Raw genomic sequence first — 144,179 nt, forward strand, 5'->3', positions numbered from 1 at the left:
TCATGGATCTTGGATTCAAGGGCATCTTTCCACTCCACCCCATGCCAAGAAATCATGGAGAACTATGTTAGTAGTGATTTTGGGAAGGTTCATCTTGCTGATGATGAAACCTTGAAGATCGTCGGAAAAGGAGATATCCGACTAAAGCTGCCAAACCAGACCACCTGGAAGCTGACAGGAGTGAGACATATTCCTGGCCTCAAAAGAAATCTGATTTCTGTTGGACAGCTTGATGGAGAAGGATATAGTACAACCTTTTCAGGCTGTGAATGGAAGATTACCAAAGGAGCACTCGTCATTGCTCGTGGTAAGAAGACTGATACTCTCTATGTAACCTCAAATTTAGAGAATATCATTGCAGTAGCAGATGCTGATGAAAAATCAAACCTATGGCACCAAAGGCTTGGCCATATGAGCGAGAAAGGGATGAAGACACTTTTGTCAAAAGGTAAGCTGCCGGATCTAAAGAATGTAGATGTCGGACTATGCGAGGATTGCATCTTTGGCAAATAAAAGAAAGTCAGTTTTGCAAAGATTGGCCAGACACCCAAGGCAGAAAGGTTAGAATTGATTCATACTGATGTATGGGGACCATCCCCAGTTCCATCTCTTGCAGGCTCACTATATTATGTCACCTTCATCGATGATTCAACAAGGAAGGTGTGGGTTTATTTTCTGAAGAAGAAATCAGAAGTCTTTGATACCTTCAGAAAATGGAAGGCCATGGTGGAAAATGAGACTGGTTTGAAAGTCAAGCGGTTGAGGTCTGACAATGGATGAGAGTACAGAGACAGTAGATTCAGAGATTTCTGCGCAAACAATGGGATCAAGATGGAGACAACAGTTCCCAAGACACCGTAACATAATGGTGTAGCAGAGCGCATGAACAGAACTCTGAATGAACGTGCCAGAAGTATGAGGATACATGCCGGCTTGCCCAAATTTCTATGGGCTGAAGCAATCAATACTGCAGCTTACTTTATCAACCATGGGCCCTCAGTTCCTTTGGATGGCAGAATACCAGAGGAAGTTTGGAGCAAGAAAGAAATAAACCTTTCACACTTAAGAGTGTTTGGTTGTATTTCTTATGTACACATAAACTCTGCTGAAAGAAGTAAACTTGATGCCAAGTCCAACAAATGCGTCTTTGTTGGTTACGGTGGTGATGAGTTCGGTTACCGGTTTTGGGACTACGAAAATTGAAAGATCATCAGAAGCAGAGACGTCATTTTCAATGAAAATGTGATGTACAAAGACAGGTCAACCGCAGAATCAAGTAATACCAAAGCTGAAACAAAGGAATTTGCTGAGTTCGAGGAGATTTCTGGAAATGATGTTCAGATCAGTCCTGAAGCAGTTCAAGAGGAAGAACCAGGCACACCAGAACTGAGATGCTCCTCCAGAATTCCTAAACCAACCCAACGTTATTCGCCTTCTTTGCACTACTTGTTGCTGACTGACAATGGTGAACCAGAGTGCTATGATGAAGCAATGCAAGTGGAGGATTCAGTCAAGTGGGAGTCTTCCATGAAAGATGAGATGAACTCGCTTATGTCAAATCAGACATGAGAATTAGCTGAATTACCACCAGGCAAGAAAGCGCTCCACAACAAGTGGATTTACAGGATCAAAGAAGAGCACGATGGGAGCAAACGCTACAAAGCAAGATTGGTAGTCAAAGGTTTTCAGCAAAAAGAAGGTATTGACTACAATGAAATTTTCTCTCCAGTCGTGAAACTGTCTACAATCAGACTGGTGTTGAAAATTGTAGCTGCAGAGAATTTACATCTTGAGCAGTTAGATGTAAAGACAGCTTTCCTTCATGGTGATTTGGAGGAAGAAATCTATATGAGGTAGCCAGAAGGCTTCATAGAGGCAGGAAAGAAAAACCTAGTATGCAGGTTGAAGAAGAGCTTATATGGTTTAAAACAAGCTCCTAGACAGTGGTACAAGAAGTTCGATAGTTTCATGGGTAGCAGTGGTTTTACCAGATGCCAAGCAGATCATTGTTGCTACATCAAGAGGTTCGACAACAACTTTATTATTTTATTGTTGTACGTTGATGACATGCTCGTTGCAGGTTCAGACATGCAAGAGATTATAAACTTGAAGCAAAAATTGTCGAAGCAGTTTGCTATGAAGGATCTGGGTGCTGCAAAGCAGATTCTTGGGATGAGGATCAAGAGAGACACAAAGTCGGGGACTTTGATGTTATCACAGGCTGAGTATATCAACAAAGTACTCTCCAGGTTCAACATGGAAGATGCTAAACCAGTAAGTACACCTTTAGGTGTTCATTTCAGACTCTCCAAAGACCAATCACCAAAGACGGAGGAAGAACGTGCACATATGGTGAAGGTGCCGTATGCCTCAGCAATTGGAAGTCTGATGTATGCCATGGTTTGTACTAGACGAGATATTGCTCATGCAGTGGGAGTTGTTAGCAGGTACATGAATAATCCGGGCAAGGTACACTGGGAAGCAGTCAAATGGATCCTCAGATATCTGCGGGGTACCACAGACAAAGCACTTTGTTTCAAAGGTGGAGATACAATACTGACAGGCTATGTAGATGCTGACTTAGCCGGAAATGTTGACATCAGAAGGAGCACTACATGGTATGTCTATACTCTAGGAGGAACTGCAGTGAGTTGGGTTTCTCAACTACAGAAGATAGTTGCTCTCTCCACAACTGAAGCAGAATATGTCGCTGTTACGGAAGCCAGCAAGGAGATGGTGTGGCTCCAAAGTTTCTTGGAAGAGTTAGGCAAGAAACAAGAAAACAATATTTTGTACTGCGACAGTCAAAGTGCTATTCATCTAGCAAAGAATCCGTCTTTTCATTCCAGGACGAAGCACATACAATTGAGATATCATTTTATCCGGTCTCTTCTGGAAGATGGGCTTTTGAAACTTGAAAAGATCAGTGGAGCTCAAAATCCAGCAGACATGTTAACAAAGACGGTAACTACGGACAAACTGAAGTTGTGTTCAGCTTCAGTTGGCATGCTAGAATAAAAGACCAGAAATACTGCTGCATCGATCGAGGTGTGAAGACAGATTGAAATCAGTCTTCAAGTGGGAGATTGTTGAAAATTAAAGAACAAGTTGGGCTGCTAAGTAGCAGCCGGCTGCTAAAACAAATTGGGGAGGGGGGTTGCCCAAAATATTTTTATTTTTAATTACAATATTAGTCCATAAGTTTTAACTATAAATACCCTAGCTCATTTAGCTTCAAAATCATCCCAAAATCTTCCAGTTCTCTCTCAAGTGTGTTTTGTAAACACTTGTAATTTTTCTCTTCAGTAAAAGATCTGCAGCAGTCCGGAGACGTAAGCACAATTGGCTGAACTCCGTTATCAATTTTTCGGGTATTATTTTTCCGCTTTTATTTCGTATTCTCACTAATCTGGTTATAGGGAAATTACTTGTTTTCGTTATATTTCCTAACAGAGATCTACACGGATTAAACTTTTTCGTTTGTCACCGTAGATCCCCATTTTAACATCTATCGTAAGTGATTTCCTTCTTAATTATCTTGGACTTGACACAAAAGAATTTGAATCACACAACTCTAATAGTCAACGTGCGACCAAGTTGATTTCCAAGGTTTTCAGGCGTGAGTTGATCGTGAGAGACCAAAATCGATTCCATTATTTTAAAGAAGAGTCCTATTCTTAAATAAATGACTGGAGAACGTACAATTACATATGGTAAAATAATTCGTGTCTGACTTAATTCAACCTTACTTATTTTGAAAATCAAATTTGAGGACAAGACTCGTTAGATTTTTGTAATCAAAATCCCAAAAGAGAACAGTCCAAATAGAGCAACCTCATTAATCCCAAAAGGGAACAGTCCAAACTTATCTGGATTAATTTATAATCCCGAGAAATTATAAAACAATTTTAAAATCACTCAAACCCTCACAACCGAATCCACAATCCCCTTAATGGAAACCTATGTTGCATGGATGCGGATACTGGGACGGGGAGGGGGACGATAAACATCAATTTTTAAAATTACAGGATACGAGAATGGTAAGGGTATGTCATATAAATTAATTATAAAATTATAAATATATATAAAAAATCATAAATAAAATCAAATATCAATACTCAAACCACAATATTAAATTTAGAACAATAAAATCTCTAAATTATTTCTCTGACCAAATTGTAATTATTGTAAATTATGTAACCTTTTCAGTAAACATATAATATTTGAGGACTATCTATGAGATTATTCCATTTTTTTTTTGAGATGGTGATTTTCAAAATGGTAGATCTTGATTATTTTTCAGTTTTTTTTTATAGAGATTTTCGAAATAACAAGTAAGGGAGAGGAGTGTTTTCGTTACCTTAGACCTAGGGTTTGGTCTCGTCGGAGTTGGGAAAGTCGAGTTACTCACCGTGGAAATGAACCGATAGTCATAACGTTGAGAAACGTCACCAGGGATTGGAGGAGACCAAAGGCCGAGGGGTTTTCTATTTTAGTTTTCTAGGTTTAAGGATTTAGACAAAGGCAAACGGGGTTTGAGTTCGGTTCAAATTCGATGTTGGGTTCATCGGTTGCTTCTGGTGGCGGTCGACGTGAAGGCAAATCGGACGCCGATGGATGAGCAAAATTACCTTTGGAGACGTCCCGAAATATCACCGGATAAGCTTTGATCGTTCCTCAATTCGATCAGCCGTACCCTACTACCATGTCACGTCTTCGGTACGTACCCCAACCATTCCCGTACCGAAAACGTATCAGATATTTGAAACAGGCCTCCTTTGTCGTCCCCGTGCTTCTTAGTTGGAAACCAAGAGATCATCAACAATATAAAAATTGATGAGACAAATCTTGTGACACTTTAGGATGAAAACAAAACACATCATACTCGACATTTCTGTCCAAAAGCCCAAAAATAACATTCATGATAATAGCAAACAGATAAGAAGACAAGAAATCCCTGACGAACCCCTCTAGCCTCGTTAAATAACCCAACCAAACCACCATTCAAATAATAAACATATATATTCTCAAGACAACCTTGTTCGAATTTTTCCGAAGAAACTGAACATCGGCAACAAAGGTAGTGGAGATCAAAAGATTTGCTTGAATATGAGGTACTTAGTCAGATTCCGTCACTTTCATTCACAATCTGGGATTCGCCTCCATTTCTCGAGACACAAGCCTCTCGCTCTTCATTTTTCATCACTCTCTAAATCATCAAAACAAACGAAGAAAGCCCAGCAAGCTGAAACTTGTAGCATCCCATCACTCTTCCATGAAATAACTGATATTTTAGGATCTGTTGAAGTAGCTCCAGATGAAACCAAATCCTGGTTTTCAATAACACCACAAAATACTGGCAGGGAGTTTGAGTTTATAGAACAATCGTTGTCTAGAAGGCCGGGTGTTTGTCAAAATGCACAGCGGAGGAATGAATTGGTGGAAAAGGAGGGGAATGAAATAACTGACATTTTTGGAGCTGTTAAAGTAACCTCAGGTGAAAACCCATCTGGGTTTTCAATAACCCCACGAACCAATGCCAGTTAGCCTGAGCTTATTGTGCAATCGTTGTCTAGCAGGCCAGCTGTTTGTGAAAATGTCCAGGAGGAGAGTGAATTGGTGGGTACAGAGGAGAATGTAACGGTTTTGGATGATGCCCAGATGGGGAATTCAGTTGAATTCGATGTTAGTCCAGTGGTTCATGAGATAACTAAGATAGTTAGAGCTGAAAACACCTTGATTTCCATGGAGGAACAATTAGATAAATCAGGGTTTTCTTTTGAACCGGATATTGTTGAGAAAGTGTTAAAAAGGTGCTTTAAGGTGCCTCATTTAGCTTTTAGATTCTTCAACTGGGTGAAGGTGAGAGAAGGTTTTAGTTATACAACTGAAGTTTTCAATACCATGCTGTATGTAAGTGGTGAGGCTAAAGAATATAGGCTGGTCGAGAAGATATCAGAGGAAATGGAAGTGAAATCTTGTAAGAAAGATGTAAAGACTTGGACAATTCTGATTTCACAATATGGCAAGTCGAAGGTGATCGGCAAAGCGCTGGAAGCCTTCGAAAACATGAAGAAATGCAGTTTTGAACCCGACGAAACGACTTATAGGATGATGGTGCATGCTCTTTGCAATGCTGAAAAAGGTGACTTAGTATTAGAGTTTTACAGGGAGATGTTGAGAAGGAAATGATCCTTGATTCAAAGTCATACAAGATGCTGCTGAATTGCGTAGCAAAATCAGGGGATACTGATTCGGTTCACTTTGTTGCAGATAACATGACGAGGGTCTCTGAGATTCCAGAACAAGAAGTTTATGGTTATGTATTGAAGAGTTTCTTTATCTCTGGAAGAATCAAGAAAGCTTTAGAATTTATTCGGTACCTTAGGAAGAAAGATTTGTCTTTAGACCCCCTTTATTTCGAGATTCTGATCAAAGGATTGTGCATAGCTGATAGGATTGCCGATGCCATGGAGATTGTTGATATTATGAAGAGAAGATAACTGATTACCGAGAAGGTTTATGAGATTATCATCAATGGGTATTTGAGAAGAAATGATTTCTCTAAGGCATTTGATCTTTCCAAAGCTTGAAGGAATCCGGGTTCTTGCCAACAGCTTCTACTTACACCGATCTAATGCAATGCCTCTTTAGATCGAAGGAGTATAAGAAAGGCTGTGATTTATACAATGAGATGCTGGAGAAAGGTGTCGAGCCTGATATTGTTGCTATTATGGCCATGGTTGCAGGTCATGTTGGCCAAAACTGTATATCCGAAGCATGGAAAGTGTTCAATTCAATGGAGGGTAGGGGGATTAGACCCACTTGGAAAGCATATTCAGTATTCATTAAGGAGCTTGGTAAAGTTGCAAAGACAGATGAAATTTTTCGGGTTTTATGCAAAATGCAGGAGGAAAAGGTAGTCATACGAGATGATGAGATATTCCGTTGGATTATATCTAGCATGGAGAGAAATGGAGAGACCGACATTGTTGAAAAATTAAAGCAGATGCAGAGAATTAGTAAAATTCATTCTCAGACCGATGAATTAAGTGATACTGGTTTCAAAAGACAGGACCTCCTCCCGGATTCGGGTGATAAACATTTAGAGCCCAAGAGTACAGATTGTAACCAAGTACAATCCCTTTCGAAGGCCTTCAATGAGCAGGACCTGGAAGAAGTGTATAGAATAATGTCATCCTCAAAGGATTGGTTCATTGTTGAAGAAGGTTTGTAGAGATGCAACATTAAGTTTACACCGGAACTTGTGGTGGAAATACTGCGAAAGAGCAGTTTGCATGGTAAAAATGCTTTAAATTTCTTTTCATGAGCAGGAAAGCAAGCTGGTTATCAGCACACTTCAGAAACTTAGAACATGGCTATCAAAATCTCCGGATGCGGGAAAGATTTCAAGAACATGAGAAGGCTCTTCTATGAAATGAAAAGGAGGGGTTGTTTGGTATCGGATGCGTGAGAGATCATGATAATGCAATATGGTAGAACTGGTCTAACCGAAGTTGCATTGAGGACTTTTACTGAGATGAAATCCGACGGTTTCAATCCAACCACTAGTACCTACAAGTGCTTGATCATATCACTCTGCGGGAGAAAAGGTAGGAAGGTAGATGAAGCCTTTCAAATCTTCCAAGAAATTATCCGTTCTGGATTTATCCCCGACAAAGAGTTACTTGAAACATATATTGGTTGTTTATGTGAAGTTAACAAGCTAACGGAAGCCAATAAACCGTGTGGAATCTCTCAGCAAGATCGGATTCTCGGCTCCACTAAGTTATTCCTTGTATATTAGGGCACTTTGTCAAGCAGAGAGACTCGAAGAAGCATTAGAAATATTAGATAATGCCTGGACAGAACAATCCCCATTGGATCAGTATGTTTATGGAAGCCTTGTCCATGCACTACTACGAAAGGGTCGATTCGAACAAGCACTGGCTAAGGTGAATTCCCTGAAGCAGGCCAACATTCATCCGACAATCCATGTTTATACATCCTTGATAGTTCATTTCTTCAAGGAGAAGCAAATCGGGAGTGCATTGGCAATTTTGGCAAAAATGGAAAAGGAAGGTTGTCTGCCGACTGTAGTTACTTATTTCGCAATGTTCCGTGGCTACATGGACACGGGAAAGGCTGCTGATGCTTGGAACATCTTCCGTCATATGAAGATGAACGGACTGAAGCCTGATTTAAAGACTTACTCAACTTTCACTAGCTGTCTTTGTAAAGTCGGTAGGTCTGAGGAAGCCATGCAGCTTTTATCCGAAATAGGAAACTCAGGGATCGTTCCTAGTACCGTCAATTTCCGGACTGTTTTTTACGGCTCAATAGAGAAGGTAAGCATTCTTTAGCTCAAACTGTATTGCAACAAAAATCTACTCTAAAAAGTGAACGCAAGCTTTCACCATGATTTAAATCATTTCATTGTTTCAATTCATATTTTTCTGAATACCATTCACTTGAAAGATGATTAGAGCATGAAATCCAATGGTTTGCAGATAGATGTTAGAGCTTCCAGGAGGATTGAACAACTTAGATTTAAACACGATTATATAGCGAGAAAATATTCGAACATAGTCCGAATACACGAAAATAAAGTGTCCTCTTTAATGGGGGACACCATTTCCTGGGATTCCGCTGCACAAAGTAACCTCACTAATGGCTGCCTCTTGGTATGTGGCCCTCATTAGACTTTCCCAAGCTCCCCATTAATGGCTGCCTATGCATCATAATTGCAGAGATCCGATCGATACCCGACTCGAGAGGTATCGTTCATTTCGATTAAGTAGATTTTCGGGTTTCATAGGTTATATCAATATGTATATGCTTGAAGGGGTTGAAGTAGTCATGGTCTCCAATATTTAATATCATGCAATCTTGTTGCATGGATTTTCATTTTCAACTGATCTGCACATGCATGCAGCAACATACTTCATCTTATCTTTTAGGTCAGCTAAATCTCGGTTCTTTGCTCGACTCGAATTTTATTTAAAAACTCAATTTTTTTTTTGAGATAAAAAGAAAACTATTCGATCATAAAATGAGTTTTATTTTCATTTTCGACCTCAAATCGATTCAATTTTAAAAATAAATTATTATAGATATTAAAAAATATTTAAAACTTTTGTTTTAATGAGGATGATAATTAGCCAATTGGTTTGTTTCTGACTGAATTTGTGGCTTTTCGTAAATGGGCGGCAATATAATATCCCACCACTTTACTTTTTCATAGTATACAAAGAAAATTAATTTAATTTATTTATCATTATTATTCTCTTTTAAAAATATTTCAGGAATTTGATAGAGATAGTTATTTTATTTTATATACTATCAGTGAAATTTAAAAAAATATATATATAAACGGATTTTAAATATTATCATATGTTTTTCTTTAAAATATGACATTAGTATAATTTTAAAATTATTTATTTTACAATTAATATATTAAAAATGATAGTTTTTAAGAATTGAATTGGATTTGATTGATATTTAAAAAATAGAAAGAAAATAATAATTTTTTTAAGGTGATATCCTTTTCATTAAAATAATTCTACAGATTAATGATTTTGATTAGTCAAAAAGTTGATGAATAGCTAATCAACCCAAGCGTTAGTGTAACACGTGGCAGTAACCACACCACCAATGGAAAGCACTTCTCGCCAAAACATTAATGCATATGCTTCTAAGGAAGAGTTTGAGCGAACGATTCTTATGATTTTTTTTAGAAAATATAAATCTTCATTAAAATTATAAAAATTTTAAGCAAAGAGTTATGAGAGGTCTCTGTATTTTTGTAAAAATTAATTTAATCATCGTATTATTTTTTCTCTCAAATGTGACTCTCTTACTCAGAAAATAAATTCAATGTGATCTTTTAACTAATATTTTTCCGTTATTGACCGTTATAGTGTTGACATGACAGTTCATGATGATAACATGATAGTTCATCTGTCATGTTTGAGTTATCAATTTAGCCCATTTGACATGTCATTCTCTACGTAATCAACCATCGTGGACTACCACGTCAGCACCGTGTATCGTCACGTTAGTGCAATAAACTACCACTTCATCATCATAAGTCATCAAAAAAAGTCGGTCAAATGATCACATTAGGTATATTTTTCGAGTTGGAGGGGCGACATTAAAAGAAAAATAATACAATAGATATATTAGTTTTTTTTAAAGTCCAGGGAACTCTCTAATGTATTTTTACCAAAATTTTGAGATTTTAAAATTATTATGACGGCATAATTGTCTTGTTTAAACATAGTCCCATCCCTCTCTCTCTCTCTATATATATATATATATATATTATTAAATGTCTTAATCACACTTTTGGGAAAAAAAAGTGAAAAATATTCTTGGATGATGGGTACTTCCTCTCCTATATCTTTTTATGTATATATATATATATATATATATATATGAGCATGACAAAATAAAACAAAATTTTAAATATAAATATATTTTAGGGATGATAATTTTATAAATTATTCAAAATTTTGAATAGATAGATCCACCTTATACACATGATTATAATATTTTCTATTGTTACTAAAAAATATGAAAATCAGTCATTTAAGATAATAATTGAGAGACCGTATGAAAGTTTTCTCGATCCATATAGTTCGTATTAATGTATAAGATAAGATTACTCATAATAATGCATGAATTATCTTATTGTTTTTCCTTAACTTTAATAAATTAAAATAAATTTAATCTTCGAATCAAATTAGTCACTCTTATTTATGTATTCTTTAATTTTCTTTTCACCAAAGGGTGGCATGTGACACCCTCTGATTGATAGAAAATAAACCTATTAAATTAAAATAAATTAAATCCTCTAATTGGGTGACAACACGTGTCATGATCTAATTCAAAGATTAAATTTATTTTAATTTATTAAAATCATGACTAAATTGATAAAATATATAAGTAACAGTGACCAAATGTGTAATTATATCAATTTTATTAACTATCACGTCAACATTTTAATTAAAACTTAATAACAATTGGTCTGATTGAATGTATTTAAATAGTTTGGCGATTGTATTGATAAAAAATTAAAAAATGATGATCAAAATAAAAAGTGGCTATAGTTCGATGGTCACTAATATAGTTTACCATTTTTATTGATTATAATGAATGATACACTTGAAATAAAAATGTAATTTTAATTTTGTGGTACGCATTCTTTTGTCTTTTGACATATTTTTCGGTTGTTTGATTAATTTTATTTATTTATCTTTTTTAAGGGTTGATTTGACATCATCATAATTAATTTAGATGTCGCTTATTTGATATATAATTGATCTTTCTTGCTTTGGACTCTAATTGTGGATTTTGGATAGCTTTGCTTTTTTAGATAGTTTTTCATATGGCTTAAGTTTGCGATTTTATTTGTGATCTTCCAATAATTTATCCCTTTTGTGATTTGTTTGTCGTTGATATCAAATTCATTTGTATTTATCTTTGTTTAATTTTGGTTGTTTGTATGATTATAGAAAATTGTCTTAATTATGTATTTAGTTTACGATTATAATCGAAAATTTTTATTATATTTTAAGATATTTCACTTTTTGAATAAAATTAATTGTTTTTGTTAAAAAAAATGTTTCAAGCTGACACGTGTAACGGGTAACGGCTATTTTTTGCTCACACTGCTGTCACAGGCAAGCAAGCACCATCCGTCCAATGAAATATTGTGTTCAACACGTGGCATTTTTTTCATTCGTTGCAAAGCTTGTATTTCAAAAAGTTTGTGTCAATCTTTCGTTGTCCTTTAATAAATATAACTTTGGTACCTAATTTTAGCTTTTATATGCAATATGGTACTTAAATATTTTGGCATAATTATATCATTAAAAAAATAGATACCTAACTACATAATTAAAATATCAAATACTTAATTGTATAAAAAAAGTTGAACCTAATTATTGGGTTATAAAAGATTTTTATATAAATTTATGGGTAGTGTCTTCAATCTTTACCTAATAGATTTTAGTTTTTTTATTTAACATCATATAAAAATAAAAATATTGATTTTATATAATATTAACTATCAAATATACCAACGAGATTGATTTAAATGGTAAACGGTTTGATTACGCTTAAGCATATCTCGAGTTCGAGTCATTGTGAATGCAGAAATCCCCATTGAGAGACTCACCCACCATAGTCAGACATGCGAATTTGTCAAGGCAAAATCTTCGGATCCAAAAGAAAAAAAACTATCAAATATAAAAAAATGTTCTTTCAAAACCGATTAATGAATTACATTTTTTTAATAATAATTAGTCTTAAAATACCAATATTTATAAATATTTTAAGATGTCGGATCAGATCGATCGATAAAATTAATTTTATTAAAAATTTAAAGTTTGATCGATTTGATATACTAAAATATCTAGAATAATCTTTACAAAATTCATTTTAAATATTATTTATGCAATAATTTATATATACAATATTGTTTTTATACAATAATTCAAAATTTTAATATGATATATCAATACTATTAAGGATAAATTATGTGTTTAGTACTTAAACTATCAGTTTTAGTATTTAAATTTTTAATTTTTTAACTATACATAAAGTTTAATTTTTTGTTTCATTTTAGTACCGGTTCAAAATTTAATGTTAACTTTAAAAAAAATGAAAAGTTTAGGTACTAAAACGAACTAAAACTGATAGTTTAAGTATTAAATGCACTAAATTTTTAACGGTGGGTAGTAAAATGAAACAAAAACTAAACATTATATATGATTTTAAAAAATTGAAAGTTTAAATACTAAAACATATCAAAATTGATAGTTTAGATATTAAATGCGTAGTTTACCCCAATTATCTATTTACTCGTTTTTACAGGTGTTATCTAAGGGGCAAAAGGGTCTAAACCTATGGTGTTGAGGAATAGTAACTAGATTGAATCCCACGTATGGGGCATATGGCCCTAAACTTTATCACCAATTTGGCCAACTAAATCATCATTTAAAACGTTTTTGAGGTTAAGAAATGTTGAAGCAAATGCAAGTTGATGATGACTTGCCCAACTTCTAAGGCTCTAAAATGGAATTGTCCCACACCCCATGATGGATGGCTGAAAGATAAAGGTACCTAAATTTCGATGTTCGAAAATTATATGAATCTCGGAACGAAAAAAAAATCACAAATCACATACAAAGAAGAAAAATTCACTGTATCAAAAATAAGTTATAATACTAAGACAAGGACAGAAGTATTAAGGGTCTGTGGCCCCCAACCTAGTAATTTTTTTTTATATTTAATTCATATAAGTTTAAGGATCACGTTTATTTCTGTAATAGATTCAATTTATTACCTTCATTTTTATCATATTTTTATATCAATTTAACACTCAAAATTATTTAATTATACAATTCTATACTCTATCCTAATTTAGATACTTAAATTACAATGTTTATAATTTAAGATTTTAAATTAAAGATAAAATATAGAATGATACATCAAAAATAAGTTATAAGACTAAGATAGAGACGGAACTAGTGATGGACTGAGAGGGTATGTGGCCCCTCAACCCAACAATTGTTTTTAATATATAATTTTTAACTGAAAAATGGAGAGGAAATAAGAATTTATGGCAACCCACCCTATACATATGAAGAAAGTCCAAAGGAACAAACAATAGCATTAATAATAAACAAATGTTTGGTGTGAAAGAAGCAAAATCTGGGTGTAGAGCTTCAACGTTGACTTACAATTCAATAATACAAATATAATAAATGCTATAATATAAAATTTCAAAAGTAGTTAAAATATCTGACCAATGGCTAACCACTCTCACAATTTTTTAATATAATAATATTTAGACAATTTGATATATATTAGTCAAATTTCAAATAAGCTTGACAAAAAATAAAAAAACTTGAACCCCCCTTAAAATTAACAATTGTTAAAGAAATAAATATTAATGAAGTTATTTTAATCTAAATAAATATTAATATAAATTACCTCAGGCTCTTTATCTTTTGAGTGTTTTTTATTAGACTGAGGTGATTATAATATAGTATTTGTTCTAAATATTCTAAATTATTTGACAATTAAAGCACTCAAACACTTCTGTTTGCATACGTTGGTGCTCAAACTTAAGACATCAAGAGATAACAACTACTTTAATAACTGAGATAACTTGATTAATGCATCTTTTGAGTATTTTATTAAGTGAATAAACAATTTGTTAAAACGTTAAATTATTTTAGTAGTAAGTTAATATAATAGAATGAGGCATTAAATCTCTTAAATAATGTCAGATATTTAAATATTGATATTATAAATAAAACAAATTACTTTAAAAATATTTCCTAAAACAAACCTCTATAATACTTAATATGGATATTTGAATTAATTAACCAATTATTTATATACATAAAAAATAAAAATATTTCTAAACATAGTAAGTCATAATATTAAATATTTTTATTTATTTTAAAGATTCTCAATCATGCTCAAATACTATGTAATATTTAATACCCCATCTCGAAAACTTTAAAATTAATAACTATTCTTATATCCACTCAGATAATTTAGTTTGTGAACATTACATTAATAACATAAAATAAACATATGTTTATCCATAATTATCCATAAATTAATTGATTAGACTACATGCCTATAACTTAATAATAGTTATTATCTACTACTATTTTTTAATATATATATATATATATTTATTTATTTCTCAAATTTTAAATAAAAACCATATATCAAACTGTCTAGCTTGATTTGGAAACAATATCAATAAAAAAGTCGTTTTTTAAAAAAATACAATGATAACTAAATATTATATAATATAAAATTATTAAATTAATTAAATCAAATTAAAAATAATAAATCAATATATTAGAGGGTAAATCAACATTAAATTGAATTAATAGTTTTTATATTTATCTTATAAATTATATTTGAGATTTATAATTATCTTCTTCAACAATATATTTTAGGAGTTCCATCATTTGTTAATCTCTTGCTCCGCTGGATTTCCCCTTATCCTCCTTTAGTCATTGCGGTAGTTGTTAACATTTTTAACCCCTCCCTCCCTCCCTCCCTCCCTCTCTCTCTCTCTCTCTCTGTTCTATAATTTTCATTCTCTTCCAACGTTAACTCTGTTTCTTCTTTCTCTGTCTTTCCCTTTTTATTATAAAACCATCCTTTCCCTTCTCTCTCTCTTTCCCAACGACTGGTCTTTCTTTGTCTGTTCTTCCAAATCAAATCAATTCTTCTTCTAACTTTTAAAAATCTCCATTTTTGATCATTTCTTTAACTACCCTCTCTTTGATTCAAGAACCCCTTTCGTTTCTGTGTTTATATTTCAGAAGATCTGGGGGAGAAGACATATTAGATTTCTGGGTTCGTTTGTTTTTCTGCAAACAATTCTAGGAAATTACGTTTCTTTTTGTTTTTCCGTCTCTGGGTTCTCTTTTAAATGGTGGTGAAGATGATGAAGTGGCGACCGTGGCCACCGCTGGTTTCGAAGAAGTACGAGGTGAAGTTGATCGTGAGGAGGCTGGAAGGGTGGGATCCGGTGAGGCAAGATGAGGAGAAGCCGGAGAAATTAACGGTGGAGATTCGATGGAAAGGTCAGAAGGCATCCCTGAGTTCTTTGAGGCGAACGGTGAAGAGGAATTTCACGAGAGAAGTCGAAGGCGTTGACGCAAACGACGCCGTTTCGTGGGACGAGGAGTTTCAAACCCATTGTAGCTTATCGACTTATAAAGACAACGCGTTTCATCCATGGGAGATCGCTTTCTCTGTCCTCAATGTAAGTTATTTTTTAGAAAATTATGTACGTATGTACGTATGTACGTATGTACGTATGTACGTATGTACGTATGTACGTATGTACGTATGTACGTATGTACGTATGTACGTATGTACGTATGTACGTATGTACGTATGTACGTATGTACGTATGTACGTATGTACGTATGTACGTATGTACGTATGTACGTATGTACGTATGTACGTATGTACGTATGTACGTATGTACGTATGTACGTATGTACGTATGTACGTATGTACGTATGTACGTATGTACGTATGTACGTATGTACGTATGTACGTATGTACGTATGTACGTATGTACGTATGTACGTATGTACGTATGTACGTATGTACGTATGTACGTATGTACGTATGTACGTATGTACGTATGTACGTATGTACGTATGTACGTATGTACGTATGTACGTATGTACGTATGTACGTATGTACGTATGTACGTATGTACGTATGTACGTATGTACGTATGTACGTATGTACGTATGTACGTATGTAGCTTTACTTGAGCATAATAATATGATTGATTAACTGATCATTGGAGGCTGAGGGATTCAGGATTCTTACCTCAAGGGCTTGTTTATCTATAAGTTAGCTCTTTATCTCTTTGAACTAATTTGAAGTGATTTTTCTTGATGCAGGGCTTGAACCAGGGACCTAAGAACAAGTTTCCTGTCATCGTCGGGACGGCATCGTTGAATCTCGCTGAATACGCTTCTTATGCCGAACAGAAAGAGTTTGAGTTAAACATCCCGGTCATGGTCTCCGCCGGTGCTGCTGAGCCTGGTCCGCTACTTTACGTATGTGCCTCGACTTGATTCATTGGTTTTGTTCAGGTTTTTTATGTTTTCTGATTTTAGGTTGTCATTAATCGTGTAGATATCGCTTAACCTGTTGGAACTACAAACTGCTCAAGAAGCCACTGAGCCGGTACAAAGAGCATTAGTGCCTGTTGCATCGCCTGTCCGATCTGGAGAAACGGTCTCGATGGAAAAGGATGAGGTTTCCGCGATTAAAGCTGGTCTTAGGAAAGTGAAAATTTTCAAAGAGTATGTTTCTACCAGGACAGCTAAAAAGGCCTGTCGAGAGGATGATGGCAGTGAAGGAAGGTGTTCCGCCAGGAGTGATGGTGAGTATCCATTGGACACAGATTCACTTGATGATTTTGAGGGAGAATCGGATGAGGGCAAGGGTGACTCTATTGTCCGGAAGTCATTTAGTTACGGTACTCTGGCGCATGCAAACTATGCTGGAGGATCGTTTTATTCCAGCATGAAGATCAACGAGGAAGGTGAGGATTGGGTGTACTACAGCAATCATAAATCTGATGTTGGCTCCTCAAACGTCAAGGATTCCGCTGCATCAGTGTCGGAGCCATCCTTGCTGTCAAGTTCGAAGCGCAGCATTTTGCCTTGGAAAAAAAGGAAGCCGAGCTTCAGATCTCCAGAAGTTAAAGGGGAGCCATTGTTGAAGAAATCTTATGGAGAAGAAGGTGGGGATGACATTGATTTCGACCGCCGCCGTCAACTTAGCTATGATGAATCCCATGCACTTGGGGTAATAATCATTTCTCACATTACATCTTTTGATCATCGATGCTCTTGCATCGGATTTTTAATCCCGAGTTTTGCCACGTTATATCTTAATGTTCTTATGAATTCATGCAACTCTCAAGACGCATGTGTTTATGTATTTGATTCGATATTTTTAGATCCTACATTCTAATGCAACTCATTCTTTTATAAATTCCGGTAGTTTGAGTTAAAGCATATGAAGTTCTGAATCTAACTACCATTTCATTTGGCAGTGGCACAAGACGTATGAAGATTCATCTGCAAATAGTTCATCGGTTTCTGATTTTGGGGACGATAATTTTGCAATCGGCAGTTGGGAACAAAAGGAAGTGGTAAGCCGTGATGGGAACATGAAGCTTCAAGGTCAAGTCTTCTTTGCTTCTATTGATCAACGGAGTGAGAGAGCAGCAGGTGAAAGTGCATGTACTGCCCTTGTTGCTGTCATTGCCGATTGGTTTCAGAATAACCGTGATCTGATGCCAATTAAGTCTCAATTCGATAGTTTGATCAGAGATGGCTCGTTGGAATGGAGGAACCTCTGTGAGAATGAAACCTATAGGGAGCGGTTTCCTGACAAACACTTTGATCTCGAGACGGTTCTCCAAGCGAAAATACGTTCTCTAACTGTAGTTCCAGGAAAGTCCTTTATCGGGTTTTTCCATCCAGAGGGGATGGATGAGGGAAGATTCGACTTTTTGCATGGGGCAATGTCTTTTCATAACATCTGGGATGAGATTAGTCGTGCCAGTGAAGAATGTCTTAATAATGGTGAACCACAGTTATACATCGTTAGTTGGAACGACCATTTTTTCATCCTGAAGGTCGAAACTGAAGCTTACTACATAATCGACACATTGGGAGAGAGGCTTTATGAGGGATGCGATCAAGCTTACATCTTGAAATTCGACAGCAGTACCGTAATTCACAAGCTAGCTAATACGGCTCAATCAGCGGAAGATAAACCAACTGGTGATGAGAAGATCGCAACAGCTGCAACCAAACTGAAAAGTTCACAGGTTCAACAGGTCAATGGAAAGGAAGACGGTTCTGTTGTAGGGTCCATAGCAACCAAGCCCGAGGAATCGGTTAAGAATGAGGATGGTGAGGAGGTTGTTTGCCGGGGAAAGGAGTCTTGCAAGGAATACATTAAGAGCTTTTTGGCTGCTATACCTATCAGGGAATTGCAGACAGATATCAAGAAGGGTTTAATGGCTTCAACACCGTTACATCACCGACTACAGATCGAATTCCACTATACCGAGTTCTTCCAACCACGACCCAAGACTTCCACAACTCCGATGACAACCGTTACTCAAATGACAACAGCCGAATGGCAGTTGGCCGAAGCTCCGTTAACCGAAGTTGCTGCATAGAGACTTACTGTAAAATGAGTAAATCCTAGGAAAAGTGATGATTTACCCTAACCTGTTTTCTCTCTCTTTAGCTATGAGTATCTTATGATGTGAATGCAGTTTAATTTAACCAAGAGGAACTCTTTGGACTCGAGTATGAGTGTCGAATACGAGTATATTTTTAGCAAGAACATGATCAATAAAATTTGTGTTCAACAATTATCGAAATATTCTCCTGTTTTTGCTCCAGATGTACTATTGCAGCTTTGTTTGACTGATGGCAAAAATAATATGATCCCACATGATTGCAGATGACAAGTATGATTCTCTAACTGAAAACCCAAATTTTCTTTTCTTTTCTTTTCTTTTCTTTTTCCCTGTATTCTACAGAAGGCAAAGCTGAGCTTTCTCAAGGGTGGTGTTTGGGGGCCGAGAAAAAGAAAAGATTCTTTAGACCATATGGTCCAATTACAGAAAAAAGAAGGGAACTTTCTCATAAAGATGCTTCTTTTGGTTCTTTAACAGCATTTTTCTCTGTCAAAACCTCGTGAACAAGTTGAATATGTTTTGAGCTTCTGAATTATTCTTTTGCTGTGCTTCAAGGTCGTGTTTGGGGATTAAGATCACGAGAACATAAGAAGAATACGTGTGGGATCGGATACGCTAAGTGTACATATACGGAAAAGAATAGTTTTTCGCCTTGTTGTTATCAGTTGTATTGGTCAAATTATGATTTTGGTCTCTTTACTATGTTCAAAATTAGGATTTAGTCCATGTATTTTATTTTGACATGATTTAATCACTTTACAATTCTTATTAATTAGTTCAAAACTTAAAATAGTTTAATACGTTAATTATTTCAGGTAAAATTGTAATCCAAATTTTCAAAAAAAAAAGCTATTAAAGGATCAAATTTGAATGAAGATGTGCTTTATTTGTTTATAATTATAAAGTGATACTCTTACCTAGGATGGCAACGGGTCGGGTTGGGTAGGGAATTGATCAACCCGACTCGACCTCAAAAAATTTATACATTTCACCTAAATCCGATCCAACCTGAAAAATATGTATCCTCCACCCGAATCCGACCTAACCTACAAATTTTATATCCTCCATCTAATTCCGACCTGGTTCGAATTTTTAGAGTATAAATTCAATTCAACCCAATATAAAATAATACTTAATTAAAATAATAATAACACTTGTAACAAAAAATACATCATTATCCCCGAATTGGGTGAGGTCAAAGTTTTTTCAACCTTCAGTCGAACCTGACTTGACCTAAACTCAAATATTTTAAGAAAATCTGATCCTATCAAATCGAATCATATCAAAACCCTTCAATTTTAGATTAAATTACATCCTATTCTTACTTCTTGTCATGATCACATTTGTTTTGGATTCCTCTCAATGACTTTATCTACATCTCAAGGAAGAGCCCATGTGCATGCCTTCTTTATTGCCCTACTTCATAATCATTTCAATCTCATCTATTGTCAACCTCCCACCTTTAACATATCCTTTTCCATGCTTCTCCAAATTGGTGAATTTCACACTACCAAACTTTCATCAATCTCGTTGTTTTCATCTTGTATCTATTTAGGTTTTAAATCATTTCGGTTTAAACTAATAATAATATAAATATTTTAAGATTCTATAATTTAAAATAAAAATATATATTAAAAATTCGAATTTGAAATCAATAATCACACTACCAAACTTTGCTTCTTTTTATTTTTTATTTACACTTGGGAGTGAAAAGTGAAAAGAAATTGGTTGGTAATGCTGGCCTTTTGACTCTTCTGGAAAGTGATAGCAAAAAGGATAAATAAAGTTTGTTTTTAACCCTATTGATTGATATTAACTTTGTTATCACTTTTATCCTAAAATTGAGGAGAGCTTTAATTTTTTTTCTCTAACCACTTAATTCTTAGAACTTATTGAATGGAATTATTGATTAAATGAAGTCGTTTTCTTAAGTTATTGGGTTCAAGTAGTTGTGTTTGTAGGGTATGTGTGTCGTCAATAATTAAGAAATCTTATGAATAGATGCAATAGCGGAACTTGATAATAGAGTTTGGGGGGTCAACTCAAAACTTTAAAAATTTTAGAGGTTTAAATTAAAATATTTAAAGAATTCAATTTATATTTTTTTCAAAAAATTTATTGGGGTCTAAATAAATTTTTTGAAAATTTAAGAGACTTAATGAGTATTTTTAAAATTTATGGGAGTTATTTAATTAAGAACATTCAGAAAAATTAAAATTTAATATGAATTTCTAAAATTTTGTGGGGACCAAATTAATTTTTTGAAAATTTTAAGAGTCTAAAATTAAATTTTTCAAATTTTTGGGGGGTCATAGCCCCACTTATCCTAACTGTGTTCCACCACTGAATATATACTACATTATAATCGTATTAAAAAAATGCATAATTCAAATTCTTAATTTTACTTGAAAAAAACATATATACCGATAAATAAATAATTAAATGTTTAATTCAGTTAATAAATATTAAAATCCCTAAAATCTCAAAAAAAATAATTCAATGCAACATAATTTTGAATGCTCGCACCCTTATATTTTTAGTACTCGAACTTTAGACCTTAAAAAATAACAATAATTCTTTTATCATTGATATCGTTTGGTTCGTGCAATATAATATATATATATATATATATAGATTTCAATCTTAATAATATCTTCAAACACATGAAACAAATTGAATACATAATTTAGACCATTGTTAATATATTAGTTGACGAAGGGAAATTAGATACAAAGAGCTTCACCATTTTGTTCATCTACACAACACTGAATTGATGAAACATCAGCATGTAATTTTCAGCAGCAAGTCGGGCATTTAATCAATCCATTTTCATTACAATCATTGCATTTCTTGATGCAGAACTCATGATGATGGCCATGATCACCGTCTTTTTCTTCATAAACCTTGCGGCTGCCATTGCAGCTGGAGCAAATCAAGAACCTCAGATTGCCACATGAAGTGCACACATTGTTGGCGATAATATTGCCACTCGATGGTATCTCTTCCAACAGCTTCTTCAGCTTCCCTTGCTCGTGAAGTCCGACGACCTCGTCGGCTCCGCCGATGTATCGGCCTTTGACGAAGAGCTTCGGAGGGATGACACGACCGCCCAACATGTTTCACAACTCTTCCCTGAAGCCCTTGTCCATTGAAACATCTCTCTCTTGGACTGATACCTTGAAACTGTCCAAATGAAACCTTATTCTGCTGCAGTCTTCGAATGTTTTACGGATCCCTCGTAAGCTCGTCGTATAGAAAACGACCGCGTTCTTGCCGTCTGGCGGACTTTTCTCTTCGAAATCCGTCAAACACGGATGTTCGACGTTGAATTCGTCGTCTTTTCGATCTTTGACATCGACGATGTTTGTTTTGCAGTTTTGGTTGGAGACAATGTGCTGATGAAAGACTAAGCCTTGTTTCAAAGTGTTGATCATTGTAGGGTTGAATTTGAGTTTCTTTAGAAACCCTCTTCTTCCCTGCATGCCCGACATCTCTTTAGCATAGAAATGAGAGCTGTTTGGGAAGAGAGAAAGTGAGGGTAATTGAGAGAGAAAGATGTAGGAGGATGGAATTTCAAATGGAAGGAAAGTAATTAGAAAATGAAAGAAAAGGGGTAATGTGTTGGGATTGCTTTTAAAAGCTTTGATTGATCACTGAATTCACCATTGGAGTACACTGACCCATAACCAACATTTTGGTGCCCTAATCATGGAAAATTTTTGTACATTCCTATTATATTAGGTTAAAGTTTTATGAAATAACATCATTGGACTGAAATAACTTAATTAAAACGAACCAATGAGTGATCCCAATGATATAAGGTGTTATATTTTTCTCGGTAAGTAAATCTGTCATGTTATTTTTAACGTTTTTCATCGTTGACCGTTACAGTACTGGCGTGCCAGTTCAGGTACTGAAGTGATGGTTAACGGTGCTGATGTAGCAATTCATCTGTCATGTTTGAGTTACCAATTTAGCAATTTATCATGTCATTTCCAACATTTATCTGTCATCCTGGACTACCATGTCAACACCGTCGTGGACTGTCACGCCAGCACATAACGCTCAATGACGAAAAAACGTTAGTCAAATGACCACATTGAATTTATTTTCTGAGTTGGAGGATCACATTGGGAGAAAACATAATAAGGGCCACATGGATTTTTTTTCTTCAAAAGTATGTCTTTTTGCCAATTTTATTTAAAGATACTTTTTACGAATCGACTTTACATACGTTTCGGTACTAATATTGATTCAAGAGACAATCGAGTCATAAAAGTTGAACTTTGTTCCTCCCATATCTGCAAATTAGTGGAAGTTGATGGACCAATTAATATTGATTGACATATGACATGGTGCTTTGGAAAGCAATGAATCAAGATGATGATTTGAAAATTTGAGCCATGCACCTGCCATTAAAAGAGGTTGGCCTATTAATGGTCATATGGTATAGCAAGCGTGCAATGCTTGCATGCTTTACTCTTTAATTTCTACCCGTCAATTGCAAACAGGTGCCTCAACTTTGTCACATTTACACTTTGGTTCTAAATTAGAGATGGAAAAAATCCCACATTTCTTATGGACTTCATATCTACGTTTAAATGAATACATATAATAAATATTTTCTGTTCATCTATTGTTATCTTTATCCTAAATGATACTATCAGTTAAGATCCTCAATAATAAAAATAATTGTTGTTATTTTTTGAGGCCTCGATTCGAGCACCGAGAGACCTAAGTGTATTTTGACATCGACATGCTAATTGAAAATGCATTATTCGAATTCTAGACTTCACAACAAAAAGTTATTCAAAGAAAGAAAAAGCAAATGCATAATGAAGATGATGGAGAACCTTTGAGCAATAGACACCAAGACTAATCCAACTTGAAAACAATGACATTGAAAAGGACTTGTCTCCAAAAGCTAACTTTGAAGGAAATGAAGATGTAACCTAACTAAATAATACTTGTTAAAAATATCATTACTAAGGATGGACCGATGGGTGGGTGAGGCTAATAGTCCGCTTAAAATTTTAAAACTATCATAGATTTTAGATTTTTTTAATATATTTTCTATTAAAAATTTGTTTTTACCATTGGAATTTTATAAATTTATCTCCTCCTAAAGTTTTAAAATTTCGTCTTCTAACATGAAATCATCCCATTAGTATAACGAAATAGTTTGGATTTATTGAGTTTTGATCATATTTAATTTTGTGGTAAAAGTCTTTATTTTTTTGGGTAAAGTATATAAATGATCCCTCAATTATAGGGTGTTGCTTTGTTAAGTCTACGACTGTTAAAAATTATAAAATGGTCCCTCGACTATATGATGTTACTCTGTTGAATGATGTTACTCTGTTGAGTCCCCTGACTATTAAAAGTTACAAAATGATCACTCAATTATTCATTATGTTTCAAATTCACCTTTTTTAGTTAAAAATTTGATGATAATCTAAGATGGATATTAATCTGCTATCTAAGATATGACAAAATCTGATCCTAAAATCTCAAACAACTATCATATCTCAAACAACAGACAAACATCCAGCTCAAGTTTCAAAATTAACGGACAATGGTGAATTTGGAACATAATAAATAGTAGGGTGACTATTTTGTAACTTTTAATAGTTGAGAAACTCAACAAAACCACATCCTATAGTCGAGAGAACATTTTGTAACTTTTAATAGTCATGAGACTCAATAAAACAGTGTCCCATAATAAAACATTGTCCCATAAACGCGTGCGTGCGAAACTCTTTTAGTTTTATACAAATTTAGGATCGTTGAATGAGTGTAAGCAGATGATTGAGATTAAAATAAGAAATGTGAAGATATTTCCTGGAAAAAAATCTCAACCATCTATTTTCACTTATTCAACGATCCTAAATTTGTGTAAAACTAAAAGAGTTTTACATTATATAAGTAGATTCTCACCCTCTCTCTATATATAATATATGGATGAGACTATATAATACATTTGATCAAGTAAAATGCTTTGAAACTTTGGTTATGGTGTTTGTAATCTGAACTTTGGAGAATTTATGATGCTTATGAATTGTGTCTCATATGAGTGTGATGTTTGTGAACATAATGTATGGAAGGATATTATGTTTGGTGCTTCATGTTTTATTTTAGGGCATAGTACATAAATGGTGTTCGTAAAAGTTATAAAATGGTTCTTTAACTATAGAATGTTGTTTTATTAAGTCTCTCGACTATTCAGAGTTACATAATGGTCACCCGACTATTCATTATGTTCTAAAGTCGTCTTTTTTCGTTAAAAAATTGATGGTTGTATAAGTTGGATGTTAACATGATGATTGAGATATGATAGTCGTTTGAGATTTCTGGATCAAATTTTATCATGTTTACATTTAGCTTAGATATCATCATTTTTTAACGAAAAATGATGAGTTTGGAACTTAATGAATAATCGGATAACCATTTTATAACTTTTAATAGTGAAGTGTCTAAAAAAAGAAACACTCTTAGTCGGAGACAGTTTCATAACTTTTAATAACTTATGGACTTAATAAAACAATAAGAGACTATTTATGTACTTTACTCTTTATTCTGTATCTTTTTAGTTGTTGTATTTTGTTAACAGGATAGTAAATGATTAAATTGATTAACCGATCGTCTTATACAATAATCAAATCGACTAAACTTTATAATCATAATCAACACAACATCACGTCGGTTTAATCAGTTAAGTTGATCGATTTGATTATAAATAATTTAAAGTAATTTATTAAATCAATTGAGTTGATCGATTCAATAAAAAGCAAATGATCTGGACTATAGGGTACTACTGCTTTATTAAATTATCTTGGCTATTAAAAGTTACAAAATAATATTTCGATTATATAGTATTGTTTTGTTGAGTCCCTCGACTGTTAAAAGGTGCAAAATGATCACTTGATTATTTATTATTTTCCCAACTCGTCTTTGCTAAATATTAATTTGTTGATTATGATATAATAAAATTTTACTCCAAAATCTCAAACAACTATCATATCGCAATCATCATATTAACATCCAACTTAAACCAGTGTCATTTTCCGAACATAAGAATCATAATAATAAGGGTAAAGTATGGTAATGGTCACTGAACTTTTCTAAAGCTTTCATTTAGGTCCCTCAACTTTTAAAACTTGTAATACAGTCCTTCAACATTTAGTCTGTTTGCAATATAGTCCCCATCGTTACACTGTCGTTAGTACGTTTGCAATATGGTCACTGAATTTTTCAGGTGCTTGCATTTAGGTCCCCCAACTTTTAAAACTTGCAACACAGTCCTCAATTTCATTCCAAACCCCAAATTCCTTTTTAATCTCGAATTTCCTTTTTCGCTTCTCTTCTCCTTTCCAGCGTAACTTTTTAGTCGGTGATGCATGAGAAATTCTAATCTAACTTTGAATTATGTGGAGGTATTGACTTGAATAAGGGTTCATTGAGAGAAGACCCGACCAATGGACTATCGGGACCATCAACGATTCAAGGTGTAATGTTAGGTACAGATTATCTCAGGTGAAGCATAGATGTTCGATGAAATGCTTGTGAGAAAAAAATGGGGTCAGAAATGCAGAGTTGATAAATATTACTAAGATGAACTAAGTTGTAGATGCTCGTTTTGTCCGAGCTTATAGCAGATTAGACAATTCGAATCGAGCCCAACATGATATTTAACCCAACCCGTGCTCAGTTGGATTAGGCCACTAAGACAGGCAGTTTTGAGCAGGAAAACAGAGGGAACGGTTTGTAGAGAGTGGGGGGTATTTTGAGTTATCAAAAAACTGTAAATGGAGGGGATGGTCAGTTTTTTTAAGGGAATAACCACTCATCAACTTGGGGAATCATCACAAATTACAGGGAAAAAAAGGGAGAACACACAAGAAAGAAAAGAGAAGAAAGCAACTGTAAACGAGAGAAAACGGAAAGCAGTGTGTAAAGAGAGGGGTTCTTCCTTTCATTTATCCGATTCAATAAAACAATCTTAAGCACGAAAACGAAGGACAGCGCAAATTTTCAAATATTCTCAAAGGTATTTCCTATGTCTAGTTTCTAACAAAAACCAGTAACCATTTTGTTTTTGCTTTTGTTTGTTTTTTTTCTTTTCCTGTTGAAAACCAATCTGAGATTAAAACAGAAAATAGTAAAATAAATTAGAGGAAGGAGAAGGTTTTGGGTCTTTACCGGAACTATTGAGTACGGTGGCTGGCGTAGAGAGAGTTTCGTAACTCTCTGTTTAAGAACGAATGGCGCGAGAGAGTCTCGACTAGCAAAGGGGTTGGGCCGTTGGGTTATTGGCCATCATTAGAGGATTGGAGCAGTGGTGTTGAGAGGCAACCATCAAGGCTAGCATGGCGGCGATGATGGTTGAAGGATGAGGCACGACAACCAGTCTCCTTTTCTGGTCTGCCGTGCGTGTAAGAATGAGAGGGGGGTTGGAGAAGAAGAGTGAAGCGTGAGGTGTACACGTGAATTGGGTAGTTTAGGTTGTATAAAATATGTTTGATATCATAGTTTTTGGATTAATTAATTTTTAGCCACCTAAATCTTAGGATAATTTGCTCTCCTTGTACTTTAGCCTCATATTTACACTTTAGTCTTTTTCAGGATTGCTTTCGAATTTAACCTTTTGTGTTTGTTCTGATTTCGCTATTTTTCCAGTTTTAATTTTAGTTGTAATTTTGTTAGATTATTTATGTTAAAATCCCTTATATTTATGTGTGTTTTTATTTAAGTCCCGTGTTTAATTTTACATATATTTAAATTTAGTCATTATTTTAACATGTATATATATACACTTTTTAAAATTTATAGTTTAGCATGTTATGATTTTGTTTTTGTATTTAGGTCACATATGTACATTGTATGTTAATATGCATGGTTTATAATTCTTAATTAAAATATATGTATGTAATTTTTTGTATGTCACATTGTATGTTTTTTTTTGTTTAATTGATTTTAGCATGATATTTTTTTCCACAATTTGCATGATAGCCTTATTTGCATAACTCGACGTATTCATAATTGGATTAAGGGTAATATATTTTTAATTTAAAATTATTTTAAGTGGGCAGTCATAACTGATTTGAGGTCTGCTTTTAATGATTTTAAAATAAAAATGTATTCCGAAAGTGAAACCAAAAAATTGATTCGTCACCTAAAATTTGGGAACGAGAGAAAAAGAAATGTTCGTTTATTTAAATATATCGAGAAAAGGTTGTTATATCTTTAAGACCTGGTCTCGATATTTGTAAATAATCGAACATTATTTATCTTTCTAAAACGACTCGGTAATTTTAATTTAATTTATTTGAGTGCTTTTGAATGTTTTTAAATTTACATCATTGTTTTATGAGATCAAAAATTAAATTAAATTTGAATTTGTAAAGTTCATTGCAAAGACGTTAATTAATCGGCTAGGTACCGATTTAGGGCGTTGTGGGGGTGCTAATCCTTCCCCGCACGTAACCGACTCCCGAACTTGGATTTTGGTAACACAGACCTCAATTTGTTGTTTTAATTAAAGTTAATTTTTATTTAAAATGACAAAGCATTTTTGGGTGCCCAATCACACCCTAATCAAAGATTGGTGGCGACTCTTCGAACCGTATTTTTCGATTGTAAAGGAAATTCAAATTTTTTCGAAACGAGAGGTCTTTTAAATCGCATATGTTTTTAAAATGAAAAGAGACAATTAAGAATTAATGCGGTTTTCAAAATCTCACCTTTTTTCACCTTTTAAGAAAAAAATCGTTTCGACAGCTTGGCGACTCTGCTGGGGACCTTTTTTTAGAGAGTCAAGCCGATAGTCGATTAATTAATTGTCTTTGCAATTGAAAATTACAAATTCGTTTTAATTTGGTTTTTGATCCCTTGTTTGGTTTTTAAATAAGTTTCGTTTGTATTTTGATTTCTTTAATTTAATTTGATTGACAATTAAATAGTTGTACTAATCTGTTTGTTAATGATTTCAGAATAATTGTTTGTTTTAGGAATTGATTTTGAGTGTTTTTATTGTTTGTTTTTTCGCTTTTCCTCACACACTGCACAGCTGCATTATCATAACATGAGCTAAAACCCCGCTCCGTCCTATTTAAGTAGGAGTGAGAGACTATGCCCTTGGTGGTTTTCACCTCCGCATGGGATAGTGGATCGCTCCTGGAGCTCACGCCTTATGGTCATCGTGATGGTAATCACCTCCGCATGGACATAAGGAGGTGTGTTCCCTCGAAATTGAACTCGATCCCCTAAAGCCTGTGATGGGCCAGGATTGAGGGTTCGGCAGCCCAAGGGGGAACCGACAAGGAAAATTCGAGAACCTATTGCTTTAGAACCTAACCCGGCATATAGTGAACGTAGAGCCCGAACTTAGGTTGAACTAAACCCGAACCTTAAGAATCCCGTGAGGAGGGTACACAAGGAAAAGCTTTTTTGAGTCATTTATTTTCGTTTTTTTCGAATAAATGCATGCGAACTAGATATCATGCGGTTAGGTTTATTTTTTGAATAAGCATGCGAATTAGATATCATGAGGTTAGGATTTCTTTTTGTGGATAACAAAGCATGGGGGTAGATATCATGTTAGGTAGGATCTGATAAAGCATGACGGGGTAGTCAGCATATGTGGGTAGGATTTTTGAACAAACTATTATCCTGAATTAATTGCTTCATGTTTACTAACCGATCTTTTGTTGTTTTTGCCTTGTTTCTTTTCTGTTTTGCATTGCATTGTCCATTACATGGTGTTGATTTGGGGTCGATGTCCATATAGAAGGCCAGTAATATGGAACGAACGGTTCAAAAAGAGGTCGAGGACAATGCAGATGTTCTGAGGTGGTCGGAACAATCCCAATTGACCAATGGAGACAGCGTGATGCCTGGATATGTGTCAGAGTTATTTGGTTACACTCACATCAACGTACGTCAGAATGATCTGAGTGAGCTAAGAGAGATATGGGGAAGATGAGAAGCAACCGATAAGGAGATGTTTTATCAGTTGTACGACGATATTCCTTATCTTCTGGATGTTCCTATTGACCGAAATCTGTTTAGAGCATTGGCGCAGTTCTGGAATCCGGCTTATGGCTGTTTCACATTTGGTAGAGTGGATCTAACACCAACAATAGAGGAGTATCAAGCATTGGTCCGTTGTCCGAGGTCCCAAATAGATAGAATATATACCAAGCTGCCAGTCTCTCCTTCATTTAAGAAGAAATTACTATTGATGACCAGAATGAGTGAAGATTGGGTAGTCAGAAACATTAAGAAGAAAGGTGACAGTGAGTGTATCTCTTGGGCTGCTTTGAAAGAAGTAATCGATCATCATCCTGATAAGAGAAAGAAGCTTGACTTGTTTGCTTTAGGGATTTATGGGCTCGTTATTTTTCCAAAGGTGCTAGGATATGTAGACGTATCAGTCGTTGACCTGTTTGAAAGATTAGACAAGCACGTGGATCCTGTTCCAGCCATTTTAGCTGAGACATTCCGGTCTTTGAGTTCTTGTAGGCGCGAGAGAGAATGACGCTTTATAGGATGTGCACCTTTGCTGCTAGTGTGGATTCTGAGTCATTTTAAACATGTTGAAAGAGCACCAGGACGAGTGTTTCTAGAGGGGTTTTCGCCTTTGAAAGATTTTCTTTCTAAAGAGTGGCCTGGGGGTTTTACTGAAGAAAAATGGATGGTCATCTTCAAGGATATCAGAGATGGAGATATTTTGTGGCGAGCTTCGTGGAATACCTCTTCGGATATACTTTACCGATGTGGAGAGCGAGATTGGGTTCCTTTGTTGGGTATGCACCGCTACTAGTTTCCAGACAGTATGGATCGAGGCAGTTCATTCCAGCCACGTGGGACTTGGTAGGATCGGATTTTGCATTCAAAGGAGATCAATATAAGGGTAAAGTTAAAGGGGTTACTGAGGCCTGGAAGCAAACTCGTCGCGTGAATTTATTCACTTATAATCTCGAGTTATCTCAAGAGTACGAGCAGTGGAGAAGAGGTCGAGTAAATGACAACATCCCGATGGTGAATCCTGAAAATATTCAACCGGTGGAGGAACAGTTGAGAGTGGTTCCATCTCCATTAGAGTTAGCCAAGTGCAATTTCGAAGCAGAACGGAGACAATGGAGAATGACTTTACAGAAACTAGAAGATGAAGTGTATCAAAAGGGATTGGAGATTGACATTCAGAAGAGTAGAGCATATCGAATTGAAAAAGTAGAGAAACAACTTCGGCTAGACTTTGACGATCTTCGGTCAACTTATCAGCGAATGATAAAAGCTCAGACAGGTTCTAGCTCGAGTAAGTCATCTGTCGAATAGAGGCAAGAGATGGCGAGCCTCAAAAGAGTAGCCGGAGAGAGTCAAGAAGAGCTCAAGCAAAGCAGGCACCAAGTGAAGATTTTATCAAAAGAAAAGGATTCTTTAGAGCAGCGGTTACAAAAGAGTCAAGTCCAGAATGAGAAGTTGAAGGAGAAAATTTCAAGTTTAGAGACTACATTACGATGATACCGAAACAGGGAAGGTAGCTCAAGCCAGGGGGAGGTTGAAAGTTTGAAGAGACAAGTGAGTGAGCTTGAAGCCATGGTTCAAGAGTTTCAGAGGCAAGCAAGTGAGCTATCGATAGTTCCCTATGAGGGGGATATACAGTGGCGTTTTCGATGGGAGCGAGCTCAGGCGAGAGTTAAGCAAAGAGAGGACTTTATTGCTTGTTACCTAAAACACGCGCGGGGAATAGCTCAATATTTGGTCATTCTATCTAAGGAAGCTGCTGATGTGACTGAAGAACTAGATCCTGAGGCTGAAGAAAACCAGAAGATTGTAGAGTTACTAGCACACGTACAAGAAATAGGAGAGATGGTGCATATTTATTTGTGATATGTTTCAACTTTGTAATTGAACTTCGTTTTAATATAAAGAGTTGTTCTAAGGAGTCGTTCCAGGATCAACACCCTGCATTTTGCATATGCATTTTTAATGCATTTAATTTTTGCATCGCATTTTATTCATTCATAATCATATATTTCATATTCATTAATAAATATCAGCGATAACAAAATGACTCTGTGACAGAGTAATACTGGAAAATCCCAAGCATATCTACAGAACCAGGAAGAAAGTTATGGAAGACAAACTTGCCCAAATTGAGAAGGCTCAGTTGGAGTTACAAGATAATATCAAGAAAATGCAAGAAGATATGATGAATGCCCAAAAGGAGATGTTTGCCAAGTTTGCGAGTATGTTGGAAGGAAGAAATCCAGAACATGGGAAAAGCCCTATGCCAGAAGGTGTAACTGAGGACCCACTTCATCATCCAGGGTTAACCCCAGAACAATCTCAGAATGTTCAAGTGACCCCTATTCATGTCGGGAAAGTGCACATTAATCCAGTCGGTGCTTCTGTTAATGTACAGCCTGGATCTAGTTCGTATCAGGAAGAACATCAATATCATCAAGTTCCGGACCTTGATGAAGAAGCCAAGAAGGACCAAAACAATCCGTGGGAAGAGAAATGGAAGCAGTTAGAAAGAGAGGTCAGAGCCATGAAGGAAGATACCAGTGTCTATGGATTTGACGCAAAGGAGTTAAGTCTAGTTCCTGATCTGGTCTTGCCTCCAAAGTTTAAAGTTCCTGACTTTGAGAAGTTTGATGGTACTAGGTGTCCCTCTGCGCATATCACGATGTTTTATAGGAAGATGACCGGATACATAGGGGACGATCAATTGTTGATACACTGCTTTCAGGAAAGCTTAACTGGCTCGGCAATCCGATGGTATAACCAGCTGAGTAGAGCTAATATTAAATCGTGGAAAGACTTGGCTAAGTCCTTTCTTGAGCAATACAAACATGTGAAAGATGTTAGGCCCAACAGGATGATGTTGCAAGGAATGGAAAAGAAGTCTAACGAGAGTTTTAGACAATATGCTCAAAGATGGAGAGATGTAGCAGTGCAAGTCCACCCGCCATTGGAAGATGAGGAAACAAATATGCTTTTTGTCAACACCTTAAAGGCTCCTTTTTTCTCGCATCTTATCGGTAATCCTTATCGAAGTTTTGCTGATGTAGTTACGGCGGGAGAAATGATTGAAATGACTGTTAAGAGTGGAAAGCTCGAGGGAGGAGAGTCTAGTAAGAGGCCACCAACGAGGAAAAAGGAAAACGAAGTCAGTAATGTGAGGCAGTACGATTCTAATAATATCACTGTTTCCCGTCCTCAAGGAGTAGGGTCATCAACACAAAATGACAATAGACAAGGAGCAAGGGACCAGAGGAGAGAGAGGCCTCAATTTGATCCAATTCCGATGACTTATAAGGAATTGTTTTAGATTTTGTATGATCGGCATGTGGTTCACCGTATCACGTGACACCAATACAACCTCATTTTCCCAAATGGTATAATGCTAGTGCTCAGTGTGAGTATCATGCAGGGAACCCCGGACATTCCATTGAGAATTATACTGCTTTTAAGAAGGTTGTCCAAGCTTTGAGAACGAGGAATGTCATCAACTTTGGTGACAGTGAGCAGCCGAATATAGCTCAGAATCCGTTGCCAAGCCATGCAGGGGCAGGAGTTAACGCGATTACTGAAGAGAAGGGAAAGAGAATTGTAAGGAATGTTAGTGAGGTGGTATCACCTATGAGTTGGGTGTGGTGCCAGATGGTCAAGGTAGGATTGTTGAAGCCTAGTTTGATGGGTGAACAGTTTAACAGTGGAGAGGTGTGTCAGTATCATAACAGTGAATGACACAATATTCAGCAATGTCCCGACTTCCTATCTTTGGTACAAGATATGATGGACAGTAAAGAAATTGAGTTCTTTAGAGAGATTGCTGAAGAAGAGGAAGCGGAAGTTTGCACTTCAGAAGGATCGTCTAAAGGGGGTATACAATGCTAGTTGTCCCCTAATTATTACTCCCAAAAATCGAGTTGCTGAGAAGGTAGCCCCGAAAGTGGTTATTACACCTCCATCTCCATTCCCATATCGGGATAATAAACAAGTGCCTTGGAGATATGATTGCCAGATGGGAGATGTAACAAAAGAGAATGAGGAAGTAGATGAGGTGGGACTCTTTACTAGAAGCGGTAGGTGTTATTCTCTTAATCCACCTAAAGAGTCTGAGAAGAAGGTTGCAGTTGATAAGGGGGAAAAGGTTGATGTGCAGATAGAAGAAGATAAGCCTGTTATCAATGAACCAGTAACCGAGAGTGAAGCGGTAGAATTTTTGAAATTTCTGAAACACAGTGAGTACAGTGTTGTGGAACAGTTACACAAGTTGCCTGCCCGTATTTCTGTTTTATCATTACTTTTTGAGTTCAGAGGCCCATAGGAATGCTCTGTTAAAGGTTTTGAACCAGACTTTTGTTCCGAAAGAATTACCCATTGAAAAGTTGGATCAGTTAGTTTCCAATATACAAGCTGATAATTTTTTATCTTTTTCTGAGGATGAGATCCCTTCTGGGATGATTGGTAGTCATAAGGCTTTGCACATTACAGTTAAATGTAAAGGGTATGTGTTGTCCCGGGTCTTGGTTGATAATGGTTCAGCTTTGAATGTGATGCCCTTAGTGACTCTGAAGAAGCTTCCATTAGATAGTACACTTATGAGAACCTGTCAAAGTGTGGTTCGAGCTTTCGATGGGACTAAAAGAGAAGTGTTGGGCAAGATTGATGTTCCTCTGAATATTGGTCCAGCAACTTATGAAGTGGAATTTCTCGTAATGGACATTATGCCTACGTACAATTGTTTGTTGGGAAGGCCTTGGATTCATCAGGCCAGTGCAGTTCCGTCCACATTGCACCAGAGACTGAAATTTGTGATTGATGGAAGGTTGGTATGTATTCATGCTGAAGAGGACATTATTGCTTCTGTTTCTACTACTGCTCCGTATATTGAAGTTGATGAGCAAGCCGTCGAGTGTTCTTTCAGATCGTTGGAGTTTGTCAATGCTACGTTTGTGGTCGAAGGCAAGAAGATACTAAAGTCTCGATTGTCAAACTGTACCAAGTTGGGGCTCAAATTGACTCTTGGAAGAGGAGCGAAAGTTGGAAAGGGGTTAGGTCGACAGTTGCAAGGACCGGTGAATCCAATATGCCCTATTATTAAAAGAGACCGATTTGGTTTGGGGTATCAGCCAACTCCGAGGGATAAGCTGAGGGAAATTAAGAAGGGTCAGGAAATGAGAAAGGCCAGATTGACTGGTGAAGACCTTAGTTGGGAACCCATGATCTTCCCGCCGTTGAGCAGCATTTTCATATCTGGGGGACATATGTTTCAAGGGAATTCAAGGAACACCGAGGTGATGGTTGAGAATGCCTTGGGAGATTTAGGCATTAATGTTATAACTGATGGTGAGTTTGAGGAAATGAGAGCTATGGGCATTTATCCTGCACCGCCGGGCTTCGTGTTGAACAATTGGACCGCGGAAGAACTGCCTGTAGTTTACAAATCTTTTATAGAGTAATGCACTGGAACTTTCTCCCTGTTGTTCATACCCTGGGGCAATAGGTGATTTTATGTAAAGGGTTAAGCTGTTTTTTTTTTCTTGTTTTCAATAAAAGATGCATTCTGTTAGTTCCAAATGGCAAACATTCTCCCATACATTTCATTCATTCATTCTTTGTTGTGTATATGTATGTATTTATTTATTTCTATTTATTTATATGGGAAAAGATCCTCCCATATGTATATATGTATATATATCTTCTTTTTCATTATTTTTTCAGGAGCTCAAATATCAATAATATGAATGCCAATGAATCTGACCCGGAGATTGATTTCGAGAAGCCTATATGTCAAGGAGAAATCGAGGATTGTGATGATGATGAGGGATGTGAACTACCTTCTGAATTGCTGAAAATGGTGGAGAATGAAGATAAGCAGATTCTGCCTCATAAAGAGTCTACTGAGATTTTGAATTTGGGGACAGATGAGGATAAGAGGGAAGTAAAGATTGGTACCACTCTGTCAGTTGGAGGTCGACAAGATTTGATAGAATTGCTTCAAGAATACAAGGATGTGTTTGCTTGGTCATACGAAGATATGCCGGGTTTGGATACAGAATTGGTTGTTCACAAACTACCAATAAAACCTGAATGTAAACCGGTACAACAAAAACTGAGAAGAATGAGACCTGAGATGCTGCTCAAGATTAAAGAGGAAGTGAAGAAACAATTTGATGCCGGGTTTCTTAAAGTGGCCAAATATCCTGAATGGGTGGCGAATATTGTCCCAGTACCGAATAAGGATGAGAAAGTTCGAATATGTGTCGACTACAGAGATCTCAACCGAGCTAGTCTAAAAGATAATTTTCCTTTGCCACATATAGACACGCTAGTGGATAATACCGCTGGAAATTCTTTATTCTCTTTTATGGATGGTTTCTCTGGCTACAATCAAATTAAGATGAATCCTGAAGATATTGAAAAAACGACGTTCGTTACCATGTGGGGAACGTTTTGTTATAAAGTAATACCGTTTGGATTGAAGAACGCCGGGGCAACATATCAAAGGGCCATGGTGACATTATTTCATGATATGATGCATAAAGAGATAGAAGTTTATGTCGATGATATGATTGTCAAAGCTAAGACAGAGGAAGAACATATTGTGAATTTGAGAAAACTCTTTAAAAGACTAAGAAGATGCCAACTAAAACTCAACCCAAATAAATGTACTTTTGGGGTGACATCTGGGAAGTTGTTGGGATTCATAGTAAGCCAAAAAGGAATTGAAATAGACCTAGATAAAGTAAAGGCTATTCAAGACTTGCCAGCCCCACGAACACAAAAAGAAGTCAGAGGATTTTTGGGGAGATTGAATTATATAGCTCGGTTTATTTCACAGCTGACGGAAAAGTGTGACCCCATATTCCGCCTTCTTCGCAAGAATAACTCAGGGGAATGGAGTGAGGATTGTCAAAGAGCTTTTGAAGCAGTGAAAAGTTATTTTTCGAGCACTCCAATCTTAGCGCCACCCATCTCAGGCAAACCCTTGATTCTTTATTTGTCAGTTTATGAAAATTCAATGGGGTGTGTGCTGGGGCAACGTGACCAAACTGAGAAGAAAGAAAGGGCTATCTATTATCTCAGTAAGAAGTTCACTGAATGTGAGACAAGATACTCACCCATTGAAAAGTTGTGTTGCGCTTTAGTATGGGCTACCCGAAGGCTTAGGCAATATATGTTGTATCATACTACTTGGCTTATATCCAAGCTTGATCCCTTGAAATATCTAATGGGGTGTGCCTGCATTATCTGGAAGATTAGCTCGTTGGCAGATCCTATTGTCCGAATTTGACATCCAGTATATAAACCAGACGGCAATTAAAGGAAGTGCTATAGCGGAATTCATTGCAAGCAGGGCTTCAGAAGAATATGAGTCAGTGAGCTTTGATTTCCCAGATGAGGATTTAATGGCTATTTCAGTAGAAGAAGCAGTTATATCCACTAGCAAATATTGGAAGTTGAACTTCGATGTTGCTTCAAATGCCTTGGGACATGGAATCGGGGCGATTTTGGTATCACCAGAGGGAGAGTATTATCCTTTCACCAGTCGGCTTAATTTTGATTGTACAAACAATATGGCCGAGTATGAAGCTTGTGTTCTGGGTCTTAGAGCTGCCGTTGATTGCAAAGTAAAAATGCTTAAAGTATATGGAGATTCAGCTTTGGTAATATACCAACTCAGGGGAGAATAGGAGACAAAAGATCCTAAGCTTGTAGAATACCGTAAGTTAGTTATGGAACTTGTTGAAGAATTTGAAGAAGTAACTTTCAATTACCTCCCCAGAGAAGAGAATCAAATGGAAGATGCCTTAGCCACACTGGCAGCAGCATTTAAGATGAGCGAGCATTCAAATATGATGCCCATTGAAATGAAAGCTTATGAGTATCCAGCCCATTGTTTTAATATTGAAGAGGAAGAAGATGGAAACCCTTGGTATTATGATATCTTGCAATATATAAGGTATCAGAGTTATCCAGAACAGGCTACTAAGAATGATAAGAGAACCATTAGAAGAATGGCATCAGGGTATGTGCTTGATGGTGAGACCATATACAAGAAAAGTCTGGATCAGGTCTTGTTAAGATGTGTGGACGCGAAAGAAGCCAAATTGATTCTTGAAGAAGTGCATGAGGGAATATATGGTACCCATGCTAATGGGCATGCTATGGCTAGGCAGATTATGAGATTTGGGTATTATTGGTCAACTATGGAAACAGACTGTATCAATTATGCCCGAAAATGTCACAAGTGTCAGATTTATGGAGATAGAATACATACTCCTCCTCATCCGTTGCATGTAATGACAGCTCCGTGGCCATTCTCAATGTGGGCATGGATGTTATTGGACAAATTTCGCCCAAAGCTTCAAATGGTCATCGCTTCATTCTGGTAGCCATAGATTATTTCACCAAGTGGGTAGAAGCAGCTTCTTACGCAAATGTTACCCAGTCTACAATATGCAAATTCTTAAAGAAGGATATCATTTGTAGATATGGTTTACCAGAGAGGATTATCTCCGATAATGCGTTGAATTTAAATAATAAGATGATGGACTAGGTCTGTAAACAGTTCAAAATAAAGCATCATAATTCCACCACTTATCGCCGGAAGATGAATGAGGCAGTAGAGGCGGCCAATAAGAACATCAAAAGGCTCATAGAGAAAATGACTGAGACCTATAAGGATTGGCATGAGAAGTTACCCTTTGCTCTGTTTGCTTATCAAACTTCAGTACGGACTTCAACTGGGGCAACTCCGTTTTCTTTGGTTTATGGGATGAAAGCTGTCTTACATATTGAGGTGGAAATTCCCTCACTTCGGATTTTGTCAGAGGTAAAGCTTGATGAGGCAGAATGGGTCCAAGCTAGGTATGACCAGTTGAATTTGATTGAAGAAAAGAGATTGAAAGCTATTTGTCATGGTCAGATGTACCAAAAACGTATGATACGGGCACATGGTAAGAAAGTTCACCTTCGAGAATTCCATGAGGGAGATTTGGTGTCTTAAAAGGATTTTGCTATTCAGAAGGATTTCAGAGGGAAAATGGATGCCCAATTGGGAAGGACCTTATGTTGTCAAGAAGGCATTTTCTGGGGGAGCTCTAGTCCTAACTGAAATGGACGGATCAAAATTACCATATCCAGTGAATTCCGACGCTGTTAAGAGATATTTTGCTTGAAGAAGAAATAAAAGAGAAAAAATGAGAAAAAAGAAAAATAATGGAAAAAACGAAAAGAAAAAAAAAAAAAAGAAGAAAAATGGAAAAGAAAAAATGAAAAATGAAAAAGAGAAAAATTAAAAAAAATAAAAGGAGGGTTCAAGATGAAAATCCGAAAAGGGTGTCTTGGAACCAAAGGAGGTCTCAAGTTGAAAACCCGCAAAGGGCGACTTGAGTTGAATTTGAAATTCAGAATTCGTGCATGGTGGAAGGTTCTGAATTAATTTTGGAAGTGGAAAGAGCTCCTGATATGGATAGTAACAATGACAGTTGGTGATCAGGGATGAGACTAAAGATTAATGAGTCTCGATTGAAATAACCAAGAGAAATTGAATGCACATAAGATTCAATACTGGTTTAGGGCATCTAATGATAGAGATTTGGGAGTTTAGAAGTAGCTTCATACTCTTAAGCATCATAATTTTGAAGATCTTTTTGACAGAAGCTACGCTCGAGACATTCTAACGGCGTGCCAGTTCAAAAGCATTTGCATTATTGATATTTGAAGATGCCTACTCTTTTGTTCTCTTACTGTTTCCAGTTAAAAGTTTGCCATTTAGTTGCCTAAAATTCTCTGTATTTATATAAATAAAGAGATGTCTTTTCTTGATAATTTCCCTTTTGCAAACATCTTATTTTGAAAGGTTAAAACATATAGCTTAACTTGAAGTACATGAGATCATTTGTATTATTGTGCAAAAGATTTTGGAAAATGCAGGTATTCTGAAGTTGACAATGGTTTAAACATGTAAGCTTGTGTGGCCATGGGAAACTAAAATCCTCAAATTCAAAGAAAATCTCAGCCATTAAAAGATGACCCAAGGAGGTTATCATTGATCAAGAAGTTGGTCATGGGTACTGACGGGTTTCAAGAAAGAAATAAGTCAAGGTATTGTTAAGCCGAGAGATATGGAATTGAGATTGTTAACTGTGGTGAACTGGTTAAATGTTCTGTGCCCAATATGAAACCGAGTTCCATCGAGATCAAAAGGAGATAGAGTTCCTTCAAAGAAGAAAACGCATTGAATTGCATAATTGCATACATTTTAGGCATGAGTAGGATCATGGCATTCATAATCGCATGATGACTTAAATATCTACAGGTTTCCCAGGGATAGTTGAAGATATGAAAGCATCGAGATGAAGATAACTGGTCTTGAGATTTTGAAAAGAATGATGTTTATACGAAAATTGAGTCAAAGCAGATTCAAATATCCAATGGCTCCAGACAAGTTTTCACGATGGAGATGGATTTTCAAAAATTTTCTCAACTTCTAAATTTTTTAGTATAATATTTTTCAAATATACATTCATGATGAATAATGTTTGATTTTCAGGTTTGACCTTTGAAGCAAATCATCTATAAGCCTTCACGAAAGAGTAGTGAAGCAAATTCGTTTATTGAAGATTGAGTCCTATACTCTCTGAAGGAATAGGGAGCGGACAAGTTCGTTGAAGATTGAGTCATATACTCTCTGAAGGAATAGGGAGCGGACAAGTTCGTTGAAGATTGAGTCCTATACTCTCTGAAGGAATAGGGAGCGGACAAGTTCGTTGAAGATTGAGTCCTATACTCTCTGAAGGAATAGGGAGCAGACAAGTTTGTTGAAGATTGTTCGAGTTCTATACTCTCTGAAGGAATAGAGAGCGGACCCATTTCATGAAGATTGTTTGAGTTCTATACTCTCTGAAGGAATAGAGAGCGGACACGTTTGTTAAAGATTGTTCGAGTTCTATACTCTCTGAAGGAATAGAGAGCGGACCCGTTTTATGAAGATTGTTCGAGTTCTATACTCCCTGAATGAATAGGGAGCAGACACGTTTGCTGAAGATTGTTCGAGTCTTATACTCCCTGAACGAATAGGGAGCAGACTCGTCATTCGAAGATTTTTCAAGTCTTGCTTATCCTGAAGTAGCAGAGAAGCGGATTAATCTTTTGAAGTTCTAATGGTCGGACAAACTTGATCATCTATTGATCTTTGATCTATTCTCGTTGCACGACAATGAGCAAAGAGGGGCAGCTGTAGATGCTCGTTTTGTCCGAGCTTATAGCAGATTAGACAATTCGAATCGAGCCCAACATGATATTTAACCCAACCCGTGCTCAGTTGGATTAGGCCACTAAGACAGGAAGTTTTGAGCAGGAAAAGAGAGGGAACGGTTTGTAGAGAGTGGGGGGTATTTTGAGTTATCAAAAAACTGTAAATGGAGGAGATGGTCAGTTTTTTAAGGGAATAACCACTCATCAACTTGGGGTCTAACGGCGTGCCAGTTCAAAAGCATTTGCATTATTGATATTTGAAGATGCCTACTCTTTTGTTCTTTTACTGTTTCCAGTTAAAGGTTTGCCATTTAGTTGCCTAAAATTCTCTGTATTTATATAAATAAAGAGATGTCTTTTCTTGATAATTTCCCTTTTGCAAACATCTTATTTTGAAAGGTTAAAACATATAGCTTAACTTGAAGTACATGAGATCATTTTGTATTATTGTGCAAAAGATTTTGGAAAATGCAGGTATTCTGAAGTTGACAATGGTTTAAACATGTAAGCTTGTGTGTCCATGGGAAACTAAAATCCTCAAATTCAAAGAAAATCTCAGCCATTAAAAGATGACCCAAGGAGGTTATCATTGATCAAGAAGTTGGTCATGGGTACTGACGGGTTTCAAGAAAGAAATAAGTCAAGGTACTGTTAAGCCGAGAGATATGGAATTGAGATTGTTAACTGGGGTGAACTGGTTAAATGTTCTGTGCCCAATATGAAACCGAGTTCCATCGAGATCAAAAGGAGATAGAGTTCCTTCAAAGAAGAAAACGCATTGAATTGCATAATTGCATACATTTTAGGCATGAGTAGGATCATGGCATTCATAATCGCATGATGACTTAAATATCTACAGGTTTCCCAGGGATAGTTGAAGATATGAAAGCATCGAGATGAAGATAACTGGTCTTGAGATTTTGACAAGAATGATGTTTATACGAAAATTGAGTCAAAGCAGATTCAAATATCCAATGGCTCCAGACAAGTTTTCACGATAGAGATGGATTTTCAAAAAATTTCTCAACTTCTAAATTTTTTAGTATAATATTTTTCAAATATACATTCATGATGAATAATGTTTGATTTTCAGGTTTGACCTTTGAAGCAAATCATCTATAAGCCTTCACGAAAGAGTAGTGAAGCAAATTCGTTTATTAAAGATTGAGTCCTATACTCTCTGAAGGAATAGGGAGCGGACAAGTTCGTTGAAGATTGAGTCCTATACTCTCTGAAGGAATAGGGAGCGGACAAGTTCGTTGAAGATTGAGTCCTATACTCTCTGAAGGAATAGGGAGCGGACAAGTTCGTTGAAGATTGAGTCCTATACTCTCTGAAGGAATAGGGAGCGGACAAGTTTGTTGAAGATTGTTCGAGTTCTATACTCTCTGAAGGAATAGAGAGCGGACCCATTTCATGAAGATTGTTCGAGTTCTATACTCTCTGAAGGAATAGAGAGCAGACACGTTTGATAAAGATTGTTCGAGTTCTATACTCTCTGAAGGAATAGAGAGCGGACCCGTTTTATGAAGATTGTTCGAGTTCTATACTCCCTGAATGAATAAGGAGCAGACACGTTTGCTGAAGATTGTTCGAGTCTTATACTCCCTGAACGAATAGGGAGCAGACTCGTCATTCGAAGATTTTTCAAGTCTTGCTTATCCTGAAGTAGCAGAGAAGCGGATTAATCTTTTGAAGTTCTAATGGTCGGACAAACTTGATCATCTATTGATCTTTGATCTATTCTCGTTGCACGACAATGAGCAAAGAGGGGCAGCTGTAGATGCTCGTTTTGTCCGAGCTTATAGCAGATTAGACAATTCGAATCGAGCCCAACATGATATTTAACCCAACCCGTGCTCAGTTGGATTAGGCCACTAAGACAGGCAGTTTTGAGCAGGAAAAGAGGGAACGGTTTGTAGAGAGTGGGGGGTATTTTGAGTTATCAAAAAACTGTAAATGGAGGAGATGGACAGTTTTTTAAGGGAATAACAACTCATCAACTTGGGGAATCATCACAAATTACAGGGAAAAAAGGGAGAACACACAAGAAAGAAAAGAGAAGAAAGCAACTGTAAACGAGAGAAAACGGAAAGCAGTGTGTAAAGAGAGGGGTTCTTCCTTTCATTTATCCGATTCAATAAAACAATCTTAAGCACGAAAACGAAGGGCAGCGCAAATTTTCAAATATTCACAAAGGTATTTCCTATGTCTAGTTTCTAACAAAAACCAGTAACCATTTTGTTTTGCTTTTGTTTGTTTTTTTTTCTTTTCCTGTTGAAAACCAATCTGAGATTAAAACAGAAAATAGGAAAATAAATTAGAGGAAGGAGAAGGTTTTGGGTCTTTACCGGAACTATTGAGTACGGTGGCTGGCGTAGAGAGAGTTTCGTAACTCTCTGTTTAAGAACGAATGGGCGTGAGAGAGTCTCGACTAGCAAAGGGGTTGGGCCGTTGGGGTATTGGCCATCATTAGAGGATTGGAGCAGTGGTGTTGAGAGGCAACCATCAAGGCTAGCATGGCGGCGATGATGGTTGAAGGATGAGGCACGACAACCAGTCTCCTTTTCTGGTCTGCCGTGCGTGTAAGAATGAGAGGGGGGTTGGAGAAGAAGAGTGAAGCGTGAGGTGTACACATGAATTGGGTAGTTTAGGTTGTATAAAATATGTTTGATATCATAGTTTTTGGATTAATTAATTTTTAGCCACCTAAATCTTAGGATAATTTGCTCTCCTTGTACTTTAGCCTCATATTTACACTTTAGTCTTTTTCAGGATTGCTTTCGAATTTAACCTTTTGTGTTTGTTCTGATTTCGCTATTTTTCCAGTTTTAATTTTAGTTGTAATTTTGTTAGATTATTTATGTTAAAATCCCTTATATTTATGTGTGTTTTTATTTAAGTCCCGTGTTTAATTTTCAATTTGTATGTTTAATTTTATATATATTTAAATTTAGTCATTATTTTAACATGTATATATATACACTTTTTAAAATTTATAGTTTAGCATGTTATGATTTTGTTTTTGTATTTAGGTCACATATGTACATTGTATGTTAATATGCATGGTTTATAATTCTTAATTAAAATATATGTATATAATTTTTTGTATGTCACATTGTATGTTTTTTTTTTAATTGATTTTAGCATGATATTTTTTCCAAAATTTGCATGATAGCCTTATTTGCATAACTCGGCGTATTCATAATTGGATTAAGGGTAATATATTTTTAATTTAAAATTATTTTAAGTGGGCAGTCATAACTGATTTGAGGTCCGCTTTTAATGATTTTAAAATAAAAATGTATCCCGAAAGTGAAACCAAAAAATTGATTCGTCACCTAAAATTTGGGAACGAGAGAAAAAGAAATGTTCGTTTATTTAAATATATCGAGAAAAGGTTGTTATATCTTTAAGATCTGGTCTCGATATTTGTAAATAATCGAACATTCTTTATCTTTCTAAAACGACTCGGTAATTTTAATTTAATTTATTTGAGTGCTTTTGAATGTTTTTAAATTTACATCATTATTTTATGAGATCAAAAATTAAATTAAATTTGAATTTGTAAAGTTCATTGCAAAGACGTTAATTAATCGGCTAGGTACCGATTTAGGGCGTTGTGGGGGTGCTAATCCTTCCCCGCACGTAACCGACTCCCGAACTTGGATTTTGGTAACGCAGACCTAAATTTGTTGTTTTAATTAAAGTTAATTTTTATTTAAAATGACAAAGCATTTTTGGGTGCCCAATCACACCCTAATCAAATATTGGTGGCGACTCTTCGAACCGTATTTTTCGATCGTAAAGGAAATTCAAATTTTTTCGAAACGAGAGGTCTTTTAAATCGCATATGTTTTTAAAATGAAAAGAGACAATTAAAAATTAATGTGGTTTTCAAAATCTCACCTTTTTTCACCTTTTAAGAAAAAAATCGTTTCGACATAAGCTATAATTATTTTGTATAAGTGGCATATAATAATTTCTTAGCTTGATCCTTGTGGTTAAAGATTTTCCAACAGATGATCAAATATAATGAAATCCCAAACAGCGCATTCACCTCTCTCTCTCTTTCGCTCACATGCACTCTCGTTTGGTTTTTGTTCTTCAATTTTCCGCCATATAAAATTGTAAACCCAAGCAGTGCTCTGTCTTTCAACTTTTTATTTACAAAGAAAAAATTGAGGAAGAATTGTTGGAACGCAACATTGATCGTGTTTATTTCTTAGTCTCTCCCCTCACTTGCAAGAATGTATTTATTTTCTCTTTTGGGCTATCCAAAATTAAGTTTTTCCTCTTTCACACTTTCCCATTTTCAGCTCGCATTGTGTGTTTTTTGTTGAAATTTTTATGTTTCTGGAATTGCATGTCAATGATCTGGATATTCAGTGTTAGTTTTAAACCAAAACCATCTATTTTTCTTTCTTTCTTCTTAATCAAAACTTTTAGTACTCATTATGAAAGATATCCAGTCCTTTAGAATAGAAGTGAAAGAGGGTCATAGGCTAAATATTTTTGATCTTCTTGTTTGGTTTTTCTTTAAATCAGGGAATTGGTTAAGTGTCGATATAGTGAAATCGTCAGGCTCAATCCGAGATACTGCTGGTACTAGTTTACTGGGAATTGTATTAATCCGACTTATGGTTTTCAGCGTCCTGTGATCTCGTATTCTTTTTAATAAGTGCATGTTGATTATAGGAATGATATATCGTGGACGAATTGGATTTTTTTACATGTTTTGGAAATTTTATAGTTGAATTGTATTGAATTATAGCTTTAGAAGACAATTATGCATGGACGTAACTCGAAAGGCATCATGACAGGATACTATATTTGGAGCAGCTACTTGACCCTGTCATGATGCCTTTCGAGTTGCGAAAGAGACTGAGAGGTGAATGTACTGTTTGTGATTTAATTATATTTGATCATCTATTGGAAAATCTTTAACCACAAAGATTAAACGAATAAATTATTATATGTCATCTATACAAAATAATTCCAACTTTGTTGGTGACTTTCAGCAATGATACTTAGTTCATCTTAGTAGTATTTGCCAACTCTGCATTTCTAACCCCATTTTTTTCTCTTAAGCATTTCATCGAACATATATGCTTCACATGAGATGACATGTATCTAACATTACACTTTGAATCGTTGATGGTCTTGATAGTCCCTTGGTCGAGTCTTCTCTCAATAGACCCTTATTCAAGTAACACCTCCGCATAATTCAAAGTTAGATTAGAATTTCCTATGTATCCCGATTGAAAAGTTACGCTGAAAATGAGAAGAGAGAAGCAAAAAAGAAAATTCGAGATCGAAAAAGAATTTGGAGTTTAGAATGAAATTGAGGACTGTGTTATAAGTTTTAAAAGTTGGGAGACCTAAATGCAAGCGCATGAAAAGTTCAGTTACCATATTGCAAACGTACTAACAACAGTATAACGACGGAAACCATATTACAAACGGACTAAATTTTAAAGGATTGTATTACAAGTTTTAAAAATTGAAGGACCTAAACGAAAGCTTTAGAAAAATTCAATGACCATTACTATACTTTACCCTAATAATAATCCACAACTTTTAATAATCAAAGAACTCAACAAAGAAAAATTTTATAGTCGAATGATCATTTTGTAACTTTTAATAATCTAGGGACTTAATAAAACAATACCCTATAACCAAGGGACCATTTGGGTTCTTTACCTTACAAATTTCTATAACCAGTAACCTACTTACAAAACTGAATTAACCAAGAGCATAATCTAGCCATAAAAAATAATAAACAAATTCTTTCCTTCATTTCTCAGATTTTCCTTATTGTTGTCTAAAAATAGTTCATCTCCTATCTTTACTCAGCTTTTTCAGTTCCTATTATACCGAGAATTATACATTGTAGGCACCGTAAATGTGAAATTACAAAAAAATACTATAAACCAAAGATCTCATCGGTAATGATGCATCAAGAAACTGGTAAACATTAACTACCATTTCGAGTAGATTCGAGCACGGTAAGGTAATACGGATACCCTTGGCAGGATCCGGACGACTTGCTCGCTTCTCCTTGATTTACGTGGTCTTTGGCGGGTGTAAGACTCCAGTTCAATACGTAGTTCGACAAGTCGTATATCCCTGGAGCGAAAGCACAAATCTTAAGGGGAACTTCGGCGGTCGACCTAGGTTGAAGTGTGAGTTTAGTGGAGCTCGACCCTGACCAAATGAACTGGGGGACGCTTTCGATGGACAATGACTTGGAAGAATGTGTTGCAAGGGCATCGTTAGTGGTGATCTTTGTATCACCGACAATGGGGATATCCGACCATCCTGCTTGGTTTGCTGGAGGCTGAGATGTGGCGGCTTCGTTGATGGGTTGGCTGTTACTACTGGGAGAATCGAATGTGTTGATATGGACAGATGCAACTGAACCGGAGGAGTTGGTTATAGTCATTTTCAAATTTACTTCGCATTGAGGAGCCGAGAAGTTATGTTGAATGGTCCGACGCCCGTCGACTATCCATGATATTGGAGTCATGCTAGAAAGACTAACAGAAGGAAGGAAATAGAAAGCAAACATCAGAAATAAGTGGCACCTACCAATTCATGGTTAAAAATTATTGCAGTTAACCGGGACTTACCTGCAATCACAAACATGATGTGAGAAGACGAGCGGTGTATTAGGAGCAGCGGAATCGATAGTACCCTCTGGCAGTTGAGTGATGAAAACGAAATCAACTTTAGATTCATACCCCTGGTGCAAGAAAAATAATCAATGCGATCTACTTATAACAAAGAAAGGCAACATCGTCATTGAAAATATATGCTCGAGAGTCGGGAATAAAGTGATGGTATATATATGATGCATGATAATCAACATATGGATAGACACTCCAGTTGATTGTTATTCGAACGAATGGCATAAAGGCAAGAAGGCTACAAAACCTGAGATGACATTCCCTGGCATGATCTTTCACATTCATGGAAATCAGCCAAAGGCGAACTCGATACATCAAAGGGGGCTTCATAGTTATCCTGAGGGCCCAATCTTACATCACTTTGAATATGGGAAAGAGGTGTACAATCTTCAGAAGTTGCTGACCTCCTGCGATCCTGAGGAAAATTAGAGAGTAATCTTAAGTCAACCAGTTGAAAAGCTGAAAGAAACAAACAAGTGTTACTTGGATTTGAAGAATTCAAGATAACAAACGTACCTTTACCAAGCTAATATGTGGACTATAGCATGCATACTTACACTAAAAGGTGATAAGGTCGATAGACGAATATAAGGTAGATTCGCAACTTATGCAAAATCTATAAATGTGAAAGGATCATGTTACTCTAGTCTTGACAATGACCAAGCCCCAGATTTAACCCTTTCCCGATCATTTTACAGATTGTTCAGTCTTTTATCAATGAGCATTGAAGTTAAGTTCAAAGAAATACAATCATGATCTATAGTTATTGTCCCGTCCCATGAAACCAACAGGAAGGCATTTGATCAAACACCCTCCAGCCATAGCCCGACAAAACAGTCACCTAATGCTATTGCTAGCTATGAACATGTAATATCCCGATCATTATAAAACTTCGATGAACAAATTTAAAGGAAAACTAGTGCATAAATTTTTTTATACCATATGAATAATCCAAGGTGCAAGTTATTGTATAGCTGTACCAACCTTAAGCATGAAGAAACATGAGAATGATTGACCAGCAAATAAAGATTGAGAAGGTAAGATGCTATCAACAGGTTGAAGCAATGAGATCTCCCACTGCTGCCCAACAGATGACAACTGATGAACCTGGAAGCATTCAGAACTGGTCTTGTTGACAACATCCATGCGCACGAGGAACTCTTGTGATCTTGCTGGGCGAGCACTAAGTTCAAATGATACATACATTGATGGTAAAACCTAGAAGAGACGAAGAGAAAAAAAATAGAATGGCTAGGTGGCTTTATACATCATGATCTTGATTGTTCTCTATTGAACAAAATTCAAACGGATATTTTCTAGAAATTAGCCACAGCATATTGCTGCCCCAATAATTTTCTTTTTCCATAAATAGATTAAAATGTTCTCTGTGTGCTACCATAAATAGATTAACATGTTGATTGCGATGAGAAAGGAGTTATGTTGGGATCGTTCTCTGAAGGTATTGGATCCGGACCTCCTATTATGGCAGAGTTGATGGCGATAAAAAGAGGCTTGAATTTGTTTCTGGATTTGGGGTTGTCGGCAAATAAAAGGCTTATTTTGGAATCAGATAGTGTTGTGGCAGTCGACTAGATAAAAAATCCATTAAGTTCCACCCCGATGTTCCTATCCTTAGTAAAAGATATTGCAGAGATTGTGGTACATAAAGGTGTCATTGTGCGTCATGTGGTGAGAGCAGTTAATTGGGAAGCGGATAAATTCGCTAAACTAGGGATTGGTTAAGTGGAGGGGATCTAATTTTGTTGCTGTCCTGCTTCTAGGGAATTTTTGATAGCTTAGGTTTATGTTTGAGTTTGTTCCAGGCTGAGTTTTATTAGAAGGTTGTTTTTTGTAGGGTAATTATTATGCTTAATTGTAGTGCATCTTTACGCAGTGTTGCGGGCGGTAAAGGATTTTGCCGGTCTTGTAATCTTATTGTACTTGGTTATTATGCAATAAAATTTATAAGGCACTCTTTTCCTCCTTCCAATGTTCGTTAAGTCCTTGTTGCTTGACGGATATGAAGGGGGTTTTAATGAGGCCTTCCTTATTATAAAAAAACATGTTGATTGTACCTTTTCCCTTGTTACTTTACAGGTTGATTTCTTAAGACGAAGCTAAACAACGATTAATCAAGAAACAATCCATATTGTAAGCTATCACTGGTAATAATATAGCAAGAGAAAGGGAAAAGAATCATACTATGAACCCTCAGCCCCCTCAGCCTTGTCCTACTCAAGAACTTACCTGCAAATTATAATGCATGCGTAGAGTGCGATATTTCATGATGCTTGATACACCTTCCATTTCGTAATATATTGTAATGTACAGAGGAATATTTCCGGGAACAGAAGCATGAAACCAAAGTGGCCATGATAATGATGTTTCATCCTGCACTGATATATCCTGAAGCATAGATAAATGTAAAATATATGAATGACAAGGTACTACAGATTGGATATAAATTGTCATCAAAGCATGCACTGAAACGTTACCTCAGGAAAGTGAAATACATTCTGCGACATTTTATTATCATTAGTATGCCCACTGGTTTTCTCAACTTTCATCTTTTTTAAGCAAGCAGGAAAGTCTACATTCAACTCCCTTTGATCCCCAGCATATAGAAATCTGGGATTGCTGATCTTCATCTTTAGGTTCTGTCAGAACATTATTATAACCCCCATTATAAAATAAACAACAATTAAAACAATCCATGCTATATAAAAGGACACACTACACAAGCCTGAAGGCGCATATATGAGGGAACTGCAGCAAGTAATCCCTGCCAAACTCAGGCATCACTTGAGGCTAGACCAAGGAGCAGTCTAGACTAGCTAGCTTTAATTACTTGGCAAAAATAAAACCCACACAAATACAGGATAAAGATGCATATTGAAATTTTTTTAGAATGCGGACAGAGTTGGTTGACACCAAGTCAACAGCAATATAGAAAGATTCTAACACCAAAATGAGTAAAGAAAAGTGCACCTTGATAGGAAACTTTGATTGGTTACTTAGTTCAAACACAAGAAGCCGCAAGTCTCCCGCATAGGTTTTTTCTTCTGGTAAAGAATGAATAAAACCCTCGAGTCACGGTGTACTCTAGACATTCATAAAAAGTCGGTGCAAGTTAGATGCAGTTCTACAAGGGAGAGCACAATAAAAACAGGTTCAGAGGAAACATGTGCACCTTAATCACTAGAAACTTCAAATCATTGCTTGGAAAATGCTTAGCTTTCCTTCTTCCCTTGACAACTCTTCTGTTTGCATGGCTAGACTCAAAATTACATAAACCTACTACTGAACTCGACAATTTCCATCTCACACCAACTATTTTCAGAATGCCTTCTATTCTTGGAGTAACAGTTGGTTGCACCTGAAATAAGATATAGTAAATGTTCAGAAAATTATAGTAACTTATGAGAAAAGTATTTTTTTTTTTTTGATAAGAATGACAGGCCTCCTTAAAAACCTCCTTCTTGATCAAAGAAGGAGGAAAAGAGTGCCTTAGAAACTTTATTACTCCTCCGAAATTACATAAGATTTAACGTAGACACCGTACTGAAAAAACACAACAGACTAAGATACTCAACATAACCGAAAACCTAAACTCAAACGATAAAACGCACTGGAAACGACTAAACATCAACCAATTCCCATCTTTGCTAAACTATCAGCCTCCCCATTACACACCCTTGGAATCAGTCTAATAGAGTGCACCCTGTCCGTGATAAAAGATGAAATCTCTTTAACTAATGGGAGGATAAAAACTGGGGCCATTGCTGGTGTATGGACCCATTCCACAGCCGACTTACAGTCACTTTCCACAATCAACCTTCCAACCTTAACCCAACAAGAAGACATATAGATTTCAATGCCTCTCTTAATAGCCTTTAACTCAGCAACCGGCGGGGGACCCTGACCTACATTTTCTGAAAAAGTCAGAAGGGAGTTGCTATTCCAATCTCTCAAAATACCTCCTATACCTCCATTTGAGCCATCAAGTCAACAGCTCCATCGACATTCATCTTCAAAAAATCCATAGGGGGTGGAATCCAGCGAAACCTGAAAATTGTAAATGTTGAGAGCTTTAATACCATCTGCAAGAGATGGATCACCAATCAGCACATCCTCCTGAATAGGACACTTAGGATACTTGGCTAGAAACCATTTAGATAACCTGAATCTAGCAATAAAAAAACAGAGACATCCTATCCAAGGGGGAACCATCGAACACCATTGCATTCCTAGCTTTCCATATCGACCAAAATACTACTCCCGGGATAAATTTCCAAATCAACGATTTCCCCCTAAGCTCACCCCAAGAACATAGCAAAGAAGGTGGATCCTTTGGAAGGACTAAGGCTATTTCCCAATAGCTTGCTATCTTGTTCCAAAGTTCCCAAACAACATCACATGAAATAAATAAATGCTGAACTGATTCCACCTGTTTTTTACAAAACGGACATAAAATTTCATCCCCTAGCTGCAAACCTCTTTTCACCAACTCCTCTCTCACCGCCACTTTCTGATGAGCTAGCTGCCACAGGAAGACTTCAACACGAGGAGGAGATAAACCCTGCCACACCCCTTTTACCCATAAATCTGACTCCCCAGACACCTTGCCGAGTTCCTTTCTACAAGATTTCACTGAAAACAGTCCATCCCCACTTGCAGACCAAGACAGAAAGTCTTCAACTGAATCAGTCAGTTTAAAGTCCTTCAGTTTTGTCATTAAATCCAGCCACTGATCCAACTCCCAGTCACACAAATTCCTTCTGGTATCGATGTTCCACACCCAACCGTTCGAATCTGAACTTCCAAACTCAGCGACCATACCCCATTTATTTGTTGACAACGCATACATTCTAGGGAAAAGATATTTTAAAGGAGACTCATCAGCCCATGAATCCGTCCAAAATGCAATAGACTTTCCATTTCCCAGTTTCAACTTGGAGTTAGATCTGATACGTTCACCCTCCGAGTCGTTCTTCAAGAAATTGTTGGCAATCCCTCTCCAATCCAAGAAGATTTGGGCGAAAAAACCTTACAAATAGACATGGAATTACTACTTACCTTGTGCCTGCAACATAACACACTTTTCCACAAAGTATTTTTTTCATTGGCGAACTTCCACACCCATTTTCCCAAAAGAGCCCGATTAGATATGTTCACATCAAGAACACCAAGGCCACCACAATTTAGAGGCGTGCAGACTGATTTCCAATTAACCCAGTGTATCTTCCTTTTGTCCTCATTATCCCCCCATAGGAAACTGGCCATTAAAGAATTAAGCTTCTTACCAATTTTACAAGGCATTCTAAAAAGAGATAAGAAGAATATTGGTAGGGATGTTAACACCGACTTTAATAAAACTGTCCTGCCCGCCAATGAGAGACAATTAGCTTTCCAGCCGGCTAGTTTGGAACTAAAATTCTTGAAAACTGGATCCCATAAGGCTTCTGAGTTTTCTTAGCACCTAGAGGAAGTCCCAAGTAATCTGTTGGAAGAGAATCAATAGAACAGCCCACCGAAGATGCCCATTCTGATAAAACTTCCTCTTCCACATTAATACCAAATAGCTTACTCTTAGCTAGATTAAGATGCAACCCTGTCATAACACTAAAAATCCTCAATACTCTCTTGACATTTTTAATCTGGGAGAGAGATGCTTGACAGAAGATGATCAAGTCATCTGCAAATTGTAGATGTGTCAATCGAACAGAATTTTCAGATTCCCCAATAACAAAGCCTTGAAACAGACCCCTGTCCACTGCTTTAGATATCATCAAATTAAGCAACTCACCTACAATGTTAAACAGTAGCGGAGATAAACTGCACCCTTGCCTAAGTCCTTTGGCCATGTGGAACTCTTCCGATGGAGACCCGTTTACGAGAACTGAGATTGAAGCTGTTGAAATACACTGAGATATCCACGACAACCAATCAGGAGATATACTCTTCCTCATAATTTCACTTTCCTACACAATTCTATAAGAGTCCATAAAACCAATTAAGCTTTCAGAAATCTTCACAAATATAATTAATATAGATGTCAATTCATGCCAACACTGTCATCTATAAATTATTTGAGTATTCAAGTAAAATACTCACCAAGGTTGTTTCACCCCCTTCTAACGAGAAGTCAACCTCAGATAAAATCAAAGACGAATCAATATCCCTGCATTCATCATGCAAACACCTACATCAGCATCTGTATACAGCAATGAAGTATTGGAACCTCCCAAGAGGAAGAATATTATAAACAAATCAATGCATGTATGCATATATATACATACACCTATATATAGGAACAAGGTAACACATACCCAGTGGAGGTTGATGTTTTGCTTTCATTATTCTGGAGCTCAATGTTTGAACTATTAGCATCTGCGTCGTAATTGATGCAACAAAAACAATTTTAATCAATATAGAGTTGAAAGGATCAGGGCCTAAAAGAAAAGGTTAGCAGACTTTGAAAACTTGCCTTCTTCGGAATTTGCAGAGAGCTCACACATCAAAGAAACACTTGAGACAGAAATAGGGATTTGCAGAGGGTTTTTAAATTCAATATCCACTTTTATTGCTTCTGCAAACAGATGAATATATCCACAAAAAAGCCCATCAATGAAATGACTATCATATATTACTATAGGTAAAAGTTTGGGATTCCAATTTAATGGTTCAATCTAAAATTTCATCACAGGAATGCAAAATCTTCAACAATATGGTAGGAAAGGATCACTACAGGCAAATCTAAATTGAACTATAAAATCCCTGAAATTTCTATTTCACAGCCAGTAGCATTATTGCCAAGACAAAAAATACAAGCTCATGTAGCATATATTAATCAATTTCATGCATTAAGTATAAATCCTTGAAAATTCTCATTCACTAAGAATTTAAGTTCATGTAGCATACATGAATATATTTCATGCATTCTACTCTAAACTCTAATAGTTTTATCCAAAGATTGAAAAGACAGCTGAAGAAAAGGATTTTATAATTCAAAGAATACATTGGTGAATAGAATTTGCATAAAGCAATAGAACCTTGAACACAAAATTAGCAGTAAAGGATTCTACGCCTATCTTGTTCTAGTTTGGGCCTATCGAGTTAGTTAGGAAACGATAAACTATGAAGCTGACCTCACTGTCAAATATTTGTAATATGCTTTGTTGCTAAAAAATAGTAAACTAGAACCAGCCGCCAGCCAAAAACCTTCTAAGTATTTGTTCCGACAGAATTCTAATTTCTAAGTTAAGAAGACAATTATTAACATTAATTGTAATAAGACCTTCATACCTCCTGCCACACAAATATTTGATTCTTTATACTTCCGTGGTATAACCTTTGATTGTAAGTCCAGCCAGTTGAACCTGGAAGTAGAGAATGATGGGATTATGTCCTCCTCCAGTGAACGCCAAACACTTTCTCTGACACTAGCCTGGGAAAGAATGAAACACCCATGAGTCTATGGCATCATCCATAAATAATCTTACTTTTGAAACAAAATAGATAAGTATATAGATGAAGTACAGAGAGCATATTTTGTTTATGTTTACAAATTTATTTCAGTAATTCCATGCAAAAAATCACAATAAAAGTAAACCAACTAGCAAGCCTTAAGCCAATATGTTTAGGGTTGGTTACAAGTTTCAAGACAATGAAACATCTCTTTCAGATACTTGAATGCCCTCCAAACATTCTTATCCACAAGAACGATTTCACTTACAGCTTCAGCAGAGGCATTAGTTCTATGATCTTCAAATATGACTTTAAGGGTGGAAATGTTGATAACAGGCAACTGAAGTTTCACTACTTCAAATGTCTTCCCAGTTTCCTGTATCACACATTAAAGAAAAAAGCAATTAAACAACCCTGTTAAACTATAACTTAACAAACTAATAAGACAAGCCCACTTTTCAAACATAGGGTAGATTTTCTATGATCTAAGAAGCTCCGATATCATTTTTTCAGATTCCTCATTCAACGAAGCACAAAGGAAATCAAATTAACATCTGATCCACCTGGACAATCTGAAGAAAATCTCTCAGAAACAGCTCCTGCTTTGCCTTCAACTGATGAGTGCTGGCCAAGACTTCCAGCATATGAGCGACAGCAACGTCATACATGCCAAGTAATGCATACCACCTATATCAAGTGCGCTTTATTAAAAAACTCCACAATAAAACTCTGCAACAACTGCATTCATATAGGATCAAGCTGCACCATATATGAAGCTTACTGTCCAGTGTGGAAATGAACATGATCTTTAATAAGACTCCAAGAGGTTTCCTTGTAAACAGGAATAACACTTCTATATGCACGAATCGCATGTTTAATCTGAAGAAGACATTGTAAAATATTAGAAGAGGGAAGATTTGATATATTCCCGCAATACTCAAGGGTTTTGGATACCTGATCACATTTTTTGTAATGATCACCAGAGAGAACAAGATGAAACCCATATTTATGCAACATTGGTGGTTTTGATAACAAGTAGCAAAAAGATGCTTGCTCAAGCAACACAGCCGAATGTAAAGGATCCTAAGGGGAGAAAACAAAAAAGGCTGAGTGGCAGATAATATGCACTTTCCCAAAGTAATTCCTAGGGAATAGAACATTACCTCACCACAAATGCGGAAATAAACAGTGGCTGCTTCTTTAATCTGGTCTCTTGTCTTCAGCATCTCTACCCACCAAAGGCCACATCTGGTAGCATTTTGTCGACCAGCAGATCCAAGTTTCTGCAATAATTGAATAAATAAAGGAAAAAGAAAAATCAATGTGTGGAATTAACACTCAGTTGGTGTTTGCTACAGAAAAAAGTTTAACTTGGAATCTGCCAACATTAACTGTCACCAAACTGATCCGAATCACTTAAGCAAACCAATATAAGACCTGGCTCAATCTAGCAAAACAAAAATCCCAAATCATCCCCAAGGCCATAAGTACTTTACATGTTAACTACTGGATCAGCATATAACGAAACAACAATGAAGGCCATTTTTCTTATACCAAGGGGATTTCTTTACTATTGAAGAACCCATTAAGTTTATCGCTGGCTTATTAAGAAAACAGTATCCATCTGACCTAGCTATTGCAAGCCACAATCACCATCCACCACAAATCACACGCAAATGACTTTACCAAAATTTCCGTCACTCTCATGATAACTTCTTCAATCCCAGCAAACACATTAAGCTTACTCATGGTTAAAACCTAACTGCTAATATAAAAGCAAGAATCAACACCAACTATAGCAAAATGGATGTTTAAGATGTTGATAATTTGAGGCAGAAATGGCTATATCAAACAGGTCATGTGAATATAAAGCAAAAAAATGATGATATCTAGAATTAGTTCACTTAAATTTAGTAGTTTCTATTTTTTTCATATACTCGTCAATTGGTCAATTTTCTTCTTGGCTTAAAAACCAAGGGTTCCATGCTATGGATTGCTTTTAAGAAAAGAAAGGTACCTGAAGGAAAGCTATAAGAAAATTAGTATAAATCATATATGATAAAATATATTCTGTTCAAAAGCCTAAAACAGTTACAAATAAAAAGGAAAGAAGCCAAGAACTATACATACTAAATAAGTATTAAATGCATTTTCCATGCAATACTCTGCATCTTTTCTTGATTGATCAAGCATGAAGTAGGTAAGTCCCATCATCTCCTGAAGAAATGAACAAGATACGATAAAGTTGCAAAATAGGTACAATAAATCCATATGACAGCCCAAATACACAGTAAAAGGTTTTCATGAGATCTATTTCAAAGAGAATAAACATGAATACATGCTATCCTTATATTTTGAAGTAGCAAACCATTCACATGAAACACAAACCAAGTAAGTGAAAAGAAAAAAAAATCAATCTAGAGAACAGAGAAAACGGTATTAAGAGTAAGCATGAGAGAGAGGGCATTTGAAATAACCTGCACACCAGCATAGCGCTTCCAGGCTTTATCAATCTTGTAATCAGTGGAAATTAGGCGATAATTTGATAGTGCAAGTTCATAGTCTCCTAGCATGAATGCATAGTCACCAAAAATTCTAATCTGAGATTCAATTGAGTTAAAGGTATACCTATGAACAGATGAAATAAAACTAAATTAGGATAAACTCAAGAAGAAACGAGAAACAGATTTGAATCTCAATGAATGAACAGCATCACTTACACAGGACCATTAGCGGTAACTACTGTATCATCTTTCCCCTTCCTCCACCAAAAGTTCTTAATTTGGTTCCTAAAACCTTTCCTTGTTGCAGAAACCTAATTTTAATATGAAAGATAACATGAGGAATATTAACATTATTTGAGAATTTCATGGGAGAAACCAATATATTGAAATTCTGATAAGAACATGAGGAACAAAGTTGGGGAGCTAAAATACCTCTTGGTTCAACACACGTATCTTTTGTTCCATGTAAGGAATGATATGTTTAGATGATAATTCTAGCAAAAAATCCTTTATCTGGTACCGAATAATGCAACCATAAGTAGAATGACAAACAAAAGTACCCGAGAATATTAGATCAAGGAGTTGGACAGTTACCTCATTCAAGTCATCAAGATCGAGGAAACCACCGAGATTTTCAGTAGGTAAAGTATCAGGTTTCTGTCACAAAAGAACATGAATTAAAGCATTATTTGTTATATACTTTAGCTGCACCTTGAACCAACATAAGATTCAGCTAACATTTTCCTATGAACAAGTAAATAACTGAAAGATAATAATCCCTCAAAGTCAAGTAATATACAAATGGAACCCAAGGGTTATCTTGACGATGGATTTGGCCATCTTGAGAAGAATTAATGCTAACTATTTGACAGTCATTTTGGCCAAATGCATTTCTCATCTCAGACAAAAGCTTAGTAGCTCTGCAATCAAAAAATAAATTAAAATAACATTCAGCTAGCTGCACTACAGATCTTATCATATATTCATTTCACCCATATGGCATCCACTTAATTAACTGAAAAATGTAGAAATATTATTGTTTAATCTATATCAGGTCTTTAGCTTCCTTTTTGTTGATTATATTATCAAAACTATCCAACAATTAAGTAGAAGTGTAGAACTTATGAGAAAATCCTGAATGGCATTAATTAAATGTAAGTTAGTCTGAAATTGGCTTCCCCAGGCTAAAAAAAGGCTCATTCTATTCCAATTTTCACATTATGTTGATCCATTTCCTACAAGCATCTTTGAGGATGTTTTCTACCCAAATCCTTTCATTTGTCTTATTCCATGTAATGTGGGTTTCTTTGTGCATGATGGGAATCTCGGTAGTCTTTTTCTATTCAAACCCATGTTCTGCTCATTCTCCGCACGGTCTCATTTCCTATCTCATAGAGATGGTAGGTAAATCTAACGCATTCAATTAGGTTGAACAGTAACATTCTTCCAAGCCATGCATGCAGCCATTGTACAAGTTTGAATAAGGAAGTGCATTGCTCTACCATCTTGAAACAGGATAATAAAAGGTTAAGCCCTATGAAGGCATGCATGTTATTCTGAAATGATAGATCAGTGTTTAACAGCATCATTGTCATGCTTATTGTTTGTACTTTATAGTTTCAATCATAGCAATTGCTTTCGTTGTTATGCAATTTTCACTCCTCGGATTTGATAGATGATAGTTATGTTTGACAGGGAGACGGGCTGTTTCTCGGTGAAATCGTGCATGCGGCTTATGTTTGATAGGTCTGAAGTTAATTTTTTATGGTCAAAATATGTGTGGCTTGGGGTTGCCCCTCCTCGGGTGGAGTCTTTCGTGTGACAGGTGGTTCACAGCAATGTGGCAGTAAAAGTTGAATTAGTTAAGCGTGGTGTAGTGGGGATTGAGGATCAATCGTGTCCCTTGTGTGGCGCTTATCCAAAATCAGTTTTTCAGCTATTTGTTTCCTGCAATGTCTCTTGGGGTATTTGGACGAGTGTGTTGAGCATATGGAATATCTCTTTTGACGTCCCCCCGAGAGTCCGCATGTTTTACTCTCGACCTGGTTTGGTTTGGTCCAGCATTCGTCCATATAAACCTTTATTCCTGGAGCAATCGTGCGGTCGATTTGGAAGCAAAGAAACGAAATTGTTTGTAATAAAGGGAATCTTGATCGAGTTCAGCTTTATTTCCTGGTTAGATTCAGAGTGGCATCATGGTTTTCTTCAAAGTTTCAAAATCATTCAGGCCTTTTTGACAGTCTAGTGGGCGATCTTTCGCTAGCAGACTCCTACCAATGTTCAAAAAGGTTTTCTTCTATTCGTGAAGGCTGGTCTCCTCCTCCGCCAAGTTTCTTTAAGGTAAACGTGGATGGTGCTATGGATAGCCATTGGCAGAAGGGTGGCATAGGTGGTTTGCTTTGGGACGAAAATGGTGTAATGTTGGATTCTTTTTCTAAGAAAGTTGGTTCTGGTCCTCCAATTTTGGCATAATTGTTGGCTATCAAGAGGGGTTTGCAGCTATTTTTGGATTCATAGTGGGCATCAGGGGTTTGTTTAAGGCAGTGGTGATTGACATTGCTAATATTGTGTCAAGTAGGGGGTGTGGTCATTAGGCATATTATGAGAGGTGCCAATTACAAGGCAGATGAGTATGCTAAATTGGAGATTGGTTAGTTGATATGTACTGGGTTGTTTTGTTGTTCGGTGGTAGGTAATGTTTGGATGCATTTTGGTCTTTTGTACTCATGTTGTATCTGGTTTTTAGTAATAAAATTTTAAGGCACTCTTTTCCTCCTTCCAATGTCCGTTGAGATACCTTTGTAGCTTAACGGTTATGAAGGGGGATTTTAACGAGGCCTATCTTTTCTATCAAAAAATCATAGCAAGATAAGAAAGTGTGGCATACTTATCTAAAGGACCGTCTTGATCATCATGCACAAGTAAGTAATGCTTCAAAATCTTTGTGTCCATTTCACCATCATTGAGAAGAGAGGGCAATTTGCTGGTGTTAAAGAGGTCTACAAATCTGTTTATAGGTTCATCATCCTTCGAGGACACAACCAAAAGGCCTACAGATCATTTTGGAAAAGAAATAATCAACAACTTTTTTTTATAAATAGAAATAATCAACTTAATCATATGCAATGTCCAGAATAAACGTTTTAATGAAACTCGTAAGTGAAAGAAACAAGATTAGTATATCTTAATCATGCAACAGGAAAAAAAGGCAAGTTCTCTGAATTTTCCAAAGCTTACATGCCACAGGATGGTCAAAAGCTTCATGATCTGAAAAATATAATGTCCGTACAAGCTCTTTGTTAAAAAACTGAAACCACGATGGTAAAATTTCAGATTCAGGCCCTGCAAAAAAAAACATTCACCATATATAAATGAAAGCAGCAAGGTGGTTTTTTAGTAAAACCAAAAAAGAAAGGGCAAGCAATGAGATCAGAAAATCTCAATTATTTAGTAAAAGTGAAAAACTAGCCACCAAGGAATCAAATCGCTAATATACTAGAAATATAAAAATCAAATGTAAACTTACTAGAGAGAAGATCATTAACTTGAGATGGTTCTGAAGATTCAAGAAAAAATTTCTCTCCCGCACGGGTAATAACCTGCTTTAGCCTCTCTTTTGCTACCTAGGAGATCAAAATTTAGTTTCAGAAAAAAACCATCAAAATCTAAAGATGAACATTATAACATGGTCGAAATGGATTGAAACTGCACGTGCACTATAGAGCTCAAATCCACCAACTTTTATTCCAACCAAACCAAAACCCATCAACTTCCTTCATCTGCCTATTTTGCAATGCACAACAAAACCCTCAAATCAACTGAATTAAAGATTGCATTATTCCAAAGCCAAAATACTTAATCAAAGCTCAACAATCAATTCCAACAGAAACAGCTCTATGTAGCTTCCAACTCAACTAGTGCCGATTGCAATTCATACCAACTTAAGTAAACTGATTAAATCATTTAGCACTACATTATTAAGCTACGAAACTGGTGATCTCAATAGAAATTACCTCAAGATTCGGTTGCCGAATATGGAAGGAGTAAAACAAGCGCAATTTGAACTTCCGCAACCTGTAGGGTTGATCACTCACCGTCCGTACAGGCACTGCCACGAAAATCAAGATAAGTAACTAGCAACAAACAAATATCACTTCAAATGTGATATACATACATACATATATAAGTATAAATTCACATTATATAATCCGTAAAAAAGAAATTTTAAAATTCTCACCGTCAATGTTTGTGAAGTCGCAGAAAGGGGAGAGCATCTGGACAAAGGATATTCCGGTCTTGAGGCAAGATTGTTCCACAAGTGGAGTGCAGAGTACCATAACCAAGGGAGTGATCTCCTCCAATAGCATTTTTCCAAGTGGAGTGTTGGCCGGATCCGCCATCACTCCCTCTCCCTCTCCTCCGATTGTCGTTGCCGGCAGTGATTTCTGGGCGAGTTGACTCGGGGACCTTGAAGAAACAATTAGATCAGTGCCGGAGAATACAGCCTTCCACTTCCGGCGGATTCTTCGATCCGATCTTTTATTGTTTTGGTGTGTCAATTAAGGTTTCGAATTTGTGACAGAGATCGAGCGAGCGAGCGAGAGCTTGAAGAAATGAATATAAACGGAGATGGGTGACAAAGGAGCAGCCTAGCCATAAATAACCCAATCCAATATTTTTCAATTGGGCCAAGAATTTCAACTGAACCAATGGACCAGGGTTTTGGACGATTCAAGCTTAGGATTTTAGAATTCAAGTAATAAAGAGAGAATAAAGTATACAAATGATCTCTGAGCATATAATATTGTTTTATTTAAGTCCTTCAACTATTAAAAGTTATAAAATGATCTTTCAAGTGTAGAATGTTATTTTTTTTAAGTTCTTTGACTGTTAAAAAGTTACAAAATAGTTATCTGACTATTCATTATGCTCCAAACTCGTCATTTTCTGTAAAAAAAAATTGACGATTGAATAAGTTGGACTTTAACATTATGACTTAGGTATGATAGTCGTTTAAGATTATGGAATCATATTTTATCATATCACATTTAGCATGCTAACGTTCAACTCATAATACCGTCATTTTTTTAACAAAAATGACAAGTTTGAAACATAATGAATCGGGTGACGATTTTGTAATTTTTAATAGTCGAAAGACTCAACAAAATAATATTTTATAATTGAAGGATTATTTTATAATTTTTAATAGTCGAGAGAATAAAATAATATCCTATAGTTATAAAAGATTTATTTTTTTATTGTAAATCGTTAGTGTAATTTTAAATATTTTCTCTTCGAATAAAACTAATTGTTTTTATTTTCATAAAAAACGCATATTTTAAGATGTTTTTATCGAGAAAGAAATAAATATAAAAAAGGATAAATGACACTAATCATCATTACACTTTACTTCCTTTTCTACTTCACTCAATGTATTTTAAATTCATTTAATTTATTCACTGAACTTAATATATTTTTTGTCACTTAGTCATTTTCTCACTATCGACATTATAAATGGATTTTTATATAAATGTAAAATGACATCATTTTCGTGATTTTTTTTATAAAACGGTGTTTTAACATCGTTAACTATTTAACGTCGGAATGACCCAAAAAATCAAATGTTTTAAGTTCAAGAAGAAAATTGAACGAATTTAAAATACAATGAGTAAAATAGGAGAGAGAGTAAAATTCAATGAAGATTGATGTAATTGACCCTATAAAAAATATCCACTATGCCCTACCATCATTTAACTTTAGAACTAAAATGAACTTTTCATGTGCCTTTGTCTATAACAAATAATGTATTAACGAATTTTACGGATCAATCAAAATCTCAACCACCATATATCTGTAATTATGGTTCAAGGGGAAAGATTGTATTTTTATGTCCTTTCTTTTGAAAACGAAATTTCTTCTTTGTTAAAAAGGTAACTTTTGTCTCTGTCATATTTTCGTATCAATTTAGTCCTTGAAATTGCTCAATTGCATCGTTTTATATCATATCCTTAACTTAATGCTTTAAATTATAAATCCTGATTTTAAATTTGTAATTTAGGGTTTTAAGTTAAGGATAGAGTATAGAATAATGTAATTAAGTAACTTTGATAACTAAATTGATACGAAAATACAATAGGGACGAAAATTGATAAATTAAGTCTATTACAGGAACAAATGTGACCCTTAAGTCTTTCTTCTTTTTAACACAATGAGTTCCATCATCTCTCTTAGAATATATATCATGTTCATGTATCTCACCAATATAAATATAAATATACTTATACTAATGAGAGATATGAACATGATATATATTTATAAAACGTCCTCGTTTTTGGCATCTTCATGAGACCAACCATAGTATTCGTGTCAGGTATAATTGTAGTAGAAAAGGAGATTAACCATAATATTTTAGTCATTTTTTCAAAAACGTTAGATGTTTCAGTTGATTTACGATGTTTACAGTAACGTTTATCATATTTAAAAAAAATGAAATCTAAATGACTTTAAATATAAAAAAAATCATTTTCCCATCAAAATAAATTTGTAAAAATTGAAGACACTAAATTTCATTCGTTAAATAATGTCGTTATATTATATAATATTTGCTAATTATATTATATAATATACATGCTTATATTTTTATTTTTATACAGGCCCGCACAAATAAAACCAACTCTGGTAGCCCACGTGTGCAGCCTATACTCGAACCAGACCAGCCAGTTAGGGTTTCCAGAACCCTAGCATACCAGCCACGTCGCATGTCCACATGCTCCACGTTTCTCATCCCCGCCGCTTTCCACGGCCATTCCTCGCACATTCAAACCAAACACCACGGGTGTGTGTTAGCAGGACTCTCATCAACCAACAAAACCGAGTTTCACTCGGGATTAAGCACTAGAATAGGAGCAGTTTAGTCCAAATCGGACTCTAAGAATAGTCAAATCTGAGGCTATAAATACATGTAATCAGTTCATTTATACACTACGGTTTTTTTATACGAAATAAACAAGCAAAATTTCAAGCAAACTACGAGTATATTCGAAGCATTTTTACTTTCGAATGCAAGTTAAAGGTAAAGAACTCACCTTTGTGCGTTTTTGAGTATGCATGTTAGTTTCATACCCTTTTTCTCTTCGTTTTCGACTTGAGAAACACCAAATAAAATAGTTTCTGGCCGATGAACGAAAAAGTTTCCAAGATCCATCTTTGTAGATCTAGCAATCCCGAGGTCGATTCTCAAAAAACTATTCGGATATTTTGAAATAGGGGTTGGGAGCTTTAAAAAAATCAAATTTTTTTGGGGTTTTACTACCGTTGAATGGCGACGGCGAGGCGGCGCGAGGCGGAGCAACCGCCGATTTCTGGAAATCTGGTTGAATGTTGGCCAGTGTTCTTCATTTTGAAGAACAATGAGAGAAAATGAAGAATTAGGGGGGGCTCTCGGTTTTCAAATGAAGAAATGAGAAACTTTTTTAAAAAATTGAATTTTATATGAGACCCATGAACCCAAATTGACCCCGTGCGACCCGACCCAGTAGTTAAGGGTCCGCGTGTTTTGCTTCTTAAATGGGTAAACTCTATTTTTGATCCCTCACTCTTTTAAAAGCTTTGATTTGCCCCCCTTTTCATCGAATTCAACCTTAATTTCTTTTAAAAACGGTCCCCAATTTCGCTTTTCATCCAATCCGACCCCTTTATATTTTATTATTGTCGCAACCGCCTTTCGGTTGGGCTCCGGAATTGGGCTTCGACTTGAAAAATGTGGATTGGAGTCGCCACCGATCATTTAAAAAATAAATGGGTTGATCGGATACCCTATTTCTTACCTGGTCTGCGTCTTACCATAGATGTGTCGGATTCGGGAGTCGGTTACAGTCAAGGAAGGGCTAGCACCCTTGAACTGCCCTTTCGGTACTGTGTAATTTCCAGTTGTCTTTAATTAAGAAAATTGAAAGTTAAATTAAAAGGTAAAATATTGATCCAAATTGCTTACCACTGATTCGATTTAAAAGTATACCCTTAAAAAGTCATGAGAAGCGTTAACAAATGGTGGTGAAAATAAATCAAAAATAAAGAAAGTGCAATAAAGAACAAAATAGACAAAAATAAACAATAAACATAAATAGCATAAAGGTAGAGAACATGAATGAAACAAAAATAAGGACAAGCATAAAAACGTAAGGTAAAATAGAGAAGAAAAAATAAAATAAAATAAAATAAAATATGGCATATAAATAAGACATTAGAAAAATAATAATAAAAATTACATAAAGTATACATAATATATACATATATAAATATATAAAATATTAGAGGAAATACAATAAAACTAAAATAGAAGATAAGTAAACAAATGATAAATAAGAATAACGGTAATAATGATAAAGATATAAATAATGGGAAAAATAAAAAAATATAGTAATAAATAAATAAAAACTAAAAAAAAACTAAAATAAATAAATAACTATAATCAAATATGTACGTATAAAATAAAAAAAAGGAACAATGAAAATAAACTAAAAAATACAAAGTAGAATAAAATGAAAATGATAATGATGTTAAAAAACACGAAAACTATATATAAATAACAAATATATTATTAAATAAAACAAATAAATAGAAATAAATATACAGATAATAATAAAAGAGAAAAATATATGTTTATATACGCTATCAATAATACTTAAAATAATAAAAATAACGATGATTATATGCATATATATATATGTATAATAAAATAAAATAAAAAAAATATACATAAAATATATATATATATATATAAATAAAGGAATAAAATATAATAATAATGAAAATATAGTATATAATAATAGTAGGGACTAAATTGAAAACGAAGTAAACTCGAGGGTCAATTTACAAGGATTTCGGGTTCAATAATCGGTTCAGAGGACCAAATTAAATGTTTTTGAAACTGGAGAACCAAAACGCGAATGTCTCGCTTCTTGAAAAAAACACGCGGGTTCGAGGTTCATCGGGTCGGGCCTAAGCTGGAACGGGTTAATATATGACTCAAACATATTTTTTTCTGCTTCATTTCTCTCCTCACAATCAAATGCTCCTCTCCCCTCTCTGAAGTTTCTCTCGTTTATTCAACCGTGTTCTTCATTTGAAGAACACGGCCGCCACTGAAATCCAGAAATCGACCAATGGCCACCCCGCTCCGCCTCGCCGGCCACCGTTTGAACGGTGCCGGCCGTCGTTCATCGGCGGTAAACCCTAAAATTTTACTTTTTGAAAGCCCTTCACCTCCTCGTTTCAAAAAACCAAAATCTTTTCTTTAAAAAGTAAGCCTCGGGGGCCAGATCTGGGTTTGAAAATCCCGACCTATACCCCTGTTCATCGGCTTTATTAGCGTATTTGAGGTTTGGAACGAGCACAAAACTGGAACAAAACACGAACAACTCCCACATGCAAGCGTATCAAACAAAAAAAGGTAAGGTTTTTACCTCTGTAGCCTTCGAAGTTTTCAATAAAACTACTTGGATTGCTTTGAATATTGGTATAACTTTGCTCGAAATTTTGTATCAAAAAGAAAAAAATCCTCCCCTGATACTGTTGATTACATGCCTATTTATACAAAAATGCATGCCTATTTTTTGGTCTAACTCGAGTCCTAATCAAACTCAACTACTTTTATTTGTTTGACATCCACGATCGTTGCTTGTGGCCGAGAGAACCGGGCTATGTTGAGCAGTTGGTGTCCTACACATTCACGTAAGTTGGAGGCCGAGAAAAGTGGGTTCGTTGCGTGACAAGCGGCGTGCCAAGTGGGGACTGTGGCGCTTGTGGAGAGACGAGTGAGGGAGAGCTGGATGCACCATGCGGCGCTGGATGGGGGAAACTGCTAGGGTTCTGGGAACCCTAACTCCAGTGGGTCACGCGTGCTGGACTTGGTCCACTATTGGGCCTGCAGATTGGTCTTGTAACCTGATTTTGGTCTTGTAATATGCAAGAAATAAATAAAATTAATACTAATATATATATGTAAATATTATAAAAGTGTGGAGTAATACTAATATATATATGTAAGTACTATAAAAGTGTGGAGTAATACTAATATATATATGTAAGTACTATAAAAGTGTGGAGACGAAATTATGTGTCTACAATTATCATTATTTTTTATTATTTTTTACTTTTTTTAAGTGGTATCTTATTATTATCCATGTATATACATATTTTATGTTTTTTTTAGTTTTATCTAATTAATTTATTTTATCTTACATTAATATATATGCATATTTTTTTTAATTTTTTTTCTTCTTTAGTTCGTTTTATCTTTTATATATATATCTATATATATTTTTTTATCTTATTTTCTTTTATTTCTTTTCTAATATGTACTTATATTTTATTATCATTATTTTTTTGTTATTTTGTTTAATTACTGTTTTTTATTTCTTTTTAAATTTGTTGGGTTTTCATTTTGTATAAACTTGTAATATTTTGTGTGTTAACTCTCTAATTTTATTTTCCACTTGGTGTTTTACTTCCTATTTTTAGATTATTTATTTACTTATTATCTCTTTCTTATTACTTGGTTTAATTTAACCAGTTTAATTATTTCTATTTCATCTAATACGTCTTTTGACTTTTAAAGGGTACGTTTTCAATCAATCAAAGGTAAGCAATTCGGATCGTTATTTTACCTTATAAGTTAAATTTTCAATTTTCTTAATTAAAGACAACTGGCAATTACGTAGTATCGAAAGGGCAGCTCAAGGGTGCTAACCCTTCCTTGACTGTAACCGACTCCTGAATCCAACATATATTTGGAAAGACGCAGATCAGGTAAGAAATAGGGTATCCGATCAACCCATTTGTTTTTAAATAAATGATCGATGGCGACTTCTAACCCAGTCATTTCAAGTCGAAGCTTGATTCGGGGCCCAACCGAAAGACGGTTACAACAGCTTGGCGACTCTGCTGGGGACTCAAGTAAGTAAGTTAGGCTAAGGTAATTTCCAGCTGTCTTTTTAACGAAAATGGCAAGTTTAAATTTTAAGGTAACATATCGATCCTTTTTACTTACTTTTGATTATATTTTCGAATAAATAGTTGTACTAATCGTTTTCTAATGATTTCAGCCTTCAAAGTTTTTTTTCACTTAAGGCTCTAAACCCGAGCTCCGAACCCGTTTTTAAGTGGGGGTGAAAGCGACGCATTCGTGTGAATTTATTCACCGTATATGCCTAGCAAGTAGCCTTCGGGATTCATATACCTTATGTCTTCGTATGAATTTATTCACCGCATAGACATAAGGGAATGTGTCCTCTCGAGTTTAACTTAGTCCACACAAGCCTGTGATGGGTTTAGGACTAAGGGTCTGGTAAGCCCAAGGGAGTGCCGGTAAGGAGAACTCGGGTTCCTTTTTTAGAACCTAAACTGGGAGACTATGGAGAATTAGAGCCTACCCCGAAACCACATTCCAAAACCTAAGATATTTTTACCCTAACCATGTTTTCTTTTTTATTTCTTTCCCTTTTGTCATTATTTATTTATTTATTTATTTTTATTGTACTAACTTTTTGCCTATGTTTGTTTTTTAGCATTTGCATCATAATACGAGGCCATCGATCCTTAAAAAGCGTTTATTACACACAAAATAATCTGAACAAATGGACAAAGGTGTTGTAATACAAGAGATTAAAAACCCTGAAGTACGACTATGGTCTGAGAAGACTCAGAAAGAAAAGGGAGACAGTCTTCAAAGAAGCTATGTGTCAGAGCTGGTCAGCTATACCTCTATCAGCCTAAAACAGAATGACGTGCAAGAGCTTCGAGATATCTGGGACAGTTGGAAGAATGATCAGAAACAGAAGTTCAGCCAACAGTACGGTGACATTGCACTTTTGCTTCATATCAAGATCGATGAGCCCTTAATCAGAGCCTTGGTTCAATTCTGGAACCCGGGATACAGTTGCTTTACTTTTAATCAAGAGAACATGGTGCCCACCATTGAATAATACACTACACTATTACACTGTGAAAGTATCAGACTAGAGAAGACCTACCTTAAACACATTAAAAGCCAGCCTTTCAAGGATGCACTAGCCAAAGTTGTCGGGGTTGACGAAAAATGGGTAACAGACCGGGCTCGATGTAAAGGCAATGGGGAAGGAATTGTTTGGCTTCATATCAAGCAACTGATGAAGAACCATCCCGATGAGTGGAAGGCAATAGACATGTTTGCACTGGGTCTGTATGGTCTGATTATATTCCCGAAGACTTTGGGTTACATTGATGCTGCTGTGGTAGAGCTGTTTGAACAACTCCCGAAGCGAGTCAACCCAGCACCAGCCATCTTAGCCGAAACCTTTCGATCTCTCAACCATTGCAGAAGAGCTGGCGGAGGAATGTTCATTGGGTGTACTCAGCTCCTTCAAGTCTGGATCCACAACCACTTTTGGAAGACTAATGGGGTGGCTTATCGCCGGTTCAGCACTATATATTTACCTTTGGAAGAATTCATCACTAGGAAATGGCATGAATGTGCTTCAAAAGAAAAGTGGATGAAAGTCTTTACACATCTTCAGGATCGGGATATTACCTGGAGAGCCCCTTAGTTGTTCCTCGGTGACGTTATTTTCCGGTGTGGAGATTCTGATACTATGATCTTACTCGGACTTTGGGATACAGTTGGGTATGCTCCATTGTTAGCACTTAGACAATATGGGGCACGTCAGTTTGTCCCCGTAACATACGGACTAATTAAATCAGAGTTTGTGTATAGCAGTGATAGTTATAAGAAGATGATCAAGGAAGCATCTGAGTCATGGAAGAAAGTATTTCGAATGGATGTCGTTGCTGCCAGAGACATGCTTACTCTGGATTATGTGGAGTGGCGAAGATTGAGAAAGAATGATAACGTCCCGGTTCCAGACTGTGAAGACACTCGGACAATGGAAGAACATCTCAGGTCTGTTCTTTCCGGACTTGAGATAGCCAAGGCAGAGTTTGAAGCTGTGAATAAAGAGTTGAAGCAGAGGATTAAGGAACTCGAAGCTGAACGTTATCAATGGAAGTTCGATGCCGACTCAGAGAAAGATAAAGTAGACAAATTGGAAAGGGAACAGAAAAGAGTCCGTTTTGAGCTCGAAGACTTAAGAAAAGGCTATCAAGATAAAGTCAATGATAACTCCAAGTTAAAAGTAACCTCTGAATACTGGAAAGACAAAGCTCACAGCCTGAAAAGGAAATTCGAGGGGCCTAATGAAAGAGCTTGGAAGGAACAGCTGAAAACTGTTCAAAGACGCTTGGTAGACAGTCAACATCAGAACCAATGCTTGAGAATCTGAATGGCTGACTTAGAGAAACAGCATGAAAAGGATGGAAAGACAATAGCTGAATTAGAAGCTATTGTAGATGGGTTCAAGAGGCAAGCGAACGAGTTTCAGATAGTGCCTTTCGATGGAGGATTACAGTGGCGTTTTCGTTGGGAGCAAGCACAACAAAGGGTGAGGGCGAGGGACGCAACCATTCGAGATTTCCTGGAACAAGTACAGAAGGTGGCTCATCATCTTCACGGCCTGGCAAGAGAAGCAGGAGTGGTCCTACAAGGCATTCAACCAGTGACAGATAAAGGCATAAGACTTGTCAACCTATTAGAAGTTGTTAGGGGTCTAGAGGATTTAGTCCGGATGTACCTTTAATTTGTTTTTATGCCTCTTAAAAGATAAAACATTTTTGTCTGAATAAGGATTATTTATAATAATGGACACTTTTCTAGATCAATGCCTCCAAATTGCATACATCATACATTACATATTTTGCATTTTATATTCCATGTTTTTTTATTTTTTATTTTCCATGTTTTACATTCCTATTAACTAACAGAACATGTCTCAGACACCAAGCTTACCACCGCAAGCACTAGATACGCATCAGCCGCACAATACTCGAGTAAAAAAGAGACAAATGGAGGCCAGAATGGAGAAGATCGAGGAGAACATGGTAAGACTGCAGAAAGAATTGGAGGACAAAATGGTTCAGAACAGTCAACGTACCATGGAGTCCATTAAGAAAAGCACGGAGTCCTTAGTAGACCAGATCATGGCTAAGTTATCTGGTTTACAACAACAGGTAAGTGCATCCGGAGAAGATGCATCTGAGGGAATAACCATACCACCGACCACACAAGTGGTTGTCTCATCATGGACCTTACCCGGACTGTAAGGTGACTCATCCGACGCCAAAGGGAAAGCTGTATCAGTGGTAAATTTACAGACTTCTGCAGCAAAACCTGACAGTAATCCGGACGACTGCCCTATCCCGGATTTTGACGAGGAGGATAAGGAAAAGAAGATGGAAGAAAAGATCAGGATGTTAGAAGACCAAATGAAGATAGTCAAAGGGGACCATGATTATTATGGGGTGGATGCAATGGAACTGAGTTTGGTTCCCGATTTAGTGCTCCCACCAAAATTCAAAGTCTCGGAGTTTGAAAAGTTCGATGGGAACAGCAGCCCTTCAGCCCATATCACTATGTTTTGTCGGAAGATAACAAGATATGGGGGAAATGACCAACTCCTGATCCATTACTTTCAAGAGAGTCTGTCCGGTTCAGCTATCCGGTGGTACAACCAGCTTAGCCGAACTCATATCAAGACGTGGAAAGACCTAGCCAAGTCTTTCTTAGAACAATACAAGCATATCAACGATATGAGACCAGACCGAGTTATGCTCCAGAGCCTGGAGAATGGAGAAGAAGAATAACGAGAGTTTTCGACAATACGCACAGAGATGGAGGGATTTATCTGTGCAAGTTCATCCACCCTTGGATGAAAAGGAAACTAGAAAGCTGTTTGTATAAACTCTGAAGGCACCTTACTTCGGGCACTTAGTAGCAATCACGTCAGGAAGTTTCTCAGATTTAGTCATGGCCGGTGAAATGATCGAATTAGCCATAAAACAAGGAAAGATTGACGGAGGTGACCCCGGTAAAAAGCCTCCCATGAAGAATAAGGACCGCGAGATTAACAATATCAACACCTACAATGCTAACAAATGTGTTATGGTCTCAAGTTCAAAAACAACTGCAGATGTACCATCCGGTACTTCTAACCAAACTCAGAGAGAAACAAGGAGAGAAAGGGAAAGGGAGCAGTTCGATCACATTCTCATGACCTATAAAGAGTTATATCAACAACTCTTCGACACTTACGCAGTATCACCCAACCCAATGGATCTGATAAATCCTCCATATCCGAAGTGGTATGACGAAAATGCCCACTGTGAATATCATAGAGGTGTGCAGGGGCATTCAATCGAAAACTGTCTCGCATTCAAGAGGCTTGTACAACGAATGTGAAACAAGAATTGGATCCATTTCAACTCCGGAGCACCGAACGTCGTCCAGAATCCCTTGCCTAATCATCAGGAGACAGGAATCAACGCAATCACCACCGAGAATAGTAGGATAATTAAAACCTGTATTTCGGAGATTAAAGTTCCTTTGGCTTGGATTTGGATCCAAGTGGTAAAAGCAGGGCTTCTTACACCCCATTCACGTGAAACAAGGATTGAAGATGATAACCATTGTTGTTACCACAACGAAGAGGGGCATAATGTACAAGAGTGCCCAGAATTCAGATCGATAGTCCAACTCATGATGGACCAAAAAGAGCTGAAGTTTTATGAGGAAATTCAAGATTCTTTGGAAGCAGAAGTTTACGCTACCGGAGAATCATCAGACAAAAGGTTTGGTAGGGGTAGTCCTTTGATAATTACCCCTAAGGCAAATATGACAGTAACAACACCAGCCTAGGTGGTGATCACAGGACCTCGGCCTTTTCAATACAAGGACAATCGGCAAGTGCCATGGAAGTACAAATGCCAAGTGAGTACTTCTGAAGGATGTGATGGCAAAGTGGGGCAGATACCACTTGAACCTTCCAAAGAAGATGTACTAGCTATTAATGAACCTATAAAGGAGGAAGAAGCCAAAGAGTTCCTTAAGATCCTGAAGCATAGTGAGTACAACATTATAGAACAACTCCACAGCTTACCTACGCGTACTTCAATGTTAGCACTATTTTTGAACTCGGAGGCACACCGAGAAGCATTGTTGAAGGTCCTTAATCAAACGTTCGTGCCACAAGACATAGCAGTCAGCAAGATGGATCGACTGATGAACAATATTCAAGCCGATAATATCATCTCATCTTCAGATGATGAGATTCCATCCGGAGGAAGAGGCTGAACTAAGGCATTACACATCACTATCTACTGCAAGGGGAATGCCTTACCGAGTGTGTTGATTGACAACGGCTCAGCCCTGAACGTGATGCCTTTGGTGACATTGAAGAGACTGCCAATAGATACTTCTCATATAAGAGCCTATCAGAACGTGGTCCGAGCATTTGACGGGACCAAAAGAGAGGTTATTGGCAAGATCGAGGTGTCATTGACCATTGGACCTGTCGCCTATGATGTCGATTTCCTTGTGATGTATATCATGCCGTCCTATAGCTGTCTTTTAGGAAGGCCATGGATTCATCAAGCAGGTGCAGTACCCTCCATGCTGCACCAAAAAGTTAAATTTGTTATAGACGGGGCCCTAGTAATTATCAATGCTGAAGAAGATATCGTGGCAAGTGTGACCACGGAGGCCCCATACATCGAAGTAGATGAGAAAACAATAGAGTGCTCATTCCGCTCCTTAGCATTTGTGAATGCCACATTCGTGGCAGAGGGAATAAGGATTCCTAAACCCCGACTCTCCTAGTGCACCAAAATGGAAATCAAGCAAACCTTGGGATGAGGTGCCAAGTCCGAAAGAGGGTTTGGGAAATTGCTACAAGGAATGATCAATCCAGTCCTTCCTGTTTTGAAGTTAGATCAGTTTGGGCTCGGTTTTCAGCCCAGTTACCACGAAAAGAGGAAGGAAGTCCAGAAGAACCGAGAAAGAAGACTAGTCAGGTTAACTGGAGGTGAACTTCAACAGGAACCAATAGCATTCCTGCCTCTTTACCGCACATTCAAGTCAGGTGGTTATGTATTCGAGACCACCTCATCCGATTTAGAAGCGGCTCTGAAAGATTTGAACATTAATGTCGTGACCACAGAAGATGTTGACAACGAAGACAGATCCGGGATATGCCCCCTACCACCTGGGTTCGTGCCTAGCAGTTGGTCGGTGGAATGACTACCTGTGGTTTACAAGAACCTTTCAAAGTAATATTCGAACTATCCCTATTTGCCTATACCCGGGGCAATAGGTGATCTTTTGTAAGGGTGAATAAACATTTTGTCTAAATTCAATAAAAGATGCATTTTTTCCTATGTCCATGGCAAACAAATTTTATTTCTTTTTGGGATTCATTGTCTATTTTCTACATTTCAGCACTTCATTTATATTTCTCTGTCAAATTTAATTCTTTGACCGTTTCATGTGGGATATTTCCTCTCACACACCCATACCTTCTTTGTTCCTTCAGGACCCCAGATAACGATAATATAGGCACTGATGATCTTGATCCGAAAGTGGATTTTGAATCAGCCATTTGCCTCGGGGAATTTGATGAATGCGACACTGAAGAGAAGTGTAACTTGCCTACTGAATTGTTGAGGATAGTAGAAAGAGAGGAGAAGCAAATTCTACCACATGTGGAAGCGATATAAATCTTGAATTTGGGCACTGAAGATGACAGAAAAGAGGTTAAAATCGGTACAACTCTCTCGGCTAAAGCAAGACAAAACCTGATAGTCTTACTTCAGGAGTATAGAGATGTGTTCGCCTGGTCATATCAAGACATACCGGGACTAGGCACAGATATGGTAGTTCATAAACTGCCAATTAAGCCAGAGTACAAACCCGTGCAACAGAAATTGAGAAGGATGCGACCTGAAATGCTCCCTAAAATTAAAGAAGAAGTCAAAAAGAAATTCGATGCCGGTTTCCTTCAAGTGCCCAAGTACCCAGAATGGGTGGCCAACATAGTGTCAGTTCCAAAAAAGGACGGGAATATTCGTATGTGCGTCGATTACCGGGACTTTAACAAGGCGAGCCCTAAAGATAATTTTCCTCTGCCTCACATTGACACGTTAGTAGACAATACAGCCGGGAATGCTTTCTTTTTGTTCATGGATGGATTTTCGGGATATAACCAGATCAAGATGCATCATGAAGACATGGAGAAAACCACGTTCGTCATAATGTGGGGAACCTTCTGCTACAAGGTAATGCCCTTCGGACTAAAGAATGCTGGGGCAACATATCAAAGAGCTATGGTGACCCTGTTTCATGACATGATACACAAAGATATAGAAGTTTATGTCAACGACATGATTGTCAAGGCACAAACCGAGAATGATTGTCTGAGGAAGCTCTTCCAGAGGTTGAAGAAGTTCCATCTAAGACTGAACCCTAGCAAGTGTACCTTCGGGGTGATATCCGGGAAACTGTTAGGCTTCGTGGTCAGCAAAAAAGGCATTGAGGTTGATCCTGACAAAGTTAAGGCTATCCAGAACCTACATTCACCTCGAACACAAAAGGAGGTCTGAGGTTTTCTGGGCAGATTGAACTACATAGCACGGTTCATATCCCAGTTAACCGACAAGTGTGACCCAATCTTCTGTCTTCTCCGAAAGAACAATCCAGGAGCATGGGATGAAAAATGTCATATTGCATTCGAGAAAGTAAAGAAGTATTTATCTCACTCTCCTATCTTGATGTCCCCTATCCCGGGCAAACCTCTGTTCTTGTATCTCTCTATATTCGAGAACTCCATGGGGTATGTCCTAGGTCAACATGATGAATCTGGAACGAAGGAAAGAGCCATCTACTGTTTAAGCAAGAAGTTCACCGATTACGAGGTCAGGTATCCTCCTATTGAGAAGGTTTGTTGTGCTTTAGTCTGGGCTACAAAAAGACTCTGACAATACATGTTGTACTACACTACTTGGCTGATTTCCAAGTTAGATCCCCTGAAGTTCATGATGGGTGTACCTGCTCTATCTGGAAGGTTAGCCCGATGGCAGATGCTCTTGTCTGAATTTGACATCGAGTACGTGAGCCAGATAGCAATCAAAAGAAATGTCATATCAGAGTTCTTGGCCAGTAAAACCGATGAGAGTTACGAGCCTTTGGACTTTGACTTCCCAGACGAAGACTTGATGGTTATCTCCTTAGAAGAAGTAGGGACTTCAACGGACAGTTCCTGGAGAATGTGTTTCAATGGTGCGTCAAATGCATTAGGACATGGCATCGGGGCAATCCTAATTTCTCCAGAAGGGAGTCACTACCCATTTACTAGCAGACTCAACTTCGATTGCACCAATAACATGGCGGAGTATGCAGCATGTGCCTTGGGAATCTGAGCTGCAATGGGGCAAAGCATAAAGACCTTGCGGATATATGGAGATTCAACATTAGTAATCTATCAGCTCCGCGGAGAGTGGGAAACCAAGTATGTAAAGCTGTTAGAGTACCGAAAACTAGTACTGAATCTGCTCGAAGAGTTCGACGAAGTCACCTTCCACTATGTGCCAAGAGAAGAAAATCAAATGGCTGACGCTTTAGCTACCTTGGCAGCCGTATTCAAGGCTGGCGGGGAGGCCGAAATGATGTCAATCGACATGTATTCGCATGAGTACCCGGCTCATTGTTACCAAATTGAAGAAATAAAAGACACTAAGCCTTGGTACTACGATATTCTGCAGTACATCAAGCATCAGAGTTATCTAGAAGAAGCCACCGAAATCGATAAGAAAACCCTTAGAAGGATGGCAGCAGGATACGTCCTTGACGGAGAGGTTTTATACAAGAAAAGCCATAATAAAGTCCTGTTAAGGTACGTCGATGCTGAAGAGGCAAAAATGATAGTGGAAAAAGTACATGATGGAGTTTGTGGAGCACATGCAAATGGACATATGATGTCAAGACAAATAATGAGATGCGAATATTTTTGGTCCACACTGGAAAGTGATTGCATCAACTATGCTAGAAGGTGTCATAAATGTCAGATTTACGGAGATAAAATCAATGTTCCACCTTATCCACTTCATGTGATGACGTCGCCCTGACCTTTCTCTGTATGGGGCATGGACGTTATCGGGCAAATCCATCCAAAGGCTTCGAATGGTCATCGTTTCATTCTCCTGGCAATTTATTACTTCACAAAGTGGGTAGAAGCTGCATCATATGCCAGTATCACTCAGTCCACTGTTTGTAAGTTTATGAAAAAAGAGATTATATGTTGGTATGGTCTACCTGAAAGGATCAGTACCGATAATGCTACAAACTTGAACAATAAGATGATGAATGCTGCTTGTGAGCAGTTCAACATAAAATATCACAATTTTACTGCTTACAGACCAAAGATGAACGGAGCAGTAGAGGCAGCAAACAAAAATATTAAGAAGATAGTGGAGAAAACGACTGAAACTTACAAATACTGGCATGAGAAGTTGCCTTTTGCTTTGTTCGCTTATCGAACCTCGGTACGAACCTCGACTGGGGTAACTCCATTTTCATTAGCTTACAGAATGGAAGCAGTGCTACCCATTGAAGTAGAGATTCCGTCACTCCGGGTCTTAACAGAGATCAAACTGGATGATGCAGAATGGGTACAATCCAGATATGATCAGCTTAACCTGATAGATGAAAAGAGACTGAAAGCCATTCATCATGGTCAAATCTATCAAAAACGAATGATCCGAGCACATGATAAAAAGGTGCGCCCGAGAATATTCCGCGAAGGAGATCTGGTGCTAAAGAGAATTTGGCCAGTCCAGAAAGATTTCCGAGAAAAATGGACGCCAAATTGTGAAGGACCTTATGTTGTGAAAAAGGCTTTCTCCGGAGGGGCTCTTATCCTGGCTGAAATGGATGGACCTGAACTGCCACATCCCATCAACTCTGATGCAATCAAGAAGTACTTCGCTTAGGATGAAAACCCGAAAGGGCGTCTTAAGTCGAAGAAAGAAAAAGAAAGAAAAAAAAGAAAAAACATAAAAAAGAAAAACGTTTAGGGTGAAAACCCGAAAGGGCGCCCTAAATTGAAAAAAAATAAAAGGAAAAGAGAAAAAAATAACAAAAGAAAAAAAGAAAAGAAAAATAAGGTGGGTTCAAGATGAAAACCCGCAAAGGGTGTCTTGCAACCAAGGATGGGTCCAAGTTGAAAACCCGAAAGGGCGATTTGGATATCAGTTCAAGAAATCCAGACATTGGAAGCATCTCGGCATATGAATATTCTACAAACTCAACAAATCAGAGGAATGTTGCACTCCCCTGAAAGTTATCGCATTTTCAAAGATCCTTTAGCAAAGGTTACATTCAAGGTCACCAAACGGTTTTTCAGCTCAGAAGTGCCCACATTATCGAGATCTAAGACATTCATTTAGACCTCATTATGTATTCATTTTTTCAGAATGTTTGTCATATATTATTTGTTCTTTTTTCTCATGAATAAAAGACAATCTCTTTCTCTAAACCAATTCCTTTTGAGCATCTTGGATTGAGCTTAAACTTAATGATTTATTTACTTTTGTAAAAGATAATTGCATATTACTGTACAAAGATTCATTGAAAAGTACAAGTACCCGAAGCCGATTAAGGCTCATGCATATACTTGAGATGGTTGAGAAGCATTTCCCAAATCAAGAAGCAAATAGAATATGCACATCATATTGAAACATTTAAAGAATTCAAGATCAAGGATCAGAACTTCAAGATTTCAAAACTAAGAGTCAACAACGACAGGCCACCAGAGATCGAGATTTCTCTTCAGAGCCCAAGATAACACCTGTTGCATATGCATTTTAGGCATACCTAAAAGCATTGCATCCATAGCATCACATATATGCATAACTTTTTCAAGGTTTGGCTAAAGTCAATTTTCAACTTCACAACGAAGGATATCTAGCTCGAAGCTAAACTTTAAAATAAAGGGGTCATCCACGGTTTTAACTTCACGGCGAAGGGAATCGTGTCCACCCGTAACATACAATACTTGGATTTCAACTTCACGGTGAATGATATTCAAGTCAAGGCTCAACTTCACGACGAATGGGCCATCCGCGATTTCAACTCTACGACAGAGGATATCGTATCCACACATCCACGATTTCAACTCCACGACGGAGGATATCGTGCCATTCGGGGCTCAACTTCACGGTGAAGGGGCTTCCCAATTTCATAACCAATTTCAACTTCACAGCGAAGGATATTGGACCTAAGACAACACAAACTCAACTTCACGGCGAAGGGGCGGCTGACTGTCAAAAAATAATCTCCCAGTTCCAGAACCAATTTCAACTTCACGGCGGATGATATTGGATTCGGAACAATACTTGGATTTTAACTTCACGACGAAGGATATCCAATTCTCAGGCTCAACTTCACGACGAAGGGGCTTCCCAATTTCAGAGCTAATTTCAACTTCACAGCGAAGGATATTGGACTCAAGACAGCACAAGCTCAACTTCACAGCGAAGGGGCGGCTGACTGTCGACAAACAACTTCCCAATTTCAGAGCCAATTTCAACTCCACAACGAAGGATATTGACAGCACAAGCTCAACTTCACAGCGAAGGGGCGGTTGGCTGTCAACAAACTTCCCAGTTTCAGAGTCAATTTCAACTTCACAGCGAAGGATATTGACCTCGAAACAACGCAACTTATATTGGATTTCAACTTCACAACGAAAGATATCCAATTCCAAGGCTCAACTTCACGACGAATGAGTCATTTGCAGTACAATAACACCAAAGCTTTCGGGTCAAGCTTCAGCTTCACGGTTCAGAGGCTACTTGCCAAGGATTTTTGAGTTCGATTTCAACTTCACTACGAAGGATATCGCGCTCAGAATTTTCCAGTTCAACTCAACCTCACGACGAGGGAGTTATTTCAGGATTCAATCTAAATCAACAAATCAGTCTTAATATCGGATATCAACTCTACAACGGAGGGCATTCGATAAGGACGAAATTTGTGTCTTTTAATCTTTGCTCTATTTTCGTTACACAATAATGAGCAAAGAGGGGCAGCGAAAGACACTAAATTTCATTCGTTAAATAATGTCGTTATATTATATAATATTTACTAATTATATTATATAATATACAAGCTTATATTTTTATTTTTATACAGGCCCGCACAAATAAAACCAACTCTGGCAGTCCATGTGTGCAGCCCATACTCGAACCAGACCAGCCAGTTAGGGTTTTCAGAACCCTAGCATGCCAGCCACGCCGCATATCCACATGCTCCACGTTTCTCATCCCCGTCGCTTTCCACGGCCATTCCTCGCACATTCAAACCAAACACCACGAGCGTGTGTTAGCAGAACTCTCATAAACCAACAAAACCAAGTTTCACTCAGGATTAAGCACTAGAATAGGAACAATTTACTCCAAATCGGACTCTAAGAATAGCCGAATCTGAGGCTATAAATACATGTAATCAGTTCAATTGCACACTACGGTTTTTTGATACGAAATAAGCAAGCAAAATTTCAAGCAAACTACGAGTATATTCGAAGCATTTTTACTTTCGAAGGCACGTTAAAGGTAAAGAACTCACCTTTGTGCATTTTTTGAGTATGCATGTTAGTTTCGTACCTCTTTTCTCTTCGTTTTCGACTTGAGAAACACCAAATAAAATAGTTTCTGGCCGATGAACGGGAAAAGTTTCCAAGATCCATCTTTGTAGATCTAGCAATCCCGAGGTCGATTCTCAAAAAATTATTCGGATATTTTGAAATAGAGGGTTGGGAGCTTTAAAAATCAATTTTTTGAGGTTTTACCGCCGTTGAACGACGGCGGTGAGGCGGCGTGAGGCGGAGCAACCGCCGATTTCTGGAAATCTGGTTGATTTTGGCCAGTGTTCTTTATTTTGAAGAACAATGAGAGAAAATGAAGAATTTGGGGGGGGGGGCTCTCGGTTTTCAAATGAAGAAATGAGAAACTTTTAAAAAAATTGAATTTTATATGAGACCCATGAACCCAATTTGACCCCGTGCGACCCGACCTAGTAGTTGAGGGTCCGCGCGTTTTGCTTCTTAAATTGGTAAACTCTGTTTTTGGTCCCTCACTCTTTTAAAAGCTTTGATTTGCCCCCCTTTTCATCGAATTCACCCTTAATTTCTTTTAAAAACAGTCCCCAATTTCACTTTTCATCCAATCTGACCCCTTTATATTTTATTATCATTATTTTTTATTATTTCTTACTTTTTTAAGTGGTATCTTATTATTATCTATGTATATACATATGTTATGCTTTTTTTAGTTTTATCTAATTAATTTATTTTATCTTACATTAATATATATGCATATTTTTTTAATTTTTTTTCTTCTTTAGTTCGTTTTATCTTTTATATATATATCTATATATTTTTTGTATCTTATTTTCTTTTATTTCTTTTCTAATATGTACTTATATTTTATTATCATTATTTTTTTATTTTTTATTTAATTACTGTTTTTTATTTCTTTTTAAATTTGTTGGGTTTTCGTTTTGTATAATGTATCTATTTTACTTACTATTATTATTTTTCTTTTGTTTACTTGTACTATTTTGTTTGTTAACTCTCTAATTTTATTTTCCACTTGGTGTTTTATTTCCTATTTTTAGATTATTTATTTACTTATTATCTCTTTCTTATTACTTGGTTTAATTTAACCAGTTTAATTATTTCTTTTTCATCTAATACGTCGTTTGACTTTTAAAGGGTACGTTTTCAATCAATCAAATGTAAGCAATTCGGATCGTTATTTTACCTTATAAGTTAAATTTTCAATTTTCTTAATTAAAGACAACTGACAATTACGTAATACCGAAAGGGCAGCTCAAGGGTGCTAACCCTTCCTTGACTGTAACTGACTCCCGAATCCGGCATATCTTTGGAAAGACGTAGACCATGTAAGAAATAGGGTATCCGATTAACCCATTTGTTTTCAAATAAATGATCGGTGGTGACTCCTAACCCAATCACTTCAAGTCGAAGCTCGATTTGGAATCCAACCAAAAGACGGTTATGACAAAAATATGTTGGATAAAATTCGGGTACAAGTGGTACCAGAAAACGCATTTATTATTGTGTGAAGAACTCTTGATATTGGACAAAGAAGAAAAGAAACCTGACGTGCAAAGTTGGGAAGTACTACCGTATACAAATTTTAATATACGATTAAGAAAAAGACGTTATCGATTTTATTATTTTTAAAAAAATTAATAAAAAATTACCTAAAACATTATTATTTCTACTTAAACCATTAATGTTTTTTAACATTTCCGATAAAGTGTCCAATAATATTAAAACCGGTAGAAAAAAATAATATTTTAGGTAACTTTTTACCGGATATATTAACAAAACCGGTAAAGCGTCTAATAATAACAAAACCGGTAGAAATAATAATGTTTCCGATAAATTTTTACCGATTTTATTAAAAATGATAATAAAATTAATAGCATATTTTTTAACCGTATATTAAGGTTGTCGCACGTGATACTTTCCCGCAAAGTTTGAATTGTTTTGAATTTTGATGCATGCATTTTCCCAGTTGTGGACACAAAACGCTTGAGAGGGAAGACCGTCGACACCAATGTCTAATTTATCCAAAATTTAAATTAAATATATATATATATATATATATATATATATATAAATTAATTAAATTTATTGAAGTAATATTTGAGATCCTCAATTCAAACAATTAAGTGAGTGCATTATCAATTAGTAAGAAATATTACGAAGAAATACTACTTTGTAATCACCACAATTATAAAGAACGGAGCTAGTGATTCCATATATTTTCTAGTAACCATGTACGCAAAGACGAAAGCAATATTTTATATTTGGTTACGAATAAAAGCAAAATCCAATAAAAAAATATAAAGAAAATGTCAAAAAATTCTAAGAATTTATTTTTTAAAAAAACTAATATAAAAATTAAAAAACTTGTACCATAACTTTTAATATTTTTCTAAATGTGTGTTTTTATGATGAAATAGGATAACATTTGATTTTGAAATTGTGAAAACATTGATAATTTTTCAATCAAAGTTAGAATCTGTTGAAAAGAAGAGTTGAACAATTCTCTTTTGAGATTTTCCTTAATGAGAAGCGTAAAAATAAAATGGAAACAATAGTAAAAGAGCATGTGGTATTAACTCTCTAATTAAAAATAAGGTAAAGTATATAAATGATCCCTAATTATAGGGTGTTATTTTATTTAGTTATCTGTAAGAGTGACAATCTTATCCGTATCCGACGGGTTTCGATTCGTTCTGACCTGATCGGGTTGGATTTAAAAAAAATCGGGTTCAGGTCGGATTCAAGTGGAGAGTGAAAAAACTCTGACCCGATGTGAGGATAATAATATAATTTCCTTAAAAAATATATTATTTTTAATTAAATATTTAATTTATACTGAGTTGGGTCGGGTTCAGGTGGAATGTGTATATTTTTTGGTCGGATTGACTAAAAACTCGACCTGTTGCCATCCCTAATTATCTGACTATTAAAAGTTACAAAATGGTATGTTGACTATTGTAATCACCATTTTTTCACCAAAACCCTATCATCCTTACTCCAGTCCACCCAACCATACTGCCAGCAACAATAGCCCATACCCTGACCATCAACTGCCACAGAATATGGTTTTCCTCTTCTCGTCAACCAACCAAATCAGCAAAAATCAACACAAAATCAACAAATCAATATATAATTTTTTCTTTCTTTCTTTGCATGTAATAGAGGGATATAAAAATCCCAGAAAAATCAAAATGTTAGGGGCTCCTTTTCGGTTTCTCTAAAAAAAAAAAGATTGTAGTACAATCATCTTTTTCATTTTATTGGAACTCAAGCAATACAACACAATATTTTTCAAAAGGTTTTTTTTTTTTCATACAAACATTTTGATTTGAAGCAAAAAATTCAGTATTTAGAAAAGAGAGGAAATAAGGGTTTTTAGTGTGTTTGGGTTCCGTTCGAGCTTACTTGGACTTCCCTCGGTCGCCAGTAGGAGCGTGGTGGCCAGAGTTGGAAGCGTTTAGTCTCTAAGGGGTTGGTCGGTCGCATGATGAGAGGAAGAGGAGAGAGGTTTTTTTTTTTAGTTTAGGTTTTTAGATTAATAAATTATGTTAGATATAAAGTTTAGGGTTAATGACCATACAATCCCCCTAGGTTTGCCATGATTTTGAAACTTGGTCACATGATCTTCCTCTTTATTTATTTATTTCGAATTCAACATGCAAATTTCATTTTATTTTATGTTGGTCACTTTTTACATGTTATTTCTTTTAGTTTTGGCTTACGTTCTTCATTTTGTTCCCAAATAAGTTATAATTTAGGGTTTTCATCGAAAACTTATTTGTTCGTATAAAAACTTTATGACAGCTATAAAATGTTGTTTTGTTGAGTCTCTCGACTATTAAAAGTTACAAACCCAACTATTCATTGTGTTCTAAACTCATCCTTTTTTCAATTAAAAATTGATATCAATTTTAAGTTGGACGTTAACTTACTGATTGTGATATGATAGTCTTTTGAGAATTTTAGATCAGATTATATCATATATCAATCAGCATGTTATCGTCCAACCCAAATTGTCATCATTTTTAACGGAAGTTTGGAACACAATGAATAGTGGAGGTGATCATTTTGTAGCTTTTAATAGTCAGGGACTTAAAAAAGCAACATCTAATAGTCGAGAGACTATTTTATAACTTTTAATAGTTGGAGAACTCAATAAAGTAATATTTTATGATCGGGGATCATTTATATACTTTACCCTTAAAAGAATATGATTGTTATCAAATAATCAAAGAAATCACTATGAAAAAGTTATTACAAAATATACTATTCTCTCAAACTCAATAACTCAAATACACTTTACTTGCATAGCTAATATTCAATTATATCTCTCAATACTCTAAGACAAGGTGCAAAAGAAATTTTAAGAAACCATATACAAGACACGATACTTGAGTTATGGTATTTTGAAACTAAGGCAAAAAATGTTGATAGATTAAAATTTTAGGGTCGCTTTTGAAAAATAATAGTAAGGACCAATATGAAAATCAGGTATAATTAAGGAGGAATTTTGTCTATTAAACCACAATTTATTTGATGACACGAGTAAAAAAAAACGTGGCACTGATTCATTGGCTCAATAGCTAACAAAATGAAAGCGCCAAAAAGCCAAGCCAAGCCGTGAGCGACAGAGAAAACAAAAACCAAACAAAAAAATGGTGCTTTGGTCATATCCGCCGACGGCGAAGCAAATAGCGCTGACAATCGGTTTCTGCCTCACCGGAGCTTCATTTATAACCGCCGGAGCTTACCTTTCCTTTGTCAATATTGGTCCTCAACAAGAACGTGCCAGAGCCCGTAGCCAATTCGTCAAAGACCGACTTCGAAAGATGCTCGACGATTAGTCGCCGCCCCCAAAAGAAAGAACGCCCAAGAGCAGTAAGGATAATGGGATGCCTTTTAAGTGTTTAAAAATTCTGGGTTTTTGCTTTATTTATAAAATAAATGAAGATTTAGTGCTTTTCTCCTTTATTGCATTGTGAATTTTGGTGGCAAATTTGAGAAATTATTGGTCGAGGTTTTAGATTGATTGATAAATTCGTATATTGATTAAAATTAGATAAAAATGTTTTTTTTTGGAAATTGTATTACTAAAATATTGATCATTTTATAACTTTTAATATCTGAAAAACTCAACAAAATAACAATCTACAATTGAATGATTATTTTATAATCTTTAATAATCGAAGAAACTTACTTAAGCAAAACCCTATAATCAAGAGATCATTTGTGTATTTTATCCATCAATCAAAAGAGTTTATGTGAAAAATATACCATTTTAAACACTAAAAATGATGATTCAACTCGATTAACAACTCAAATCAATGGTTCACTAGACTAGCAACTCGAATTGATTAAACCGATGATTAATTTTGATCGATTCAATCACGGATCAGATTTTACAATATTTTGGCTGGCGTGACACCATTGTTATCTTGTGTGTCATGATAGTTTATGAATCTAATGTGTCACATAGTAATTTAACAAAGGCTACATTCCTCAAGTGTCTGATTGACAAAGTTATTGCAGCAAAGCATAGCATAGTTTACAAATGGTAGAATAATCCTACACATCTAAGGAGCTTACATCATGCATGTTATGCCTTTAAAGAGAGAATAAAAAAAAGTTAAATATATTCATACAATTTACAGTTCAGATAAAAAGATATAAATATGTTAAAACCAACCAACCTATAAGTTTCCAAAGTCCATTGCACCTCCAAACACCAAATTGATCCTCGAACTCTGTTTCAATGTCCATTGCACCTCCAACTTGTACTGTGGTGAATTAGGAATCAGGTCCTCTATAACTGACTTGATCAAAAAAAAACCGAAGTGATTACGGCTGCCGCAATCGGCCGCCCTAATATGATGCACATCTCAGGAAGTGGAAAAAACAAACAAGCAAACTCCAAATACCAATGACAACGGATCTCTCCCTGCTGAAGGTGAGACTTAAAGATGCTGACAGAATGGTGATAGGAGGAGAAAGCTCTCGGGTTTAAGAGACTCCGATTCTTACTCTTTTTTCTCTCAACACTATAACTTAGGTCTGTCGATGCCTGTGAGCAGCCTTTTTTACCGTGTCAGCAAACATGATTCACATTCTTTTTTATGCCTCAACACCTTGTCCTCGGTAAACAATTGGTATGTAGATCAAATCAAATGTCAAAGTTTAGATAGCAAATCAAAGAAAATAAAAAGAATACGGTGCACATTGAACATAAAAATGAAGTTTCTTGAGGATCGACTCTACGGTGCTCACATGTGATGCACCTTCTGCAATGCCTGATAGAACATGTCAATGAATTGATCATCCTAGCATAAAAATAAAACAAAGAGTCAATAATCAGAAGCAAATTAGAAGCCTTCATCATGATTAAGAATTGCAAATTGTGCATCATTGATTGATCTTCTATAATTATCTTTTGGCCAAATGTTAACTGGCAATTACACTCGAGCTCAAATGAGCCGATATCAATTAACATTACAAGTGAAAAATTGATGAAAATATATAAATACCTGAACAAGCATTAATAGTGCATCACGGACTTTATCCCTGCTAATCAGAGATTCATTCTGCAAAGAAGATGGTGCACCAGGAGTGAGAGATGCCGGTGGAGTAGGTGGTGGAAAGGGTTGAAGCATTGGAGTGCCATAAGGACGTTGTGGAATGACGGGTGGATGAAGGGCAGAAATGATTGGATTTGATGAAGTGGGAGGTGGCATCATCAAGGAGGAAGAGGAAGGGGGTACAAAAAATGAAGAAGGCTTTACAAGATTAGCCACCCGGTTGCCACTACCTACTGAATCAAGCGAAGGTTGAGCAGAAAGAGGAAGGGATGACACTGATAGAGAAAGTGCGGGAGTCGAGATGGCAGATGGTGCATGAGAAGAAAGAGGGGTGGTCAAGATAGAATGGTAAGGCTGTGCTGGTTTTGTACTATTTGGAGCATTACTTCCAAGATTCATAGCAGCCTGAAATAGTAAAAGTTTTAAAACAAAATAACCTTGAGATCAGAGACACCAGAAAAATATCAGGCCCTGAAAATAAAAATTGTAAGCGTCACAGCCATCATACACTAAAGAAGTTAACAAATGATGAATCTTGAGGAGCATCAATAGCAGGAGAGGCAGTTGCTGGTGGCTCCAAGGGGCCTTCGATTACGGACATGCTAGGAACTGCTTCTAGTTCCTCAAATTCACTACACAATAAAAAAAAAACTTAGGACACTTTGAACACAATAGGAAGATACTATCAGGTGGAGCAAGATAGTCTAGTAAAAGTACGGTGGACTTCCAAGAATCAATATCAACATCATCAAATTCTTGACAATCATTGTTATAAATTTACCAATATGACTCATAATAGATCATGAAAGTGTTTACCGAATTAGATGAACTTTATAACCTATTAAATGGGAGTTTAGGGAAATTCTTATAAGAATAAAATTTGCACATAAAGCTCCTGCCTCACTCATCTACTCCCAGCATATATTACCAGTTCCAATTTTACAGTTCCTACATTTTCCCTTCACTTTCACCTATTTTCTTGAACTGCCACAAAATATGGAACCCCACAATCCACTCTAGTCCAACTCTCATCCACTTTTGCCTCAATCCTTCACTTGTTTGCAATGCTGCCTCACTCACACCAAAAGGACCCTCTACACACGCATCGCAGACAATTGGCAAGACGTTTTTTTGTTCAAAATGGCATAATGAACCAAAAGCATTAAATACAACAGGCTAAACAACTAGAAACACCCCGCAATCTGCATGGGGAAATTTAACAGTTAATACGTCCTAAGGCTTTGTTACAGATGCACCATCAAAGTAATTACCTTGCACTTGAAGATGTTTTTGGCTTTGTAGGAACTTTTGAGTATGCATTAAGTATTCTGTGAAGAAGACAACAAATAAAATGTTGGTATTTAAAGTCACAAAAAGAAACAGACCAAGTACTTCTCTTATCGAAACAATATCTCAAAAAACACACTTGTGTATATCTTATTGAGCATCTTCATGGTTTTCCTAAACTACAGAAGTTTAAAGGTAGGTATAATGCAAGGAAAATTTTGTTTCATTTATTGTGATCAACTGTCAAGTCACATGAACATATCATATTGCATATCATTCAAAAATTTACCACTTGATAGTTGTACAGCTAAAAAACACATTCTCTGTTCGACAGATTAAAGTGCATTGACCCCACTTATCTAGAATCTTGTTGGCACATTTATGAATACTTAAAACTTCAATAACCATAAGATTGTAGTTAAATCGAAACTACATCTCAAAGGAAGGCTTTCAACCACTGAACCCTTCCTCTCGGGGCAAAACAACTGTGTGAAATAAGTACAAACATAAGATATAAAAGATCTGAAGCTCCATGTTCAAATTCACTTGGGATGATCATGTTCATGTTCAAACTTCAAAGTTGATATTTGGAAGTTAGATAAATGGACAAAAACAAGATATCATACCTACTAAACAGGCTTGCAACTTCCTCACATTCACGGGGATTATAGAACCAAATTCCATTAACTTCTTGTGCTGCATTTCGATACAGCAAGTACGGACCTTGAACCTCGTACTCAAAATCTCCCAATAGATTCTCCACTAAATTATCTGTTTGTTAAAAACAACTTTAATACCAAATCAGGCAAAAGGAGAGAAAAAAGTGAGCACTCTTTCATTAAAGTTAAGAACATCTACCTGTGTTTCGTCGATTCATTACAATGAACCGGAACCGAGGTTGAGTACTCCTTAAAACCAAGGAAAGTCATCAATCATTTCAATGAGCTAAATCAATTGCCTAAGTTAATTAATTGCTTCTAAGTTCTCAAAACGTTAATGCTAGAAATAGAAAGCCAAAAATTATTAACTTATTTTACCTCTTAACAACAAAGAGAGATCCTTCAACATCTTTTCGACTCTAAAAAAATAAAAAATAAAAACTCAAACTTAAAATACTTTAACGATCTAAACTTTAAACCAAATCAAGAACAAAAAAATAAAGATTCAAAAAATTTATGAACAGATTTGTGAGAAAGCGAACCCATTGACTGCTATCGATGTTGAATTCGTAGAAAGTGACGTGAGCAGCAGTGATCAGGATCTCTTCTATGAAAACATCAATCCTTTGGAGAACAGTGAGATTGAGCATCTTCGTGCTCTGTTGATCGAGATTCGGCATCAATTTCCCAGTCTGAGACATTTTACGATCCAAGTAATTGAATCTTTAAACCCTAATTTCTGATTTTCCCGGGAAACTTCACCTTTTGCTTTGGGGATTTAACATTACAATCGTTGATCAAATTCTCTAAATATTCGGCAGTTAGATGTTTACTTTACTGATTTAGCAAAAGACCGAAATAACATCGTGAATGTTAGGAAAATAAAATAAAGGGTAAATTATACATTTAATACCTAAACTATTAATTTTAATCCGTTTTAGTACTTAAACTTTCAACTTTTCAAAATCATATATAATATTTAGTTTTTGTTTCATTTTAGCACATCGATCTTAAAAACTTAATTGCATTTTTATGAGTAAATTACATCATTCATCACTCAACTATTTTTTCACTCTTATTTTGGTACTAAAGTTAAAAAAATTCAATTTAATTACCCAACTTTCAAATTGCTTCTATTTTAATACTCTAATTTATTTTATTAATAATTTTTGTGACATGATATTTTTTATTATTATTATATTAATAATAATAAAAAAATAGAGTGATTAAATTAGAAGTAATTTGAAAGTTAAGTAATTAAATTAAAAAAATAAATTTTAATGACTATAATATGAGTGAGAAGATAGTTGAGTGATAACTGATGTAATTTATGCATAAAAAAGGTTCCACGAGTAAATCACCCATTTAAAATTTTAACACGATATACCAAAACGAAATAAAAACTAAATGTTATGAATGATTTAAAAAAAATTAAAGTTTAGGTACTAAATAAACAATTTATCCAAATATGCATTATTGTTTTATTCATTGATAGTATATAGAATTATACATCACTAATATACTAAATGTAAATTATTTTAAATTATTATTAAGATAATGTCATATTTGTTACATATAACTTGATAAAATATCTAATACAATGTGTTTTTTATAAAAATATATAATATGATAGATGTATTTTTTAAATATTGATGTGCAGCCTATATTTTGATAACACGTGTAATTTTTTACGATTAATTTTACATTTATTAATAATGTTAACTCAATGATCAGGATAATACACTGAATGATAATCTAGGTACGACATTTACCAATTGTATTAATGTTAATCCATGTAATATAACAATATATAAAATGATAATTTAAGTATCATATTGGACATTTTGATAAAATATATGTATTCTATTAAATATTTTAAAAGTACAGATATTATATTATTCATTTTTTAAATAATTATATTAGACAATTTTATCAAAGCATATATATCATATTGGACATTTAGTTTAAAAAAACATGTACTGCATTAAACAATTTGAAAACACAAGTATCATATTAAATTTTTATTAAAATACATGTACCCAACATAGTATTATCCCATTAATCTAGAACATAAGAATTCAGAACAGCTTAAATTATTTTTCAATTAATTGCGATTTAAGTACAATAAAATTACAATGTAATGATAATTTTAATGATTATTATGAAAAATACTTAAAAAGAAAGTCTCAAATAGAACACAAAAACTAAGACACTTAATGTCGATATTTAATTTTTTTTTCTTTCTATTTTTTAGCCATTTTCAGGAATATAAAACCAGACAGCAAAACCAACAACATGAGGAACACAACGGCGACAAATGATGCCACGACGGCTCTGCTCACTTTCCGGCAAATATCTTTAAGGTGGCGTTTGGTTCGCTGTAATGTTTATGAGGGAATTAGAATCTGTCATGAATTGGAATCCAATTCCATATTCTGTTTGGTTTACAGGAAATGTAATTGGAATCCAATTTCATATTCTGTTTGGTTCGTATACATGTAAGATGAATTTTAATTTTAATAATGTAAAATGACAGAATTGATCTTCTTGTTTTTTTGCTTTATTTTAGTTTGTTTTACAACTTACATCTAGTAATATATTATAAAAAATTAAAAAAATATTAAATTTTCATTTTATTGATTGATTATTCATTTCAATAAATTATAAAAATCATGCTAATAAACATCATAAGTTAAAATCATCGCAATCAAAATATGTTAATAAGTTACCAAAAGATAGAGCAATATTTCGATACATTCCAATCGGAGTATGTTAATTAGTTACCAAAAAATATACCAAAAACTATTTTTATTCAATATATAAATTAGAAACCCGACCCGACCCGACACGAAATAATAAAAAAATTATTTTTAGTCAATAAAAACATTGACTTAATTGAAAAAAATTATATATATAGGGGTATTATTGTAATTATTCCTAAATGTATAAGGTAAAATTATATATTTGTTTCAGGTCGGGTCCGGTTTTTTCACCCTAAACCCGAACCCGGCCCGACCTGTAACATCCGTAATACCGGGTTAGTGACTAAATTGTAAAGTTTTAGAATTTGGTGACTAAAGTAGAAGAATTAAATAGTTTAATGATTATTGGAAATATATGATGAAGGTTATTTAGTAATTATTAAAGGAAATAAAAGGGTAAAATGGTCATTTGACCAGAAAGATTTTTATCTTTCTTTTTAAGGTTATAAAACACGAGGAAAGGGTGAGAAGAAAATAAAAGTCTGGAGCTTGGGTTATCTCCTTCATCCTCTCTTCTCGTAAGCTCCATGGCAAAAGGTAAGTTTAATTTCAGTTGGTTAATTCTTGAGTTTTAAGCTTAGTTTTGATTCTTGGGGTGCTAAGAAAGATTATTTAGAGATTAAAGTATGTTGAAACTTCAAAATGGATGAGTTATGAAGGATCAAATATGAAGAGTTTTTAAGTGAATTAGTGAAATAGAAGGAGTTAATAGATTTTGAAGTTGAATTTGACTTGTCAAGGGTTAAATTGAGAGATATGAAGTGATAAAATGAGTTTTAAAACATGTTGAAAATATGGTTTGATTCTTGAAGTTAATAAAGATGAGAGGATATTAAGGTTTAATAAGAGGTAAATGAATATAAATGAGTTTAAACATGTATATATAAGTTAGGAATTTGAAAGGGGATGAAATATGAAGCATTTGAGTTGAATTAAATAGATTTTCGGGCTTAAAATGCAAATTCTGGGCAAGGTTTATCGATGCACATTCAATGTGAATGTGCATCGATGCACTCTTTAAAGAAGAAACATCGAATGCAATTGGTGCATCGATGCATAAGGAGTGCATCGATGCATCCCTTTAAAATGAAAACATCGAAGGTAATTTGTGTATCGATGCATGGGTAGTGCATCGATGCACATGTTAAAGAATGCATCGATGCACTGTAGAATGCATCGATGCACTTCAAGGGGAAATTGAAATAGACATTTCTTTTGGTCTAAGAAATGATAGATTAGTGTATATCAATTGGATTCTAATATGTATCAATGAATGATTATATAGATAGCGAGCACGAACAAGTCCCGGAACGATTATCAAGTTATGATTCGATCGCAAGAGAGGAAATTATAAAACTGGATTGGAACTTAGTAAGGCCAAGGTGAGTGCGTATTATTAGAATATGCGTATTGTATATGGAAAATTGGACTTGCGACAAGTCTGTTTCCAATATGTTGAATATATGATTATATGATTAGAAGTATAATTATGCTTGATATTTCGTGAATATGTTTTGTTTGTATTACATGATATGTGGTATGAATTTATATGATTTGTGTTATATGGCAATGATTTAGGTATTATAGGAAAAACGTTATACAAGCTATATGAAACGGGCATATAAGTTATAGGATCATGAACTATGTAAAATACAAATTACTTAGGTGATAACAAGAGAATGTGGCATAAGACATGGAACATGATATAAATTACTGGATTTAGATATAAGAGAATTGGTATAATCAACTTAAGGGATGAAAGGAAAAGTGGGATAATTTAAATAGCATTGACCTATAGAATAATACGAGAATAATATATATATTAGGAACTTTTGATGATAATTTATTAGAATACTTGCATATGTGATAAGTTATGCGAGAAAGAAATAAGGAAGGAAATGAATATGTGAGCATAAGAGGACCAAGTATAAATTATACTATATGGTATAAGTGAGTACATGAGAAAGGTTGTAAAACTCTATGAGAATAATAATTAAGTTAGGATGAATAGACATAAGTGATTATATGAATAAGTAAAATAAGTTATATGGTAAAAATTTCATGGGCTTAAATGAAACTAAGGTATGAGGTAGATGGTAAATATCTGTGAAGGCATATGAGAAAAATGATAGAAGCTAGGTGGAACTGAACTAAGTAAAGAGATTATATTAATATAGAAGAGGAATAATAGAAGTGATATGTGTTTATAAGTATGACATAGGTTACATGATTTAGGTGAATATAAGAAAAGAAAGTATAAGCTATAGGAAATGATATAAGTTAGTATATACCTATATGATATATGTTACTAAATATGAGATATTTGATTAAAGAGAAGATTATAAATCATGGGAATGCAAGTTTATAAATAATATATATATCTATGAGAAGTCATAAGAATAGGATACAAGAAATGTGAAATAACATGAAAAGTTGATAGAAACTATGAAAATGTGATATGATTTACGAGATAATAAATCATGTGATTTATATGGAAGTGATTTGTGTGTACATGTCTGATATGTCTTACATGATATGTATAATTTCACAAGAAATGACACGAGCTATGTGATTACATGATTATAAGAGATCATATATACGATAAGAGATAAGTGTTAGGAATGTGTGAATATGAAATGACATGATAATAATGCCCATGTTATGTATCATGAGAGCTAGGGGTATAGTTGGCATGCCAAGAGTCGAGGGTCTACACGGTCCTTCGGGACATGTATGTATTCTTTGGAACATGTGTGAGGTCTTTTGAGACACATACTTGATCTTTGGCATACGTATATGATTCTTAAGGAATTTTCTACGAGGTCCTTAGGGACAACCTTATATGGCACTTCGGTGCATTTCTACGCGTTACTACGGTGCAATTCTACGTGGCACGTGGCACTTCGGTGCATTTATATGAGCTGTGGTGACATCATTAGTTCACAATGTGATATATGTATATGAATTGCATGATATGATATATGTGTGATATGGGTTATTGTATATGTTATATGAATAGATGTTGATGTATATGTGAGTGAGTATAAATGACTTATAAATAATGATATAAGAATTTGTTATAAGTTAGAGAATATGAATGTAAGAGATCACATGAATAAGAAATAAGAGATATGAAATATAATAGTATAGGAGCAGGATAAAAACATAAATGATGATATGTATGCAATTTTTATATAAAAAGCATATGAGTGAGATGATTTGATATGTATGTAATTGTTCTATGAAAAGCATATGAGGGAGATGATTTGATATGTATGTAATTGTTATATGAAAAGCATATGAGTGAGATGATTTGATATGATGTGTATGATATGATCATAGTAGTTGTTCCTACATGATTACAAGTTAGAGTTTACAATATATATTTATTCGCCTCATTAAGTCATAGACTTAGCGTGTGAGTGTTTCACACGTAGGTTCTTACAAGCTTATAGATTGTTGAGGTGCAAGTCAGGTCAGCATTTTTTCCTTACAAAGTTTTAGATCAGAAAATAGATGATTTAAATGTATTTTATGGTATAAAAGTCTAGTTGGCATGTATTTAAAAGATTTGAATTTTATAAGCTCTGAATAGTTCTATAAACATTTTGAATAAGTAATACGTTATAAAAGTTTTTAAATTACTCACTATTTTATACAAGTAAATGTTTTAAAAAGTCAATGTGACACCTCAGACTCAAATTCGGGTTGAGGGTGTTACACGACCCGAATATCACACTTAAAAAACTCGTAAAGTTTCACCCGACCCGACCCGAATATATGAATTAGAAATCCGACCCGACCCGACCCGAAATAATAAAAAAATTATTTTTATTCAATAAAAACAGTGACTTAATTGAAAAAAATTATATATAGATGGGTTTTATTGTAATTATTCCTAAATATATAAGGTAAAATTATATATATTTTCGGGTCGGGTATTTTTCACCCTAAACCCGAACTCGACCCGACCCGAATATCACACTTAAAAAAACTGACCAACCCGGCCAAAATAAAGTTTCACCCGACCCTAATATATGAATTAGAAACCCGACCCGAAATAATAAAAAATATTTTTATTCCATATATGAATAAGTTACCAAAAGATTGATGAGGGTAGTATGATCAAATTCCAATTCTCAATTCCCTCCAATAAGGGAATTGAATTCTATCCATTATTGGATGGAATTCACTTTCCCTCATTTGATGAAAAGTTGAAGCCATAAGGGATTCCAATTCCATTGGAAAACTTGAACCAAATATGGGAAAGTGGTGGAATTGAATTCCAATTCCCACTAATTCCAAGGGATTCCAACGAACTAAACGCCACCTAAATTGTTGGCAAATGGACAGTCAATTTGTGTCAGCGTTGCCGTTGTGAGCCAAGTAAACTATGGCTGCAGCCGCTGCTGCGGACGACGTACTCAGAGACAATACTACATGCCATTATAATAAAAAAAATGTTGGTAATACACTATAATAGTAACAAAATGTATCGTTATCATCCATTGACCTTTAACAATAATGCCAAAATTAGTATTGACGATTATCAAAAGGATCATTTTGTTCCCTATTCTTTTTTTAAAGCATTTGACCCCAAATATTTTATTTTAGGGGGGAAAACTCATAACATTTGATAGAATAGTCATTTTGGCCTTTAATCTTTTTTTAGAGTATTTTGGCCCTCAATGTTTAATTTTAGGGTAAAAAACCTCTTTTTTGGATCGTTAATCGTGTGTTAACTAACAATTTTCTTTTATATAAGGAACATTTTGCCCTAAAAAGAAACGTTAGAAGTTAAAATGCTCCAAAATAAGAATATAGGTCAAAATGACCATTTTAGTAAACATTGGAGGATTAATTTTGATATTATACCTACTAAGTTGACAGAAGTGACGAGATTATATCTTTCGTCACAAAATGTAGCCAACGATGCAAATGATGTTTCAGTGACACTAATAACCTTCTTGTATGCATCTCGAGATATATTATATATATATATATATATATATATATATATTAAAGTACATAAATGGTCCATTGTCTAAGGGTATTGCTTTGTTAAGTCCCTTGAATATTAAAAATTGCAAAATGATTTTCCAACTATAGAGTGTTACTTTGTTGAATACATTGATTATTAAAAGTTACAAAAATGATCATTCGACTATTCATTATGTTCTAAAACCATCCTTTAATGCTAAAAAATTAACTGTCGTCTGTGCTAGACATTAACATAATGATTGTGATATGATAGTCATTTAAGATTCTAGGATCGGATTATAACATATCACAGTCAATAGGTTAACGTTCAACTCATATTGTTGTCAATTTTTAACGAAAAATGATAAGTTTGGAACATAATGAATAGTCGGATGACCATTTTATAACTTTTAATAATCGATAGACTCAATAAAACAACACTCTATTGTCAAATGACCATTTTATAGCTTTTAATAGTCGATGGACTCAACAAAGCATCACCCTATATTCGAATGATCGTTTATTTATCTTACCCTATAATCAAATGACTATTTATTTACCTCTCTCTCTCTCTATCTATCTATATATATATATATATATCGATCAAGTTAATGTAATATTCTTATTTTTCGAGTCGTCGTGTTTGAATACTTACGATATCGAAAATGAGTAAGATGATTCTGAGAATAACAATATTAGGACGGATCATGGTGATAACGGAGAACAGAAGGGAAAGGACGAGGTAGCCTGCTAATATTGACATTGCAATGACGAAGAACCTGCAGGCGAATTATATGTGGATCAAGAGATGAATATCAACGATGATAGATAAAATCGAATTCGCAAAATAACGATTGATTTAACCGATATATCTTGGTACAATATGTGTGTGTGTTATAGTGTGGGAAAATCACCGTAGCTAGCTTGGACATTGAAGAACCGAGAGAAGAACGACGCCGTTTCGTTGCTGGTTCCCATGGTGGCAGCGGCGGCGAGAGCTACAATTATGGCAGCGAGTCTCAGTATGAAGTCGAGAGTTCCCATTACTTGCTTCAGTGCGCTCTTTTTTTTTCTTTTCTGTCGCCGATCAACGGTGTTTTGCCTTTCGATTCATCGTTGGACTCAACGTCGACGCTTACATTACCGCCACTCCTGGGCATTTTCTTTCACTTTTTTACTTTATTCTTTCTGTTTGTTTGGTTGGCGAGAAAAGAAAAGAAAGAAAAAGAGAGACAATTTAGAGCTAAAACTATGAAGCTTTTTGTTTGTTATGGGAAATGGTTTAATGGATGATTGAGCAGGGTTAAAGCATGGGTAAATAGTCAACTATATTATCGTTTTGACTATGAAAACAATTAATTAAACTACCGAAACATCGTTCGTTTAGCTATTTAAAAATGAATGCTTAAATATCCTATATTTATATATGCTTGAATCCAGGACCTCTAAGAATATAAATCATATTTTTCAACTATTGATGTCGTTTGGTTCATGCACGTGTTTTTTTATCAAGCTAAGATGATTACAAAATAGTATATGTTCTAAGTACTCTCAACCATTTGATAATAAACGCTCAATCACCCTTGCAGTCGCTAGTACTCAAACATATTAATATTATTAAAGAATGTACTAATGGAGGAATGCCATCCATGATGACAAGTTGACAACATGCCATACCTAAAGTGTAGAAGTTGATGATAGAATTCCATTTTCATAAGGTTGGTTTCAGGCAATTATCCATTTAGGTATTGTTGGATTTTGGAAGGTAAGTTGGGTTTTATTTGACTCATTTTTAGTTTACGTATTTAAATAAAAATACACTATCTTTCTGGTAATTTCTCATACTTTTTTTTTCCTTTTATGATTATTTAACTACCATATATATTAGACCTCAAACAACTATGAATTATTTTACCAATGGATTAATTCATATCATACAAAAATATTTAATTTGATTATTTATTATATTCGATTTGCATTTTTTAAATTTGAATAAGTCCGTCGACTATTAAAAATTACAAAATGATCCTCTGATTATAGAGTGTTGATTTATTAAGTCCCTCAACTATTAAAAGTTACAAAATGATCACTCGACTATTAATTATTTGTCAAAATCGTCTTTTTCCGTTAAAAAATTGACGGTTATCTAAACTAAATGTTAACATAATGATTGAGATATGATATTCGTTTGAGATTAGATTTTATTATATCACAATTAACAAGTTAACATTCATCTCAGATTACCATCAAATTTTTAACAAAAAATGATAAATTTAGAACATAATGAATAGTTGAATGACCATTTTATAATTTTTAATAATCGAGAGACTCAACAAAATAACATTTTATAGTTAGAGGATGATTTTATAATTTTTAACTTTATAACTTTTAATAATCAAAGAACTTATTAAAATAATATCCTATAATCAGAATCCATTTATATACTTTATCCAAATTTAAAATACTATACATTAATCACAAACATTTTTCAAAACCGATCCATCATTACTCCTAAAATTAACCAAGAAAAACATTACAAATCAAACTAGGTTGTTTTGTTTCATTAAATTTTGTGAGTTCATACTTCATAGGTGGGCATTCATACATGAAACACTACGATCTTTAAACAAGCCAACCAACAGTGCAACCATCAAAACCAGTAAAGAGGGAATTGCAATGCTAAAGAAAATACTTGTATGGTGGGGCAAATGCCAAAATTGACCCTCAACGTTTGCTAAATGGTTATTTTAGTCTTTGTAATTTTCTAGAACATTCAGTAGCCGATAGCATCATCTTTTCCCAATCTGCGATTCTTCTGAAACGAGCACGATAAAATCATGCTTTACAGACTTCCACCAGCATCCTGTCTCCCCCAGAAAATACGAATACTATTTAGGATAGTTGAACCTTACGGGAGGATTGTACCCCGAGAAGGTAATGAACACACCACTGAAAATGCTACAAATGCATCGGAACTTTAGATGTCAGCTCAGCTTGCCTGGATTTGTAGTCTGGTTTGATAGATCCCCATTCTCCTCAGGAGAGAGATTCAAAGTAGGTGACGGGATCTGATTACATCCATTAGACTTGACCAGTCCAAGGGAGGTGTTGGTTGAGACTCTGGATTTTTCTGGTTCGACGGTTTTGACAGTTAACTCGTCAACAGCATCCTGTTTTTGTAGCATTTCCATAAGCCGTAAAGATGGGACATCATCCTTACAATACCTGCGCCACATGTTCCGGTATGTTGCCTCTAAACCGCTGATAAAGTTTTGTCCGTCGCAGACAGGTGATTTAGACATAAGCTCTCGAAGACTCATTCTCAGATTCTGGAGGGCAGTGATGTCTGATGCTAGTTGTAGTGCCAGTTGGACGTATTCATCTTCATTCCGGGCTATCAGATGTTTTAACCCTACATTGTGAGTACCAGAATGCTAAATAGTTAGCCCGTGGCACGTAAATCGTTAAAAATATATAAACGGATAACTAATTGAAAGACCAGAGGGCAATAAGAGAAGTCCGATGAAAAATATATAAACGTATAATAGATATTAACAAAACAAAAAAAGTGGAGCTCCTTACCAACTTTGCTGAGAAGACTAACACCGACATTATGAGCATGCACCGAACCAGCCATGGTAACACATGGGACTCCCATGTATAGAGATTCACATGTCGTCGTTGTTCCGGCGTATGAAAAGGTGTCCAAACTGCATAAAGTTATGTAGCAAACATTATTTTTCTTTTTTGAGGGATATGTAGCAAACATTAGAAAGTCTAGAAAGGAGTATGAATTTATTTTCCGAGTTAAACACTTCGTAAACTTAACCCAAAGGACAGGCCACACATAGCACTGGGTAAACACTTGACTTATAACATCTAGACTACGTTCAAAAATCGAAAATCGGACTTTTAAGACAATAATGAGAAGTTCTACCTGATGTCCACAAGAGAATAAGCTTGCATATGATCGTGGTTAAGAAGAATTAGAGGGAGAAGATCGACACGGAGTGATTCTAAGCCCAACTGCTCTAACATTGTTAGAAATTTCTGTCGAACACTGTCACAACAAAATGGCTTGCATTTCACCACGAGACGGGAGTTTGGAACAGTACATAATATCCTCGCCCAAACTTGCAATACCTTGGGTGTTATCTGACAAAAAGTTCAGATAATAATACGTTAATTATGAAAGCTATAACAAACAAAAACTACTGAATATCGTTACAGTCAACGAACTGTACCTTTGCCAGATTATTAAAGCTGCCGAATGTAATGAACCCGTTGGCAAGAGCAGGAGTTGGTGAAACAGGTCCAGCCTCGAGGGAAGGAGTATAACAAAGGAAGCATTCTGGCAGTCGAACTAACTCTTCAACATGCCTGCAATTAAGTGTGATTATTGTCCAAGAAGAATCATTTTCATATCTCATCGAACACAATAATTCTAATTTAAAACGTGGACAGCTAAAGTGAAAACAGGACCTACCTCTGCTTTGTATCAGGAGGATCTGCAAATGAATCGGTGATTCGATAATCAATGGTAGGCAAACCAGTAGTATTGGGATAGCCAATCCAAGTTACCTACAGTGAAAGACATTAAAGAAATCAAAGAGAGCTAGGAAATTACTGGTCTACCAAATCGAGATTACTGCAAAAGCAAAATCACCATTCATAAACCGAAAACCACTCTTAACAGGTTTCTTCTATGCTGAAACTCTTTTACTGCCATCAATAACAGAAAATTTTGAACAGGAAACATTTAAAAAACAAAAAATATCCGACCCTAAGAATACCTGAACAGGTGCAGGTCTACATGCCATTGTTCCCAATTTGTTGTTGGCTGTATGACCAGTAAGTTCTACCAAGATGTCTATTTTATCATCTCTAACCATGCTTGCAACCTTCTTTTCATCAATACCATATATATCTCTCCATATCCCACCTTTTTTCATGACTTTTTCCCTAAATCTAATAGTTTTTGCATCAGCCTGAATATTCATAAGAATGTGAGTTCAGAACAGAAGACATAATCATATAAACAAAGAAGATACTACCTTAACAAAGTTGTTTCGTGATAGTAATAGAACATTATGACTCAGATATTTTGGCACAATAATAATTGACGAGAACAACACAATAAGGAAAGAGCGGATTAAAGGATCACAATTTTTGAAGACAATCACAAAGTCAGTTGAGAAAATAATTCTAATGAAGGTTTTTACCCAGCTGAACCAGCATTGATGGAATAGTGGAGATTACTTTCAAGGGATGTTGAGGATCGGGGTAAATTGAGATTTAAGGGAGTGGTAACAATCTTAATACGTCCTCAATGCCGCAAAGGTGGAGTTACTCGACTAAACATGCAAACAAATATGCTGATATCTGTAAGATTGCAGATGATGGAAGCTATAGAAAGTCACCATGCAGCTGACATAAATACATCCGATGATTTAGTACCTTCACTACCGCAGAATAAACAACCACCTGGTAGTTTCCATAGTCGTGATAAATAAGAGGGGCTTCAATGAAATATGACACGGAATGAGTGAAATATAATCTGGAGAAATGTATCCAATCACAAGAGGTCGTTCTGGATCTTTCAGGTTGTCCCATGAACTGTATTGTGGATATAACCTCATAAATCGCCTTCCCCAGTCCCTGTTTTTTAAAATCCAAATTAGAAAGCCTTAAGAAACTAAGCTTTATGTTAGTCAATGGTACTTGAAATTTCACCAAGTTTTAAGAAGATGCTATTGTCGTACATTCAGTGAAGAAATTATAATTGGTCAAACAAGCCATAGAATCAAAACATGGGTTGAAAGAGAAAGTAAAATGAGATTATTAATATCTTTTATTTTGGCATCTGTTAAGAGCATATGCATCAGGGTATCAAAGATATATCGAATTCTCAATGTAGCTTACTGTTTTCATCATCCTTTTCTTTCTAAATTTCTATTTCGGTTTAGGCATTTGAAGATGGATTTTATTTTTCAGCACAAAATAACAAGGAAACTAGAAAAATGTTGCCATTATGGCTTAAAGCATGCATGGAAAAAGGAACCGTATGAGATAGAAGGCTTCAATATTATAGTATCACATTAAAAGGTTCATATAGTTGTTCTTAGATGCTGTTGCAAAAATAACAAATTGTTTGTAATGACAACGAAATACCAAAATGATACTAATAGAAAATTGACATCAAAATGCAAGTTAGGGTTATAAGGATTCGATTAAACCTGTGAGTCTCAAAAAGTTTATCATCTCCTTCATTTATGTAGTTCATTGCCAACAGCCGATTCTGCAAAAAGATTGAAATATAATACAAACAAATGGAATCAATCAAAAAAACGAGAGCTGAAACATCACCATCGTTAATACTTCCTAGAAGTATAAAGTGACAACTTATCATATCCATTCTTTTCTCTAGTTCATGTTAGTTTTAGTTAATACTTCCTTCTTTGGCCCAACAAGCAATTATCATTCAATCTAATATAAGATTCATGTAATGGTACCTGTCCAGCGTTACGAGAATCAGGATCTATCTTAAGGCACTGTTCATAAGCTGTAATAGCCATGGAGATATTGCCAGCATCTCTGTATAGAACCCCTGAACAATAAAGATATAAGGAATAAATTAAATACATAAAAAGAAAAGAAATTACTTCCCAACAATATAGATTTGGAAACAACATAAGCTGAAAGGGAAAAACCTAAGTTATTATATGCTTCGGCATATGTGGGACAGGCAATGATGGCTTTCTCGATCATGCTAGCAGCAGCATCCATTTTACCCTGCCAATTCCAAGCATATAGTTGATAACTGTTTTAGACATGGTCAAGCCTAACAGTTAGATCTGTTATCCGCTTCAAACCTGAACGGTGTAGACAACACCAAGGTTGTTCAACGACTGAGAGAAGTCCGGTTTGATTGACAAAGCCAACTGCAAGAAGATATTATAACAAAAAATGAAGGTCGTGGAATGTAGTAGAAAAAGAAAGCTTAAAATGTTATACGAGCAACAAATAATTACCTGATAACACTCTACAGCTTTATCAAGGTTGTCTCTATCTTTGTATATTACTCCTAAATTGTTGCATGCCTCTGCACAATGGGGGTTGAAGTGGAAGGCAAGTTCATAGTAAACAATCGCCTACACAAACAGAAATTGATAGTTAAATTGTTATATGATGGAATCATGGCAAAACCTACCAATAAAGCATGCATACAACATACTTTTATCATCAATTACAATCAGAATTCCAGTTCCCTGAAGAAAATTACGAACTCCCAAGCAAATACATATTAAATAATTACTTACCATATCGAACTTCAGCATTTCACCATAAGCAACACCAAGATTATACATGGCATCTGGATAATGCCAATTATAAGATAAAGCCTTCTTGTAATAAGCCACACCTTGGTTTATGTCTCCCTCCAACTTAACCTGATGAGACATATCACTGAATACAAAATCAGGGATAGAAAAACTGAGTGGTTACTTATTACAAAGAAAACATACAGTGACTTCCATGAACAAGTCGATAAGAGATTCTCATGATGCAAAATAAAAAGTACATCGATCTAATGCAAGCATTCTATTGGTTAAAAAATGAACGGAGATTCAAAAGTTATAAGCCAAAACCAATGTGATTGTTGATTGTAGGTGCAGATACCAATTTTTAGAAGGGCTCAGTTGAAATCTGTTATTGTACAGTCCAAACCATAGATAATGATATAATCAATAGTATCATAGAACTTTCATCGAAAAAATTGCAATGGCGGCCTCCTTTTCAGAACAAAGAGCTAAATTCTTTCTATAAGGGTCCATGCAAGACTAGGACACATGTGGATACAACCACGGCTCAATTTTCAACAAGATAAGCATCCTGTAAACTATACACTAAAGGTCATCAAATACCGTCCAAAGCAAAACTAGGAAAGGAAATGAAAAAAAGAAGAAGCAAAATAGACGTTGCTTCTTAAAACAAAGAGGGATAGAAAGCACCTTTGTTCCCAAATCTGTCAAGGCAATTGCCATATTATTTTTTGCAATCTCAAAATTAGGGGATACTGCTAGACACCTGACGATACAATAGCCAAGCAAATAGAGCATCAGTAGAGAAAGGGGCGCCACTCAAATACATAAAATACAATTGGGGCCCAACAGGCAACAGTGTCAATCAAACAGCAGCATACAACCTCTCATAACAGGCAATGGCAGATTCCAAGTCACCACGGTTTTTATATATGACACCCATGTTGCAATATGCTTCGGCATACATAGGTCTCTCTAGTGCAGCCTTCTCATAGCAACTAAGGGCCGTGTCATATTGCATCATCTCAGAATAGACAACACCAAGGTTATAGTATGCAGGCTGTATAAATGTGGTATAGGGATATAAGCATAAATTCAGCATAAAAAAGGAAGACTAATAATGAGAAAATGGGAATTAGAACGACCAAGACTGCATGCATAAATTTTAATTATGACAAAGTTTAACAAGGAGGACGAGAGAGAATTGATTACAGCATAGTGTGGATCTATTCTAAGAGCTTCGTAATACTTCTGGATTCCCTCCTGTGTATTTCCAGCAAGCTTTAAGCTGGTTCCAAGATCAGTTAAAACAATGGCTAGGCATTCTGCAGCTGGTTTGTATGAAGAGTCTGCACTCAAAGCTTTTTGATAAGACTGCACAGGTAAACAAGTGAAGACCAAAGACTCAAAATATAAGTACCCACAAATGAGCTAAACAAAAAATAATGGTTAAAAACCTAATGAGAATACCTGAGCTGCTTCTACCAAACGACCTTCGTCCTTGTACAGTATACCACAGTGAGTGAGAGCACAAGCATTCTGAGGATCCAACTTAATGGCTTCTGTAAAGCTCTCAAATGCATCCCTTCCCATGTTCTGCATCTGCTGGCATATCCCTTTTCCAATGTGAGCTTCAACGCACCCACTATCCTTCTCTACTACACGGTTATATAGGGAAAGAGCATCGGCAAACTTGTTCCTCGATCGAAGAATGTTAGCATAAGAAAGAGAATATTTCCCTTCAAATGTCTCTTGAGCTGGAGTTGCATCAGCTGTTGAAATGCTTGGACCAGAAGCCAACTGTGATTCTTTTACAACACCATTTTCTACAACCAGGTTCCCTTCTCCGTCATTTACATCATTCTCGGTCCAGGCCATCTAGGAAGAGCTATATCCTCACGTTTCTAAGCAGCTATATTAGAAAACAGCAAAAAATCATCTTCAAAAGGTGATGTCTTTTAGTTTTGAACTTCAAACCAAAAATGTGAGAAACTTCAAGTCTTCAACTGACATTGTATATAACTTTATAATGCTTACACTGAAGCTGATCATTTCAAACAAATATAACAAGAACAAGACACTTTACAATCAAGGTTTATAATAATTTAAAGGGGAAAAGACTCTGAATCTTTTTAATCACTTCAAGAACACAGATTGAAACCCTAGGTAAAACAAGATGATCCAAACAGCCATTCCATTTTAGCAAAATGATCAAATACCATAAACCTTAAAACCCCAACAAATAAAGTAAAAGAAACTCCAGTGAAACCCCCTAAAATATTGAGCATTTAATCAAACAAAAAAACTATTTTCTGATTTAAAGAAAAGGAACTTTATAAACCCAACAACCAAAAAAACAGAACAAAACAAAGATATTAGGGATTTAACACTTACTTTGAAGCAAACCAAGCTTTAACCCACGAATTAAAACTGCATATCTAATGTCAAAAAGTGCTCAAAAAGGTAATATAGGTGTAGGAATGGAGAAAAAAAAAGTGGTGCAGCTAAAGAATAAGACTGGCTTAGCCGAGTCTCGGGAGAAAAGGGGAAAGGGGTAAGCTTTAGATTAAGGAAAGAGGGTGCTTTTCATTGTGTATTCAAAAGAAGGGCAAAAAATATTGGGAGTTTTAATGGCGGGGCACCCTCACTTTTCTCAGCCAGAGTCCAGAGAAGCGGGGGAAATGGTGTTGGCGCTGAAGGGTACTTTCGATGTCTTCTAAACACGGGGGACGAGCACGTGCTGATGGGTGTAATGGGTTAAGTTGGACCGGGTCGGATCATGGTCCGGTATTGTGATATGGAAGATTTGAGTATGGATGTCCACAGATCGGGTTAGGGTTAGGGTCGAGACTTTAATCAACCTAACTCGACTTAAAAATAGGTATTCTTCATCATAAATCGACATGAACCAAAAATTTTATATCATGTATTCGATTGGACTCGATTTTTTGGAGTATACATTCGACTTGATCCAATATAAATTAAATATTTTTATTAAAAAACAATAAAATTTTAAATAAATTACATTATTATTATTGAGTTGGAGTTTTTTCGCCCTCTACTTAAACCTGACCTAACCTCGTCCCTTAAAAAATCCGACCAAATCTAACTCAAACCTATATTATTTTATAAAAAAAATCTTAACCTTGTCACATCGAGTAGAGTCAAACTCAGTCATATTGGGATTAAATTGTCATCCCTATATTTGAGACGAGTGTACTTTTCTTAAATATATTATGTTTTTCTAAGATAAGGTAAATTACATTGATTGTCATCTCATTTTAATAAATTTTTAGTGGGTAAACTACATATCTAGTATCTAAACTATTAATTTTGGTCTGTTTTAACATATACTTTCAATTTTTCAAAATCATACCAACATATAGTTTTCGTTTCATTTTAGTATCTTGTCGTTAAAAATCTAACGTGTTTAATATCTAAACTATCAGTTTTTGTCTGTTTTAATATCTAAACTTTCATTTTTTTTTCCCAAAACTTAATGTTGATTTTGAACAGTGGTACTAAAATAAAATAAAACTTCAAGTTTTTAACGACATGTACTAAAATGAAATAAAAACTAAACTTTAGACATAGTTTTGAAAAAAAGTAAAAGTTTAAGTACCAAAACATATTAAAATCAATAGCTTAAGTACTAAACAGGTAATTTATCAATTTTTATTTTGCTAAAAAAGTTTGCAAAGTCACCCTTAGAAATGGGTATAGACGGGATTTTGAAATTTTTGATCTCCTGGACCCAAAAATTTGATGGTTTCTATTTGATTTTAATTCACCGATTTAAATATGTTTCGAACTTTAAAAAAAATATTTTGATTCAATCAAATTCAACACTATTTTTTTTCGATTCTATTTGACAAGCTAAAGAGATTACTGAAGAATATATATCGACATTCATAATTGTTACGTTTATGTCATGAGTTTTGATATGTAAAAAACTTTTATTGAAAAAGTATTTCGTGAAATCATTGTCCTTCAACTCCTTCATAAAGTGTAACGGTATGTCTCACGGGTTGCAAGTAAGGAAAATGAAGGAGAAAAAACAAGATTGAATTAAAAAGGTGTGGTCTAACTATATTAGATAAACTAGTTTAACATGTCACATTAATATTTTATTATTGGAGTAAGGACACCTAACAATCAGGTGATTGATTTGTAATAAAATGATAATATTAGTGACTATTTTTTACTTTCAAAATTTTAGTGCCGAAAAAGAAATTTACCCATACTTTAATAACCATTTTTGTAGTTTACCAATATTTTTATAATTAATTTTAAGTTATAAATTATTTTTTATTAATAAAAGTGATCTATATTTGATAAGTTTGTTGGGATTTGAAAAATGCTCGAAAACCCTATGAGATGAGTAAAAAAGTTTAGGGTGAACTACTTATTTAGTATCTAAACCCGCGAGTCTAAAATATTCAAGTTTGATTTGAACTCAAAATCATGTATTGAAACTTGTAAAAGCTCGAAATGAGAAAAAAAAAAATTCAAACTCGATTTTGACATTATGAAGTTTTCATGTATCTAAGCTCAAAGTCAAACTAGAACATGAACCCTAGATACATGAAAACTTTATAATATGTTTTTATAAAAAAATCATCGTATAAATGTTAATATTATTAATAATTTATTTAAAAAAATAAAATCTTAATATATTATATTTTATAGTTGTTCGCGAGTTTTTTTTGTCAAGTATCAAGTAGCTCGTTTCGGTTCATTAAGAACTCGAATCGAGTATTTAATGAGCTTTAAATGTATATGTGTTGGGATTAAAATTGTTATTATATTTTAAATTAAGAGTAGATTCTTTACGCAAAGTCAAAGATTCGAAATATAACATTGTGAATGGAGCAAACTGAGTTAAAAAATTTATCCTCATAATGAACCTCTACAATATATAATTCAAATTAATCGATTAGGTCAGATATTAATGGTTATACTAAAAAAGAGTGACATAAATGTTACAAAATTTTAATTGCATGACTTGATTCTAACTACTAATTAAATGGCATGAGATGTATTTTACCCATAAATTAATAGTTCCAGGGCTCGATGGGATGGAAGTGAATTTCTAGTCCTGCGCGCTTAACTCTTAAACTCTCCATAGATCTAATATCAAAATTAGCCCACAACATTTATCAAATGATCATTTTAGCTCATACTCATTTTTTTTAATATTTTGACCTCTCAACATTTTATTTTGTGGAAAAAATCCCTTAACATTTGATAACTAGTCATTTTAATCCTTAATCTTTTTTCTAGACCATTTTGGCCCATAACATTTGTTTATGGGTAAAAAAGACTCGTATTTTGAAGTGTTAATTGTTTGTTAACTAACAATTTTTATTTACGAAAAGATCTTTTTGTCTTAAAATGAAATATTTGAGGCCAAAATGTTCTAGAAAATTACAAAGACTAAAATAACCATTTAGGTAACGTTGAGGGTCAATTTTGGCATTTGCCCCACCATATAAGTATTTTCTTCAATGAGGGATAATTTAAAATGGAAATGTGACACGATAGATACATGTGTTGATGTGAACGACTTTTCATTAACATGAATTCATGTGTCATCCACGTCATTTTTTTTATCTTCTTCTTTCAAAGATAAAAGTTTTACAAATTCATCTTCATGTCACGCCGACACTACAATTATCATTCTTCTGAGTCTTATTCGAATGCTTAAGATATTAATGAATTCTATTTATTATCTCCTACAATTTTATCAATTTCATTTTTACCTAAGTCATAATAATCTCAAAACCAAATCTAAACAAATCCAAGAAATCCCAAATAAGTCTAATCTATCGCCATCCAATTAGAGTAAAATCAAGATATACAACTTGCTTCCTCCTTCTCCACCTCCCGCCATTGAGATTTGAAAGAATATGCTTGATTATAAAGAAATCGAAAAGTAGAGTTTTTTCCATACAAAAAAAAGAGAAAAATTTGGGATCATTTCATACTTTTTAAAAAGACAAGTACCCGGTCACAAATATGCGCAAGTATTTAATGGAAGAGTGATCAAGATAGAAGAAAATCGAAAGCCCAATGTGTAAAATGAATCTTTTAAATTTTTAGTGCCCAATTAAGAGTGAAAATAAAGTTGTGTGGTGAAATCTATGTTGTATACATAAAAAACTAAACTCAAATCACAGCTGTATATCATATTGAAGTACAGTGTTTTCGCGCTTCATATTACAACGGCGAACTCTCAGTCTCGCGCTTTCTCAAGTGGGAGTTGGCCTTAAGTAAAGTCCCCCACCAATGAAGCCCTTCATCTCATTAGCTATACTCTTCGGCAGCTAGCCCTTTTCCCCTCTTCTCTTAGCTACGCCAAAGCAGTTAAGTTCTTCTACTGAATCTACTAATTCATCTATGATCTATCATTATCTTGCTTTGGATTTTGCATAATTTCCTTTACTGGTAGTTTCTTTAATTTCTTGAGGCGTTTCGTTTAATTTCGTATATTTTTGTTTAATTTTTTAGTTTAAGGTTTTATCCTTTGTTTTGGAAGATAACCTAGTGCCGTTGACTTGCTTGTCCCTTTCTATTTTTGATCTGGATCGGAAGCAATCGTTTGTGATTTTGATTGTTTTCGGTTCAATGATTTAGAAATTTTCATATCCGTTCAAGATGAGCCACGTTGACGATTATTGGAAGGATCGTGCTTTCCTATCCCGAGGAGACCTTCAAGGTCAACAGCCTGAGAATGTGGCATTAGAAGTACAATCTGGTAGTTTCTTTAATTACTTGAGGCGTTTCGTTTAATTTCGTATCTTTTTGTTTAATTTTTTAGTTTATAGTTTTATTTCCTTTGTTTTTTGAAAGATAACTCGGTCCCGTTGGCTTGATTGTTCCTTTCTATTTTTTTTATCTGAATAGGGAGAATCCGTTTACTGATTTTGATTGTTTTCAGTTCAATGATTTAGAACTAATCTGAGTTGAATTTTCAGATACGTTCATGATGAGCCACGCAGACGATTGCTCGGAGGGCATAGATTTTTCTGATCTCCACAAATATTTGAATTCTGTTCCCCATGGAGACCAAGATCAACAGCCTGAGAATGCGCCATTCGAAGCACAATCTGGCATGAACGAACCACAAATATCGCCCGGTGATAATCAGGAGAACTCGTCGGGCAGGAAAAGAGACCGGGGAGTAACTCTCAACTTTTCCGATGCCAAAGAAAAACGCCCAAGGAGACAGAGCTGGCGCCGGGGAACTGATTTTACCAGTGAATCGTCAACTCCCGGGGAACCAGAAAAAACGGAGGAATTGACTTATGCCGAGCAGATCACGCCTTTAACGGTGGGGAAAAGTGCGAAACTTTTGATAGATCGAATCAACCATAGGCTGAAGAGCGTAAAGTCTCTTACCTCAACTTAGTCCTTCATATTCAATTCACATATATAACAGCCCTCCCTAGTAAATGAATGATTGGACTATGGCTTTACAAGCAAGGCCTATCCTTTTCACATTAAGGGAACAATACTAGGCAGACAGAGCGTGGGATTGCGGTCGTACCTTCAGAAAATTTTAATTTTTTTTCTATAATTTTAATTATGTTTATTTTTCTATTGATGATTTAATTTTATAATTTTATTTTATTTTATATAATTTCTTAAGTTCCACCCTCACTTAAAATTCTGTCTCTCTACCAATCCTTTCACTGACACTGTGTCAATGATGTAAGGCGAGGGAGCTGCTACATAATTCAGGCGGCATCCGCGATACCATTGAAGGGTTTCGGTCACGGGCAGCCGAAATCCAAGGAATGATGAAAGATGGTGGTGCTATGAAAGCTGAATTCCAAAAAGTTATGAAAGTTGAAATCCAGAAATCTATGAAAGATATGGATGATACGGAAGCTAAAATCCAGGAATTTAGGAAAGATATGCATGCTACGGAGGCAGAAATCCAAAGAATTAAAAAAGTTATCACGAAGATTCCCAAGGATGGTAAATTAACAGTAGCTGCGGCAAAGCAGAGATTGATCAATATGGAAAACGAGTACTTCAAAAAATTCCTTCAGGTACGCTATTTCCCCATAAATCTTACTGTGAAATTTTTGTTTCATCATCTAAATCTCCAAATTTCAGGATTTGCAAAATGCAAGAAAGATGTATAAACAAATCCTTCAGGTATGCTATTGTTCACCATTCTAATAGAAATTTGATTTCATGAACTAAATTCTCGATTTAACTTGTTTCTTTTTTCCAGGAAACGAACAAAATTGATGAAAAAATGCTCTAACTTCCACAATTCTTCCTTAAGAATAATAGTATGGTATGTATATTTCTCATCATTTTTATTAGCAGCGTAGTAGTATTATTTATTCAATAAGATTAACATCTGTAAATCACACATTGTAATTCTGTCTTTTCCCATGAACTAGATATAGGGTTTTTTTGTAATTAAGGAGGTGAACCTATAAAATTTAGGAGGCAAAAACACATCAATAGAAAATATAAAGAAAACATCTAAATTATATATGAATTTGCCAGCAACTCCTCTCAACCCATCCCTGAATGCAAGTGTCGAATACATGAATATATTCAGGTATAGTGTATGATCAACTTTTGTTTTTCATGTGTGGTCATAATCATATGAAAAACTTGTATCTGAATACATTCATATACATTACTTATTTATAAATCACATAAAAATTAGTCTTTTCTCACGCACTACACTTATTTTCAGATCTAAGAGTCATTTTCAACTTTGTTAGTCAGGTTCGAGTGTAAGTGATGGATACAAATCGTCAACTTTATATATTTTCTAATATTTATATTATAATATTATTATAAATTTAATTTTTGTGTTATATAATATAAAAAACCATACAATTTATTATACAAACTTAAAATTAATGTTGGAATTTGCCATATGTATTCTTTGACTTTCCCTTGTTTACATATTGATCATATTTATTTATTTATATTTCAGGAATACAGCAAGGAGACTCCAAGAGAGAAGGTATAAACTATACATATATACTATTAATAATTTCCAATATACATAATATTTAAGGATGTTTAAAAATATTCGACTTGTGATTTTGAATTGTCGACTTATTGATCTGGTTAAAAATTATCGAATATCTTTTATTAAAAAAAATCTTAGAGTTGAGCACCTGGCACACTGGTTTTTGTAGGTTTACTTGTCGCACCCGAGTTGCAAAATCCCACTTAAACAGGTACTCAATTACCCAGTTTCCTATTTTTATTTTAAATTCAATTATTACTTTATTTAGACTTTGTTTTATATTTGGATCATTCCATTTGAATTTCTAAACTCTATATTTGAATTATGTAATTGAACTTTTAAGTTTTCAAGTTTATATGTTCGAATATTTCACAAATTAAAATTGATTAGTTTATTAAAAATAAAATAAAATAGGGTAAAGTACACAAATGGTCCCCCGACTATAGGTCACTACTTTATTAAGTCTTTCAATTATTAAAAGTTACAAAATAGTCCTCCTACTATAGAGTGTTGCTTTGTCGAGTTCCTCGACTATGAAAAGTTGTGAAATGGTCATCCAACTATTCATTATGTTCAAAATTCGTCCTTTTTTCTTTAAAAAAAACGCATTTTAATATGAATATTAATCTGCTAACTGTGATATCATAAAATCGGATCTCAAAATCTCAAACGACTATATCACAATCATTATGTTAACGTCCAAATTAAGTAACTGTCAAATTTTTAACAGAAAAAGACGTGTTTAGACCATAATGAATAGTTGGGCTGGTTAAGTAATTTTTTTCACATACGCTAGACTTATTTTTAGACCTAATAGAGATTCATTTTCAATCATGTTAGTGAGATTCAGTGCAAGTGACGGATACAAATCATGTCTTACATAAATATATCCAACCTTTTTCATACGTTTCAAGTAGAGGTGTTTATGGGCCGGTTAAGTAGAGTTTATGCGTGGAATAAACACGTCATTTTTGTTGAAGCCCCACATAAAATATAAAGCTCAAATTTTATATAAGCCTACTCATATACATAAATAATTAACTGTGCCCATTTTTTATTATAGCTAAATAATCATTTAGCTCTTATTCTTTTTCTCAAAGCACTTTAAAGCTTTAAATTTTCATTTTGAGATAAAATCATCACTGTTTGAATAGAATCCGTTAATTGATTAACATATTTAGTTTTGAGAATCAAATTTGTTCTTTAGAATAAAACTTGGTGAGATGATATGCAATTTGGATTTTCGAAATTTATCATATTATATAATTTAGATGTTTTTTCCCCTAATGAGTTTTCCATGCTTTTTTCAGCTTTCTATCGAAGGAAATGCTGCAACTGATGTTGGTGTCACTGTGGAACAAGATAAAAATGGTGAAGATTTACAGTCTAAAATTCCGTGATTTGGAAAACCAGCTTTATAGCGAAGACAACAACAAAGTGGAGAACCGTGATTTCCTAGGCTTAGAACAAGCATTGGATCACACCACGGGGAGAAAAGTTCCAGACCATCTCAAGCTTATCGAGTTTCGAATTGAAAATGATCGTGGAAAAGCTGCTGGCAGCGCCCATTTCAGTGTTCTGGTTTTGGTCTGCGCTGCGATCAAAGAGATGGAAGAATCCGACGAGTTTTCCGACTGGGAAACATTGAAAAAATGGGCAGCTACGCTCAACCAGGCTAAGGAATTGGGTTTTCGGGTGGGATTTGCTGATAAACTGTTGAAGATGAAGTTGCTTGCCTACTTTGCTACTCAACTGTTGAAAGCAAGCCAGAAGAAGAAAGGTTTGGCTTTCTCATGACGGTGAATCAAAGGTAATTTACATTTGCTGCAACATCTTTGATAAATCACCAGCAGAGATGGTTTCAAATTGGTTATCCTGGACTTGAGTTCCTAAGAACTTTATGGTTTTCGGTTATCTAAACTCGTTGATCTCATATTCTGATGTTATGTTTGAACTTCGATTTTTAATAGCCATAGGTTAATATTTTATAAACTATAGGATAAACTATGCATTTAGTACTTAAACTATTACATTTGGTCTGTTTTAATACATGAACTTTTGATTTTTTTCAAAACCATACCCCACATTTAATTTTTATTTCATTTTAGTACTCGTTGTTAAAAACTTAACGCGTTTAGTACCTAAACTTTCAATTCTGGTCCATCTTAGTACCTAAACTTTCAATTTTTTTCAAAATTTAACGTTAAATTCAGAGCAGGAGTACTAAAATAAAAACTAAGGTTTTTAACAGAAGAATACTAAAATAAAACAAAAATTAAATTTTAGGTATGATTTTAAAAAAAATTAAAAGTTTAGGTATTAAAATGAATTAAATTAATAATTTAAGTACTAAATACATAATTTACCCTAAAATTATAATATTGTTATTCACCTATTTTTTTAAATTAATCATATTTTATAACGTTAATCGATAGCCATGATCATCCCTAGCTAGTACACCAATGGAGGAAGATGCGTGCGTTGGAGAGTAAGCAAGGTGGTGGCTTGGACCAACGTGAATTTATGTTGTGTATAATTTCTTCTTCCTTTTAAATAATCATTTGTTTTTTAATAGATTAATATTGAATTAATTAAAAACAAAATATTATCAATTTTTGGTCTATTTTAATATATAAATTTTTAATTTTTTAAAAAACAATAAATAACATTTAATTTTTATTTCATTTCAGTACTCGTACATTAAAAACTTAACGAATTTACTACTTGAACTATTAGTTTTTGATCCGTTTTAAAACTTAAACTTTCTTTTTTTTCAAAACTTGATGTTAAATTTTGAACAGTGTACTAAAATGAAACAAAAATTAAAGTTTTTAACGTCATGATACTAAAATAAAACAAAAATTAAACTTTAAGCATGGTTTTTTAAAAAAAATGAAAGTGTAGGTATTAAAACATGCTAAAATTAATAGTTTAGGTACTAAACACGTAATTTATCTTTAAATTAACATCGGTTCTTTACTCAGGCAAAGTACATAAATCGTCATTCGACTATATGATGATGCTTTGTTGAGTTGATTATTAAAGGTTATAAAATAGTCCTCCAATTACAACATATTATTTTGTTGAGTCTCTCGATTATTAAGAGTTTCAAAATGGTCACCCGACTATTCATATGTTCCAAACTTCTTTATCATTAAAAGCAGACAATTGTCTGAGTTGGATGTTAACCTGTTAAGTGTGATATGATTAAATTTGATCTCATAACTGTTTGAGTTGTATATTCATTTGAAATTTTGGGATCATATTTTATCATATCTCAATCAGTAGGTTAACATCTAGCTTAGAGGACTGCCAATTTTTTAACAGAAATAACGAGTTTGAAACATATGAATAGTCATTTGACCATTTTATAACTTTTAATAGTATAGGGACTCAAGAAATAATGTCTTATAATTGAGGGACAATTTTATATCTTTTAATAGTTGAGGAACTCAACAAAACAACATCTTATAATAATCGAGACCTTTGTGTATTTTACCTAAAATAAATTATATGTCATATATATATTAATAAAATAAATCATGTTATTACGAAAATAATAATGGAGTGGTAAAAATTTAACCTCTAAAATGAGTAAACAATTGAAATTTTTTAAATTTAATAATTAAAATACGAGTGTAATAAAATTTGGTTGATTAAATTTATAATACCCATTTAAAATTAGACATGTGAGGTGAAATTGAATTTTAGGGTAAATTATGTCTTTAGTATTTTAACTATCAGTTTTGGTTTGTTTTAATACCTAAATTGTCAATTTTTTTAAAATCATACCTAAAATTTAGTTTTTATTTTAGTACCCACCGTTAAAAATTTTAGTTTTTGTTTCATTTTAGTATCTCATTCAAAATTTAACGTTAAGTTTTGAAAAGAATGAAAATTTAGGCACTAAAGCATATTAAAATTGAGTTAGATACTAAACGTTTTAAGTTTTTAATGACAAGGTACTAAACGTTAAGTATGATTTAAAAAAATAAAAGTTTAAATACTAAAACGTACAAAAATTAATAGTTTAGGCATTAAATGCATAGTTTACCCTTTTTAATGACAGTAAAAAACTTTTGCCCTAATAAAACCCTCACAAATAAATTTCTCTCTTTATTTAGCTTTACACTTCCGCAGCCTCTCTCCTTTTAACTTCACAGCTATTGACGCTTCGATCCAGTAAGTATGGCCGACTCTACTAGTTTCATTTTTCATCGTTTTCTCACTTATCTCTTTCTTTGATTCTACTGGATTTGTTTTAATTATGATCTCTTTGTTTGCTTGTGTGAATTTCGCTTCGCTTGTTTGTTTATAATTATACATCAGTTGTTTGAAAGATAGTTTCGTTGGTGTTGATTTTCTTTCTGGATTTGGAAAAATCATTAATGTTTTTTTTGTTCAATTATTTCATCTGATCTGAGTTATATTTCTCAGATCCGTGCTAGACACACAACTATTGGAAATTTAACATGCACCTTCAACGTAAAAGTCGCCGTGAATTTGTTTCCGGTAACTAGTTAGAGGCTAAATGAAAAGGCATAAATAAAAAAGCAGGAAGACTGTCTTTTTTGCTAGGAAATTAATTTTCTGGTATAAAAGCTTCCCTGTACACATGCTGATTTGTGCCTTTTCTTTTAGCTTCTGATAAGTCATCAGAATATAATTTGTGGTTTCCTTTCTTGCTTCCTGATTGTGCTTCTGATGTTTCACGCTGATTTCCTCCCAAAAACCCTTTTCGGAAATTTTCAAATCGATGTCTACATATCCAGGTACACTAAACTCAGGTTTCCCTTTTTGAAATTCTATTATTGATTACTCCCACATTCATTTCATTTGTTTAACACTTTTCATTTGATTTCTTTTTGGCAGATATTGCGTTTTGATCTTTACCATTGAAGGCCAATCTTTAAAGCTTCAAAATGTTCTCGCCTAGGTTTCTAAACGCATGTTTTTTTTGTAGATGTTGCATTTGGTTAGCAATATTTCTTTAGAATTATTTTTTTTAAATCGACATTGAATTTGATTCTTCAGTTCTTTTGAGAGAGTGCAATGGAGGATGTATAGTTTCTTCTGCTTGGGATTCTTCCTTGCGCTTTAATTTACTCTGTTTTTGCTAGTTTCTACTTTACTAGTCTCTAAGCGGGCAGTGACATACAATCCTAAGCGGGGTTGTAGCAGGGCTTATAGCCCTTGGTGGTGATTCTTGAAACGATTATGTGCTCAGCCGTGGTTTTTAGTTTATCCCTGATTCTTTTGAGAGACTGCAGTGGAGGATCTATAGTTTATACTGCTTAAGATTCCTCCTTGCCAAGTAATTTACTCCATTTTTGGTAATTTCTTCTTTATTGTTTTTAAGCTGGTACTGACATGCAATCAAAAGTGGAGTTGTAGTTGGGCTTATAGCCCCTGGTGGTGATGCTTCAAACGTGTATGTGCTTGTACTCTGCCGTGTTTTTCTTGGCTTTGGACTTGGATTTATCAGGTATTATAGTCTATCCCGTATTCCCTCTGAAGAATTGATGTGTGAGATGGACTTAATATCTACTAGATTCTCATACTCTAATTTATGTGCTGCAGACACTCTTGTTATTGGGTTCATTTCTTCATTTCTTATCAAAGTTTGTATTGTATATTAATTAATAATTACCCTTAATCTTTTTATCTGTTTACACTCAAGATTGTAGCATGATAAGCTTTGTAGCAATGCAGCATTAGCATATTCTTTCGGTGCATGCTCTTATAGACTTGTACACAGTTTTTGTGAATGCTTATATATTGCTCTCAATCTCGTTCCCATGAATGTCGGTATCGTGTTACTGAGAGTGCACATTATGCCCTACCACCCTCTTATTGGAGTAAAGAGTTGGTAAGTGCGATTTGTTGATAATCTGTTGAAAATGAATTTGCTTTCCTATTTAGCTTACTCAAAAATTGTTTTGTGATGAAACTAGAACTCATCAAGCGGCCTGGAGTGTTATTCTCTCTAAAGGGTACTAGTTTGAGCATGATGTACCTTGTAATTATACAATTCTTTCCGGAGTTCTAATTCTAGAAGTAATTAGACTATCCTTTCCTGAGTTTTCTGTTTTGCCTTTACTTATGTCACACGTTCTTTCTTGAAATTGACCTCCATTTTCTTATCATTTTGCTCAAGTTTTTGGAGTTCGGGTCACAATATCTATTACTTTTCTATTTGCTCCATATATTCAAGAACATGTGGTGAAGCCGTGAAGACTACCTTGGTTGGTTAGTTCGGTTCAAATTTAGATGTTTTTGCCGGTTTTTGTTGTTATGCAGTCAGTTCTATGGATTTTTTTGTTTGGTTATAATTTTTTTGTATTTTTAAATCAATTTTACCAAGAAAATCGATTCACATATAATATATATATATATATATATATTTAAATTTAAGTTGATTAATTGATCATATTTACTGGATTTAAGTCAATTCAATTATATTAGTTTAAGGTATAAAATTCTGTTGGGTCGGCTTTCGTAGATTATCTTCTGATAAGGCGGTCATACGATATGACTCATGCCAGTGGTACTAGTATGACAATGCCTAACTAGGTCTGCTTCAATATCTTGGCCCTCTTCATGATCACGGCAACAACAAAGACGCACTCGTAAATTTTGAGTATCAAACCGTATGATTCGAAACTTGAAACTATCATAACCTAAGTCTGAATGAAATGAAATCTTTAAATATTTTCAATTAATTCTATTTAATCTGATCGAGCTAAAATCAACTTGAACAACTAACCCATTAACGGAGTCTACTTCAAAACCAAAAGCAATTTATTAGAATTTAGATTGGTTCATCAAAAGGGATATTCTAACGAGAATACTATTGCTACTACCCAAGTAAAACATTAAAGCAGATCTTTTTGTACTGAAACCCTAAAGATTAAAACTGATGGTACATTACAATCAAATGCCGGAAATCCCATCAGCATTTGCAATATTCGAGACCGGGAGCTGATGTAAGGCCACCAAGACTCCGACATACTGAAGACGTGGTAGGGGGGTACACGGTGTTCTTGGAGACAAGAATGGTGGAGGGGTTTGAGCTCTCGGGAAATATAATGACAAACTCTAGTGCTTATTGTTTCAGTTCTATGACCAAGTTAGAGTTAGTGATCAAATTCACAACATTTCTAACCTAGCAAAAAGCTATGTCAAGCAATGCATTTTCAGATGTTGGATTAAAATTTATAACGGTGGTCACATATGTATAACGTACAATACTATCATAAATATAAAATTAAGTGAACAATTATGTTACATGTGTGATAGATATTAAAGTGTCATGGAATTAAAATGTAGATACTATAAGTTGTATTTATAATTTCATGAGGGACATAATTATAAATAATCGATAGATTGAGCTAATATTCGTACCATATAAAGAGATAATAGTAACCAAGAAATAGGCTAAAGATTTCAACTTATCAATTAAGTTAAGCTTCCGCCTCGACATTATTTTATTATCGATGATTTTACAGAATTAGATTTGGGTTCTTGGTTTTATATCTATATAGTTTTGGTTCTAACAGCAGACTCTTATTTAGACCCAGCAAAAAGCTGTTTTCAACGACGTTACTTAGATTTAGTTCGAGCTTCTCGGATGTGGTTTGCGTTTTGTTCTAAATATGTCATGTATTTCGATCATTTGAGCCAGAATTTGACATATTTTCAGAACGATCGGACCAGATAACCATAGGTTTAGGGTTCTCTTCATGGTGCTTCAGTGTTGCATTGAAAACAATACTTAGCGTTGAAGCTTTATAAGCATTGAAAATACCATATATGGTTGAAGCTATAAACTCCCCGTCTTTCTTATGGTTATGTTCTGTATATTATTAGGTCCCAATTAGGGATGCTTATCAACCGTGTCGATCGCGAGTTGGCCAGTGTTCGACTCGTGCTCGTTAAAAAAATTTGTTGCTCGAATATAAAATCTACTAATACTATATAGAACTTATTATAAACATAAATTAATGAATTTAACCAAAACATTATCAAAAGAGTGTATGAAACAAATTCAAACTTAAACATCAAAATAACAATTCATAAATACATTAAAATAGTATTTAGGATTTAATTTTTTGGTGTAGTAAAAAAATAATTAGTAATTTAATATATTTAATTATTTATTAGAAAATTAATAGATTAGTAGTTTATCTATTTTTCTTATTATCGATTAGCAAATTAATAATTTTTTGTAAGTTTTTTTATGATCATATACACAACTTTCTCTCACAATTTATGTAGTAAATGAAGTATAAATCCAACCCTCCAAAATTCATGCTTCCTTTGTTTTTTCAGTATTGTTCTGCAAGGCCATGGATGAGAACTGATCATTGTGAAACCTTGCCGAGTATCGAAACATTATCGCTTGAAACAAGTGATTTGGAAAGCCCACTTTATGACAAGGACAAGTACAAAGTGGAGTTCAGAAATTTCCAAGGACTGGAAGAGGTACTAAAGAACGCTGCTTGGGGGAAAATCCAGACTACCTCGAATCCATTGCGATTCGAATCGAAAAGGCTCGAGGGAAAGCTACGGATGCATGTCTTATCCCTGTTCAAGTCCTGGACTGCGCTGTAATCAAAGAGATGGAAGATTTGCCAGTGGAGAATGTGGATTTGGATGTGTTGGGAAAATGGAGGGTGACGCTCGAGTATGCAGCTAAGGAATTCGGCTTTCGAGTGGGGTTTGCTGATAAGCTGTTTTGCAATTGAATGATATGACTTTTATTCCTCTTACTTGGGAAAATATGGTGTCTTGGCCTAGCACTACTTGGAGAGGGAAGTCTCTTATCATCACCTTATTAAAGATTTCTTGGAATACATTTAACTACTTCATCTGGCAGGAAAGGAATCAACATATTTTCCAGGGTCGGCAAAGATCAATCGACATTTTGCTTAATGACATTACTGAAACTGTTAACATTAGACTTAGGGGCAAAGTTATTAGTAGACTTGATAGTACTAATCAATTGCTTTGTAATGCTTGGGTATTGTCTAACCAATATTTGGTTCTTTTGTACTAGGTTGCTTTGTCCCTTTTGTTAGTTGATTTGTTGTAGCATAACATTGCTATTTTGGGTAATAAATTCTGATTTATCAAAAAAAAAAACAATGGCGCACTACAGTGAAACAGAATAGCTTGGAAATGAATGCCATGGCTGTGATTCAGAGGGTGTTTTGCTGTCATGGCTTCAGTCTGGTACCTACATTTACTTTTCTCTCTTCCAATCGGTTCGGGGTTTATGGTTTACGGTTTAAAATGAGCAAAACTTCAACCCATGGTTAGTTTGGCTCGAACTTAGATGGTTTGGTTCATTTTATGGATTGTTTTGTTTGGTTATTAATTTTTGTATTTTCAAATCGATTTACATACAAGATTTGTAAATATATTTATCTTTAAACTCTTCTTGATAAGGTGGTCATACCAGTGGTACGAGGACGACAATGCCTAACTTGGTCTGCTTCGATAACTTGGCCCTCTTCCTCCACGATGACAGCAACAATAAAGGCAGTCGTACCGCTGGTACGACAATGCCTAACTCGAACTCGTAAACATGAGTATTAAACCGAGACCGAATGATTTGGACAGGACATGGTCCACACTTGACATCATCATGACCCAAACTTGAATGACTTGAAATTTTTAGATTTTTCAATTGATTTTTAACGATAATGCTATTGCTACTAGCCAAGAAAAAACAGTAAAGCATATCAGTTTATACCGAAACCCTAAAGATTAAACTGACGGAATATTACGATTAGATGCCGGAAATCCCATAAGCTTTAGCAATATTTGACGTCGGTTGAGATGTAGTTGATGCAAGGCCATCAGGACTCCGGCATGCCGAAGGTGTGGTAGGGGTCCATGGTGTTCTTGGAGACCAGAGTGGTGAAGGCGTGCTGGCTTTTCCATCATCATAAATATCGGAGTTGCGCGGCACATCTTGACACCAAATACAATGTCATATCGGACCGAAGGCCCACGGATGATAACGTGAAAGCATAAGAGACAATTGCCAATTTGCCATTTTAGAGAACATACAACATAATCATCACTTCACTGACGAAACATCGAGATTTCAGTTCTACTATTGCGGAAGATAAAACAGATAGATCGAAAGAAACCTCAACTTCATCGAGGTTCACTCCCTTCTCCTTCAAAATAGATAAGAGACTATCATCGGTCGGCCGGTAATGTCCACTATATGCAGAAGTTGACCGAAAAAATGAAGGAATGTATCATAACTTCAACAACATTGCCAATAAGCTACAATGATGAGCTATGGATACAAATTCGAATAACAATCCATTCATTAAAACGAAACCGATACCACAATCACATAACGAACCGATACCTCCATGTTCTGCCTTTATTTATTTTTGTTAAATGACAATAACATGTTACTGATTTGAATTTTGGAAACTATGTTTTTAGAATTAATAATAATAATTTCCCATTAAATAATAAAATGTATTTAATAAATTTGTGTGGTTGGATCAAGAAAGGAGCCAAAAGGAGATGAATTTTGAGCTCAGTGGAAAATGTGAATCCCAAAACCTTTCGGGCCAGCTCGACATTGTATTTTCTCCCCAATTATTGAAAGCTAATTCCCTAAAGCATTATTTGATTAAATAAAAATAACAATTATTTACAATAATGATTATTGTAAAAAAAATTAATGTTATTTCTTGAGGTATCGTGTTTGAGCATAAAAAATATCAGAGATATAAGCGTTCAATATTAAATGGTTGATCGTTCCATGATTTTTATTAAGGCCAACCATACAGTACCAATAAATTTCGTTAAAAACCTCCCTAAAATATAGATAGAGAAAGAAAGAGCGCAATTATATATATATATATATAATTAAAATTTAAAATGTATACTAAATTAATATTTAGGATAAACTACACATTTAGTATCTAAACTATTAGTTTTAGTTTATTTTAATACTTAAACTTTTAATTTTTTTCAAAGTCATGCCTAGTGTTAATGTTAGTTTTTATTTCATTTTAGTACCCAACATTTAAGAACTTAACCTGTTTAGCATTTAGACTATGGTCCGTTTTAATACCTAAATTTTCAATCTTTTCAAAATTTATCTTAAATTTTGAATGAGGTACTAAAATAAAATAAAAATTAAATTTTAGATATAATTTAAAAAAAATAAAAATTTAATTATTAAAACGGACTCAAACTAATATTTTACGTGCTAAACTCATAATTTACTCTAATATTTCTTGTCGATATTAATCAAAATATTTGAATTTTATTTTATACAAATTGATTCACACTTTCCCTTTCCTTCTCTAGTACGTGAGACCCACTTTACTATAATTAAAGTGCCCAAGAGGAAACAGCATACATTTCTGGGTACTCTCTCTGCCCATTCTGCTTTTGAGATTTTTTTTCTCTTCTGTAAACCCTCTCTCGTCCTTTGATTTTTTTTGCCAGACTTTTTAATATCTGAACCATCTGTTTGTAAATTTCTTTATCACTTCATACATTTTTGGCCCCAAAGATGTTTTCACCAATGGCACTTCTCTCTTCTCCCTTAAGGTACAGTTTCTGCCTTTTCTTTCTTTCTTTGTTGCTTGGGTTTTGGATCTGTTTTTTCTTTGGTTTTGGGTTAGATTTGATCCTTGAAAGAAATTTTTGAGCATGTTTCAGCTTCAAATTTCTGTGTTTGTTTTCATTTTTAGTTATTTTAAATTAAAACATCATAAGATTCAGGAGCTAATGATGATAATAGATACTTGAGATCGAATGAATTTAAGGAAATCTACTTAGGTACTTGTTGTAATTCGTGATTTTGAATGATTTTCTCTGAAAACTTTACCGTTTCTGTAAATTTATTGGGAGTGTATGTATGTAGGTATGGATGGATCCGTGTTGTTCTTTAGGAGGTTGAGGTTTGTATTATTCTGTTTCTTTTGAATACAGCTGAGAGATTTTTGTACTATGTAGCAGTTAAAATGGGTTCATATGCTGGTACTCGTGAAATCGTTGAAGCTGGCAAAAAGTTGAAACCAGTACGACAATCTACAGGGTCATTCCGACCGTATTCAGGATTGCGTTTCGGTGACAAAGATCGGAAGCCACCTGTATCGAAACCGGGATACAAGGGTTCTCTTGAAGGTGATATTAATCGGCTTTTCAAGTCTATCAAACTTAAAGGTCCAAATGGTGTAAGTGTTTCGTTCGTACCAAGGAGGTGCAAAGGAAAATGCATTGAAAAAGCCGATTATGGTGGGGATGCCCCAGTCCCCGAGAATAGGTGGCTCGGAGCCGTTGTTAATGAAACAGGCATTGAGGGATCTTTGTGTTTCCAAGGCATCGGAAATGGCTGCTATGAAAAGGAAATCGATGTCAATTAGTTCTCCCGGGGTATCTGAAGCTGGAAGGATAAAAAATCTGTTCAAATCAGTTGTAGTTGAATCCACCAGTGGATCCGGTTGTTCCGTAGGTGAAGGTAAGCGGGGTGTGGTTGAAATATCGTTGGTGCCTGAAGAAACCTTGGCTGATGTGAATTCCGATGTGTGCAGACCAACCTTGGCTGAAAACAATTCTAACAAAAGCTGAGCCTCAATTCCAAGGGCTAACAAGAGCACAAACTCGAGAAACAAGGGAGACTTTTCCCAAAGTCCAAGTAGCCTTGGTGATAGTAGTAGCACGAGCATCAGTGATTACAGCAATTTAAGCCGGTCTAGCTGTGGGAATAGACCTCACATGTCAAAGGACGTAAGATGGGAAGCCATATGACACGTTAAAATGCAGGATGAAATCCTGGGGTTGAGACATTTCAATCTTTTAAAGAAGCTCGGTTGTGGGGATATCGGGACAGTATATCTTGCTGAGCTTATCGGTACAAACTGCTTGTTCGCATTAAAGATCATGGACAACAAATATTTGGCAAGAAGGAAGAAAATGACGAGGGCCCAAACCGAGAGAGAAATGTTAAGGATGCTTGATCATCCTTTTCTACCTACGTTATTTACACAATTCACATCAGATAACTTATCATGTTTGGTTATGGAGTACTGTCCGGGTGGGGACCTGCATGTCCTTCAGCAAAGGCAGCCCAGGAGATGTTTCTCTGAGCCGGCAGCTAGGTAAGATGCTTAGATGATAAAATGCAGGTTTGAATTATCTTTTGATCTTGCATGTTTCGGTTCCTCGTTCAGTTTGAACATCTACTATATTCCGATATCCGAACTGGTTATATTTGTATTGTTTTACATGTAGGTTTTATGTAGATGAGGTCCTTCTTGCTTTGGAGTACTTGCACATGCTTGGAGTTATTTACCGTGATTTGAAACCAGAAAACATTCTTGTCCGAGAAGATGGCCACATAATGCTCACGGATTTCGACCTTTCGCTTAGATGCATGGTTAATCCAACTCTGCTGAAATCTTCATCGATTCTGGATCCTGCAAGGATATCTGGCCCGTGTGAAGGATCTGGCTGCACTGAGCCGTTCTGCATTGAACACTCATGTCAAATGTGATGCTTGAGTCCTAAGTTATTGCCTGCTGCTGCAAAAACAAAGGCGGCGAGACCGAACCTTGCTTCCCGTCTCAGATCGTTGCCACAGCTCGTGGCTGAGCCTACTGATGCAAGATCCAATTCCTTCGTCGGAACCCACGAGTACTTAGCCCCTGAGATCATTAAAGGAGAGGGGCATGGAGCCGCCGTTGATTGGTGTACCTATGGTGTCTTTCTTTACGAGCTTCTTTACAGAAAGACACCGTTTAAAGGCGTAGGGAATGATGAAACACCGTTTAAAAGCGTAGGGAATGATGAAACACCGTTTAAAGGCGTAGGGAACGATGAAACACTGGCTAATGTCGTGCTACAAAGCCTTAAGTTCCCGGACAGTCCTCTTGTTAGTTTCCAAGCAAGGGAACTCATCCGAGGGCTGTTGGTAAAGGAACCCGAGAATCGTCTGGGATCGAAAAAGGGAGCTGCTGAGATCAAGCAACACCCGAGTTATATGAATTCGGGGTCCGGCCATGATCCTTGAAACAAAGAACAATTATTTGGAATGTAAAGCTGCCGGAGAGCACCTTGAATTTGAGTTATTTTGATAATGTAGATCTGTTTTAGATTATTTGGTATAAGATATTACCCGATTTTGGCATATCAAGCACTGAGATCTTTTTCTTGAGCAGCAAGTCCCTGTAGAAAACAGTACATATTTTTTTTAGAGTTACCGATATAAGAGTGTTCAGACGGTTAATTCAACCATATATCAGATTGAATTTTTTATTAATCGAATTAATTGATTTTTTTTCTTTAATCGTTAATCGAACCAATTTTTCTCCCAAAATATTAACCGAACCAAATAAAGTTTGATTATTTTGGTTGATTAACTGAATCAACCGAAATTTTTTATAATTTTTTAGTTAGATTAATTTGAATATAATAGAAATATATTTTTTATTTGGGTTAAAATTTAATTAGATATTAATAATTTAATGAGTTTATTGTGGTTAAAAAATAATAGGGTCTTAATTCTTAATGATTTTTAGTTTAAAATATATATTTAATAAATATTATATATTTAATATTAAATAATTTTAGTTAATTCAGTTAATTAATCGATTTTAAACTGAATTAATCGTAACCGAATATTAAAAAAATATTAACTGTTTCTTGATGAAATTAATTCGATAACCGATCATATTAATCGAACCAATTCGATTTAGTCGATTAATTTGATTAAAACCAAATAATCAACACATACCAATCTACTTGTCTAGCTAGACCGGCTTGGTTCAAATGGTCCAACTTCTTTCGACCAAATCATACGTCAAGTGAGAAATAAAATATATACATAACTATACGTACATGTATCTATAATATATATAAATAACAAAGATAAATCATCGTCTAATATAAATGAATTTATTAAATCTTGTCAAAGTTCACATCTAATGCAAGCTACTTTGCCATGAAAAAAAACAAAATAGGCAAAACAGTTTGAGGTCCCTGTACTTTTAGAAAAAAATTATGTGATCCTTTATTATTTTCCTTTTAATGTGGCCATTCAAATCATAAAATAAGTTCAATGTGACATTTTGACTAACGTTTTTCACCGTTGACTATTAAGGTGCTGACATGACAGTTCACGGTATTGACATGGCGGTCCACGGTGGTTGATAACGTGATGGATAACATGACAGATGAACTAAATTGGTAACTCAAACATGACAGATGAACTGTCATGTTAGTATTCATGGATCACCATATCAACACTATAACAATCAAATGACAAAAAATATTGATCAAAAGACTAAAAATAGGTTTATTTTTTGAGTTAAAAGACCACATTAGACGAAAAAATAATACGAGACTTTAATTTTTTTTAAAGTACAAATAGCTCTGATATTTTTTGCCAATAATATATTAAACAAGTTAAGCTCCTCGCCTAATGTAAGCGGCTTTGCCGTGGAATTATAGGCTGCATTGCAATTTGCATGAACACTTCTATTTACCAGAAAGATTGATTTAAATCATATTATAATACCAATTGTATGTTGACAAGTATCTATCACCCCCATGGAATGTATTTATATGTGTTTATTTTGGAATGATATCTTTTGAGCAAAAGACCATGATTTCACGTAACCACCAAATCAAATATTCTTCCTTCAAATAGTATAATTTAACCTAGCTACTAATATTCTTAGAAGCAACTTATCTCAATGGTTAAGAGAATTATTGTTGTTTCTAAAGATCACAGCGGTTTTAGTAGAATAATTAAGCATTTGTCTTCAAATGGTCCCTGTCGTAACCGGTTTTCATCCGGGCACGAAATATTTATTTGGCGGGAAAATTGATGTGAATAAATGGTTTTGAAAATAATTTGGGAGTCGCCATCGGCCTTTTGGATCAGGTAGGTCGAATACCTAAAAATTATTATTTTTTTTAAAAGAGTTTTAAGAAAACATCAATTAAAAAATGAACTGATCTGCGTTTATAACCAAAAATTCGTTCTTTTTTAATAATAAAAAGGGATTCGTGGTCGGTTACGTTTAGGGAAGGATTAGCACCCCTACAACGCCCAAAATTGGTACTTTTTAATTATAAATTGTCTCTATTATTAAAAATTAAAAAAAATTCAAAATATATTTAATTTAAATTTATATTATTTCAAAATTAAAAAATATCAGAAAAGAACTTCTAGGTGCCTTAAGACAGCTCTTTTCTTCAATATTTAAAAAATAAATAAATGACAAACATTTTTTATGACAAAAATTTATTTTAATATAGTAAGATATTTATTTATTCAAAAATATCAGAAAATGACTTCTAGGTATCTTAAGACAGCTCTCTTCTTTGATAAAAATATATTAAAATTTTAATATTTTAAATAAAACTAAATTATAATTTTTATAATATTTAATTATTTTAAAATACCAGAATAGGACATCCAGTTATATTAAGACTGCCCTTTTCTTTGATATCGAAAATAAATAAACATTACTATTAAAAATATATATATATATATTTATATGATTAAGATAATAATAAAATAATAATTAAAGCAATAATTAAAATATAAAAGTAATAAAAAAATAATATTGTAATTAAATAATGATCAAAATAAAAGAAATTCAAAAATTATAAAACTAAATATAAAGTATTAAAAATAAAGATAATAATTCGAAATATTATGAAAGATAATGATTAATAGTGTAATTTAACCTAATTAATACGTGATTAAAATAATAATTAATAAACTATGAGGGACTAAATTTGATATTTTCCTAAATATATATAAAATACAGTTAATGGTTAAAATATAATAAAATAAAATTTAAACACTAAATTAAAATGATTAAAAGTCAATTTCAGTGACTAAATTGAAAAGTTATAGAACTATAAGGGTAGATCTAAACATCCTAAGGTCCGATATAAGGTTATTTTAACCTAAAACCCTATAATATATCGTAAATCTACGATTTTCACCTTCGGTATTTCGGTTCTCCGGCGACGTTTGGGATTCTCCGATGACAGAGTAAGTTCCTCTGTTCTGTTCTTCTTCTTTTTTTTACTGGTTTGTCGTTGATTGGGATCGTTGGTAGCTTTCTGTCTTCTTTTTTTTTCTTTGCTGGATGTCCTCGTTTCTCTCGTGTTCTCCGTTGCTCTCTTTTTTCTTTCTGGTTGTTTGTTGTCCTCCTTTTTTTTGCAGGCATGGTAGATGGTTTTTATAACCATCATTGGTGATGGATTCGAACTGGGTAAAGAATGGCCCTTGAGGTGAGTCACCAAACTATGGTAGTGACTCACCATAGGGCAGCGACGTGGACGGCAACTTTGAGTATTCTGGATACTTCGGCGAGGCGTGGCAGCAGGTCGAGCGTCGTTGGAGGCGGTTTGTAGCTGCTACGTGGAGCTGCTGTAGCTGCTGGAAATTGCTGGAAATGCAACGTGGAGCTGCTGGAATGGAGAGGTAAAAATGGTGATTACAGCTGCCCCTCTTTGCTTGTTGCTGTGGAACAGGAATGGAGCAAAGACATAAAAACACCATTTTTAGCTTGAAATGTTTAAACTTCTGAGCTATAAGTTCTTCTCATTATGAACATTTTGCTGGGAATGACGATCCACCTCCTTCTGTGATGGATTTGACAAAAGGTTAAACAATGTTGATGTTGATATATTTCTCTCTATGACGAGTCGAACAAAAGGTTAAATAAGTTCTTCCCATTATGCACTTCTTCTTCTTCAGATGAGTTCTTCTCATTATGAACTTCTTCTGGAAATGCTGATTCTTAAAAGAGGTGGATTTGAGCAAAAGGTTGAACAAGCTCTTCTCATTATGAACTTCTTCTGGAAATGCTGATACTGATCTATTTCCTTCTGTGATAGCATCAAACAAAGGTTGAACAAGCTCTTCTCATTATGAACTTCTTCTTCCTTCTTCATATGAGTTCTTCTCATTATGAACTTTCTCTGGAAAAGTTAATCCATCAAGTGATGAATTCGAGCAAAAGGTTAAACAAGTTCTTCTCATTATGAACTTCTTCTTCCTCTTCAGATAAGTTCTTCTCATTATGAACTTCTTCTTCCTCTTCAGATAAGTTCTTCTCATTATGAAATTTCTCTGGAAAAAATAATTCATCAAGTGATGAATTCAGGGAAAAGGTTGAACAAATTCTTCTCATTATGAATTTCTTCTTCCTCTTCAGATGAGTTCTTCTCATTATGAACTCTAACTGGCACTGCTGATCCACCGGGTGATGAATTTAAGCAAAAAGTTGAACAAGTTCTTCTCATTATGAACTTCTTCTTCTTCTTCAAATGAGTTCTTCTCATTATGAACTCTAACTGGTAATGATGATCCATCAAATGATGAATTTAAGCAAAAAGTTGAACAAGTTCTTCTCATTATGAACTTCTTCTTCCTTCTTCAGATGAGTTCTTCTCATTATGAACTTTCTCTGGAAATGCTGATCCATCGAATGATGGATTTGAGCAAAAGGTTGAACAAATTCTTCTCATTATGAATTTCTTCTTCCTTCTTCAGATGAGTTATTCTCATTATGAACTCGACCTGGAATGTTGATCCATTGAATGATGGATTTGAACTTTGCTAAAATCTTTGAAATTCCTGTCAAATATTCAATATGGATAAAATGAATGAAAATGTTCCTATTTTGCAAATGTCTAAATATGATGCATGAATGTTGATGCAATCTTCATTTGACTTCAAAGTGGTGAACTTGGTTTTCCTCCACTTCATCATTTATTTCTAAGGTTACCCTTGGATATCAGTGTAGCAACTTATGCTATCAAGCTTGCATTTCTGAAGAACCATATGATCAACTTGTATCTTTATGTATTCTTGGCTTCATGAAAGTCTCAGAAGAATTGTTTCATTTGTGGAACTCTTGTCGTAGTCAGAACTATGACCTTGATGCCCCATTTTGTCTTGGATAAAACCAACTTTCTTTGCTTGGAGTTGTGCAGAAATCCGATAAAGCTTTTATCTTTGAAAAGAGAATCTGTCATCTTTAAAAAGGGAATCTATCATCTTTGAAGAGTATAGATGTAGATATGCCTGACTCATCAGGGATTAATTAGGCGAGTAGAGTCTGTTCTGATTTGACTCTTAAAATACATCACAAGGAAGATTTATTCCAATTCCTTTCATGTCTTCACATATAATCAGATCTCGAATAAGGCAACTTGGACCATATCATGTCGAGATGCTTAACAACAACTTGTCGTTCAACCTTAGTTTGCTCCACTAGTTTCTTGTTGTCAAAATTTTCAGCTCTCCTTCTGTGGAAAGAAATCTTCATCATATCTCACTTCTAATCTTGGGGTTGAAGAAGACAGACTTCATCTTGGATTAATAAATGAAAACCATATGATTACAACATTGGTTCAGCACCATAATCACTGGTTCGTAAAACGTTTGATAACACATTCATCATTTCCTGTGGCTTCTGTTTGGATGTAAAACATTTGACAACATATTCATCATTCCCTGTGGCTTCTGCTTGGATGTAAAACAGTTGACAACATATTCATCATTTTTCTTGGATTTCTGAAAAGATTTCTCAATCATTGAAGCTCTTGCATAGTGTTCAAAGCTTTTGTATGATGTCACAAGACCACTTGAGAACAAAACTCAATGGGAATATAAGTGAGATGTTGGTGTGCTTCATGACCAAAACTTGGTCAAATTCACAAAATATGCTAGTGTCGAATTGAATAGGAGACACTAATTGATCTTGATATCATCTTGGACAAAGACAAATGTGATACTGATCATGTTTTCTTCTATAATGATCTTTGTAGGAAGTAGAAACACTTCAACTATAGGATCAATGTACAGAAAGATATTCGTGGAATTATTGCTGCTGGGGATGAAACAATCATGATAAAACCAAAATAGATGAAAACTCAGTTTATCTTGGCTAGCAATGATGATCCCAAATAACAACGGGAATAACAGTAATATAAGTGAGAGTCGAGTCTCCCTTTTTCAATGTCATCAAGCAAGCAAAAACTGATGTGAAAAACAGCTTCATAATCTCAATAGTATGGTTGTAACTATTTGCTAGGAATCTCAAAGAAATATGAAATTATCACCGACATACAGAAGGCCAAATTCAATGCTGAGATCTTAAGGAACTGAACCCTGGATCGAGTGGTCTGCCTGGGGATCATCTTTATTCATGCAACCGTAATGTAGTTTATCAAAGAACACACTTTCATGTGACACATGGTTAAGAAGATTGGGTATTTGAAAACATACTTGATGAGTAAAAATTTTTGTTCAACAATATGATCATAATGTAACTGCCTGATGAACGAAGCAATTATGTATAGTCAGCTCGACTGTCATTGTTTCACCATTTTTATTCTTCATATCTTTCTATCTCATTGGAAATATTTTTTCAAGTCAATGATCTTGACACAGGATGATATGGGCCTTCAGCATGCCCCAACATGGGCTAATACAAGCATGCAAAATGCTTCGACATTCTTGATTCTGATTGAAATGGGCTTTCAGCATGCCCCAACATTTGCTTCTTGTTAATCTGAGTCTTCAAAATACCCAAATATTCATATTGTTGTGAGCCTTCAAAATGCCCCAATATTTTATTTCTGGTGGAAATGAGCCCTCAAAATGTCCCACATGAAACATTTCTGTCTGAAATGGGCTTTCGAAATGCCCCAATATTTTGCTTCTGGTTTACTCTCAATGTCTGTTTGACTTGAATATCATGATCCTCACGAGGTCTAATTTTGACAATACACTGTTGTAGGTACTTGTGGATTTATTCGTGCCCCAAATCTATTTATCTTGAATGCTCTCATTATGGTGTCACTAAACAGCAGTGTTGTCAAGTAACTGGAGGAATCCTCTTCACGTTGTCACAAACTTAAGAAGTACTCAATCATTCTGACAGAAACGTCTGAGATATGTGTCTTCTGAATGAGGTGTCCATTTTCTGTATCTGGAGGGATTTATTCAGACAGAGCAGTATAAATAGCTTGGTAATCCGTTCCAAGCTAACACAGTGGCCTATCATCTTTCAATTAAGGCCATCTCTGAAATATACTTTTCTGTGGGAAAGAAACCAATTTATGCAAACAGTAATATGATACAATAGCAAGACTACATATACAGTGGTACAGGCTCTTGAAAAATCCACATTCATGCAATATGTTGATTCTGATAATAACTCATCTGATTATGAAGCGATCTTTCAGGATGATTTCACAAATATTGACAATTCTTCTGATATCGAGGAAATCCTGAATTCTGATTCTGATGAGGAGAATAAACTGTTATACTTGACAAAAATGGGATTCTCAGAGGCTGAGGCTTCAATAGCCATGGAGAGATGTGGTCCAGATTCATCAATTGCAAAGTTGACAGATTTTATATGCGCTGCTCAAATGACTAAGGCTGCTGATGCACTTCTTCTGGTAAAAGGTAGGAAGCCATTATGCAATGATCCCAATTACAAGCAAAGGCGAAACTTGGGCTATGATTTGTGGAAAAGGAAGAAGCAGAGGAAGCTTGAAAAGAAGCTTCTTAATGAAGATGATCATGCAGTTCATCTTTCAATTCCAATGATCGGTTCTGGGGTTCCTACCGAATCAGATCAGATAACTCAAAGAACACTTCCAGAAGATGCTATTGGGTCTCCTTACTTCTACTATGAGCAAATTCATCTTTTAAATCCAATGATTGGTTTTGGGGTTCATACCAAACCAGATCAGATAACTCAAAGAACACTTCCAGAAGATGCTATTGAGTCTTCTTATTTCTACTATGAGCAAATTCATCTTTAAAATCTAATGATTGGTTTTTGGGGTTCATACCAAACCAGATCAGATAACTCAAAGAACACTTCCAGAAGATGCTATTGAGTCTTCTTATTTCTACTATGAGCACATGGCACTTGCTCCAGTTAATGTTTGGACTGGAATATCACAGTACTTATTCGATGTAGAGCCAGAATTTGTAGATTCGAAGCATTTTCATGCTACTACACTGAAAAGGGCTATATTCATAATTCTGCCAATTGAGAACAGATTTTCTCTTATTCTGCTTCCTCCATGTGCTGATGCTTTTCCATTGACAAAGAAATGATGGCCTTCATGGGATCCAAGAACAAAGTTGAACTGTTTATAAACATGTACAGGAAGTGCCAAATTGACAGAAAGGATCTGTAAGGCTCTTGAAGCTTATGACAATGAGCCACCTTCGAGTGTCCAGAAGTATGTTCTTGATGAGTGCTGAAAATGGAATCTGGTATGGGTTGAAAAGAATAAAATTGTTCCACTTGAATCTGATGAGGTGGAAATGCTTCTAGGTTTCCCTAAAAACTATACACAAGGATCTGTATAGAGACATGTTCCATGGTGGTATCAATGTCCCGTCTCTTTTCTCTGGGATCAATGATGCAGAAGTTGCCTTTTACTGTCTTGGCATACTTTTGAAAACAGATGTGCAAGAACTGAATGATGATCGGTTGGAGCAATTGATGAGTAGTTTTGTCGAATTCGACCTTGTTGTAAGTGGCATCCAGCGTAACAACCTTACTGGAAGAAATAAACATCATTGTGATGGGCTTGAAGATTTTTGTTGGTGCATTTACTTGCAATGATTGCTACAACAAACTGTCTCTTCTGCTGCTTCAATATATCCCACTCTTTTCGAATTATGGAACGGTTTAGTTGACAGTAAAATTTGTCATCTTCAACTTTTGGAATCCTGTAACCAATGTTACCCTATATAAAAGGCCTATAAGGGTAGATTCTGTTCCAATGTCTTATTCTGTGCCATAATTCCTCAAGTTCAAATTCAGCAATCTTCTGAAGGACATAATGGATATTATCTTAACAAAGAAATTGACCGGCACAGAAGAAGCAGCAATGATGTATCAAGACTTGAGCCAGCATCACGGTATAACCAGAGTGCAGGTAGTGACTTGTTCATGGCTTTATGATGTAATCTTCTAGAGAACATGAATTGATGGTTGGGGAAAATAATCTTTCTGGTGATGCTTATTGCCCTCAGCATGAGATAAACGATAATCTTTCTTGATGAATTGCTAATGTCATAGGAGAGTGTCACAAGTTCAATTCTCCAGACTTTCTGGCTTCTTGGACCACTTGCCTTCAAAAATGTGAAGCGCTTCATTCTTCTGGCTTCGTTCATTCTTTTTCTACAACAGAGGTAGAATAAGCAACAATTGCTTTAAGGACCTTCCTCGTTTGAGACTGTCCTGTTTGAAAATGTTTTTTCTCTTTTCTTTATTGGAGAATGAAAGAATTTTGCAAAGTATTGCCTATTATAGGTTCACAATAGAATCAAATCATAAACATGAATTCAAAGAATATCAAAACAATTCTTTAATGTTTGAGAATTATAGCTCTTTGACAAGTATCAAAATTTGGGTTGGTTTTAGGATGGCTTTCCTATTTTCTATGGTTACATCTATTTAAGATGTCACTCCTCTCTCTCTCTTTGTGAACTTTGTCACATGCCTCACTTTAAGGACTTGGTATTTTAACTGGATGCGTACAAAATGACGCAACTAGGATTACCAATTACTATACCTTCTAGAGTCCTTCCATTTTAATTCTCTGGAATTTTTCATTTAGCCTCATATAATCAAAGTAGTGCGAAAATATCGGTCTAAAAATGAAATTTCTGAGTGCTTGTGTGAAGTTGACTATAACAGGCGTTTCGTAACTTCCTTAGTCCATTTGTTAACACATTTGCCATTTTGGCTAGCTGAATTCAGCTTTATTGTATATAATAATATAATCACCTTTATCAGGCTAATTGAAACTTATCCATAAAGCCAGGGCTATCAACCAATTACTTTAGAGGGACAACTTTATTGTATATAATAATATAATGGGTTAGCTGACTATTATCCATAAAGCCGGGGCTATTAACCAATTGCTTTAGAGGGGCAACTCAAGCATAACAGACTAGCTAAATATTATCCATAAAGCCAGGGCTATTAACCAATTGCTTTAGGGGGATAACTCAAGCTTTATTGTATTATATGAGTATCCAAATCCAATTTCTTAAGCTTGTTAAGAAGAACCTGTTATAGCCTAGGTGTTTTGGTGGAATTCAGAAAATCTCTTCGTTAGAATTCAATTCCCAAGCAACTGACTTAAACTAGATTTACCTATTTGTAAAAATTACGCTCATCATCGAATGTCATCAATAGAAAAATACTCTAGTCAGTTTTGTAATGTAATATACCAATGATGTCCCATGTTGTACGCTCCTATATATAAATACCAAGCCTTTTTGTAATTCCTTTCAATGGAGAAGGCTATCTCATATTTGTAATAGGATAGTGTTTGGGTGTATTTCTTCTGGGGTAAGGTCAAGAGTCCTTGTTTTTCTAGTTTTCAATCTTGATATTTTGTCAAAGATTACAACTCTAATCATGCAGAATTTTTAATCCAGTTGATATTCAAAGAACTGGAAGCTTACAAAATTGATTCAATGCTCATAACCTTAAAAGCAACACAAATTTATTTATTGCACAAAAGGCGGAGAAAGGAACAAAAAACATATTCAAACAAGATGCTGAAAGTAGAAAGGTACTACAGTGGTAGATATCAACTTCCACTTGTTTATGCATCATTACTCCTCTATTGTTGGGTGTGTATTTGGCCCAGGATTTTTATCCTTATTTGCCCCCCATTTCTTGATCATTTCTTGTGTCAAGACTCCCTTGTCGATGAGCGTCTCTATTTCCTTTAACAGTGACCAACAATTCCCTGTTAGATACTCCCAAGTGAAAATTACAGAAGCTATTTTGATCATAGCAATGAGCATAAGGCTTCGGTGACACATTCACCAATATTGGTGTAATGTATTGACCTTTAACCAAATGAGGGTACATGTCTGAGATAGATTCTTGAAACACCTTCAGAGTTTTTCTCGCTCGCGAGGCTATCACTTTCTTTGATCGTTCTGAACGAATGAATGCTCTCATGTTATCGAGGGGGTTCTGAATACTCATTTCAGCTATAACTGGGGTAATATTAACCAGATTTTTTAAGTTGTCCTTTGCCTTACTGGTTTTCGGAAAATCTGATATAGGTATCTGAGGTGTCTTCTGGGTTATATCTGCCTCATTCATTCTTAGACCTATGGGCCAATCTCGAATTACATCCATGGGAGCCTTTTGATTTCTTTTCCCATTTTCTTGCGTCTGATATTCTTCGTAGGATTTGGTTACATTAGTTTCTGTTGCAACAACGGTTTCTGAACATTGAACCTTAACACCTTCTTTTATCTTGCATTTTTGAATTGCTTGCTCTAAAGGGTCTTGGAAATTTCCCTTAAGGTTACCAGGAACCTTAGCTGAACAATTTGGAATTCCAGTCTGATTTATCCAAGGAACTTCCTTATAGGTCCAATTCTCATTTGGAGGCCACTGTGATTGATCAAGTTGTGGAGTAATTGATCTGGCTGAGAGCATTTTTGGATGCAACTTTTCACTCGAACAGTGGAAGGGAGGAAATTGAAATCCCTGCACATTCTTTTTCTTCTTGATCACTCTATAAGGTTGGGCACCATGTTTAACTGAATAAGACCTCACTGTATTAACCCCAGCTTCTTTCTTGACTTTATTATTGTCAGAGCCTCTTATCTTGCCATTCTTGATAGCCATTTCGATGATTTCTCCACTTATGATGATATCAGAGAAATTATAAGGGACAACCCCTATCATGTGATTAACATAAGGAAATTTTAATGTGCTGATGAACAAAGTAGTGAACTCTTTTTCAGTCAATGGTGGATGTACTTGAGAAGCAACGTCTTTCCATCGTTGTGAATATTGTCGAAAGCGTTCATTGCACTTCATATTCATGCTTTGCAACATTGTTCGATCAGGGGCCATATCAGTCATGTGTTTGTATTGACCCAAAAAAGCTTGAGCTAAATCCCTCCAAGAACGTATTTGAGTACGTTTTAGCTGATTATACCATCTGGATGCAGACCCAGATAAACTGTCTTGGAAACAGTGGATCAACAAGTTTTCATTCTCTACATAGCCTGTCATACGACGACAATACATAGTGATATGATATGAAGGGCATGTGGTCCCATTATACTTCTCAAAATCTGGAACCTTGAACTTTTGTGGAATAACCAGGCCAGGGACCAAACTTAGTTCTTTGGCATCAAACCCATAAAATGACTCAACTGTCTCTATAGATTTTATCACCTCTTCTATATTTTCCAATCGTTGAGTGAATTTTTCCTTCTCAACTAATTTGTTTAGGTCAAGGACCTTATTACAAAATTCATCAGGCTTCAACTCAGAAGTAGTAGGACAATCAGTGGGGAATAATGCTCCAGCTTGATATGGTGCGTTCTTAACAGCAAAGTAAATCGGTGATTGAATTTCCTGAGAATTAGCTTCGATTTGTGCCAACTTGCTCCTCAATTCCTCTTGTATTTCTTTCTGCTTTATCTCAAATTTGGCTAGCCTATCTTCAGTTTCTTTAGACATTTTTCTTGTGTCGTGCTGAGCGTTCTTGCTTCAAGGAAAAACCAAGATCACTTCGTTTGAAATCCTTATTTTAATGAATGTTTTAATGTATTATGACATAAAAATGCAAAGATGCCAAATGCAAATGTAAATGTAAATATGTGAATGTAATAATAAGAATACAAATCGTGCAATACAAAAGCAAACATAACAGTATAAATGCAAAATGAAAAATGCAAGGATGTAAAATACAAATGTATGCATGAAAAGGTGTTACTCAAGAGTGATCATCTTAGAACAGATTTCATTGAACACAAAAGTTTCGGTACATCAAACAAAACTTTACATATAGGGATATATTTTATTCCTAATTTCTCCAAAGCCAAATTAGTTTATCAGCTTAAGGGACATATTGTTTGTCTGGACTGCAACTTCTTCCATGACATTCTCCTTCATCTTCTGTGTCACTTCTCGGAGTTGCTCATTTTCCCTTGTAAGAGAACTTTTCTGTCCAATAAGTTCTTGAACAAGATATTCATATATGTTGCAGCTCTTTTTCAGCTTGGTGACCCCTGTTATCCACTCTTCTGGGGTACTTCCTAGACCAGTATTTTGAAAGGCTTGACTGATCTTCTGAAAATTTTCATGCATGGTTTTCATCTCTGTGTTCAATTTCTTGTTTTGGTCATTCAAGTCCTTCAAATAACATGCTTGAGCTTCATAAAAATCTCCACTACTCTTAATGCACTGACTGATGCTCTTACCATAGATTGCTTTTGGTATCAATCTAGTAGGATCTTTGTGTAATACTTTTGGTATTAATATAACCGGTTCTCTGTATACAGAACTTCCCTCGATCCTCGGAGTTTCCTCAGGATGTCTTTCCTTGGCCGCATCATATTTTGTTTGATCATAAAACTTTTTGTCCATTTATGATTTCTTTCCAATATGATGAACAATCTTTCCAGTAAACACCTTTTGGTTATGCCATGATCATGTAATGCAAACAAAATAAATCAATATGAACATATTAGAGCAATGTAATATGCATGAAAAAACTAGAATAGTTAGTACCAACTAAAAAAATCTATTTATCAATGTATAAATCTTAACCTCATGTTTTCTAGTTCCATGATTTGTTTGGAAAATTTAACTTAACCGCATGATTTCTAGTTCGCATACATTTATTCAGGAAAAAGAAAAGGAAATAAAATAAATTAAAAGCTAAAGCTTATTTCTCCTTTGTGTATACCTACTGACAAAATTTCGGCATGGTTTCAGATCAAGAGAGTTTCTAGGGTTTATTATATGCAGGTTTTCAGTTCTAGGAGTAAAGGTACTCGAACTGTCCTTGTTGATGCCCCCTTGGGCTGTCAACCCTCAATCCTAGTCCATTACAGACTTAAGCGGATCGAGTTCAATTCGAGGGGATACATTTCTCTATACCTGACACGGAGAATAAATTCTCACGAAGACATAGAGCATATGAACCCCGAAAGTTACTTGCTAGGTCTGACACGGAGAATAAATTCTCACGAAGACGTCGCTTTCACTCCCACTTAAAAAGGGACAAACTCAATTATAGAGCATTATGTTATGCAATGCAAGTGTTGTGTGTGAGGAGAAATGTTCAAACCTCTAACAGACAAATAAAATAATTAATACCTTCATAAATAAAAAATATTAATAATATAAAAATAATAAGTAATAAAAAATTTGAAAGAAAAAATTAAATATATGAATTTTTAATTTCCAACTGATAGAGACAATTTATAGTTAATTTTAAAGTTTGACATGGTCCCCAGCGGAGTCGCCAAGCTGTCGTAACCGGTTTTCATCCGGGCACGAAATATTTATTTGGCGGGAAAATTGATGTGAATAAATGGTTTTGAAAATAATTTGGGAGTCGCCATCGGCCTTTTGGATCAGGTAGGTCGAATACCTAAAAATTATTATTTTTTTTAAAAGAGTTTTAAGAAAACATCAATTAAAAAATGAACTGATCTGCGTTTATAACCAAAAATTCGTTCTTTTTTAATAATAAAAAGGGATTCGTGGTCGGTTACGTTTAGGGAAGGATTAGCACCCCTACAACGCCCAAAAATTGGTACTTTTTAATTATAAATTGTCTCTATTATTAAAAATTAAAAAAATTCAAAATATATTTAATTTAAATTTATATTATTTCAAAATTAAAAAATATCAGAAAAGAACTTCTAGGTGCCTTAAGACAGCTCTTTTCTTCAATATTTAAAAAATAAATAAATGACAAACATTTTTTATGATAAAAATTTATTTTAATATAGTAAGATATTTATTTATTCAAAAATATCAGAAAATGGCTTCTAGGTATCTTAAGACAGCTCTCTTCTTTGATAAAAATATATTAAAATTTTAATATTTTAAATAAAACTAAATTATAATTTTTATAATATTTAATTATTTTAAAATACCAGAATAGGACATCAAGTTATATTAAGACTGCCCTTTTCTTTGATATCGAAAATAAATAAACATTACTATTAAAAATATATATATATATATTTATATGATTAATATAATAATAAAATAATAATTAAAGCAATAATTAAAATATAAAAGTAATAACAAAATAATATTGTAATTAAATAATGATCAAAATAAAAGAAATTCAAAAATTATAAAACTAAATATAAAGTATTAAAAATAAAGATAATAATTCGAAATATTATGAAAGATAATGATTAATAGTGTAATTTAACCTAATTAATACGTGATTAAAATAATAATTAATAAACTATGAGGGACTAAATTTGATATTTTCCTAAATATATATAAAATACAGTTAATGGTTAAAATATAATAAAATAAAATTTAAATACTAAATTAAAATGATTAAAAGTCAATTTCAGTGACTAAATTGAAAAGTTACAGAACTATAAGGGTTGCGGAAAGGGTTTACCCTTTCTTAAATTACACAGATACCCTCCCCAAAACGACGTCGTTCGGGGGAGGGTTTATAAAACCTAAACGCCTGGCCCGAAGGGCCAAGCTTTCCCATTTCTTTCTTTTCTTTCTTTCTCTGAATGAGAGAACCAGAGTTCTCTCTCTGGTTTCTCTCTAGTTTCCCTCGCCGGAGGGAAACCGGCAGCCATAGGCCACCGTACTCCGCCGCCGGCCACAGTCGCCGGCCACCGTAAACGGTGGCCGGAATTTACCAAAAACACCCCCAAAGCGTAGATCTAAACGTCCTAAGGTCCGATCTAAGGTTATTTTAACCTAAAACCCTATAATATATCGTAAATCTACGATTTTCACCTTCGGTATTTCGGTTCTCCGGCGACGTTTGGGATTCTCCGATGACAGAGTAAGTTCCTCTGTTCTGTTCTTCTTCTTTTTTTTACTGGTTTGTCGTTGATTGGGATCGTTGGTAGCTTTCTGTCTTCTTTTTTTTTCTTTGCTGGATGTCCTCGTTTCTCTCGTGTTCTCCGTTGCTCTCTTTTTTCTTTCTGGTTGTTTGTTGTCCTCCTTTTTTTTGCAGGCATGGTAGATGGTTTTTATAACCATCATTGGTGATGGATTCGAACTGGGTAAAGAATGGCCCTTGAGGTGAGTCACCAAACTATGGTAGTGACTCACCATAGGGCAGCGACGTGGACGGCAACTTTGAGTATTCTGGATACTTCGGCGAGGCGTGGCAGCAGGTCGAGCGTCGTTGGAGGCGGTTTGTAACTGCTACGTGGAGCTGCTGTAACTGCTGGAAATTGCTGGAA

The 144,179-nt window shown here is 35.0% G+C and overlaps 5 protein-coding genes and 5 pseudogenes across 7 annotated transcripts; 4 read left to right on the forward strand and 6 right to left on the reverse strand.

Moving 5' to 3' along the window:
• The first annotated feature begins 5,063 nt into the window (after window positions 1–5,063).
• Window positions 5,064–8,507, forward strand: LOC120116122 (annotated as a pseudogene).
• Window positions 8,508–15,125: 6,618 nt separating this feature from the next.
• On the forward strand, window positions 15,126–18,905 carry LOC120116338. The gene is made up of 4 exons (XM_039136851.1): window positions 15,126–15,808; window positions 16,467–16,625; window positions 16,705–17,382; window positions 17,633–18,905. Exons 1-4 carry the CDS (start codon window positions 15,473–15,475, stop codon window positions 18,770–18,772), a joined length of 2,313 nt encoding a protein of 770 aa, XP_038992782.1. The 5' UTR covers window positions 15,126–15,472; the 3' UTR covers window positions 18,773–18,905.
• Window positions 18,906–21,576: 2,671 nt separating this feature from the next.
• Window positions 21,577–22,382, reverse strand: LOC120116346 (uncharacterized protein At3g28850-like). Its single transcript, XM_039136861.1, has one exon. It carries the CDS (start codon window positions 21,913–21,915, stop codon window positions 21,595–21,597), a length of 321 nt encoding a protein of 106 aa, XP_038992792.1. The 5' UTR covers window positions 21,916–22,382; the 3' UTR covers window positions 21,577–21,594.
• LOC120116167 (uncharacterized protein At5g39865-like) lies at window positions 21,919–22,290 on the reverse strand. The gene has a single exon (XM_039136718.1). It carries the CDS (start codon window positions 22,288–22,290, stop codon window positions 21,919–21,921), a length of 372 nt encoding a protein of 123 aa, XP_038992649.1.
• Window positions 22,383–46,860: 24,478 nt separating the features above from the next.
• On the reverse strand, window positions 46,861–62,349 carry LOC120116356 (annotated as a pseudogene).
• A 24,519-nt stretch (window positions 62,350–86,868) lies between these two features.
• Window positions 86,869–90,628, reverse strand: LOC120116365 (mRNA-decapping enzyme-like protein). The gene is made up of 8 exons (XM_039136878.1): window positions 90,353–90,628; window positions 90,189–90,229; window positions 90,010–90,059; window positions 89,778–89,922; window positions 89,136–89,192; window positions 88,373–88,496; window positions 87,814–88,269; window positions 86,869–87,609 (listed from the first exon to the last, which is right to left on the reverse strand). The coding sequence occupies exons 1-8, from the start codon at window positions 90,509–90,511 to the stop codon at window positions 87,553–87,555; spliced, it is 1,089 nt and encodes a 362-aa protein (XP_038992809.1). The 5' UTR covers window positions 90,512–90,628; the 3' UTR covers window positions 86,869–87,552.
• A 1,425-nt stretch (window positions 90,629–92,053) lies between these two features.
• On the reverse strand, window positions 92,054–98,803 carry LOC120116178 (annotated as a pseudogene).
• A 1,521-nt stretch (window positions 98,804–100,324) lies between these two features.
• On the reverse strand, window positions 100,325–107,589 carry LOC120116376 (annotated as a pseudogene).
• A 3,487-nt stretch (window positions 107,590–111,076) lies between these two features.
• Window positions 111,077–115,735, forward strand: LOC120116385. Of its 3 annotated transcripts, XM_039136893.1 has the most exons (8): window positions 111,077–111,236; window positions 111,508–111,628; window positions 111,849–112,258; window positions 112,590–112,928; window positions 112,996–113,037; window positions 113,117–113,182; window positions 113,843–113,872; window positions 114,051–114,092. In XM_039136893.1, the coding sequence occupies exons 2-6, from the start codon at window positions 111,529–111,531 to the stop codon at window positions 113,147–113,149; spliced, it is 924 nt and encodes a 307-aa protein (XP_038992824.1). In that variant the 5' UTR covers window positions 111,077–111,236; window positions 111,508–111,528; the 3' UTR covers window positions 113,150–113,182; window positions 113,843–113,872; window positions 114,051–114,092. The 3 variants fall into 3 exon arrangements, with proteins under 3 accessions (XP_038992824.1, XP_038992832.1, XP_038992840.1); XM_039136901.1 differs by lacking the exon at window positions 111,077–111,236 and having other exon boundaries at window positions 111,243–111,628; XM_039136909.1 differs by lacking the exons at window positions 111,077–111,236; window positions 111,508–111,628; window positions 111,849–112,258 and adding an exon at window positions 115,192–115,735 and having other exon boundaries at window positions 112,862–112,928.
• Window positions 115,736–125,822: 10,087 nt separating this feature from the next.
• On the forward strand, window positions 125,823–128,024 carry LOC120116403 (annotated as a pseudogene).
• The last annotated feature ends 16,155 nt before the right edge of the window (window positions 128,025–144,179 follow it).

The sequence above is a fragment of the Hibiscus syriacus genome, unplaced genomic scaffold (genome assembly GCF_006381635.1).
Source record: "Hibiscus syriacus cultivar Baekdansim isolate YM2019G1 unplaced genomic scaffold, ASM638163v2 tig00000913_pilon, whole genome shotgun sequence".
Lineage (NCBI taxonomy): Eukaryota > Viridiplantae > Streptophyta > Magnoliopsida > Malvales > Malvaceae > Hibiscus > Hibiscus syriacus.

Coding starts and splice junctions, on each gene's coding strand:
- LOC120116338 (XM_039136851.1), top strand. CDS start 15,473: ATGGTGGTGAAGATGATGAAGTGGCGACCGTGGCCACCGCTGGTTTCG. Junction 15,809..16,466: donor TCGCTTTCTCTGTCCTCAAT/GTAAGTTATTTT, acceptor TTCTTGATGCAG/GGCTTGAACCAGGGACCTAA. Junction 16,626..16,704: donor AGCCTGGTCCGCTACTTTAC/GTATGTGCCTCG, acceptor TTAATCGTGTAG/ATATCGCTTAACCTGTTGGA.
- LOC120116346 (XM_039136861.1), bottom strand. CDS start 21,915: ATGTTGGGCGGTCGTGTCATCCCTCCGAAGCTCTTCGTCAAAGGCCGA.
- LOC120116167 (XM_039136718.1), bottom strand. CDS start 22,290: ATGTCGGGCATGCAGGGAAGAAGAGGGTTTCTAAAGAAACTCAAATTC.
- LOC120116365 (XM_039136878.1), bottom strand. CDS start 90,511: ATGTCTCAGACTGGGAAATTGATGCCGAATCTCGATCAACAGAGCACG. Junction 90,230..90,352: donor ACATCGATAGCAGTCAATGG/GTTCGCTTTCTC, acceptor TTATTTTTTTAG/AGTCGAAAAGATGTTGAAGG. Junction 89,193..89,777: donor GTTGCAAGCCTGTTTAGTAG/GTATGATATCTT, acceptor TCTTCTTCACAG/AATACTTAATGCATACTCAA.
- LOC120116385 (XM_039136893.1), top strand. CDS start 111,529: ATGAGCCACGTTGACGATTATTGGAAGGATCGTGCTTTCCTATCCCGA. Junction 111,629..111,848: donor GGCATTAGAAGTACAATCTG/GTAGTTTCTTTA, acceptor TTGAATTTTCAG/ATACGTTCATGATGAGCCAC. Junction 112,259..112,589: donor TCAACCATAGGCTGAAGAGC/GTAAAGTCTCTT, acceptor CAATGATGTAAG/GCGAGGGAGCTGCTACATAA.